The sequence below is a fragment of the Bos indicus x Bos taurus genome, chromosome 9 (assembly GCF_003369695.1).
Source record: "Bos indicus x Bos taurus breed Angus x Brahman F1 hybrid chromosome 9, Bos_hybrid_MaternalHap_v2.0, whole genome shotgun sequence".
NCBI lineage: Eukaryota > Metazoa > Chordata > Mammalia > Artiodactyla > Bovidae > Bos > Bos indicus x Bos taurus.
Window position 1 is genome coordinate 64,028,322 of NC_040084.1, and position 144,179 is coordinate 64,172,500.

The 144,179-nt window shown below is 43.5% G+C and overlaps 1 protein-coding gene, 1 long non-coding RNA gene and 3 pseudogenes across 2 annotated transcripts; 2 read left to right on the top strand and 3 right to left on the bottom strand.

The window, feature by feature from the left end:
• Nucleotides 1-1,335: 1,335 nt before the first annotated feature.
• Nucleotides 1,336-74,338, bottom strand: NT5E (5'-nucleotidase ecto). Its single transcript, XM_027551459.1, has 9 exons — nt 73,943-74,338; nt 37,288-37,510; nt 31,827-32,015; nt 13,306-13,503; nt 12,433-12,587; nt 9,706-9,811; nt 8,505-8,654; nt 6,734-6,934; nt 1,336-3,299 (listed from the first exon to the last, which is right to left on the bottom strand). Exons 1-9 carry the CDS (start codon nt 74,279-74,281, stop codon nt 3,136-3,138), a joined length of 1,725 nt encoding a protein of 574 aa, XP_027407260.1. The 5' UTR covers nt 74,282-74,338; the 3' UTR covers nt 1,336-3,135.
• Nucleotides 74,339-74,416: 78 nt separating this feature from the next.
• On the top strand, nt 74,417-86,078 carry LOC113898395. Its single transcript, XR_003512633.1, has 3 exons — nt 74,417-74,682; nt 79,708-79,803; nt 84,267-86,078. It is a non-coding gene; the product is annotated as an uncharacterized LOC113898395 (long non-coding RNA).
• A 1,694-nt stretch (nt 86,079-87,772) lies between these two features.
• LOC113898809 lies at nt 87,773-91,080 on the top strand (annotated as a pseudogene).
• A 14,926-nt stretch (nt 91,081-106,006) lies between these two features.
• Nucleotides 106,007-107,799, bottom strand: LOC113898719 (annotated as a pseudogene).
• A 36,186-nt stretch (nt 107,800-143,985) lies between these two features.
• LOC113898944 overlaps nt 143,986-144,179 on the bottom strand; it is a 323-nt pseudogene continuing 129 nt past the window's right edge.

Genomic DNA, 144,179 nt, shown 5'->3' on the forward strand with positions numbered 1-144,179 from the left:
GAGCAGCCTAGAAGGGCTTCCCTGGTAGTTCAGCTGGTAAAGAATTCGCCTGCAGTGCCAGAGACCCCAGTTTGATTCCTGGGTCGGGAAGGTCCCCTAGAGAATCGATAAGCTACCCACTCTGGTATTCTTGGGCTTCTCTGATGGCTTAGACGGTAAAGAATCTGCCTGCAGTGTGGGAGACCTGGATTCTATCCCTGGGTTGGGAAGACATCCTGGAGAAGGGAACAGCTACTGCTACCCACTCCAGTATTCTGGCATGGAAAATTCCATGGACAGAGGAGCCTGGCGGGCTACAGTCCGTGGGGTCACAAAGGGTTGGACACAGCTGAGTGATTTCACTCACTTAACACTAGAGCAAATGCAGCAACCTGGATAGGTAAGCAAGTCCTGGCAACTCTCACAAATAGGAAGGGACCTGCCAAGTTATTTTTAAAAATTAATTATTTTTGGCTGTGCCGGGTCTTCGTTGCTGTGTGCAGGCTTTCTCTAGTTGTGGCAAGCCGGGGCCACTCCCTAGTTGTAGTACACAGGCTTCCCGTTGCGGTGGCTTCTCTCGCTGTGGAGCATGGACTCCAGAGTGCGTGGGCTTCAGTAATTTCAGTACTCAGGCTCAGTAGTTATGGTGCACAGGCTTAGTTGCTCTGTGGCATGTGGAATCTTCCTGGACCCAGGGATCAAATCCATATTCCCTGAATTGGCAGGTGAACTCTTAACCACTGAGCCACCAGGGAAGCCCCCTGAGGGAACTTACTCTGTTGTAAACTGCTCAGCGCAGCTCTGCCACCAAATGGATTTAACGTGTCTGCTCAAGGTGTAATAGCTGGTCTGCTGTATCATCAGTATTAAATGAGGAAGATTCTTAGATTCATGGACAGTTCAGATAAATTAATTAAAATCCCCAACACTGTGTAACTTGAACATCTTTATTTCTAGGAAACCGTTATTGGCATCAAAACAGATTCTGTACACAAAAGCCGTAAGTTTGTTTATTTTTTTATTTTTGGCCGTGCCGTGTGGCATGTAGTGTCTTAGTTCCCTGACCAGGGGGAACCTGTACCCACCGCAGTGAAAGCATGGAGTCCTGACCACTGGACCACCAGGGAAGTCGCATTAGTCTTAAGTACCCTTTATCTCCTGTTCTTCTGTACCTAAAAATTGAATGTATTTTTCTTATTTTTAGGGGGGTGGGATATAGGGAGGGCTGTCAGATGGCAGGGGCCTTATAATCATGGGCAGTGATACCAGTGATGAGCTGTCAAAACAGTTTTCCTTCAGTCATATTGTCTTGGGTTGTAAGTATTTGCTTGAGAGAAGAAATAACTACCAAAGACAAAGAGTGTATCTTCAGTTTTATTGTTTGGAACCTAGAATTGAAAAGTATTTTTAGGTCATTTCTTAAACCACTGAACAATACAGGCACACAGATTTAGAAAACTTACAAAAATGTTCTTTAAAAATTTGTGTTTCAATAGGGTTTACCCTGTTTTACTGGCCAGGCATAAAAAATGTAGCCCAAATGCAGTCCTGTTGACATTTTCCTCTTACAATCTTATTGGCATTCATTTATTGTCAATCTCTATAAGCATAGAACCTGGGGCATTACTTTATTGCGTCAATCTTTATAAAGAGGTTATGACATTTAAAAGTACATTTGTATCAAGAGTACCTAATATTTGTAAACATTAAAAGCAAACATTCTCACTCTTCAGTCCTTTAGCTGTTGTCTGCTCACTCTTTTTTAAGGTGAGGCCTGCCATTTCTCGTTGAATCATGTATACAATGATGAGCAGGCTCACATGGTCCCCACTACCCCTTTCAGCAAGTATTTGTACATAAATCATGTGTGGCATTAGTCTGGGTATTTCCTGAGCACCCACTCAGAGGGTGCTCCCACTCTTAGGCAGGAGTCCTTATGTGCATGTTTGAGAATGACTGAGAGTGACTGTTCAAATATGGAGGCAGAGCTGACTTTAAACTTAGGTGGACCACTTGAAAAATCAACCTTGTCTTTCCTCTGGATTTTCCATAAGTGAGGAAGGGGTGAAGTGTGTCTTGGGTTGTAAGTTGTTGTCTTGGGTGTGTGCCTAGAATAAGTACATCTTGCTAGGGAGACACAGGTGCAGGTTTAGAATTAAACCTTCTCTAAGAAGGTTCTCTTCTTGTGACACCTTCCCATTAGGAAGAAGGAGGAAAGAAATGGAGAACTGATGGAATGTCATAAAATGCCATGTGTTAGGCACTCTGCTGCTACTACCTAGCAAATTTCTATGTAGCTAGAGTAAATGGGCTTTAGCTGTTTCTCTTCTCTAATGGAAGTTGTTCCTGGGCATCCCAGTCTTTGCTTCCCCTTCTCACTAGCCCCACGTGGCCTTTTGCAGCTCCTGGCCTTTCCCATTATCCGCTGCCCTTTGTGTCCCAACTCCTCAAAGGTGCATGGTGGTGAGGAAGAGAGCACCACTGTGTGTTTAGTCCGTTAACTCCTTGTCACACACACTAGAGAGGAAAAACAGAGAGACCAGAAGTAAAGCAGAGACTTGTCCTCCATGAGTTTGGGGCTCCAGTAAATATCATCCTGAACAGTAACTGGATGAAAGAGTGTGGGACTGAGGTTAGAGGGCCTAGATGCAGGTCTGGGATCGTCACTTTTACCAAATGGCCTTAAGTCGGCTCTGAGCTTTAGTTTCCTCATCTTTCATACGGGAAGAAAACAACACCTGTCTTCCCACGCACAAAAGTTATGGACATCAAATAAGAAAATGTGCTCAGAATTCTCTTGTAAATGATAAAGTTATGTAAACATAAGTTGTTTGGTGGATTAGAATGGATATAAAGGAGAAAAATGATGTGTATGGTTTAAAGGTGTTAATAAAGTTTTATTAAAATTTGCATATGTAAACTAAAGATGGCTGGCCTTCTCGTCAGAGGTCCCACTTTCATTTCTTTTCCTGTGTGTTCACTAAGTTGCTGATCCTGAGTGATGATGCCAGTGTCTTTACTTACAACCCTCTAAGCTCAGCTTCTAGGAGACTGCAAAGACGGTCTGCGCCATCGTAAAACCAGTTCCTAAAAAACCGACTTGAATCTCACGTGAGAAAAAAAAATACAGTTCCATTTAATGGCAAGAATTTTTGGCTATTGGTATAAAATAATGATCACTGCCAAAACTGAAAGAAATATTAAAGAAAAACTTCCACAGCAATGACTTCCTGCAGAAAACTGGATCCGACCTTCAACTGCTGGATAAAGCACTTTCATTTTTGAGATGTATCCAGAAACCACGTTGATATCTTGGTCACCTAGAAAAATACATGCATTATTTTAACTACAGAAAAAATAGTGATTCATTAATAATAATAAGGGGAAAACCAGTGTATTTCTTTAAAGTCCTTTGTGATTATAAGAAGGAAGGTACTCCTTTCATAAGCGAGGCTAAAGTATCACAAAGGACAAGGACAGTGGTGATCGTAAGTGCAAAGAATCTGATTGCTTTTCATGTTTCAGATGAGAAATGTGCCCATTGTCTACTATTGGATAATTCAGGGGAATAGAGTCCTCTCAACTCTGAGATGACTTGATAAGAAGGGACTTCCTACCTAGGGACTTCCCTGACACTCAAGTGGTTAAGAATCTGCCTTCCACTGCAGGAGACATAGGTTTGATCCCTGGTCGGGGAACTAATATCCCACATGCTTCAAAGCAACTAGTAGCCCACACACCACCACTACTGAGCCTTCAGGTTCTGGAGCCTGTGTGCTACAGGTAGAGAGTCGGCCTGCCACAACTGAAACCTGAAGCAGCCAAATAAATACATAAACATTTGAAAAGGAAAAGGCTGTTGTCATTATTGCCTCTGAACCACTCCAGAGTCGGGGCACTAAGGAAGTGGGTTAAGATAATTAGTTGAGAAATAAATGTGGCTTTTTTGTTTTGGGGGGATTTTTTTGGCTTGCCTGCTCAAGAATCATTTTCACATAATTGATAGTGAAATAATGGAGGCTTCATTTCCAGAAGAGAAGACAACTGACAAATACTAATTGCCTGTAACTACAGCAAACCCACAGTGACCTGACAGACTTTTATTTAAAAGTACCACTTCAAATCATGTATCTGATAAGAGGTTAATATCCAAAATATATAAAGAATGCACACAACTCAATAGCCTACCCCCAAAAAAATCTGATTAAAAGATGGGCGAGGATCTGACAGACATTTTACCAAAGAAGAAATGCAGATGACCAAAAAGCATATGAAAAGATGCTCAATATCATGAATTATCAGAGAAATACAAATCAAAACCACAATGAGTTACCACCTCACACCTGTTAGAACAACTATGATCAAAACGACAAAAAAATGTCAATGAGGATGTGGAGAAAAGGAACTCTTGTGCATTGTGTGCAAAAATGTAAATTGGTGCAGCTGCTATGAAAAATAGTAGGAGGCTCCTCAAGAAATTGAAAATAGAACTTCGAAATAATCCAACAGTTCCACTCCTGAGTATTTACCTAAGAAAATGAAAATACTAATTTGAAAAGATATGTGCACTTCTGTGCTCATTACAGCATTATTTACAATAGCCAAGATAAGGAAGTATGTTAGTCACTCAGTTGTGTCCAATTCTTTGTGACCCCATGGACTGTAGCCTGCCAGGCCCTTCTGTCCATGGAATTCCCCAGGCAAGAATAGTGGAGTGGGTTGTCTTTTCCTCCTCCAGGGGATCTTCCCAACCCCGGGACGGGACCCAAATCTCCAGCATTGCAGGCAGACTCTTTACCATCTAAGCCACCAGGGAAGCATAAGGAAACAAATGTCCATTAACGGATGGATGAACAAAGATGTGTGTATATATATACAATGGAATACTCTTCAGCTATTAAAAAAAAATGACCTTTTGCCATTTGCAACTACATGGATGGCCCTTGAGGACATTATGCTAAGTGAAATAATTCAGACAAAGACAAATACCATAAATTCAACAACAAAGCAAGCAAGCTTAGTTACAGAGAACAGACTGATGGTTCCTAGAGGTGGAGGGAGTTGGGACTGAGTGAGGATGCAAATGGGTGAAGGGAGTCAAAAGTTAATACAAACTTCCAGTTATAAAATAAATAAGTCCTGAGGCTGTAATGTATAGCATAGTGGATATAGTTATTAATGCTATTGCATATTTGAATGTTGATACAAGAATAGATCTTAGAAGTCCTCATTACAAGAAATTTTGTAATTATGTAAGGTGACATTAATTGGACTTAACGTGGTGATCATTTTGCAATACATACAAATATGGAATCATGTTTTATACCTGAAACTAATGTTATATTTCAATTATACCTCAATTTAAAAATGTATTACTATAGTACTTAAAAAGAACCCTTCTCTGCAGTGGTTCTCACCCCTGGGTATACATCAGAATCACTGCAAAGCCTTTTGCCCCAACCAAGTAAATCACACTCTCTTAAGTCGGGACCAAGTTGGTATTTAATTTAAAATACTCCCCAAGTGATTCTAATGTATGATGAGGGCTGAGAACACTTACAGCCAAAGCTTTCCCAGCCTTCCATGCAAGATCTTTCTCTCTAGCACTCACTAGTCTGGGCTTGAGTGATACACAGCCATTAACTTTGTTTCATGCAGGACTCAAGAGGACACCCTCTAAGCCTGCCTTTCCATTTCCTATCATGGAATGGTTGGGAGTAGCTGGCGCCTTTCCTCCCAGGAAGGGCTGCCTCCTTGGCCCTGGCTCTGCCCTCCACCCTCCTTGGGATATGCAGCTACCGTGGCAGAACCCTCATGATAAGGCCGTAGAGACGGACGCAGAGAAGCTGTGCATGTGTCTTGTAAACACATGAGGTTTAGCCCTGGAGAACAGGAAGGGGTCATGTACTGGCAGTGCACTCCATGCACAGGAAGTGGTTCTCAATTGAATTTTTGAAAATGAGGCTGGGGTATAATGACCCTCACTCACCTGGGGTCATCTTGGGGGTTCCTATGATGTCCTCCACCAACACATTGTGCTGAATGGAGCAGGCGGCATATCCCATTCATGCCTACCTGACCTTTTCACACCAAAAGCTTCTTCAAGAAAGTTGAAGTGATTCGGGGACTTCCCTGGTGGTGCAATGGATAAGAATGTGCCTGCCAGTGCAGGAGACATGGGTTCAATCCCTGATCTGGGAAGATTCCACATACAGTGGAGCATCTAAGCCCTTGTGCCACAACTACTGAGCCTGTTTCAGAGCCTGTGCTCTGCAACAAGAAAAGCCACCACAGTGAGAAGCATGAGCACCGCAACCAAGAGTAGCCCCCTGCTAGCTGCAACTAAAAACAAACAAACAAAAAAAAGCCCGAGCAAACTAACCAAGACCCAGCATGCCCCAAAATAAATGTAAAAAAAAGTTGAGATGATTTAACATGGTTTCCCACATCCAACCTAAAAATGCAACGTTTATATTTCACAATTTAAATAGCTGCTTAGCTGCACTTTAAAAGTTTTAAAACACTTTTTATGTAAAAATACGTTTTCCCTGGGCATAGATGGATGGGTTGAGTGCTGGGGAGGGGCAAGACTCTCCTACCCTAGGCTGTTTCCTAAAAAAGTGGGAGGGAGCTGACAGTGTAGGGGCAGATCTGGTTTCTGGCTTTGCCCTCCTGGTGTCATCGTGTGCTGCTCCCCTCCTGGGATCTGTTCTGTTCCTTTGGGTTAGGGAGAGGAAGAGACACTTGAGCTTACCAGAGTCATGTTTTATCTTTTCATCTTTTATCATCCGGAATCCGTCTCCACCACTGACAAGGAAGCTTGGGAGGATCACCTTGTACACCTTATCCATTCTAAGAGGCTCATAACTGGGCACACGACACTGGGTGCAAAGAACCTCTAACTTGACCACCCTGTCCCCAGGGTTTCGGGAAATATCATACACCACGTGAATTCCTAGAAAAGAAAGGAGGCTGTAGGTTTTCACTGGATCCAAAGGAAAATTTTTGTTTTCTAAGAAAGATTTTGGCCCAAATCTGGAGTCATGGGGCTGCGGCTTAGTTTTCATTTAGTTTGAGCGAAACTTCAGCAAGAGAGCTGAAGTGACGTTGCAGCTACTGTATCTGGTTAAGTTTATCCTTGAGTCTTTCTGGGAGGCCTGAGAATGCCCGGGTGGGTAATCAGGGACTCTGCAGGGAGAAAACCACACCTTTTTTTAATTCATATCATGAATTAATCGGTCCAGCAACTTGGTTCAGTAGCTTTGGAAAATGAGGAACAGATGAGAGCTGACCAACAAATAGTTAATAATTTGGCCTGGGTGACTTCTGCGAAACATACAACTACCCAGCACAGTGCCTCTCTCTGTTCCCTCTGCTCTTTCCTGGAAAATGGAGAATATCTGGGCAACCCTACGGGCAGTGGGTGGGACTCCACCACCCTCTGCAGCCCCTTAGTCCCAGCAGTGGGGTGCTCTGGGACTTTCCAGAAGGGGGAAGACTTGAAAAGCAATCAGACCCCTCAAATGGGGTCTACCATCTAAAGTACAAACAGTGAGGTCAGACTATGGTGTCACAGTCAATTAAGATTATTCATATTAATTTTAAGTTTAACTCATTGGACTGTTGACAAAAGCACTTTAGAAGTCCTTAACAATTTGGGAAGCATTTATTTTCCTTCCACTTTCATGGCAGTCCATAAGATAAGCAGGCACATTTTCTCACTGTTCTCTGAGAGGCTGAATGAAGACTTGCCCCAGGTCCCAGTGGAACTAGAACCAGGTTCCAGTGTCTTGTCCTGGCTGCCCCTTGCAGAAATCATCTTTATTAATGGTGATTGGACATTGCATTCCCTTGAACCTCTGCATGCTTCCAGGCAATTACCAGGCAGTAGAAAAAGGTTTGGTTTGTTTTTGTTGTTGTTGTTGTTGTTTTTTAAACAACTAAGGTTTTAATAGAAATTAGACCTCAAGGCTGGAGAAGGCAATGGCACCCCACTCCAGTACTCCTGCCTGGAAAATCCCATGGACGGAGGAGCCTGGTAGGCTGCAGCCCATGGGGTCGCTGAGGGTCGGACACGACTGAGCAACTTCACTTTCACTTTTCACTTTCATGCATTGGAGAAAGAAATGGCAACCCACTCCAGTGTTCTTGCCTGGAGAATCCCAGGGACGCGGGAGCCTGGTGGGCTGCTGTCTATGGGGTCACACAGAGTCGGACATGACTGAAGTGACTTAGCAGCAGCAGCAGACCTCAAGGCAGCTGACCTGCTTAGACCCAGAGGGCTAGCTCCTGCAGAGAAGGTCGTCTGATGTCCAAATCAGACTTGGAAAATATTGCTCATTTTCAGGGCCTTGGGGCTTTGACCCCGACCTATTCTTAGTGGTCTGGGAGTCTACAGCCACTGAAAGACTGTGCATTGGTGTTGGGTGTGTGAAGCCCAAGCAAGCCTGGCCAGGAGGTCCTGGTGAGGTGGGGAGCTAAGCCAACCAGCAGGAAGCCTCCCCTCACCTTGGAAGGTGACTTACCTCCCACCTGCAGAAACTCGCCTGTGGCCTGGCCATAGCGGTGCACGCTGTGCTCGAAGGCCTTCTTCAGGGTGGAGCCTTTTAACTGGACCAGGTCAAAGGTGCCTCCAAAGGGCAACACAGCAGCCAGGTTCTCCCAGGTAATCGTGCCTGAGGGTAGTCACAGATGAGGCCAGAGGGAAAATGGCTTGCGAACAAGCCCAGTGTCCTTCAGGACCCGCAGAGGAGGTAAGGGAGACGGGGCCACGAGGAGACTATGAGGACAGCACAGCTGCGTCTGAGTGTTCCTGATGCTTGGGAAGACAGAGATCAGGAGGCCCCTGGCCGTGCCCTCCTCCACTGAGACTGTTTTGACAGTATATCAAGGAAGATGATTAGGGCATCTCTGGTGGGTCAGTGGTAAAGAATCTGCCTGCCAATGCAGGAGACATGAGAGGCCTGGATTTAATCACTGGGTCATGAAGATCCCCTGGATGAGGCCATGACAACCCCACTCCAGTATTCTTGCCTGGAGAATCCCATGGACAGAGGAGCCTGGTGGGCTACAAGTCCATAGGGTTGCACAGAGTTGGACTTGACTGAAGCAACTTAACATGCACGTACGCAGGGAAGATGACAGGAGTGTCTCGAATATCTGTCTGGTTGGCTGGTTTTACCATGTGCTATAATCCAGGATATCTGTAAATGCACTAAAGGAAGTTGTCCAGCTGTTTTGTCCAGGGCTTGAAATTGGCAGTTTTGTCCTCCTCTTTCCAGATATCCAGGTGGAAGCTGTCACCATTTTGCATAAATCAGTCAATGATTCATGTGAGTCAGAAGTTCGATTTTTTTTTTTTTTAATTTTTGGCTGCACTGCGCAGCATGTGGGATCATAGTTCCCCGATCAGGGATCAAACCCGTGCCCCCTGCATTGGAGTTGCGGAGTCTTAACCACTGGACCACCAGGCAAGTCCTAAGTCAGAAGTTTAGGTAAAGCTTGGTTCCACTAAGGCTAACTGCTCCCTCTGTGTGCACGTGTATCCGAGAATACAAGCACGTGTGTGTCCTTTGGGTGGGGCACTGACTTGAGTGGCAGCTAACCCAAGCTGAGGGGCCTGGCACTGTGGGTTGTGGCAGGCAGCACAGAGGAGCTAAGGCTGCCCGTGGCCAGGTTTGGGGAGCTGGTCAGACAGAGAGCTGAGGCCAGGGCCCAGGAGCATACCATTGTTCCGCTCGTCAATGGGCGACCGGATGCCACCTCCATTTAAAATGCACATGGACACATGGTTCCAGGACATCTCATCCGGGTGTCTCAGGTTGTTGTTAATCTGCAACAGCAGCAGGAATTTACACTCGTTATTCTGGGCCTTCTTTCTGAGGGTTCCTTCCCAGAAATGAAGCTGCTTTTGTTCTGCCCCTGTGTGCCCGGAGCTCTCTCAAGTATAACTTGTCAAAACTAGCTTTATGATCTGAGAAGCAACAATAAGATACTGTGACCAGTCCCAGGTCAGACTCTGAGCAGCCAGCAGCTCTGAAACCCTCTCCTAAGACCCTGCATCCCCAGAGCAGGGGCCCTGAGCAAAGCCCACCCCCCCAACCCCCAGCAAAGGCCGGGGGCCCCTGTGCAGAGTGGCTCATGGGGCTGCTCCCCCAGGACAGGCTCACACTTGCTCCTGAGGGCAGAGTCCAGAACCCTTTCAGCTCTAGACCTTGGGCCACCAAGAATCCTGGCAGTCTGCTCTAGGTCCCCAGACAGTTCCTAAGCTGGCAATTTTGGAGACACAGAGAGAGACAGCCCCTAAGATGGAGTTCCAGTCTTTTCTTTTACATAATATGTGTTTAGTGACAAGAAATAAAATGAATACATTCTCATTTGAAAAAATAGGATGGTGGAGGAGGTGAGGGAGACACGGGGTTGCGGCCAGGAGGACAGCACCGAGGCAGTGTTCCTGACATGGGGGGAGGAGGGACTCCTTGTGCGGTGAGCACTGCTAGAGCCTGGGGTGTTTCCTTGCACACCTGCCTCCACACAGTCACACTCTGGCTTCTCTACAGCTACTTGTCTCACATGGATTGCATGGTGCTTAGGAGCCAGTGCTGGTCCTGCCTTGGGAAGTGTGAGTGTTGTCATTTACTTGGCAGGCTTTTTTTTTAAATTATTTTTAATTGAAGGATAATTGCTTTACAATATTGTGTTGGTTTCTGCCATACAATAACATGGATCAGTACTTGGCAGACTTCTACTGAGTGTGGCTTCATCCTAGATACCAGGCACAGAGCTGAGCACAAAGGTCCCCTGGGTTCCCCTGGGCGTGGTGAGTTTGACCCTGAGACCTCAGTTCGGCATGGCCCCTGGGGGGCTGCCCACAGATAGGTGAACAGAGGGGTGCTTTGGGTGTGAGATCTCACTCACCATGGGACTTACTATTCTCATGATAACTACATGTCATCGTTCTCTGCTTGTGAAGGCTGTTCCCACAAGGCCAGTTTCTCAGGGCCAAGAGGAGACAGATCAGGGAAATGCAGTCTGGCTTTGTTAGGCCCAAGCAAAAGTGTTTTATTTACTATGTCCACATCTTCAGAGAAGCAGAGTTTGTGGAGTCAGGTCATCTTACAAAAGGAAAGCCATATCCAAAATTCAGACACTTAAGATGAGCACCTCGAAATAAAGGCTTCATTCTTGTCCAGCAATAAAGAGGTTAAATAGTCTTGTTTAGGCTTCAGAGACAAAGCAGAGCAGACCTCTGACCTTGCTTCTAACCTGCCTGGACATAGCCCTGACTGCTGCTGTGAGTGTCAGCCATGCCTGCTGTGAGGGTTGGCTGAGAGCCACCATAGATAGATAGAGGGAGGATCTTTGAATTTGCTGAGCCATCTGGCCAACCAGGACCAACAACATTCCAAGATTTGCAGAACAAAGCAAACAGCATTGTAAAAAAGGTTGTTGTTCCGATGCTCAGTCGTGTCTGACTCTTTGCAACCCCATGGACTGCAGCATGCCTGGCTTCCCCTTCCTTTGCTATCTCTTGGAGTTTGCTCAAACTCATGTCCACTGAGTCGATGATGTCATCCAACCATCTCATCATCTGCAGCTCCCTTCTCCTCCTGCCTTCAATCTTTCCCAGAATCAGGGTCTTTTCCAAGACCTACGTAATCTACATGACAAAGATTAACACAATACCAGAGCTGCAGTTTTGCTTGCAGACTGATGATGATGGTTTGCGGCCTGGGAATTGTGAGCGGGAACCCCAGACTGCAACCTTTGAAGTCTCATCCACAGAGCAGACATGCTGCCTTGAACCTTTTCCCAGTTGGAACTCCAGATGTGCTGTGTCGTGGGACTTCCCAGCACTGTCTGTTAGTCAAAGTCCAATTTGGTGATGTATCCTCTGCTGTTCCTATTTCTCTTTTCTTTTAGTGTTAGTATATTGAAAGTAAGCTAGATAATTCTCTGATAAATATTTGTATTATTTATTTGTATATAACGAGTGGCTTGTTTTGTTAACAAACCTCTTGAACTTGAGATAAAAGTGAAAACTTTCTACAAAACAGGGGTGGTCCACTGGTATGGTTCAGGCACCTTCCCAGGGTACTCGGTGCGAATCCACACCAAGCTTATATCTGGGCATTAATTTTTAAAAAACATTTGTATTGGAGTACAGTTGCTTATAATGTTTTGTTAGTTTCTGCTGTATAGCAGAGTGAATCAGCTGTATGTTACATGTATATCCTCCCCTTTTTGGATTTCCTTCCCATGTAGGTCACCACAGAGCACTGAGTAGAGTTCCCTGTGCTATGCAGCAGGTCCTCATTGGTTACCTGTTTGGGCATTAATCTTTAAACGTCTTCATTCTGTATCAGGCGGTCCATCCTCACGTCCTCCCTTCCTTCTTCCATCTCTCCTCCACCCTCCCTAGGCGTGGGCCCTGCTCTCCCGGGAACCACTCACCATAGCATCACAAATCAGATTGCCCATGTTGCATTCTCGAAAGCGGCAGGACTGAGCAGTGCCATCCAGATAGACAATTGTTTTCCCCAATTCCTGGGTTGAATAGTTATCTAATTTTACCCGCCATTTGTTAATGTCTGCTTTTATGTTTGGATCTAGAAGAAAACAAACAAATCAGCCTGCAGTTAAAGCAGATCTCACACTGGCTTAAACGTGAGAGAAAGACATCATTCAGCTAACCTGGCGTGAGTCTACAGTTCTTCACCATATTTGTGTACATTTTGGTTTTTGACCAGGAAATTTCCTTAGGCACATCTGTTCTATTTCCTGGAAATAAGGCCCTGCTTGGATCTTAAAATGCCAAGTGAACCAAAATCAACTCATCACATCTGACTACCTGCTGGCCCATTGGGGATAGCATCTGTGGTGCAGATGTGGGCAATGATTAGGCTTATACTTGGGCAGGTAAAGGGATGAGAGGGCCTGCTATGGGGTCCTGGCCCCTCCCTCTGGCTGTCAGAAGCTCTGACTCTCCAGGGCCCCTGATCACCAGTCTTTCCCTATCTGAACCCAGGTCTCCCCCAGCTCTCCTCTGGGACATGAGCTGAGAGCGGTTCTCCTGTGCCAGGGTAGAGCTGTAAAAGCACAGCAAGCAGTGACACAGTGTCTGGTGCTGAGAGGGCTTAGAGAAGCCCTGGCTTCTGAAATTTGGGTGTGTTTTAAATCTCCTTATCCAAGAAGACAGTAGGGCAAACTCAAGGAAGAAACTCAGTTCTTCAGAAACATTGTCCTGAAACGTTAACAAAGCAAATAAAACACAATCCAGCCATCTAATTTTGCAATTGGTGGATCACTGCCCTGAATTTCACATACCTTCTGGGATGCTGCTGTTGAGAAGAATGGGATTTCCATGTGAAGTGACAACATTTCCTTTTTCATCAAACTCAACCTTCAAATAGCCTAGGTATTTGCCAAAAGCGTAGGCCTGGACCACAGGAACCTTCCGTCCATCATCAGAAGTGACTATGAATGGGTACTGCCCTGCTGGCACCTCTTTGGAAGGTGGATTGCCTGCAATGAAAGATCCAGAGCTGATCAAGTCAGGCCTTGTTCACAGCTGGCTGTGGGCCTGCAGGCCACCGGCCAGGTGACTGCAAATTCTGAACCAATGATTCCCCAGCTGCTGCTCTACGCAGCTGGTCTTTCAGAGCCCGGCTTGGGCATCTGCCCCGGTTTCCAAATGCCCTTTTGGCACATGAATCCTCCCATTCTCAACCCAGCAGACATTTGCTAAGCTCTTCCTAAGTCCAGGGCACCGTGCCTGGTGCTGGGGGCACACAAAGATACGACACTGCTAAACTCTCCTGTCTCCATCCTGACCCGGCTCCACTCTCACCAACCAGGTGGCGTAGCCAAGTCACTTCACTTCCCTGAGCTTCAGTTTTCCCACCTGTCGGTTGTTCAGTTGCTCAGTCTTGTCTGACTCTTTGCAACCCTATGGACTGTAGCCCACCAGGCTCCTCTGTCCATGGAATTCTCTAGGCAAGAATACTGGAGTGAGTAGCCTCACTCCAGATCAAACCTACAACTCCTGTGTCTCCTACATTGCAGGCAGTCTCTATCCACTGACCCATCAGGGAAGCCCTTTCCCACCTGTACAATGGGCAAAATAATTCCTGGGGCTGCTGTGAGGATGAAACATCTAATCTCCCTTGCGTAATGTCTAGGACACAGTAGAAACTCGTTACATGTGTATTTCTTTCCCTTATGAGAGGATGGCAACTTCTTGGAAACTCTAGATGTACATTGGGAACTTAGACTCTTTAATGGAGATGACAAGAAATTAACATGGTAAATCAAATGTACTTTAATTAAACAAAAAGAGAAACGACAAAGGGCCATCCCTAGGTTTTGTTGCTAAGTTCTGTGTCCCCTTGGTGCCCTGTGGAATGGCCACACTCATGCCAGGAGCTGACCAGTGCACATACCACCCGCCCCAGCCAGACCACAGACCAGCTAAGTTCTGCTGAATTTCTCCGAGGGGAGCCCTGGGAGAACCTGAGTGCCGCTTATCAGCCAGACGCTGAGACCCACCCCAGCATTGCCTTCTAGACACGGGCCTGTGGGAGGGTGGGAGCCGGGGCAGTGGGACCCTGAGCCCTGGTCTCTGATCACCTCACCTGACATGTTCCAATTCTATAGCTGCAACCTCCTGTGGGCACCCTGCACTTCCTATCTCACCTCCACAGGGACCAGGACCTCATTTGGGCTGTCCTGAGTCAGAGACAACGAAACAGACACCCTTGACCTGCCACTGTTTCTATCACCTCCCTCCACACACCCACCACCAGCGCTTCCTATTAGATGTTCACAGAGGGCCTGGGCAACTTCAGCTCGTGTTGGCTGCTCACTGGACCAGTTAGGAGAGTCAGCCAGGAGCCAGTCCTGGACCAGATCTAGTTTAGCCCTCCAGGCACCCCACAAGGCAGCTCCTATTATTGCCCCCACTGTACAGACTGTACACCCTGTGTACCGGGCGTCATAGGCCTTGTGCCCAAGGTTATGCAGCTGGTCTGTGAAGGAGGGGGTTGCAAACAGGATTGTGAGGCACTGGAGCTTCTGTTCTCTCTACCTCCCAACACGGCCGATGATATGCTGTTTTCAGAAGCCTGTAAGAGTTTCCAAAGGCCACTGTCCAAAGCAAGTGCAAGCCTGGGGCTGTGCCCTTGTGCTCCAAGCTGTGTCTGGGCTTCCCTCTTCACTGAAGACAAGCTGGGGTGAATGTTTTATGAAAAACCCAGTCCTGCTTTTGCTCTTGTCCTCAGTAATCACAGAGCAGACGTGCTGCAAATACCAACATTCCAAAAGCAGGAACAAGCCGTTGCCCGTATTAACTTCCCATTTTCTTGCTTCCCATGGAAAAAGAAAAAAGCCTTGGAACTTTATTTTCACAAAAGCACCTGACTAGAGATCCAGAGCAGGCCATGTCCCATCTCCATTTGCACGGATCACGACAGATGGTGGCTAGGACTGTTGTAGATGGTTGGAGGCATTGCAGAATAGCAAGGAAGGTTAATGCTCACACCATCCTCAATCGGTTCTGTGGTGGTCCTTTTTTGGACAAGCTTGGAGCCTGCTTTTTACTTCAGAGGAAGGGGGTATAGCAGCCCTCCCCCACCCCCTCAGCTGGAGAAGGTTCCTCCTTCGAGCTCAGAGAACCTTGGCAAGGTGCAGTTTCCATTATGTCCACGAGGTGGCGCAGAACACTCCATCCAGTAGGCAAAGGCCCTAAGTCTGTTTCAGAAAGGAATCTAGCAGATTCCTGGAAACCCAAGAAGGGCAAGCCTGACTGTTTTGGTCTCTATTTTTCTGCCTTCCATATATATATCTGAATTTAAACAGAATGTAAAAATTTGGAATCTAACTATTCGGTCAGATGTCTTATCAGATCAGCTTGCTCTTTAGAAATAGGAGCCACCAACCCCCAGCTCCTGCAGGACAGGGACCTTTTCCAGTTCTTGAAAGGCCTTGATGTGCCTTTTGTTAGAACAAATGGTGTGTCATCTTCATCCCAGATGGACCTAATTAGGAACAAGGAGGACGCTTCCCATGCAGCTGAGGCAACAACCAGTCTAGTTTGGCTCAGGGCAGCCTTCTCCACAACTCTGCTTCCCCTCCACTCATCAACCCCAGAAAACCGCTGGCAGAGAAATGTAATCCAGGGAAACCGTTCACAGTTCCCACAGCCCTCTATTCAGCCAAAGATGCTCAGGCGCCAAATATTCTCTCCACACACGGAACCACACGTCTTTAGATCCAAGCTTGTTTTCTTGGTGGGGGAGAAATGATTTACCAGAACTCTATTTCAGCCATTTGGCAAACAAATAATCTTGGGAGCAAGCCTGAGGAGGAAGGAGGTGTGGGCTGACATTTTCTCCTGGTCACCGGGCATTGCCCAGCACAGCGAGGGAGCAGCCCCTCAGGACGTGGGGGTTCCCAGTGCTGGCCTTGACAAGTGCCTGTCTGGTGGCCCAGTGGATGGATCATGTGGTCACAGAGATGCCAGGGAGCAGACCTTCAACATAGTTTTCACTTGGCTGAATGAATTGCTTATTTTTAAAATATTTATTGAATTTGTTATGATACTGCTTCTGTTTTATGTTTTGGTTTTTTGGCCATTAGGCATGTGGACTCTTAGCTCCCTGACCAGGGATCGAACCTGCACTCCCTATATTAGAAAGTGAAGTCTTATCACTGGACCTCCAGGGAAGTCCTGGCTGAATGAACTGTAGAATGTTTGAGGCGGTCCATGTGATGATTTTAATGTATAATGGGACTGGTCTAAGAATTTCCAAAGTGAAAGTGAAAGTCGCTCAGTCATGTTCGACTCTTTGTGGCCCCATGGACTATACAGTCCATAGAAGTCTCCAGGCCAAAATACTAGAGTGGATAATCTTTCCCTTCTCCAGGGAATCTTCCCAACCCAGGGATTGAACCCAGGTCTCCCACATTGCAGGCAGATCCTTTACCAGCTGAGCCACACAGGAAGCCCAAGAATACCACCTATCCCTTCTCCAGTGGATCTTCTCGATCCAAGAATTGAACTGGGGTCTCCTGCATTGCAGGTGGATTCTTTACCAACTCAACTGAGCTATCAGGGAAGCCCCAAGAACTTCCAATATTCCTACAAAAGGACTGGATTAAAGTACTTGGCAATTTGCATATTTCACATCAATGCCTCTAAGGGACTTGAGTCTCTCTTTTAAATGACTGGGAAGTGCTTGCTTTTTCATCTGTTTACTCCTCAACATCTCAGAAGAGTCACACTTTGGTCACCATTATCTTGTCCCTGGGCCACTGCACAGCCTCCTAACTGATGTCTATGTATCTATCTCTTCTTTTCCTCTTTCTGATCCAGTTTCCCCACAACAGCCTGAATGATCTTTCTAAACACAAATATGATCGTGCACTCCGTGGTTTAAAATATTTCCTATCCCCTTAGTTGTTGTTGTTCAGTGGCTAAGTCATGTCCGACTCTTTGCCATCCCATGGACTGCAGCACACCAGGCTTCCCTGTCCTTCACTATCTCCTGGAGTTTGCTCAGATTCATGTCCATTGAGTGGATGATGCCATCTATCACTGGCCTTAGGGAGAACAGCAAAACTGATCAGGACCCTGCAAAGCCTTCCCAGGTAAAAAAAAAAAAAAAGTCCCTCCATGTTCCCTATTGCTTGTTTGTAGAAAAAGGCTTTAGTCTCCTAGACTTTCCCTGGGTTCCAAAGACTCAAGCAGTTACTAATTAGGGAAGTTAGAGACTGAAGAAACAAAGGGAAAATAGTCAAGCAAGAAAACCAACGATAGCTTAAAAATAATAATTTAGTGGCAGGGGAAGAAAAACGGAATCCTAGTTTCTCCACAAGGGATATACGTAACAATCTGACATATAGCTTTGAGTTGTTCCCCTACCCTCATCCAGGTGGAGAGTGGTGACTCTATGCTGACCACAAGCATGCAGATCCCAGACCAATTAGAACCAGAAGACTGATGATTAAGATTCCTGAAATATCACACTGTTACCTCACTACCACCAATCAGAAGAAGGTCCACCAGTTGTAACTCTTACCCGCAAAACTGCCTTTAAAAATTGTCCCCTGAAAGCCATTGGAGAGTTTGGGTCTTTTGAGCACAAGTTACCCATCCTCCTCGCTTGGCACTTGGCAAATAAATGCTGTACTTTCTCTCACTGCAACCTGATGTTAGTAGATAGGCTTTTCTGCACAGTGGGGCGAGCAGACCACAATGCTACCCAAATTGTAGCAACACTGTAATTTTTGTCATGAACATCATAACCTATCAGACGTACATGATATGGCCCTGCTTTGAGGCAGGAGGTAGATGCCCACCACCCCCATCACCCCCAGGGCAGATACTCCAGGATGAAAATAGCAGGACAATCAAAAGAAGAGGCTAAGCCCTACCCAAATAGAAGAAAAAAGATCACATTATTTCTCATTCTTGAAATCAGAAGACCTCCCTGACTACATATGTATAGGGAGACTCCTTGGAGGTCAAAAGGGGAGTGATGCTAAGTGATACTAACTACCCATAGGCTTCTTTGGCAGCATCCATCTTGGCTAAGAGATGCATGTACACATACGGGAGGATCCTGAGATACACCAAATATGCAGGCAAATCAACGGAAACCCAGAAGAAATGCCCCATATAAGAAATTCAAGCTACCACGAGGGAGTGACTCTCTCTGGGTCTATCCATGTATCTATCCACACGTACAGTACTCTTTTTTCCTTTTCATAAGTGCTTTCTTTGTTTCACTACTTTCCCTCTTTGTGGGAATTTTCTGCAAAGCTGAAGGGCCAGGTTCTTGTCACTGACCACTAGTCTAGTGGCTAGGATTTGGTGCTCTCATAGCTGCAACCTGACTGGATCTCTGGCCAGGAACCAAAACTCCACTGAAAGCTCCTGCAGGCTGAGGCCGCTATAGATCAGCTTCATGCGGACCTTCTGCTCTGCACTTCAGCAATCTTAGTGTCTTCATTTCTCACACCATACCCACCTGCACAGTCACAAACATAGAGTAAGACTCAGAACCAGAGGCCCACGGGTGAATTATTTCCATTTTTTTGCTTGAGTTTATTCATCTGTAAAATGGAGAACGTAACAATACCTGACTTGGAGGGTTCCTGGGAGGATTTAAGAAGTTAATGAAGCATATGAAGCCTGATTCAGGTAAATGTTCAATAAAGGTTAGTGATAATTTGTTACCAAGCTACTTCCTGGACATTTTTCTGATCTTAGTCTAAATGTCAGTTCCTCAGAACACTCTCTGACAATTCCCCAGACGTGGTCAGGGCCTCCTACACCTGCCCTCCCAGCATTGTGGACTTCTTTCTTCACAGCATGCTTTGTAAGTATATATGATTGATTTTGTTGCATACTTAAAAAAAAAAATCTGATCAGCATCAGTATCCCTTTTAAGATAGTGAGTTCCATAAGGGCCCAGGGGCTGGCCCAGCACATAGCAGGTGGTTGACAAATGTTGAATGATTATGCTTGAGTAGTTTAGCCAGCTGTTTTTCAGATCAGACAAGATGTGTATGCCCTTCCTGTGGAGGAATCCATATGTCAAGGGGAGTCAAGCCCCAGTTCCCAACTTCCCTCTATCTAATTTCTTCAACAAGCTGGGTGGGGCTTGTAAAGCAGAATGAGCTGCCTGTTGAGAGAACGGGTTTGGGTATAGCTCCTTTTCAATCTGGTGACCTTGGGAGAGACTCTTAGTTCCTGGAACCTAAATGTATTTCCTGTATTTGTAAAATAAGAGATTTGCTCAGTGGTTGATACCAAGAGGGTTTAATTTTTTTTAAGCTATGAGTATCTTCTGCATGCTGGAGATCTCCTGGCATTGCAAGCCATGAAGTAGGTGGGCCAAGAAGCACTCTGTGAGCGGGCACTCAGGCCAGCCGCTGTCAAGAAGCATTCTGCAACCACAGAGGTGAGTCACCAGCTCCTCGGCCACCTCTGTACCCAATCCTGACACACTGGCTGTCACATCTCCTCCGGGGACTCAAGGGGCCGCCAACAGTCTCCATATCTGGACCGTGTCCCTCTGTGTTGTACGTGCTTCGATTTACTGCCCACATTCTTGCTCTTAGATATTCAGTGAGGTCTAAAGAGATGATGCATCTCTGAGTGGTACCCGAGTGTGGACAAACCCCCTGGAATCCAACCCAGGCTGTGTACCTCTACCCAGTTGCAACTGGCTAGGGCAATTACAGGAGCTTGGCAGGGTGGGAACGGGCTCATACACTCACTCACTTACTCAATAAACATCTCCAAGCTCCAACAAGTCCTGGCATGCTGGACTCCACTGCCCTGTGGGGCCAGGCCTGAGGGCTTTGCTTCACCTTGTGAGGCAAAGGCCACCCAGTGTGACAGAGCAGGGGACGGAGTGACACTCCTATGGTCCGCCACCCTCTTCTCTTCACAGCAGATTAAGTCATGGCCGAGTTTCCTTCCAGATACCAGCATTCTTTTTTTAAAAAAATTTTATTGGAGTATAGTTGCTTCCCTGATAGCTCAGTTGGTAAAGGATCCGCCTGCAATGCAGGAGACCCCAGTTTGATCCCTGGGTTGGGAAGATCCCCTGGAGAAGGGAAAGGCTACCCACTCCAGTATTCTGGTCTGGAGAACTCCATGGACTGTACAGTTCACGGGGTTGCAAAGAGTCGGAGACCACTGAGTGACTTTCACTTTCATAGTTGCTTTGCAATGTTGTGTTAATTTCTGCTGTACAGCAAAGGGAATCAGCCATATGTATACATACACCCCCTCTTTTTTTGGATTTCCTTTTCATTTAAGTCACCACAGAGCACTGAGTAGCGTTCTCTGTGACAAGTAGGTTCTCATTAGTTATCTATTTTATACATAACAGTGTGTGTATGTCAATCCCAATCTCCCAGTTTATCCCAACCCCCTTTTCCCTCCTTGGGGTCCATGTGTTTGTTCTTAATGTCTATGTTTCTATTTCTGCTTTGCAAATAGGTTTCAGATATCAGAATTCTTTTTTTTTTTTTTTTTTTACAATATAGAACAGTGTTTTATATAAAAATTAAAAACAAAATCCTAACAACACAGCTGTCCTCTGGTTCTATCACTGTGGCCTGTTAAAACACAGAGTTCAGACCCAGCAATCCCACCACTGGGCATATGCCCTGAGAAAACCACAATTCTAAATGACACATGTACCCCAATGTTCATTGCCACACTATATACAGTAGCCAGGACATGGAAGCAACCAAGATGTCCATCGACAGATGAATGGATAGAGAAGTTGTGGTACATTCATACAATGGAATATTACTCAGCTATAAAAATGAACGAATTTGGGTCAGTTGTAGTGAGGTGGATGAACCTAGAGTCTCTTATACAGAGTAAAGTAAGTCAAAAAAACAAGCACCATATATTAACACATATATATGGAATCCAGAAGTTTCCACAGAAGTACACAGAAGAACTATACAAAAAAGATCTTATGACCCAGATAACCATGATGGTGTGATCACTCACCTAGAGCCAGACATCCTGGAATGTGAAGTCAAGTGGGCCTTAGGAAGCATCACTATGAACAAAGCTAGTGGAGGTGAGGGAATTCCAGTTGAGCTATTTCAAATCCTAAAAGATGATGCTGTGAAAGTGCTGCACTCACTTATGATGGAAAATTTGGAAAACAGCTGTGGCCACAAGACTGGAAAAGGTCAGTTTTCATTCCAATCCCAAAGAAAGGCAATGCCAAAGACTGTTAGTACCACACAATTGCACTCATCTCACATGCTAGCAAAGTAACGCTCAAAATTCTCCAAGCTCAAAATGCTCAATTCTCCAACGTTCAAAATTCTCCAATGTTGGCTTAAAACTCAACATTCAGAAAACTAAGATCATGGCATTCAGTCCCATCACTTCATGGCAAATAGATGAAGAAACAGTGGAAACAGTGACAGACTTTATTTTTGGGGGCTCCAAAATCACTGCAGATGGTGACTGCATCCATGAAATTAAAAGACACTTGCTCCTTGGAAGAAAAGCTATGACCAACCAAGACAGAATATTAAAAAACAGAGACATTACTTTGCCAAAAAAGGTCCATCTAGTCAAAGCTATGGTTTTTCCAGGAGTCATGTATAGATGTGAGAGTTGGACCATTATGAAAGCTGAACACCGAAGAACTGATGCTTTTGAACTGTGGTGTTGGAGAAGGCTCTTGAGAGTCACTTGGGCTGCAAGGAGATCCAATCAGTCCATCCTAAAGGAAATCAGTCCTGAATATTCATTTGTTGCTGAAGCTGAAACTCCAATACTCTGACCATCTGATGTGAAGAACTGACTCATTGGAAAAGACCCTGATGCTGGGAGGGATTGGGGGCAGGAGGAGAAGGGGACGACAGAGGATGAGATGGTTGGATGGCATCACTGACTCGATGGACATGAGTTTGAGGAGGGTCCAGGAGTTGGTGATGGACAGGGAAGCCTGGCGTGCTGCAGTCCATGGGGTCGCAAAGAGTCAGACACAACTGAGTGACTGAACTGGCAACTGGGATGGAATCTAGAAAAATGATACTGATGAACCTGCTGCTGCTGCTGCTGCTAAGTCGCTTCAGTCGTGTCCAACTCTGTGCGACCCCATAGACGGTAGCCCATCAGGCTCCCCTATCCCTGGGATTTTCTAGGCAAGAATACTGGAGTGGGTTGCCATTTCCTTCTCCAACGCATGAAAGTGAAAAGTGAAAGTGAAGTCACTCAGTCGTGTCTGACTCTTCGTGACCCCATGGACTGCAGCCTAGCAGGCTCTTCCATCCATGGGATTTTCCAGGCAAGAGTACTGGAGTGGGGTGCCATAGCCTTCTCCAACTGATGAGCTTAGTAGAGAACAAACTTGTAGACACAATGGAGGAAGGTAAGGGTGGGACGAATTGAGAAAGTAGCATTGACATATATATATATCATGTATAAAATAGTTAGTGGGAAGTTGCTAAATAACACACGGAGCCCAGCCTGGCCGTTCTGTGATGATGCAGAGGGGTGGGAAGCTCAAGAGGGAAGGGATATATAAAATTATGACTGATTTGTGTTGTTGTATGGCAGAAACCAATATATGATTGTAAAACAATTTTCCACCACTTAAAAATATGAAAAAAAAAAGACAAAAAATGCAGAGTCCAAAGAAATGGGACAGACAAAGAGAGAATGATTTGCATTATAACAGGCCTCTCTCTCTCTTTTTTTTTTTTTTTTTAGAGAAAACTAGCATTTAGTTGGAGAGGGTGTTCCAGAGTGGTTGTGTACCCTGGGAAATGCTAGGTGTTTCTATTCAGTGAGGGTCTGAGCAGTTGATTTCCACAAAGCATGAGCTTCAGCCACACAGGTGAGCAGTGGAGCATGGGATGCACAATTCATATGAACTTACTCCACTACTGATACTATGTGTAAAATAGATAACTAATGAGAACCTACTATACAGCAGAGGAAACTCTAGTTAATGCCCTGTGTTGACCCGGATGGGAAGGAAATCCAAAAGGGAGGGGATAGATGTATTCGTGTGGCTGATTCACTTTGCTGTACAGCAGAAACTAATACAACACTGTAAAGCAATTATACTCCAATACAAATTAGTTTAAAAAATGGGCTTATTTTAGAACCCAGAGGACTTCTAGTGAGGAAGCCAAAGTTCTGCTTTCATGGCATGACAGAGCATTTGGAAATGTCCTTACACATGAGCTGGCAAAACCGACAATCCTAAGAGTTTCTAGGCCTGAGAGAAATTTATAGACTGAGGACAAGAAATCTGAGAGAGGCATAGCTCAGATGCTTGGGACAAAGCATCATACTCCCAGTTTCTTATTGTTTCAAGGTAAGAAGATACATTTGGCCATTTGTGTATTTAGGTCAGGTTCTCAAATTGAGTCTATACAGCGCCTTAAAAAAAATTTAACAGCTATATTTATAAGAGCTCAAGTTGTAAAATAACCAGATCAGTTCCAAGATGGAGTCACTCATGCTAAGCTTTCCGTGAGTAAACCAGAACCACCTGTCTTCTGTGAGACTCTCCCAGAACAGGCAGACCCAGACCCCCCAGTCTGTGCCCACAGGCCCCACACACAGGCTCCACAGAAGGGAAGCTGATGTCAGCAAGGCCCAGGGCCAAAATCACTGAGAATGGTGACTGCAGCCATGAAATCAGAGGACATTTGCTTCTTGGCAGGAAAGCTATGACAAATCTAGACAGTGTGTTGAAAAGCAGAGACATTACTTTGCCAACAAAGGTCTGTATAGTCAAGGCTGTGTTCTTCCCAGTGGTCACGTACAGTTGTGAGACCTGGACCTTAAAGAAGGCGGAGTGCCGAAGAATCGATGTCTTGGAGCTGTGGTGTTGGAGAAGACTCTTGATAGTCCCTTGGACAGCAAGGAGATCAAACCAGTCAGTCTTAAGGGAAGTCAACCCTGAATACTCATTGGAAGGACTGATGCTGAAGCTGAAACTTCAGTATTTTGGTCATCTGATGTGAACAGCTGACCCATTGGAAAAGTCCCTGATGCTGGGAAAAATTGAGGGCAGATGGAGAAGAGGGAATCAGAGGATGAGATGCCTGGATGGCATCACTGACACAATGGACATAAACTTGGGCACACTTTGGGGAGATGGTAAGGGACAGGAAGGCATGGTGTGCTGCAGTCCATGGGGTCGAAAGGGTCAGACATGACTAGGTGACCGAAAACAACAACAACAACCTCCTTGTTACTCCTCCTTTGGTCTTTAAGACTCTCTGGCCTCCTACAGTCCTTCCAAGTGACTTTTCTCTCCGCCAGATGGGATGCTGCTCCATCCATGAATTGCTGAATAAAAGCCTACTAATCAGTACATTGTAGAAAATTTTCTTTTAACAAACCTTAGGATTAATGGTTCCATTTACAAAGCTTGAAAGAAAGTGAAAGTGAGGTCACCCAGTTGTGTCCGACTCTTTGTGACCCCATGGACTGTAGTCTACCAGGCTTCTCCGTCCATGGGATTTTCCAGGCAAGAATACTGGAGTACGGTGCTATTTCCTTCTCCAGGAGATCTTCCTGGCCCAGGGATTGAACCCCAGTCTCCCGCATTGTAGGCAGACGCTTTACTGTCTGAGCCACCAGGGAAGTCTGTTGACTTGGGAAATGGGTGGCAGAATCCATTCTAGGGAAAAACCATTTTCCGTCTAGTGAATGCCCGTGAGAGGATGAGGGTCCAACAGGTTCTCCTAAAAGCTTAGAGAGGTTAAAAAAAATTTTTTTAGATCAATGTGAAATTAGCATGACAATATTTGGCAAATGGAGAAAAAAAAAACATTATTTGCAGTCCCACTGCCACCCCTTGGCAATAACCAATATAATTTCTGTGAATTAAAAAAAATGTATGTATGGAGAGAATACACTTGTGGTTGCCAGTGGGGTGGGGGTGGGGAGGGATGGATTGAGAGTGTGGGATTAGCAGATGCAAACTCTCATACAGGATGGATGAACGACAAGGTGGTACTGTAGCCCACAGGGAGCTACAGTCACCGTCCTGTGATCAATCACAACAGAAGAGAATATGAAAAAGAATGTATATGTATGTATAACTGAATCACTTTGCTGTACAGCAGAAATTAATACAACATTGCAAATCCACTATCCTTCAATTAAAAAAATACACGTCTATGGATCGCTAAGAGAGGGAAATGGGTGGCAGAATCCATTCTAGGGAGAAACCATTTTCTGTCTAATGAACGCCTGTGAGAGAATGAGGGTCCAACAGGCTCCCCTAATGATGACATGGGTCCCTGTCCCTCTCCTTCTCCCCATGGGGAGGTGAGGCAGACCTGCTTGCAAGGAGGGTCCCTGACAAAGATGGGGACCCAGCAGGGCAGGGGTGTATGCAAAGAGCTTATTTTTTTGCATAAAAATAGTGGGAGACATTTGAGTTTCAGGAAGTAGCCTTGGATAAAGGGTGTGGGGACAGGAGGAACAACAGGAGAACGTGGAATGGGAGGTCGATGAGAATGGGGAGGAGGGTGGGCTGGGGAACAAAGTCAGCCAGTGAGGCATGCCCTGAGGTGCTGGAGCCTTGGAAGGTGAGGCTGCACAGTGGTGGGTCCCCTGCAGGGCCTGGCAGACTTGAAAGGAAGCTGCCCTGTGTGGATGGAATTCGCAGGGATCAAGAAGAAAGGTCACTTTTCCATATTTGGGTCTTTACTTCATACATAAGAAGAATGGTTTGAAAGAGGTAAGAACAGAGGAGACACAAGAAAGAATTAGGACCAAGGGGATCAGGAAAAATACAGGCTCCCCAAGGAATGGTCAGATTTTGGGGGAAGAGGGTAAGAAGAGCTCCAGTGTTCCCTAAGTTTTGTAGGATAAAGAGTCTTTCCATTTACTAAAGGGAGGAGTGACCTTATAAATTTGTTTGGAGTTACAAGTGTCAAGGGGCTTCCCAGGTGGTGCCAGTGGTAAAGAACCTGCCTGCCAATGCAGGAGACATAAGAGATGCCGGTTCAATCCTTGGGCCAGGAAGATCCCCTGGAGGAGGGCATGGCAACCCACTCCAGTATTATTGCCTGGAAGATCCCATGGACAGAGAAGCCTCGAGGAATACAGTCCATGGGGTCGCAAAAGAGCTGGACAGGACTGAAGCAACTTGGCACACGTACACAAATGTCAAATTACTACAATCTGGGTAAGAAAATTCTGTATAGTTATAAAAAATTTCTTGTATCTTCCTCTTTTTCATTTAAAATGAAATTGCATACATTTTCCTGTGTTACAGAATATTAGAGAATTGACATTTTTTTCTTGGACCCATTATGTTCTGGGGTCCAGTTCTGTTACTATACAATCTTATTTAATCCCTACAACATTCTCTGAGGTAGTCAAATCATTGCAACCATTTTTAAAAATAAAAAACTGAAGCCTAGAGTGGTTAAGACATGTCCAAGTTTGGACAGGACTTTCCAGGAGGAGCCAGTGGTAAAGAACCTGCCTGCCAATGCAGGAGACTTAAGAGATGTGGGTTTGATCCCTGGGTTGGGAAGATCCCCTGGAGGAGGGCATGGCAACCCACTCCAGTATTCTTGCCTGAGAATCCCATGGACAGAAGAGCCTAGCAGGCTATGGTTCATAGGGTCGCAAGGAGTCAAACACGCATGCACACAAAGTTGGCCAGCCAGCAGTGACCAACCCCAGGAGGGAGACTGGATCCATCAGAGCGCAAAAGCCTTCTCCACAATCCCATGACGCTTGCCAGAGAAATCAGAGAATTGAAATCCGTCTCCAAGACCATCAAGGGGAAATACCAGAACAGCAGGAATGTAAAAGATTCTTCTCTCCTCCAGGGAGAGATTTGATGAGATTTGACTCTGTGATAGGAGTAGGCTTTCGATTTCACAATATGTAGTTGGCCATCAGCTTTCCTACAACTCAGCCTGCCAAATGACATGATCCTCTTCTATATTGATTTAATAGCTGTTCTTTTCACTTTTGGGGCTTGGCTCGTCCCGCTTCTCCTTGGAAAGCACTTCCATGAGATGCTACTAAAACCGATCAGTGTTATGTGGCTGCAGAAATCATTAGCCAGAAGGCTCTGGTTTCGCTCCGTGAAGGATGTTGGTGCTGAAATTGGAAGTTGACTGAGGGGTCCTGAGTAGTGACCCTCAGAAAGAGTGAGTCCCTGTGCCTGGTGGCCATCATCTCTGAAGCTACCAGCCACACCTCTGCCCTGTGGCTGGTTCTCCCAGTTCACTCAAACCCACACATCCTCAGTCCTATGGATGCCCAGAGGAAGTGGTTCTTTGTTGGAGAGTGTTTCCCTATCCTGTAGGTGTTCAGTTCAGTTCAGTCACTCAGTCGTGTCCAACACTCTGTGACCCCATGAATCGCAGCACATCAGGCCTCCCTGTCCATCACCAACTCCTGGAGTTCACTCAGACTCAACGTCCATCGAGTCAGTGATGCCATCCAACCATCTCATCCTCTGTCGTCCCCTTCTCCTCCTGCCCCCAATCCCTCCCAGCATCAGAGTCTTTTCCAATGAGTCAAGACTCCTTTTTTGTTCTAAAAGGCAAGATTATCTAAACTACAAGAGTGAAAATCAATGGTAAGATGAACAATGACTGCAAAGCACAACCAAATCTCTTGCCCTCTTTCACTTATTCTAATGAAGCAGGGATGGGTCCACCCCTGCACAGTGCATAGCTGGCTGCTGGCTGCAGTGGGAAGAACAAACACTAGCCTTCATGGTTCTGTTTATACTTAAAACTGTGAACTTCATTTATTTTAAGAATAAAATACTGTGTGCTTTAAAATCACTTATGTTCTCTTAAGTCAATGACAAGGCTCGGACTTCATATTTAAGAAATGTGTGATGAAATCCAGAAGCAACACAATTAGGTACTTAATGAAAAAAAAAAAACTCCAAATAAAGAAATCTTGCTTAAAAAATGTGTGTGTGTGTGTGTGGGGGGCAGGGTGGGGACTGTGCCACGTGGCATGTAGAATCTTAGTTCCCCAACCAGGGATTGAACCTGGGTCCCCTGCAGAGTCCTAACCACTGGATTGCAAGGGAATTCCGAAGAAATGTTACTTTTAAAGGAGCCACATCTGTTGGCATTCACTCAACAGTCCTGGCACCTGTCTTCCTTGAATCAACTAGAGACCTGGTAGTGAGGCTGCAATGGGTGTTCCCAGGCTAAGGAAGAGAAGTGGCACCTGCTGGGCTGGGAGGGGTGGAGGGTTCACCAGACTGAGGTTTCAGTGAGGCTGCAGGCAGCTTGCTGAAGAATAAGGTGAGAGCGCCTTACGGGGAGGAGGGAGTGGGGTTGTGGGGATGAGCAATTCAGGATGATGACTAAGTCTCAGGCTGCGACTCCAGAAGTGAAGTTGCTGAAAAAGCGGTGAGAGTCCAAGTTGATAGGATCAAGAAACTCTCAACAGAAGGGATTGTAGACCTAAAACTTTAACTCTGCAGAGGGAGAAACGCATGCCTACACTCACCACAGCCACAGCTAACCAGACAGACTTGCATGATCCAAACTAGTTAAAATAGTGGGAGGCAAACAGAGTGACAGCATCTTAGGAGCCTGTCTGCTTTCAAGGGTCACACACGGAGGAGTCCTCTGTCATACCTGCCACATCTTTCAGTCTGAACGCACTTTACTTCTTTTCTTCTCCCAAGGCAAATGCACAGACCAGCTCATAACTCTAGGGTTTAATTCCTTTAGAGAAGACGTCTGCATTCTAGCCCTCGTCCTTGTAGCCCTGACATTTTGCAAAGCTGGTCAGGAAAGTTCTCTCATCTTCATCCTGACATAAGAACGGTGAGGCAATACCAGGGTGGCCTGGCCTGCACGTGCGTGGCGGCTGTCGTCCAAAGCACCTGCAGTCGTGTTCAGTATTCGGAGGGAAGCTGTTCATGCACTGTTTGGGCCATTTTGGCCTGCCTCATTTAAAGCTGAGTTTTTAAAAATATGGACAAGACAAACCTCTTTAGTAAGTGGTTACAGCATTTAAAAGAATTAAACAGAACATAAAATATCAGGTACAATCTAGACGCTTTGTGAAACTGTTTTAGGTGAGTGTGTGTGTTGGGTCTTGTGTTGCTGAAATGGTTCTCAGGAGACAAGATCACAAACGATGCACTGCTGTTGTTGTTGTTTAGTTGCTCAGTCGTGTCCGACTCCTTGTGACCCCATGGACTGTAGCCCGCCAGGCTCCTCTGGCCATGGGATTCTCCGGGCAAGAATCCTGGAGTGGGTTGTCATTTCCTTCTCCAGGAAATCATGCATTATTTTAACCCTAATTTGATTAATCAAGCATATCTAACTTTATGCTAATTCTTTTGTCTTTTTCTTGGCTTGCTGGATCTGAGTTCCTGGACCAGAATTGAACCTGGGCCCTTAGTAGTAAAAGTGCAGAGTTCTAACCACTGGGTCGCTAGGGAATTCCCAACTTTATGTTAATTCTCAAGGCAATGGAGTGAAGGGCTGTGTTTTGTTGTTGTTTTGTTTTCTGTTTGCTTTTTAAGGTTGGGAAAATATATTTAAAGAAGCAAACATATCTCATTTCCTATTGTGTCCTAGAATTCCCTTTAATTGTTAAGTTCATTCCTCACAATGATGAGTGTCCAAATTGAACATTTTCATGAGAATAATTTAATCTTGGTAAGCAATCATGAAATGTGAGATAAAATACTAACTCTACAGGTAGTTTTTTCTCGAGACTGTAATTATCTACTTCAAAGTTTGTGGATAAATAGTATAATTTTTATCCGCAAATCTTTCTTTCAACCAGTCATTCATCATTTATCATCTCCTTAGCAGAAGACACATTCTCTTTTGCAGGATCTCATTGGCTGGAACCAAAGTGACAGGAACAAAACAAGAGGCTGCAGAATTTAATGGGAGGCGGGGCACAGCCATTCAGCCTTTTCAGGTCCAGCCGGGCTCACTGACTGATGGCCGTGTACCAAGGCTGCGGATGGTGGCTGGGCCTTCAGAGGGTCTAAGGCAAGTCAAAGGGAGTGTGGCAATGCCTTCAACATCTGAGAGGCGGCATCGGATTCCTTTAATTCTTCTTGCCCATTTTGGCCATAGCTCATTGAAAACTCAGCATTCAAAATATAGCCTAGCTATAATATGAAGAAATTAATTAAGTGGGTGGTAATTGGCACTTAAAAAGTGAAAAAGTAGACTTCTTCCCTGGAGTTCCAGTGGTTAAGAACTCGCCTGCCAATGCAGGGGACAGGCGTTCAACCCCTGGTCCAGGAAGATCCCACATGCCCCAGAGCAACTAAATGCTCATGTCGAAACTAAGAACCCACACACTCTAGAGCCTGCGCTTCCCAAGAGAAGCCACCACAGTGAGAAGCCTGAGCACTGCAAGTAGACAGCAGCCCCTGCTCGCTGCCGCAGCTAGAGAACACCCTCTCGCAGCAGTGAAGACCCAGCACAGCCAATGAATTCAAAAAAGTGAAACAGAACAGAAAATATCAGGGTGCACCCTGAGTGCCTTGGGAAATATTTCATTTAGTGTGTGTGTGTGTGTGTGTGTGTGTGTGTGAGCACGCACTGGGTCCTCGTGAACAACACCCTTCTTACTATGGATCACAGTCAAACGCCTTTGAAGCCACTGCTCTACCAGATGCAGGGGTGGGATGCGCCGAGTTCTTCCTGTGTGTCCTCAGGCGCTGATGCTGCCTCAGAGGGAAGCTAAGGAAAGACCAGGAGGGTGTCTTATTCCAGAGCTGGGACATGGCCGAAGTGAGAGCCTAGAGCTCCAGGCCCTGTTCTGAGGCACTTCACCACCGTCCACTCACATGCACATGAAGCCACAGCAATGCTTATAACTGACCCTCATCCTAGCAATGAGGGAGGCCAGGCCGACAGGCGCCCAGCCCTTGTTAGTAGTCTAGACCGTCCACACCAGAGTCTTAACCTCCACCCAGTGTTGCCCGATGACCTGCTCCAGTGGGGTTTCTTGGTGTTGGCATCCTCAGTCTAGCCAACTCCCCCATCTTGAATTACTTAAGTGGCTCTCAGATGCTTGATGGCAAAGTCACCTGCGCTAAGAAAGGTGGCATCTCTGTCAGCATCCGCACCGTCTTCATCACACTCATACTTTGTCTGCAACCTGCCTGCAGTCATTCCCACCCAATGTGGTAAATCAACTGTATTTCAATACAAAATTTTTTTAAAAGTCTCTTTGAGTAAGATTCACACATTATCACTCGGTGTGTATCACTTATATACATTATTACACATATTAATACATATTATACTTTATATCAACATATATTATCTAACCCTCCCGGGACCATTACCTGTGTAGAGAAACGTGTTGGAATGTCCTCCCACCACCACATCCACACCCTTCACTTTCTGAGCAATGAGTTTATCCACTTCAAAACCAGAGTGTCCCAGTGCAATAATTTTGTTCACATTTAGAGTTTTTAACTTATCTACTTCTGGTTGCAATGCAGTGATTTCATCTTCGAATACTAAATTCGTTCCTAAGGAAGAAAAGAAAATGGACATTTACTCAACAATTGCTTTTTTAAAAATCATATTGCTTATTATATAAGCATATCAAGTAAAAATACCTTACTATCTAAAGTTCTTAAATTTTTAAGACCAAAACTTATGTATAAGTTCAGTGTAATATCTCTACAAAGCCAATAAAAATTCACATCAATATTCTCAGTTACATTCCCTTAAGTTGCAATGGGGCTTCCCTGGTGACTCAGATGATAAAGAATCTGCCCAATGCAAGAGATCTGGGTTCAGTCCCTGAGTTGGGAAGATCCCTTGGAGAAGGAAATGGCAACACACTCCAGTATTCTTGCCTGGAAAATTCCAGGGACAGAGGAGCCTGGCAGGCTACAGTCTATGGGGTCACGAAGAGTCAGACAGGACTGAGAGTCTAAGACACACACACACACAAGGTTGCCTGTTGGCTTAAGGCTGTGGATGATACTATGTTGCTCGAGTTCAGTCTTAAACTGTAAGCAGGGTTCAGATTTGTGATCTATTTCTTTAATCTATTTGTATTTTTATTCAGACTTCCATTAGGTCAACACAAAGCATGCCTGAGCACATAAACATGTTGGACTGTATACATGCCAAGTCATTATGCTATATACCTTAGTGCTGGATGTCAATCATATCTCAATAAAACTTAAAAAAAAGATTAGCTACTGTATGGCTTTGTTTGCAGGTTCAGCACAATCAGCCTTCAAACTCGAAACTCTTGTCAGTGACTGGTCCTTGAATTGACGCCATTGACAACGCTGTCTCGTCCACTGGATAAGGTCAGTGTTAGAGCATCGTTGAGCACTGATTAGATTGCGTTCTAATCTGCCGAGGACTGCTGGCCCTGGGAGCCTTGCATCCCTCCCAGGAGGCTCACCCCCTACACAGTGGGAGCTGAAGCTTGCCTGGCGAGTGTGAGTGTGACCGCACAGCTGGGCGCTGTGTGCTGCAGGCTCGCACTACCCGGTGTGGTAAGCCCACCAGGCTCTCCCTTTGTCCCTGTCCTGCAGTCAAATCGCTGCATGGCTGGAGGGCTTACAGCTCTGACTGGCACAGACAGGACTACAAATACAGATACGCTGCCCTGAAGTCACAGCCAGCCAGCTGTGACTCCGGACCTTCCAGAGGATCTGCAACCAACCCTAAAACAAAAATGCCAAAAGATGAATCAGTCTCCTAACAACTTTTCAAAACCCAGGAGTCTGTTATGTACAGTTTGAAAAGTATTCATCTATGGAGCTATGAGATGGTTAAACATATCACTTCTGATGTGTGGTGTTTGGGGGTCTTGGTGTGTTCCAGGAGGGAACTCTGGAGTCCCTCGAATCAGTTAAGATGATTTGTGCCAAAGAGCATGGAAAATAAGCAGCAAGGCTGATGGTAAAGCTGGGGGTACCCCAGACTGACAGCTTGAAAACAAGTGGTTCACAGATGTGGATGGGATCTGCAGTGCTGCCAGTAGCTCACAGGGCAACATTTAAAGATCAAGAGTTATAACAGCTTGGCCATCACTGTCTGCAATGAGGCCATTAAGAATCATCTGATTATTCTTGCCAGCCACCCCAAGAAGCTCAAGGCTCCCAGGTCACCCTCAGTGCTGTGTCAACACTGATCCTCTCACTGATCTCCCCTTAAAACAATGAAGTGCACCCTCCCCATTCCACACTTCTGCTTAATTTCTCTCTGTGGCATTCACCACCTTCTGGTGTACCAAACATTTTCCTCATCTATTTCTTTTCCCACTAAATGGGAAGATCCAGTGGGCAGGGCTTTTTGGGGTCAGTATCTCTGATGCCAAGAACACTGCCAGGAACAGAGGTAGGCCCCCAGAGGGAATGAATGAATGAGTAATTGAATGGATGTTTGCTGAGACTTATGCTTCATCCTCTGCTTCAGTGTGGTGGGCAGGAAAGAACAAAAAGTCGAGAGAAAGGCCTCTGAGGACAAAGGACTGTATTCTCCTAACACATCAGAAACCTCACATGATTGGTCATCCCACATACAGAAGGCATGGGATTTATTTCAGGATAATATGAAGGGAAAAGTGCAAGTGTTAGTCGCTCAGCCATGTCCGACTCTTTGCAACCCCATGGACTGTAGCCCATCAGGCTCTTCTGTCCATGGGATTCTCCAGGCAAGAATACTAGAGTGGGTTGCCAAGCCCTCCTCCAGGGATCTTCCCAACCCAGGGACTCAACCTGCATCTCCTGCATTGTAGGTGGATTCTTTACCATCTGAGCCACCAGGGAGTGAGAGAAATTTCATTTTCTAAATAAAATAAATGAAATGTGCTAGAAATACAAATTATGCCTGTGGGCACCCAGGCCACCAGGACTGAAGGATTGAGGCTGGATATTTGGTGCCAGAGATTGACAGAAGGAGCCAGGCTGCTGAGCCTGTGGTCTTGGGAGAAGCAAGCGTCCCCCGAGACACTGCTGCACCCCTGCCCAGCTCCTGCACTGGTCCCTACATGATGCAGCCCCTTTCTCCTGGGAGATGCTGGAAAGAGTGTGGTCCTTTCAGCTCTCACGTCTTTTGTAATCTGGTAAGGTGCCATCTGAGTCCCAGCAAGGCTGGTCCCCGCCCCGTCTCTCCACCATCCCCCTCTTCTATCTTTTTATTGGTGACTATTTTTAAGAACGATTTTTAAAGTCTTTATTGAATTTGTTACAATATTGCATCTGTTTTGTGCTATGTGCTTAATCGCCCAGTTGTGTCCAACTCTTTGTGACCCCGTGGACTGTAGCCCACCAGGCTCCTATGTCCATGGGATTCTCCAGGCAAGAATACTGGACTGGGTTGCCATTTCCTTCTCAAGGGATCTTCCCAACGCAGGAACTGAACCCAGGTCTCCCACGTTGCAGGTGGTTCTTTACTGTCTGAACCACCAGGGGTGTCTGTTTTACATTTTGTTTTTTTGGCCATGAGGCACATGTGATGTTAGTTCCTCAACCAGGGATGAAACCCATACCTTCTGCATGGGAAAGTGAACCACTGGACCATTAGGGAAGTCTCCTTATTGCTGACTATGAAAGAAGGGACTAACGTTTTTCTCCAAATCATGCTGAACTCCTCAGCCCAACAATCCAGTCCTCACCCCACTTTCCAGCTTTCTCTTAGAATCCATGTTCCAGGAAACTAAACACCTACTACTTTGGGATTGTGGCCCCACACCTGCCTGCTCTTGTGTGTTCATTTCACAGCTTTCACTGGGAAGCCCCTCGTGCTGGCACCAGGCAGGTCCCTGCCCTTGGCAGCATGGGTCTCAGAAGATGACTCTGACCTCGCTTCTGGAATGCCCTTTGCCCCAGGATTCTTCACACACCTTAGAGGGGGCCAAGGAGGGTCTTCATCGTGTCTACCTGACCCCCGAGCTGGCCATCCTGCCCTTCACTCACCAGACCCTCTTCCCTCCCTCCCCAACTTTGTTTATGACATTAATTAGATTCTACCTTTAATGAACTCAAATCCCCCTGGAAGGAACAGACATCATGGAGACACATAACTATTCTGTTATTCAACATGTCCACATCTTTAGTCAGAGATCCTGAGCTGGCCCCTCTATTAGGTTCCAGATGTTCACTGAGAGCAGGCTAGCTCTGTCCTCGGGCTGCTCCCAAGGAAGCCCAGAGTGAGGACAAATGTGATCAGGGGAGGCATTTTCGGGGGGTGCTAGGGACTCACAGCAGGAGCATCTCACCAGAGGGCGACCTGCGGCAATTGGGCCTCAGGACCCCAGCCCAGCCCACGTCAGTGATTGGTTCACTCTGTAATCACCACCCTCGCCTCTGGGCAGGAAAGCCCCCGGGGGCCCAGACAGAAGGTGCCCTGAACCTGGGAAGGGCTGATCACCTTGCTGTAAGCAGCGGGACGGAAGGGCCAGAGCCATGCTGATGGTGGAGAGAAGCCCGAGACTGTACTCTGGGTACCTCCAGTGGGGCCACATCCTTTTTAGTCAGAAGACCACTCACATAGCTCTTCAAAAGCCAGTAATTCATGAGGTCCACGGGTGCCTGCTGTGGCATTTTCACAATGATTTCAGCCACAGCCATGGACCACGTGCAAAGGCTTGGGGGAGAGATGTCACCTGGCGCCTGGGGTGCCTGACGAACCCCAGGTCCCCAGCAGTGGAGAGCAGCCCAGCCCTGCTTCTGAGCTCACACCACTCAGGGCCAAGTGCACTGACTTTTGTGTTGTTTCCGATGGCCTGCAACTACTTTAACAGCAACAGGAAACACATGACATTTCTGTCATTTTCTAAAATTTCCTTTATCAGTTTGTTCTTGCCAAAAACCCTTGTTTCCTTTTTTTCTTCAAATATGGAAAGAAAATTGACTTGGATAATTTAGAAAAATCTTCCCAGGTGACACATTGGTAAAGAATTTGCCTGCCAATGCAGGAGGCGCAAAGAGATGTGGGTTTGATCCCTGGGTGGGGAAGATCCCCTGGAGAAGGAAATGACAACCCACTCCAGTATTCTTGCCTGGAGAATCCCACAGACAGAGGAGGCTGGTGGACTATATATAGTCCATGGGTCTGCAAAGAGTCTGACATGACTGAGTGACTCACTTGCAATTTAGGAAAAATGTTTTTTTGTTTTCACTGCCAAACCATTCCTGTAAAAGTGGCTCAAAAATGGTTTTCTGAATGGTCTTAGGGTTATACAGATATATGTGTGTGTATATATGGCTATAGCAGATATACATATTTATCTGTTGTATGATACACACACACACACACACAAAAGACCATTCAAAAAAAAAAAAATATATATATATATATTTCCCAGAAAGCCAGATACAACAAAGCCATTAAAACAAGAGATAATGAAAAAGGGAGCTAACTATTCATAGAATAATCATACTAGAAAAAAGGAAATTGAGGTAAAACCCTGGCTCTGGGCTCCCTGGTTCCACAGAAAAAAGGGGTGAGTTACGTGACTCTCATTTCCCAATAAATGACTCCTTCTGACATCAGCACAGGATATAAATGGCCCTTTCATCCAAATTCTGAATATGCTGAATTAAGCAATGTTACTGTTGATGTCAACATTTCACTGAGCAGGAGAGCAAGGGTCTTTAAGAAGTTACTTAGGGCAACTGGAAACCACTAAATTGATATTTCAATGACATCCACAAGTGGCCAACACCACACACTGTTCCTACTTTGACCAACCATCCAGAAAAATAATGCCACACTCTGATTTAGTGCCACCTATTTTCAAGCAATGAGTGCTGTAAAAGAAGAAAATACCTGGATTTGAGAGGAAAGGGGTTTCCTTTGAAGTGTATCCAACAATCCCCACAACTTCATCACCAACAGTAAGAATTTTATATGGTGAATAAAGTCCTGAGATTTTAGACGCTAGAGGCCCCTTGGCTTTAATGTTTGCGCTCAGAATTGGAAAATTGACCTCTTTGAGTAGTGGATCAATCAGGCCTTCCACACCATTATCAAATTCATGATTTCCCAGTGCCTGGTGGAAAGGGAAAAGAGAAAAAGAATTAGGTACTCTGAAATTGCCAGTAAAAACATACTTCAGAGAATATTACCTTGGGGAATTCCCTACTGGTTCACTGGTTAGGACTCCATGCTTTCACTGTGGATGACATGGGTTCAATTCCTGGTCAGGGAACTAAGATCCCACAAAGCATATGGCACAGCCGAAAAAACAACAACAAAAAAAAAGACCTTAGCACAGAGTTCTGAAAACTGGAGAAGCTCTAGGAAGCTGACTGTATGACTGATGTCCTCCTCAGGCTCAGAGATTTTACTCCGGAGCCCTGGGGTCAGGCCCAGGGGCAGTCAGATCACCAGGCAGATTTCCAAACCCCAGGCCCTGTATCACCTGCTGAGGTGACGTCAATGTGTGTGGAAGGCACTCGCAGACAGGTCAGTGTCCTCCACCTCCAGGTCTGGGGCAGGTTGAGAGTCTGCATTTACCAGGCTCTGTCCAGCCCCTTCTCTCATAAGCCCATATCTCAATTCACCAAACCAATCATTCCATTCCCATATGCTGGGGACAACTGTTAAAATCAACAGGACTTTAGCAAAAGGGGCTGGAGTCGTGTGATGAACAGACACTTGAGGCATCCCCTCCCTGACACAGCTCCCATCCCCTGGGTCATGACACCCTTACGTTCCCATAGCTGTTTCTTCCCTAGTACTCCGTGGTCCTCTGTTCTTCTGGGAAGGGGAGGATTCCCAAAGGCAAGCAGGAGATTGCACTTTGATAGCAGAGCATTGGTTTCTGCTTCCTGTCAGTTCTGGGTCACCCTGGCTTTCACTCTCAGCAGCTTCACATCCAAGGATGAGTAGGATGAAACCACCACAGGCCTTTGGGGCTCTGGATGGGCTCCGAGCCAGGGCTCTGGGAGGAGCTGGCATGCTTTAACACAAGACACCCTACTCCCAACTTATTCCCTAGCTCCTTTTCCTCATTGCTTGGGGAGTAGCTGCTGAGCCAGAGCTATCACCCTGACGTCTGGTATCTTTCCCCAGGGTGATGCTAACAAAAGAGGACCGGCTGGCCACCTCCCCCAAAGCCTTCCACTCCTTCTCTATCCGTCTCCTGGAAAAAACTTACCCACCGCAGCCACCCACCACGGGCTCTGGCTGCCAAGGCTGATTTGCTATCTTAGTACTTAACTCAGTGAGTTCAAACTTTCTATACAGCACACTTGATTTTGCTTCACTTTGAGGGTCATCTGGGAACAGGCTTAGAAGTGCTGACTGGTGACCCCTCCATCTACATGAACACCCCCATCCCCGTGTTCTCTGACTGTCCCCATCCTCCTCCTTCCTACCCATTCCACCGTGTAGCAGCTTGTTCTGCACATCCATGGGGTCCTCCCCACAAGGAGTGCCCCTGAGTCACTGGGACCTTCACCTCCAGCCTTCACCCCGCTCAGTGCTGGAGCTCCTCATCTGCCTGGCAGGTGACCCTCGCCAGGACCCACACTCAAAGGGCCGTGTGCATCACGTCCTCATCTGCATGTGTTTCCACGAAGAAAGCAGCACAGTGTCTTCATGTTTCCATGTACCTGTCTTCCTGATTAAACTCAGAATTTCTGAACTTGCCTTTTATCCCATCTCTGAATATCTGCTCATTTTGACTTCTTCCTCTTACCTAAGTGCTTCCCTCTTAAAGGCTGACCTACTTAAAGGTTCTCCCAGTCTTGGGTAATTGTCTTTTTCTCTTGTATTCTTAGAACATCATGGTTTCTTCCTATGGTGAAATAAGTCTGCCTTATGAGGTTACAATAACTCATAATAATCTGGCTTAACTGTACAGGTTTTTTTTAATGAATGTTTCCATAGCTCTTCATGAAAGATTGTCAATGCGTCAGCTGCCTTGCACTTTACCATTATACTGCTAGTACTCAGCAACAGCTGAACTTACAGTTTTCCTTTATTTGTCTTGCTTGGTGTCTCCTCCTTGGACTTGAGTGTAAAGCCCTGAAAGTGGTGACCTTGGCTGCCTTTCCACCTCTCTGCCTGGCAGGGAGAGAGTGTGCTTGGAGGTGTGCAAGAGTTGCCTGAACGCTGTCGCTGCCACCCACACTTTCAACACCCAACTGAACATCTACAACCCCAACTTGACTCTGCATCTCTATGTCTGGCTGCCATGTGGACATTGCCCCGAGTCTCACAGGCACCCCAAGCTTATTGCGCTCAAGCTCCTGCCTCTGGGATCCCCATCTTGGTCCAAGGTACTGCCCTTTCCCCAGTCAGTTGCAGCCAGAAACCCTGGAGCACCCGAATCCCTCCCACTCGCTCACTCCCTCTCCTTACCTCCCACCAGCATCTCTCGCTTTATTTAAAAGCTCCAGTTCAGCCTACCCCATTGCTCCCACCTGCATGTGGTCCTGGCACCCTCACTTCCAACACTGCCCCCCAGCCGGGCCTTCAGATGCCACCACTGCCGTCTCTAAACCTGCACCTTGCTGCCAGAATCATCTTTCTAAAATGCAAATCTGAACTTGTTGGTCCTGACCTTAAAGGTCCTGAGAGGCTCCATCTGAACTTCCTCTGTGATAAAGTTCAATGTCCTGAGCCCTTTGAGGTCTGGTCTTGCCTTCTCTTGCAGCTTCCTTTAGACACCCACCTCCAGACAGGCCTGGAGGCTCCATCATTCATGAGCAGTGACCTGAACACATTTCTAAACTGAGGCTTCCTCCAGAAGAGGAATGAATGAATAAAACAAAAGCTGTAATGACAGCGAGTCAGTATTTACTAAGTACATGCCACACACCAGCATCAGGTAAGGTGATTTTGTGTAGCAAACCTGGTTTTGTGCTGTGACGTTGGTATTATTACTATGCTTGTGTTACAGAGGGGAAAAACTGAGATCTAGAGACATTAAATGAATGGTTCAAGGTCACAAAATTAGTAAGGAGTGGAGCTGGGACCAGAGCCACTTCTGTTTGACTTCAACTTTCTTAACCTCTATGCTTGGCTATAATGGGCTTTGCATAAGAGAGTAAGGACTCAAAATAAATTCCTGACTACTCACAGTTTTCTGTGTTTTCACTTATCTTTATCCCTCTGTATATGATACATGGACTTCCCTGGTGGCGTAGTGGTAAGGAATCTACCTGCAATGCAGGAGACACAGGAGACATGGGTTCCAACCCTGGGTTGGGAAGATCCCCTGGATGAGGGGCATGGCAACCCACTCCAGTATTCTTGTTTGGAGAAACCCATGGACAGAGAAGCCTGACAGGCTACAGTGCATGGGGTTGCAAAGAGTCTGATCCAACTGAAGCAACTGAGCATGCATGCATGTGCATATGATACATAATTGCTGATTGATTGATATATACATAGAAGGGCTCCCTTGGTGGTCCAGTGGTTAAGAATCTGCCTTGCGACACAAGGGACACTGGTTCATTCCCTGGTCCTGGAAGATCCCCATGCCATGCAGCAACAAAGCCTATGAGTCACAACTACTGAGCCAGTGCTCTAGAGCTGGTGCTCAACAGGAGAAGCCCGCAGTGAGAAGCCCTCACACAAAGATGAGTAGCCCCTGCTCACTGCAACCAGGGAAAGCCCACGCACAGCAATGAAGACCCACCACAGCCAAAAATAATAATAAAAAGATATATACATAGATAGGAAGATAGAACATTCCTTTCCCATGCCAGGCCTTTACTGCCTTATTCAACTAATTACTCTAGCTCCTGAAGACCAATGGACCTTCTGGAAGAAAGACCCCAAACACTCAAGGTCCTCCCTGAGTTAGCAGTCCTTCCTGTGCTTGATGGTCCCCTCATGGCAGCCCTGGCAGACCCTGCACCTGCCCACTGAGTCCCTTACCATGCAGCACAGTTTTGGGAAGAGAGCAAGGATGCAGCATCAAATGAATAAATAAATGAACAGAAAAGTCCTCCATCAATTTCTTTCTCCTACACACAGCTAATTCGTCCTACAAATACCAAAGCAGAACAATCCCTTTGTAAATGCGTATCTCTAGAAACTCGGTGCTTCCACCTTCTGACCTTGACTTTGCCTGCTCCCTCCTGTTCTCCTGCACCTATCAGAGCTCCACCATTTGTCCACTCTGCAGGGGAAGGATCGTGCAGTTCACCTGAGGACACCTGCTCCCACACCCTGCCGGCACACAGGAAACTTGTGAAATACACTGCTTCTTCATTCGTTCCTATTGCTTTTATTAATAATGTGAAAATACTTCAGGAAGAGTCTGCCTAGGAGTAGAACTTAGAGCAATAAAGATACAATGTAACAGAGCCTAGAGTCTTTCCTTGTTCCTTTATATCTCACAGAAACTTTGTAGGGCAACCATGTTGTTGCTGTTGAATCTCTAAGTCGCGTTTGACTCTTTTGCGACCCCATGGACTGTAGCCCTTCAGGCTCCTCTATCCATGGCATTTCCCAGGCAAGAATACTGGAATGGGCTGCCATTTCCCTCTCCAGGGGATCTTCCAATCCAGAGATTCAACACATGTCTCCTGTGTTGGCGGGCAGATTCTTTACCACTGAGCCATTAGGGAAGCCCCAGTACAAGAATTTAGAAATTCACATTGCAGTACTATTACGTCTTCTCGGGTCCTCTCTGAAGACCCTGTCCACCTTCTCATATGTATGCTTGTTGATTTTTTGCTGCTTTGCCCAACTAACGTGTACCAACTTATGTTGTACCGTACCCTGATATGAGCTAACCTCTTCTGTGCCACTTATCACTCTAATCCTCACATAAGCAAGTGATTTTCCTGGCCCTAAAGGACATTCTCACATTTTTTCTCACTTTTCTGCTTTCCAAACATTTCATTTCCAGTACTAGAAACGAAACTCATTTTCATTCATTTGTTAATTTGAGAGCCCTATTCAGCCACTAGTTCTAGCACTGTCATCACCTTGAATACTTTTAATACAAACACTAAATTTCACCAAATGCACTTTTCTGTAATTTAAGAGAGTCGAACCTCACAAAATGACCTTTTTCAGTATCTCCAACACTGGGATCATAGGAACACAATGAGAGCGTCTGGTCTAACCCCAGCTTATTATCCTCATCACTTCCTTGGTGTAGGAGAACCCCGGGGTTCTCACTGTTAAAAGCAAAACAAAACTTGATGATCATATAAGAAAGAGACTTTTCATGTTCTCTACCTGGCTCAGCCCAGTATTTTCAATCATCCAAATACCTGGAATATTGCCAGCCTTTTATTCTTCTTCTTCTTATTTATAAAATTAAAAAAATTTTTGGCTGTGCTGTGAGACTTGTGGGATCTTAGTTCCCTAACTAGTGGCTGAACCCAGGCCCTGGTGGTGAAAGTGCAGAGTCCTAATCCTGAACCGCCAGGGATTTCCCTTGCTTGCCTTTTAAAGCTAAAAGCAAACTGAAATGTAAGGACAAGGGAGATATGCTTCTTCTCTGACTCAAAATCCTGTTGTTGTTAAATAAATTCTGCAGAACACAGTCAGATGTTTTTAACCCCAACTGCAGGCATTTGTGAATATTTACATTTGCATGCCAGGTGGTACTAGTGGTAAAGAACCTCCCTGCCAAAGCAGGAGACATAAGAAATGCAGGTTCAATCCCTGGGTCAGGAAGACTCCCTGGAGGAGGGCATGGGAACCCACTCCAGTATTGCTTGTCCACGGAGAATCCCATGGACAGAGGAGCCTGGCAGGATACAGTCCATAGGGTAGCACAGAGTCAGACATGACTGAAGCGACTTAGCATGTATATTTGCTGTGTATAGTTTGTGAAAGGCTTTGCAGAAACTCTGCAAAGACAGGGCCCAAAAGGCTTTTCAGGTCGTATGAATCAGCAATGGAAGAATGAATTCATCTGGTTGAATCAGCAAAAGAAGAATGAATTCATCTGGAGTTTCTTGTTTTGATTAAAAACATTCTGAAGTGAGGAGTGAGGGAAAGCTTGTGTTACCATCATTGGTTTATAACTCTCATTAATTCTGAATGCAGGACAAAGTCTAACTTCCTTTTGGGGATAAGCAATTCCTGACACATACCCATTTTAAGGGGCTTATATGGTGACCACATGCCTATTTATTCATTTATTATCATTAAACTGAATGCTAATGAGAATTTAACAGTCAATTCAGTTCAGTTCAGTTGCTCAGTCGTGTCCTATTCTTTGCGACCCATGGACCGCAGCAAGCCAGGCCTCCGTGTCCATCACCAACTCCCGGAGTTTACCCAAACTCATGTCCATTGAGTCAGTGATGCCATCCAACCATCTCATCCTCTGTTGTCCCCTTCTCCTCCTGCCCTCAATCTTTCCCAGCATCAGGGTCTTTTCAAATGAGTCAGCTCTTCACATCAGGTGGCCAAAGTATTGGAGTTTCAGCTTCAACATCAGTCCTTCCAATGAACACTCAGGACTGATCTCCTTAAGGATGGACTGGTTGGATCTCCTTGCAGTCCAAGGGACTCTCAAGAGTCTTCTCCAACACTACAGTTCAAAAGCATCAATTCTTCGGCGCTCAGCTTTCTTTATAGTCCAACTCTCATATCCATACATGACTACTGGAAAAACCATACCCTTGACTAGATAGACCTTTGTTGGCAAAGTAACGTCTCTGCTTTTCAATATGCTGTTTAGTTTGTACATAACTTTCCTTCCAAGGAGTAAGTGTCTTTTAATTTCATGGCTGCAGTCACCATCTGCAGTGATTTTGGAGCCCAGGAAAATAAAGTCAGCCACTGTTTCCACTGTCTCCTCATCTATTTCCCATGAAGTGATGGGACCGGAGCTTTAAGCCAACTTTTTCACTCTCCTCTTTCTCATCAAGAGGCTCTTTAGTTCTTCACTTTCTGCCCTGAGGGTGGTGTCATCTGCATATCTGAGGTTATTGATATTTCTCCCAGAAATCTTGATTCCAGCTTGTGCTTCTTCCAGCCCAGCATTTCTTATGATGTATTCTGCATATAAGTTAAATAAGCAGGGTGACAATATACAGCCTTGACGTACTCCTTTTCCTATTTGGAACCAATCTGTTGTTCCATGTTCAGTTCTAACTGTTGCTTCCTGACCTGCATACAGATTTCTCAAGAGGCAGGTCAGGTGGTCTGGTATTCCCATCTCTTTCAGAATTTTCCACAGTTTATTGTGATCCACACAGTCAAAGGCTTGGGCAGAGTCAATAAAGCAGAAATAGATGTTTTTCTGGAACTCTCTTGCTTTTTTGATGACCCAGCAGATGTTGGCTGTTTGATCTTTGGTTCCTCTGCATTTTCTAAATCCAGCTTGAACATCTGGAAGTTCACAGTTCATGTATTGCTGAAGCCTGGCTTGGAGCACTTTGAGCATTACTTTACTAGCATGTGAGATGAGTGCAATTGTGTGGTAGTTTGAGCATTCTTTGGCATTGCCTTTCTTTAGGATTGAAATGAAAACTGACGTTTTCCAGTCCTGTGGCCACTGCTGAGTTTTCCAAATTTGCTGGCACATTAAGTGCAGCACTTTCACAGCATCATCCTTTAGGATTTGAAATAACTCAACTGGAATTCCATCCCCTCTACTAGCTTTGTTCATAGTGATGCTTTCTAAGGCCCACTTGACTTCACATTCCAGGATGTCTGGCTCTAGGTGACTGATCACACCATTGTCACTATCTTGGTCGTGAAGATCTTTTTTGTACAGTTCTATGTATTCTTGACACCTCTTCTTAATATCTTCTGCTTCTGTTAGGTCCATACCATTTCTATCCTTTATTGAGCCCATCTTTGTATGAGATGTTCCCTTGGTATCTCTAATTTTCTTGAAGAGATCTCTAGTCTTTCTATTCTATTGTTTTCCTCTATTTCTTTGCATTGATCACTGAGGAAGGCTTTCTTATCTCTCCTTGTTATTCTTTGGAACTCTGCATTCAGATGGGTATATCTTTCCTTTACTCCTTTGCTTTTGGCATCTCATCTTTTCTCAGCTATTTGTAAGGCCTCCTCAGACAGCCATTTTGCCTTTTTGCATTTCTTTTTCTTGTGGATGGTCTTGATCCCTGTCTCCTGTACAATGTCACGAACCTCCGTCCATAGTTCTTCAGGCACTCTGTCTATCAGATCTAGTCCCTTAAATCTATTTCTCACTTCCATCATATAATCATAAGGGATTTGATTTAAGTCATACGTGAATGGTCTAGTGGTTTTCCCTATGTTCTTCAATTTAAGTCTGAATTTGGCAATAAGGAGTTCATGATCTGAGCCACAGTCAGCTCCTGGTCTTGTTTTTGCTGACTGTATAGAGCTTCTCCATATTTGGCTGCAAAGAATATAGACAGTCTGATTTTGATGTTGGCCATTTGGTGATATCCATGTGTAGAGTCTTCTCTTGTGTTGTTGGAAGAGGGTGTTTACTATGACCAGTGTGTTCTCTTGGTAAAACTCTATTAACCTTTGCCCTGCTTCATTCTGTAGTCCAGGACCAAATTTGCCTGTTACTCCAGGTGTTTTTTGACTTCTGGGGGCCATGAAGAGATACCCCACGTCCAAAGTAAGAGAAACCCAAGTAAGATGGTAGGCACTGAGAGAGGGCATCAGAGGGCAGACAGACTGAAACCACAATCACAGACAACAGGCCAATCTGATCACACAGACCATAGCCTTGTCTAACTCAATGAAACTAAGCCATGCCATGTAGGGCTACCCAAGACGGATGGGTCATGGTGGAGAGGTCTGACAGAATGTGGTCCACTGGAGAAGGGAATGGAAAACCACTTCAGTATTCTTTCCTTGAGAACCCTGTGAACAGTATGAAAAGGCAAAAAGATAGGACACTGAAAGATGAACTCCCCAGGTCGGTAGGTGACCAGTATGCTACTGGAGACCAGTGGAGAAATAATTCCAGAAAGAATGAAGAGATGGAGCCAAAGTAAAAACAACACCCAGTTGTGGGTGTGACTGGTGATAGAAGCAAGGTCTCATGCTGTAAAGAGCAATATTGCATAGGAACCTGGAATGTAAGGTCCATGAATCAAGGCAAATTGGAAGTGGTCAAACAGGAGATGGCAAGAGTGAACGTCAACATTCTGGGAATCAGCAAACTAAAACAGACTGGAATGGGTGAATTTAACTCAGATGACCATTATATCTACTACTGTGGGCAAGAATCCCTTAGAAGAAATGGAGTAGCCATCATAAACAACAAAAGAGTCCAAAATGCAGTACTTGGATGCACTCTTAAAAACAACAGAATGATCTCTGTTCATTTCCAAGGCAAACCATTCAATATCACGGTAATCCAAGTCTATGCCCTGACCAGTACTGCTGAAGAAGCTGAAGTTGAACGGTTCTATGAAAACCTACAAGATCTTTTAGAACTAACACCCAAAAAAGATGTCCTTTTCATTATAGGGGATTGGAATGCAAAAGTAGGAAGTCAAGAAACAGTCAATTACCATCTTGTAGATACTGAAGTCAATGGAAAGTACCTAGTATCCACCCAACGAAAACAAATACATGATGTCATATTGCCACAGTCCCCCATCCCTTCCTCTATCTGGGGCGGATGCTGAATAACTGATGGAGTCAGTCTTCCCCACCGAGTTTGAAATGAATCTCAAAACTCTTCTTTTCCTGGCCCTGCAGGGAGTTACTGTCAATTAACTAGAGACTGATACTTGAGATGAAATTGTTCTCCATGCCTGCATGAAGATAATAATGATAAGCGTGAAATCTATTGACTTCCAACAACAGTAAAATAAAACTTCAGAGAAGAACATGTGCTAGAGCAAATGATTTCACACCCTTCCTGATGTTTCTCTCTTTTACCATGTTTGTTCCACAAAGAGTGCAGATGGAACCTGCATCTGAATCCAGCTGTCACCTGACAAGGCGCGCCTGACCACCTTGTCCTGTGAGGCCTCATGCCCACGTCCAGTTTTTTTCTTTCTCAAAGCTTTTCCTAAGAGAAGCTGCTATTTCTTCATTTACTCCCTTCATCCATAAACACATGCTCTCAGTGGTGCTGAGTAAATGAATGAACAAGGGCAAATAAGAACATCCTCAGGGTGAGAGTGAGAGAAACAAAGCCCTTGGTGTTGGAGTGGGTGGCACTGGGGGCTGACACAGGGAAGAGGGCCAAAACCTGAGCCTTCTGCTCCTTCTTCATGGTCCCCAGGAGGGGACACAGAGGTCGGTGGCCACTGGCTGGCCTTCTATAAAGGTCTCCCATTATGCCAGAATTGGAGCAGGAAATGGCAACCCACTCCAGTGTTCTTGCTTGGAGAATCCCATGGACAGAGGAGCCTGGTCCATGGGGTCACAGAGAGATGGACAAAACTGAATGACTAATGCTTATTATGCCAGAATATTTAGTCTTTATGGAGAAATCTCCCATTTTCTGAATTCTCCAGTTACAAGTGATTGATCAGAGCCGTTTCTGTCTGTTATTGAAGTCTGCATTAATTGGTGGATAAAGGAGATGCAGTACATATATACGATGGAACATTACTCAGCCATAAAGAGAATGAAATGATGGCATCTGCATCAAAGTGGATGGACCTAGGGATTATCATACTAAGGGAAGTAAGTCAGACAGAGAAAGGCAAATATTGTACGGTATCACTTAGAGGTGTACTCTAAAATATGACACGGATGAACTTAACTATGAAACAGACTCATGGACAAAGAGAGTTGTGTTTACCAAGGTGGAAGGAGGGTGGGGGAAGGATGGATTGGGAGTTTGGGTTAGCAGATGCAAATTATTATATACAGAATGGATAAACAACAAGTTCCTACTGTATAGCACAGGGAACTATATTCTATATCCTGTGGTAAACCATTATGGAAAAGAATAGGAAAAAGAATGTACACTTTGAATGAATCACTTTGCTGTACAGTAGAAATTAATTCAACATTGTAAATCAATAAAGTGAATTTGAAAAAAAAAAGGAATATGCATTAATCAAGTCCCATAATCTATTTAAAATGGACTTGTCTAGTAGTCCAGTGGTTAAGAATCCATGCTCCCAATGCAGGGGGCCCAGGTTTGATCCTTGGTCAGGGAACTCGATCCCGTCTGACAAATACACCTGGCACAGCCAAATAAATAAATAAAAAATAAATGTAGCTACCACAGGGGAAATGCTCGGTAAATATCTACTGGATGAAAAAACAACTTAATAAATGATTGGTGAGGAAGAGGAAAAAAAGAGACTGAGACTGAATGCCCAAGGCTGGGGTTACTGGTTCTCAGTCCCTGGGTGGTGTTCCCAGCAGCTTCTTCTCTGTAACCTGTACTGGTGTTGGCCTGTCTGTGTGGGCTGCAGTGGGAAAAAGGTTCAGATACAGTGCCTCTGGGCTCTGGCACCAGACTGATAAAGAGTTCTGTTCTGAAACCCTCTGATGAGTGGACACAGCAGCCACATAGTGATAATTTTCACAGAACACAGAGCCACAAAAGGCAAGCGAGCAGCAAAACCCAAAGAGAGAGAGTCTCTCAGGCCAAGAACATGCCAGGCCTCCCTGAATAAAGCAAGCTGTGCGGCGGCAGTCACAGTGGCCCAGCTCTGACTAGTGTCTGATGCTACAGCCTTGGTTGGTTTGCGTCAACCCGCAGCAGTATTTTTATTTCAAGTGTACCAGAAAACGTAGATTTTTCTCCCAAGTTTGAAATGACATCCCCCACCCCAATTTCAGGCCAGCCCAGCTTGAACCCAGATGAGGGGATTACAGACACTGAAACTGGGTCGGCGGTGGGGCAGAGAGCTGGGCTCCTGTTGCAGGAGATGTTGCATGGAATTGCCTGGGAGAAACCTGGTGCTCACTGCCCGCTCTGTACCCTACCCATGGATCCCTGCTCTGCATAGTCTGTTGGCCAGGCAGTCCCCACCAATCAGCCAGCAGAACACGTGCCCTCAATAACCCATGAAGGTTACTGTGAGGATGCATGTGGTTCCGGGTGCTAGGAAAGAGCAATCCCCAGTGCAGCACGGGGCAGACCTCCCCTCTCCCTTAGGCCTCCCCTCCCCCACAGGTCTCCGCTCCCACTCAGGCCTCCCCTCCTGGCGACCCAGTCAGGAAACCCCTTTGTTTCTGCTCCTTCACCATCCCCTCCAGGGCTCCCCTCCTCCAGGCACTCCCACTGCCCCACTCTGTCTCATCGTTTCTCACCTAGACATTTCGAGAACCTCTGAGCCAGTCTCTGGCTTCAGACCTCCTGCCCACTGCTGGGGGGCCACCAGAATGCACGTCCCCAAACACTTCCAGCCCTGCTGGGTGTCTCTACAAGGCTCCCTGCTTCCCACTGAAATCCTTCCTGCTCAGATGCTAAACCAGCCCTTCTATGATCTCCCTGAGTTTGCCTCATTTTTTTTTTTTTTTCTGCCTGACCAGGCACCTTCGGTTCCAGGAAGACAAAGCCACCTGCGTGTAAGAACTACCTCAGACGCAGCTCAAGTGTGTGTGAGAAAGCTTCAGTGGCGCCGCCACCACAGACGGCCCTCCTGTCACATCCACCACATCCTGCTGCCGCTGTCTGTTCATGTCTTTCTCCCGGAGGCAGGAGCGGTGTCAATTGTCCCATGGTCCTTGGTAATGCCAGATGAGAGCCTGGCACCAGCGGCTCAGCAGGTGTTTACTGAAGGAATAATAAAACCACCCACCCACCTGCTCCTTTCAAATAGGTTCCATTTTCATCTCTGATTTGGTAGGTGAGCCACTGAAGCTGTTCAAGAACAGCATATAAAAACACACATGATAAAGAGTAGTTAAGCAGCAGCAGTAGTGTTAGTCGCTCAGTCATGACTAACTTTTTGTGACCCCACAGACTGTAGCCCACCAGGCTCCTCTGTCTATGGGATTCTCCAGGCAAGAATACTAGAGTGGGTTGCCATTCCCTTCTCCAGAGGATCTTCCCGACCCAGGAATTGAATCTGCATTGCAGGCAGATTCTTTACCATGTGAGCCACCAGGGAAGTTGTAAAACAAGAGAAACCAAATTGCTTGGAAGAAGGTGAACCAGACAATAAGCTTGGAAGCTTAGCTGACACAATTCACAGCTCAGTTTGGCTCTCTTTTTCATTTCCTGTGTCTTCATTTATATTTCTATTAATATCTCACTGACACTTGCTTGTGAATAGATTTTTTTAAAAGTTTTTTTTAACTGTTCAGTGTCTTGTGTGTGCACATATGAACGTTATATAGATTTCATGAAGGCAGTTAATAAGAAAAAGGAATTTTTAAAAATCTCTTTCTATTGGGAATCTGTCAAGGAGACCAACCACCTATACGGTATCTGAATTACCAAGGGGGCATTTCACAGCCCCTGCTTGGTCCATGAAGGACTGTGAAAATTACCAGTGAATTTGACACAAGGGAATTTCAAGAAAGAGAAAAAAAAATACATGACAATAAGAAATATGAATAGTCAATACTTTCATGCTACATGGCTAAGCCCTGTTCATACATTAACTTATTCAATTCTTACAATGCTGTGAGATAAGTACTAATTACTTGTCCTTTACAGAGATGGGAAACCTGAGGCATGGGGCTTCCACAACTAGCAAGAGGCATAGCTAGGACTGGAACAAAGCAAGGCTTTGGCATTTGGGACTTTCACTATCCTGCCAAACTGCTGCTAATACAAGCACCTGTAAACCATAATGGAAAGGATATTAAAGAAAGTAATGTGTATATATACACATGTATATATATATATATGTATAACTGAATCATTTTGCTGTACAGCAGTAATTAAAAACATTGTAAATCAGCCGTGTGCTTATTTGCTCAGTGGTGTTTGACTCTTTGCAACCCCATGGACTATAGCCTGCCAGGCTCCTCTGTCCATGGGGATTCTCCAGGCAAGAATACTGGAATGGGTTGTCATGCCCTCCTACAGGGGATCTTTCCAATCCAGGGATTGAATTCAGGTCTCCTGCATCGCAGGCAGATTTTTACCATCTGAGTCACCAGGAAAGCCCCAAATCAGCTATATTTCAATAAAACTAATAAAAAAACAAGTTATTGTATTTGGGATGGATAAACAGCAAGGTCCTCCTGTATGGCACAGAGAACTATGTTCAAGATCCTATGGCAGGGCCTTCCCTGGAGGCTCAGTGGTAAGGAATCTGCCTGCCAATGCAGGAGACACAGGTTCCATTCCTGCTCTGGGAAGATCCCACATGCCGTGCAGTGACTAAGCCTGTGGGCCACAACTACTGAGCCTGTGTTCTAGAGCCAGGGAGCCACAGCTACTGAAGTCCGTGCACCCTAAAGCCCATACTCTGCAACAAGAGAAGCTACCACAATGAGAAACCTGCACCCCACAGCTAGAGAGTAGTCCTCAATTGCTGCAACTAGAGAAAAGTCTGAACAGCAACGAAGACACAGAATAGCCAAAAATAAATAAATAAAATCATAAAAAATACAGTAAGGTCTCTGACTTCTGCAAATAGTTTTTTTTTTTTTTTTTAAAGATCCTATGATAAACCATACTGGAAAAGAGTATGTTAAAAAAAATAAATAACAAGCATCTGGAGAGGGATGAGTATCATTAAACAACCCACTGGTTTCTTCTAGGTTTCCACAGTGCTGAGTAACATAGCCCTGGTCTTTGCCCTCAGGAAGGGTTGGGCAGTCAGGGAGAGAGCATGAAATAAACACATCCATCCATGCATTCATAAAGCAAGTGGGAACCACAGGCAGAGATGTGTTTGAGAGAGCCTGACAGAGATGCAGGCTCACCCTGACAGTTAAAAATGGACGGGGCTCCAAGCGTGAGCTTCACCTTCGAGGCACTAGTCAGGGAAGCTCACAGGCCAATGACATCAGCTGTAGTAACAAATGTGGGGATGGAGACATGAAAGCTGAGGCAGTCAGAAATGTTCCAAATAAGAAAAGAGGCTTAAATCCAGGTAGAAGAAAAACAACGGAAAGACGAATTAAGAGCAGCACAGGATGCATGATGCAGAAGAAAAGAATTTCAGTTTTAATCCGCAGAAATCGATTGTAACAACATCAAAGAGCCATATGTCAGAAATTTGCAACACGTGAATTCAGTTAGTCACTTAGACTCTAGCTCATTCCCTGAAGAAGGCTGCAGGACACCCTATAGTTTAAGGATTAGAGGAAACTCTGGTCTGTCACTCAACAGGGCATAGTTGCCAATCACTCAGGGAGACTCAGCAACAACCATAAGCAGAGAAGATTACAAGGTAGGTGTCGTGGCTGCTTCTGGTGTTGGGTTGTGCTTCACATCCCCAGTCTTAGTCCCTGGCAGATGAATGTGGCATCTGACTGAATGGCAGAAAAGATTCCTGAGCTCAACCCAGTTCACTCACAACTCAGTGTCTGTTGAATGAATGAACAAACAAGTACTGAACAGACAGCATTTTATATTAATTCTCTGCCCATGCAAAATACCCACAGCAACACTACCTTTAGAAATACCTGCTCAACTAATTGGGTTCCAGGAAGGATTCACTACTGGGCTGGTCAAAAGGCTTATTCGATTCCCCCACAAGATGGCTCAAGCAGTGCTTAGATGTTTTTAGCTTTATTCAAAACAATTTTGTTTGTATTGTGACAGCTGTCATATCAGTGTGCATTTTTAAAAAAACTTATCTAAATTGGTGAATTTTTGTGTAGCCATTTTAATTTTGAGGATAACATCTTTGGCATATTATGCTTTGTTATTTCACAAAAGGTGAAAGTGCAATTGAAATGCAAAAAAAAGATGTATTTAGTGTATGGAGAAGATACTGTGACTGATTGAACGTGTCAAAAGTGGTTTGTGAAGTTCTGAGCTGGAGATGTCTCACTGGAAGATGTTCCACAGTCAGATAGACCAGTTGAAGCTGATAGCAAGTAAATTGAGACACTGAGAACAATCACCATTATACCACGCGGGAGATAGCTGACATATTAAAAATATCCAAATCAATCATTGAAAATCATTTGTACCAGCTTGCTTATGTTAATTGCTTTGATGTTTGCGTTCCACATAAGTGAAAAAATTTCCTTGATCATATTTCCACATGCCATTCTCTACTGAAAAGCAAGATGTTCCATTTTAAGAACAAATTGTGATGTGCAACGAAAAGTGGTTACTGCACAATAACGTGGAATGGAAGAGATTGTGGGGCAATTGAAATGAACTGCCACCAACCACACCAAAGGTCAGTCAATCTTCTTTTAAAGGAGGTGATATTGTGTATATGGTGGGATTGGAAGAGTCTTCTATTAGGAGAAAACCTTCCAGAAAATCAGATGATTAATTCCAACTAGTACTGCTCCCAATTAGACCAACTGAAGGTAGCACTCAATGAAAAGCATCCAGAATTAGTCAACAGAAAACGGATAATCTTCCATCAGGATAATGCAAGACTGCATGTTTCTTTGGTGACAGACAAAAACTGTTACAGCTTGGCTGCAAAGTTCTGATTCCTCCACCACATCCACCAGACATTGCATTTACAGATTTCCATTTATTTTGGAGCAACCCCATGTCCAAGGAGTGGTGGTTGCATGGGCGCAGGAGGGCCAAGAGGAGCTACTCCTCATTCAAGGTCAGGAGGCGGGGCTGTGAGAAGATACCCCTCGTCCAAGATAAGGAGCAGCGGCTGTGCTTTGCTGGAGCAGCCATGAAGAGATACCCCATGTCCAAGGTAAGAGAAACCCAAGTAAGACAGTAGGTGTTGTGAGAGGCATCAGAGGGCAGACACACTGAAACCATAATCACAGAAAACTAGTCCATCTGATCACATGGACCACAGCGTTGTCTAACTCAATGAAACTAAGCCATGCTGTGTGGGGCCACTCAAGATGGGCGGGTCATGATGGAGAGGTCTGACAGAATGTGGTCCACTGGAGAAGGGAATGGCAAACCACTTCAGTACTCTTTCCTCGAGAACCCCATGAACAGTATGAAAAGGCAAAATGATAGGATACTGAAAGAGGAACTCCCTAGGTCAGTAGGTGCCCAATATGCTACCGGAGATCAGTGGAGAAATAACTACAGGAAGAATGAAGGGATGGAGCCAAAGCAAAAACAATACCCAGTAGTAGATGTGACTGGTGATAGAAGCAAGGTCCGATGCTGTAAGGAGCAGTATTGCAGAGGAACCTGGAATGTCAGGTCCATGAATCAAGGCAAATTGGAAGTGGTCAAACAGGAGATGGCAAGAGTGAATGTTGACATTCTAGGAAACAGAGAACTAAAATGGACTGGAATGGGTGAGTTTAACTCAGATGACCATTATATCTATATATCTGTATCTATCTATCTATCTATCTATATAATGATATAGATATCATTATATCTATATATACTGTGGGCAGGAATCCCTCAGGAGAAATGGAGTAGCTACCATGGTCAACAAAAGAGTCCAAAATGCAGTATTTGGATGCAATCTCAAAAACGACAGAATGATCTCTGTTCGTTATCAAGGCAAACCATTCAATATCACAGTAATCCAAGTCTACGCCCCAAATAGTAACGCTGAAGAAGCTGAAGTTGAACGGTTCTATGAAGACCTACAAGACCTTTTAGAACTAACACCCCCAAAATATGTCCTTTTCATTATAGAGGACTGGAAGGTAAAAGTAGGAAGTCAAGAAACACCTGGGGTAACAGGCAAGTTTGGCTTTGGGATACGGAATGAAGCAAAGCAAAGGCTAATAGAGTTTTGCCAAGAGAATGCACTGGTCATAGCAAACACCCTCTTCCAACAACACAAGAGAAGACTCTACACATGGACATCACCAGATGGTCAACACCGAAATCAGACTGATTATATTCTTTGCAGCCAAAGATAGAGAAGCTCTATACAGTTAGCAAAAACAAGACCAGGAGCTGACTGTGGCTCAGATAATAAACTCCTTATTGCCAAATTCAGACTTAAATTGAAGAAAGTAGGGAAAACCACTAGACCATTCAGGTATGACCTAAATCAAATCCCTTATGATTATACAGTGGAAGTGAGAAATAGATTTAAGGGACTAGATCTGATAGATAGAGTGCCTGATGAACTATGGACAGAGGTTCATGACATTGTACAGGAGACAGGGATCAAGAACATCCCCATGGAAAAGAAATGCAAAAACGCAAAATGGCTGTCTGGGGAGGCCTTACAACTAGCTGTGAAAAGAAGAGAAGCGAAAAGCAAAGGAGCAAAGGAAAGATATAAGCATCTGAATGCAGAGTTCCAAAGAATAGCAAGGAGAGATAAGAAAGCCTTCTTTAGTGATCAATGCAAAGAAATAGAGGAAAACAACAGAATGGGAAAGACTAGATGTCTCAAGAAAATTAGAAATACCAAGGGAACATTTCATGCAAAGATGGGCTCAATAAAGGACAGAAATGGTATGGACCTAACAGAAGCAGAAGATATTAAGAGGTGGCAGGAATACACAGAAGAACCATACAAAAAAGATCTTCATGACCAAGATAAGTACGATGGTGTGATCACTCACCTAGAGCCAGATATCCTGGAATGTGTAGTCAAGTGGGCCTTAGAAAGCAACACTATGAACAAAGCTAGTGGAGGGGATGGAATTCCAGTTGAGCTATTTCAAATCCTGGAAGATGATACTGTGAAAGTGCTGCACTCAATATGCCAGCAAATTTGGAAAACTCAGCAGTGGCCACAGGACTGGAAAAGGTCAGTTTGCATTCCAATCCTAAAGAAAGGCAATGCCAAAGAATGCTCAAACTACCACACAATGGCACTCATCTCACACGCTAGTAAAGTAATGCTCAAAATTCTCCAAGCCAGGCTTCAGCAATACGTGAACCGTGAACTTCCAGATGTTCAAGCTGGATTTAGAAAAGGCAGAGGAACCAGAGATCAAATTGCCAACATCCGCTGGATCATGGAAAAAGCAAGAGAGTTCCAGAAAAACATCTATTTCTGCTTTATTGACTCTGCCCAAGCCTTTGACTGTGTGGATCACAATAAACTGTGGAAAATTCTAAAAGAGATGGGAATACCAGATCACCTGACCTGCCTCTTGAGAAACCTATATGCAGGTTGGAAGCAACAGTTAGAACTGGACATGGAACAATAGACTGGTTCCAAATAGGGAAAGGAGTACATCAAAGCTGTATATTGTTACCCTGCTTATTTAACTTATATGCAGAATACATCATGAGAAACTCTGGGCTGGATGAAGCACAAGCTGGAATCAAGATTGCTGGGAGAAATATCGATAACCGCAGATATGCAGATGACACCACCCTTATGTCAGAAAGTGAAGAGGAAGTAAAAAGCCTCTTGATGAAAGTGAAAGAGGAGAGTGAAAAAGTTGGCTTAAAGCTCAACATTCAGAAAACGAAGTTCATGGCATCTGGTCCCATCACTTCATGGGAAATAGATGGGGAAACAGTAGAAACAGTGTCAGACTTTATTTTTTTGGGCTCCAAAATCACTGCAGATGGTGATTGCAGCCATGAAATTAAAAGACACTTACTCCTTGGAAGGAAAGTTATGACCAACCTAGATAGCATATTGAAAAGCAGAGACATTATTTTGCCAACAAAGGTCCATCTAGTGAAGGCTATGGTTTTTCCAGTGGTCATGTATGGATGTGAGAGTTGGACTGTGAAGAAAGCTGAGCGCTGAAGAATTGATGCTTTTGAACTGTGGTGTTGGAGAAGACTCTTGAGAGTCCCTTGGAGTGCAAGGAGATCCAACCAGTCCATTCTAAAAGAGATTGGTCCTGGGTGTTCATTGGAAGGACTGATGCTAAAGTTGGAACTTCAGTACTTTGGCCACCTCATGCGAAGAGTTGACTCATTGGAAAAGACTGATGCTGGGAGGGATTGGGGGCAGGGGGAGAAGGGGATGACAGAGGATGAGATGGCTGGATGGCATCACCAACTCGATGGACATGAGTTTGGGTGAACCCTGGGAGTTGGTGATGGACAGGGAGGCCTGGCGTGCTGTGATTCATGGGATCACAAAGAGTCGGACACGAGTGAGTGACTGAACTAAACTGAACTGATTTATTTTGGTCTTTACAAAATTCTCTTAGTGGAAAATTTTCAGTTTTCTGGAAGACTGTAAAAGTTACCTAGAACAGTTCTTTGCTCAAAAAGATAAAACGTTTTGGGAAGACAGAATTATGAAGTTGCCTGAAAAAGGCAGAAGGTATTAGAACAAAATGATGACTACACTGTTCAATAGAGTTCTTTGTGAAAATGAAAAATGTCTTTTATTTTTATTTAAAAACCAAATAAACTCTTTGGCTAACCCAGTACATCTCTGAGGAGCTAGGAGGCTGCAGCTAATTTTTGGATCCTATAAAGAGCCAACTTGAGAAGGAAATGGCAACCCACTCCAGTATTCTTGCCTGGATAACCTCAATGGACAGAGGAGCCTGGCAGGCTACAGTCCATGGGGTCACAAGTGTCAGACATGAACTAGTGACTAAACCATAAAGCCAACTGTTCAAGTGAAGGAAAAGAAGTGTCAAGAGGATTTGCAAGTTCCGGTTATATAGTTGAAGAACAGACAGGGAGGGTGTTTGCACAGCATCCAGATGGTTTTGTGAGTGAAGCAGGGAAAGCTGCCAATCTGTTGTGACTTGTCCAGTTCTTCTCCCATTTTCAGTTAAGCAAACACAGATGCCTGGACAAGATGAGCTCAGAAGCTGCTGCTGCTTCCTTTTCTCCATGCCTGAGGCTGGTTTCACCCAGACCAGCCCCGATGTGGAACTCAGACTGGGGACAACAGCCATAGGATGGGGCTGTTCACACATATCACTAAGACCTGAGGATCCACAATCCACACACGTGCACGACTTTCAAGGTCTGAGCTCCAGGAATAACCACCAACTTTCTATGCTTAAACAAAACAAAACAACAAAACACTGCCATCAGATATTTCTTTCAAGCTTTCCGAACTGGCACGACTAGTCTGTCTTCCCAGAATATGCTGCTTTGTAACTGAAGATAAAGTAACTCTGTTTCCTTGATATGAGAGACTTTGTAAGCACTTGAATATCAGGTGACTTTGTTACTGACAATAAAGTAATTCAGTTTCCTTGATATGAGAGACTCTGTAAGCACTTGAATATCAGGTGACTTTGTTACTGACAATAAAGTAATTCAGTTTCCTTGATATGAGAGACTCTGTAAGCATTTGAATATAAGGTGACTTCCCTTTCCTTAGGGATTGCTTTCCTGAGAGGAGGGGAAACATACCCACTGTGGATTTGGACATATATGGTACCTGAGCATTGTCTTCTGCAGATAGGATCTGTAGTTGGAGAATCCTTGTGCACAGGTGTTAGAATTTCAGTCATTTTTGCTTTGCTTTGCTTCTCCCTGCTCACCCCCCTTCATAGGTCTTACCCAGCCTCTCTATGTGGTTAGGAAGGGCTCAGATGGTCACGATCCCCTCACTGAACAGTAAGTTTCACTCTGGCAGGTCTTGTTTACTGTCTAAAGTACTCAGCACAGAGTCTGGCACAGGCTTGGTTGGTTGTTTAGTCACCAAATTATGTCCGACTCTTGTGACCCCATGTACTGTACCCTGCCAGGCTCCTCTGTCCATGAGATTCTCCAGGCAAGAATACTGGAGTGGGTTGCCATTTCCTTCTCCAGGGGATCTTCTCAACCCAGGAATCAAACCCGGGTCTTCTGCACTGCAGGCAGATTCTTTACCAACTGAGCTGCAAAGGAAGCCGATTAAGTGAAAGTCAGTCAGTTGTGTCCGACTCCTTGTGACCCTATGGGCTGTAGCCCTCGCCAGGCTCCTCTGTCCATGGAATTCTCCAGGCCAGAATACTGGAGTGGGTACTGTTCCCTTCTCCAGGGGATCTTCCCAACCTAGGGATTGAACCCAGGTCTCCTGCATTGCAGGTGGATTCTTTACCATCTGAGCCACCAGAAAAGTGAATATCTGTGGACTGAAAGAGTAAGTAAACCTCACAGAAAACAGACTTGAAACTGGGTTCATCACCCTCCCACTTTGGCCATCATTTTCTATTACAAAACAGATAACCCTCCATCTAAAATCCTGGAAACCTCTTTGGAAGCAGTAGCTACCTGGAGGTACCTGGGAGAAGACCCAAGCCATCCCTCCACAAGAAAACAGCTTCTATGAAAGGAACTGTGGAGGAGAAACAAGACTTGTCAGGCCAACTTAGACCCGTGCGTACTATTAAGTCCTGGGAACAATCGAGCCGTGTTGGCAGATTAGAAGCAAGACATAGAGCTGGGCAGGGCCTGAGGCACTGAGAAAGGACATGGGCAGAGCACCCCCTCCAAATCCCTTGTTTTATGAGGAATCCGCTGCCCAAACTCACATAGCTGCTGCTGCTGCTATGTCGCTTCAGTCGTGTCCAACTCTGTGTGACCCCATAGACGACAGCCCACCAGGCTCCCCCGTCCCTGGGATTCTCCAGGCAAGAATACTGGAGTGGGTTGCCATTTCCTTCTCCAATAAACTCACATAGCTAGGAGCTTGAAAAGCCAAGAAGTAAAACCTGGGTGTCCTGAGGTCCTGTCCAGATCTCTTTCTACTGCTTCTGTCTGCCACAACCCCATGGGCACAAGCATGTCCACTAAGTCAGGAAAAGCCTGGAAATAGGAGGCTTTAGCTGTCAGGGGGTAATCTTACTACACCTCTGCACTCTTGAGGTGCAGTGTCAAACACCGCTGATTTGCCCTGTGTCCCAGGCTTGAACCCTCTTAGTCGTCTTTTGATTATAAGCTCTTCTGAGCCACCCCTGCCAACAGAAGGTGAGTACAGTCAGCACTTACTGACCCCTGATTGTGGCTGGCACCATGTAAAGAACTTGACACACACTATCATCTCCTTTACAATTCATTAAAAAATATTTATTTATTTATTTGGCTGTGCTGAGTCTTTGTTGTAGCATGCAGGATCTTTAGTTGTGGCATGTGGGATCTAGTTCCCTGACCAGGGATCAAACCCAGGTTTCCTGCATTGGGAGAGTGGAGTTTTAGCCACTGCACCACCAGGGAAGTCCCTGTCATCTCCTTTAAACCCTACAACAACCTATGGGGAGAAAATCATGATCACACCCACCTTACACCTGTGGAAAGAAAACCTCCAGGAGATTCAAGAACCTGCTCACACTCCATAGATTTTAAGTGGCAGGGAAGGGACCTGATCCCAGATAGTCACCCCAAATTCACCCTCCTAGCCCTGTGCCATGCTGCCTGTCCTACTGAAAATGGCCCTGGTGGATTCAGCCTTTCTTTCCCCATCACCATAGTTCTGACCTGGAGTGCCCCTAAAACTGAGTTCCCTTCCAAGTTAATGATGAATCTCTCTATTCAAAACTTTATTCCCTTTCTATCCCCTATGACCTCAACCACGGGCTAACAGAACAGTAATCTACCAGAGTTGGAGGAACTGCTGTTGTAGATTTCATCATTAACATACAATTACAAGTTGCTCTTCTAATAGGCCCCCAAGTCATAGACCATCTGGCCTGAGAATCCTAAACCAGAGACTTACTGGCTCCCGAAACTGTGACTAAGAAACGTCACAAAATGATGATTAATTCCAGTTTCTTTGTTTTTTCCCTTTAAAAACACCCTCAATTCAAAACCCAAGTGGGAGTGGATCTGAGGCTCTCTCTTACTCCCTTGCTCGGCGCCCTGCAATAAATACTTACTTTGCGGCAAATGTCTGCTGTTACATCAGCTTTCTGCACTGCAGGCATACAAGCTCTTTGCCCAGTTGCAGTCTGTGTTCATCATCTCTTGACTAGACTATATTGTCCAGCCCCTTCTCCCTTCCTCTTTTCTGGTATCTTTGCCCTCCCATCCATTTCTATTCATTCTTCCAAAACTGTGATTTCCCTCTGTGGCTGAGAAGTGTTTTCTCATATCAGCTGATTGTCCAGGTCTCTGAGGTTACTAACTGGGTGTCCAACAATTCAATTCCATGCTGACAGTATCTACCTGGGGCTTCCTAGGTGGTGTTAGTGGTAAAGAAACCACCTGCCAAGCAGGAGAATCAAGAGACACGGGTTCAATCCCTGGGTTGGGAAGATCTCCTCCAGTAAAACCCACTTCAGTATTCTTGCCTGGAGAATCCCATGGACAGAGGAGCCCAGAGGGTTACACTCATGGGATTGCAAAGAGTAGGTCACAACTCAAGCGACTTAGCACGCACACACTGTCTACCAGGAGTGAACATCAAATCACAGATCCTGGCTTCAGAGCCACAAGCCTGCCCCCACTTCAGATGGCAGTTGCAAGTTCTTGGATCATTTGTACTTGTAATACATCATCTGTAAATCAGGGATTCCCACAAGACCCTACACAGTTTTGATAATTTACTAGAAAAACTCACAGAACTCAGGAAAGTACTTTGCTTTTATGGTTACTGGTGTACTATAAAGGCTGCAACTCAGGAACAGCCAAGTGGAAGACATGCATGGGGCAAGGTGTGCAAGCAGAAGGCTGCACAGGGCTTCCCTGCTCTCTCTGGGCACACCACCTTGCCACCACTTCACTGTGTTCACTATTTAGGACTTTTTATGATGGTTTCAGGCCCTCCTGCACCCGCGTAGCCACCGCTCCTTGGACGTAGGGTATCTCCTCCCCGGCCGCCGCCCCTGGCCTGGGGCGGGGGGTAGCTCCTCTTGGCTGCTCCTGCGCTGTTGCAGCCTGGCACTCTCGGCCGCTGCCCCTGACCTCCGATGTGGGGTAACTCCTCCCAGCTGCCGCCTGACTGCGACGGTACACATAGCGCAGCCGAGAGGAGCTACCCCACGTCCAACGTCAGGGGCAGAAGCCGGGAGGACCCCATGCCCAAGGGGCGGTGGCCAAGAGGAGTTACCCCACGTCCGATGTCAGGGGCAGCAGTCGGGAGGAGCTACCCCACGTCCGAGGTCAGGGGCAGTGGCTGAGAGTGCCAGGCTGCGATGGTGCAGGAATGGCCGAGAGGAGCTTCCCCACGTCTGAGGTCAGGGGCAGCAGCCGAGAAGAGCTAATCAGCGTCCTAGGTCAGGGGCGGCGGCAGAGATTGCCAGGCTGAGACAGCGCAGGAGCAGCCGAGAGGAGCTACCCCACGCTGGAGGCCGGGGCAGCAGCCGGGAGGAGCAACCCCACGTCCAAGGAGCGGTGGCTGCGTGTGCACAGGAGGGCCTAGGGGAGCTATTCCACACTCAAGGTCAGGAGGGGCAGCGGTCAGGAGATACCCTCATTCAAGGTAGGGAGCAGTGGCTGTGCTTTGCTGGAGCAGCCGTGAGGAGATACCCTACGTCCAAGGTAAGAGAAACCCAAGTAAGATGGTAGGTGTTGAAAGAGGGCATCAGAGGGCAGACACACTGAAACCATACTCACAGGAAACTAGTCAATCTAATCACACTAGGACCACAGACTTGTCTAACTCAATGAAACTAAGCCATGCCGTGTGCGGCCACTCAAGACGGGCGGGTCATGGTGGAGAGGTCTGACAGAATGTGATCCACTGGAGAAGGGAATGGCAAACCACTTCCGTATTCTTGCCTTGAGAACCCCATGAACAGTAGGAAAAGGCAAAATGATAGGATACTGAAAGAGGAACTCCCCAGGACAGTAGGTGGCCAATATGCTACTGGAGATCAGTGGAGAAAGAACTCCAGAAAGAATGAAGGGATGGAGCCAAAGCAAAAAGAATACCCAGTTGTGGATGTGACTGGTGATAGAAGCAAGGTCCAATGCTGTAAAGAGCAGTATTGCAGAGGAACCTGGAATGTCAGGTCCATGAACCAAGGCAAATTGGAAGTGGTCAAACAGGAGATGGCAAGAGTGAATGTCGACATTCTAGGAAACAGAGAACTAAAATGGACTGGAATGGGTGAATTTAATTCAAATGACCATTGTATATACTACTGTGGGCAGGAATCCCTCAGAAGAAATGGAGTAGCCATAATGGTCAACAAAAGAGTCTGAAATGCAGTACTTGGATGCAATCTCAAAAACGACAGAATGATCTCTGTTCATTTCCAAGGCAAACCATTCAATATCACAGTAATCCAAGTCTATGCCTCAACCAGTAATGCTGAAGAAGCTGAAGTTGAACAGTTCTATGAAGACCTACAAGACCTTTTAGAACTAACACCCAAAAAAGATGTCCTTTTCATTATAGAGGACTGGAAGGTAAAAGTAGGAAGTCAAGAAACACCTGGAGTAACAGGCAAATTTGACCTTGGAATACGGAATGAAGCAGGGCAAAAGACTAATAGAGTTTTGCCAAGAAAAGGCACTGGTCATAGCAAACACCCTCTTCCAAAAACACAAGAGAAGACTCTACACATGGACATCACCAGATGGGCAACACCGAAATCAGACTGATTATATTCTTTGCAGCCAAAGATAGAGAAGCTCTATACAGTCAACAAAAACAAGACCAGGAGCTGACTGTGGCTCAGATAATAAACTCCTTATTGCCAAATTCAGACTTAAATTGAAGAAAGTAGGGAAAACCACTAGACCATTCAGGTATGACCTAAATAAAATCCCTTATGATTATACAGTGGAAGTGAGAAATAGATTAAAGGACTAGATCTGATAGAGTGCCTGATGAACTGTGGACGGAGGTTCGTGACATTGTACAGGAGACAGGGATCAAGAACATCCCCATGGAAAAGAAATGCAAAAACGCAAAATGGCTGTCTGGGGAGGCCTTACAACTAGCTGTGAAAAGAAGAGAAGCGAAAAGCAAAGGAGAAAAGGAAAGATATAAGCATCAAGAGGTGATATAAGATATAATGCAGAATTCCAAAGAATAGCAAGGAGAGATAAGAAAGCCTTCCTCAGCGATCAATGCAAAGAAATAGAGGAAAACAACAGAATGTGAAAGACTAGAGATCTCTTCAAGAAAATCAGAGATGCCAAGGGAACATTTCATGCAAAGATGGGCTCGATAAAGGACAGAAATGGTATGGACCTAACAGACGCAGAAGATATTAAGAGGTGGCAGGAATACACAGAACTGTACAAAAAAGATCTTCACGACCAAGATAATCATGATGGTGTGATCACTCACCTAGAGCCAGACATCCTAGAATGTGAAGTCAAGTGGGCCTTAGAAAGTATCACTACAAACAAAGCTAGTGGAGGTGATGGCATTCCAATTGAGCTATTTCAAATCCTGGAAGACGATGCTGTGAAAGTGCTGCACTCAATATGCCAGCAAATTTGGAAAACTCAGCAGTGGCCACAGGACTGGAAAAGGTCAGTTTGCATTCCAATGCCAAAGAAAGGCAATGCCAAAGAATGCTCACTACTGCACAATGACACTCATCTCACGCGCTAGTAAAGTAATGCTCAAAATTCTCCAAGCCAGGCTTCAGCAATATGTGAACTGTAAACTTCCAGATGTTCAAGCTGGATTTAGAAAAGGCAGAGGAACCGGAGATCAAATTGCCAACATCCGCTGGATCATGGAAAAAGCAAGAGAGTTCCAGAAAAACATCTATTTCTGCTTTATTGACTCTGCCCAAGCCTTTGACTGTGTGGATCACAATAAACTGTGGAAAATTCTGAAAGAGATGGGAATACCAGACCACCTGACCTGCCTCTTGAGAAATCTGTATGCAGGTCAGGAAGCAACAGTTAGAACTGGACATGGAACAATAGACTGGTTCCAAATAGGAAAAGGAGTACGTCAAGGCTGTATATTGTCACCCTGCTTATTTAACTTATATGCAGAATACATCATGGGAAACGCTGGGCTGGATGAAGCACAAGCTGGAATCAAGATTTCTGGGAGAAATATCAATAACCTCAGATATGCAGATGACACCACCCTTATGGCAGAAAGTGAAGAGGAACTCAAAAGCTTCTTGATGAAAGTGAAAGAGGAGAGTGAAAAAGTTGGCTTAAAGCTCAACATTCAGAAAACTAAGATCACAGCATCTGGTCCCATCACTTCATGGGAAATAGATGGGGAAACAGTGGAAACAATGTCAGACTTTATTTTTCTGAGCTCCAAAACCACTGCAGATGGTGACTGCAGCCATGAAATTAAAAGACACTTACTCCTTGGAAGGAAAGTTATGACCAACCTAGATAGCATATTAAAAAGCAGAGACATTACTTTGCCAATAAAGGTCTATCCAGTCAAGGCTATGGTTTTTCCAGTGGTCATGTATGGATGTGAGAGTTGGACTGTGAAGAAGGCTGAGCGCTGAAGAATTGATGCTTTTGAACTGTGGTGTTGGAGAAGACTCTTGAGAGTCCCTTGGACTGCAAGGAGATCCAACCAGTCCATCCTGAAGGAGATCAGCCCTGGGATTTCTTTGGAAGGAATGATGCTAAAGCTGAAACTCCAGTACTTTGGCCACCTCATGTGAAGAGTTTACTCATTAGAAAAGACTCTGATGCTGGGAGGGATTGGGGGCAGGAGGAGAAGGGGACGACAGAGGATGAGATGGCTGGATGGCATCACTGACTCGATGGACGTGAGTCTGAGTGAACTCCAGGAGTTGGTGATGGACAGGGAGGCCAGGCATGCTGCGATTCATGGGGTCACAAAGAGTCGGACACGACTGCTCGACTGCACTGAACTGATGATGGTTTCATCACGTTGACATAATTGATCAAATCCTTGACTGCTGGTGATTAGCTGAGTCTCTTGGTCCCTGGCTCTCCCCAGAAGTCACTCTGAAGATGCCTAGGAGTCTCCAGCCATCAGTCATCTCATTGACATTAAGAAGACACTGATCAAGTATCCCCAAGAGTTTGGGGAGCTATGTGACAGGAACTCAGACAAAGACAAAATGTTTATTTTTTATTAACAACAAATTCCTCCATTCAGACACCTCCAGTGGCTCCCCATGACAATAGAGCAGAGCCTATTTTCTCAGAGTGGCCTGTAAGTTGCATGTGATCCCATCTCTCCTGATTCCTGCCACCTCGCTCTGGTTCAGGCTGGTCCATCTTACAGATTTCTGCTTCTGCACCTTTGCCTCATCCTCCCGTCCCTCCACTGAATTGAAATGGAATCAAAATATTTCTCAGGTCGCCATTGGTTTAGAGATGTGAGGACCCTCAGACTTTACAGATGAGGAATTGATGGCTCAAAGAGCTGAATGGCATACTCCCAGTTATAGATTCAGCATCTCTCAAAGGCAGAGAGAACAGTACTCATGTCTGAATTCCAGTGATGAGTGCTGGGGATGACAAGCTTCAAATTACTAAAATCTTATGTAAAATTTCAAGAGCACAAACCATAAGACAAAAAAAATAATAAAAATTAATTTGATTATACCAAGTGGAGGATTTCTGTTCAATGAAAAGACACTAAAAAATGGAGTATTTTCTGCCATATCAGTAAACACGGATGTCACAGTCATCAGAGATGGCAGCCCTCAATGTGGGCCCTAAGGGAATTTGAAGAGATGAATACCTGCTATCTAGCAGCCATCAGACTGCAGCCACTCCCTAGGCTGAGCCCTGAGGAACATCAGGATATGAAACCACACATACTGGCCCCAGATATTAGAGGTACACGTCAGAGGAATAACTGCAGTGAGCCAGACTCTTGCAACTTTCCATACATAGAAAAGCACTACAATCCTTAACTTGGGATATTTAGTTTTCTTTAACTGACATAACTCTTTTGATGTTCAGACTATTTACTATTTTGATGTTGCAAAACTATATAAAGCACTACACTCCTTAATATAAAACTACATAGCACAACACTCCTTATATAAAACTTTATATATAACTATATAAAGCAATACAATCCTTAACTTGGGATATTTAGTTTTCTTTAACTGACAAAACTCTTTTGATGTTCAGACTATCTAGTATTTTGATGTTGCAAAACTATATAACCAGGCTCCTCCCCTTGGCTCCTTGAGGCAGTTCTCTCAGGGTCACTTGAGATGCTATCTCCCAGGCCTGGGCCTGATGTCTTAAAAATTCCCACCCAATAAAACAAGTTGACAATGCTATGGACAAAATTAATAGATCTAAAAATGGTAAATAATCCACCTGCAATGCAGGAGACCTAGGTTCAGTCCCTGGGTTGGGAAAATCCCCTGGAGGAGGAAACAACAATGTCTAAAACTGATTTCAGGGACTTCCTTTGTGGTCCAGTGTGCTTCCATTGCACAGGTTCAGTCCCTGGTCGGGGAACTAAGATTCCACATGCTGCATGGCTAGGCCAAAAAAAATTAGAAAAAATAAAATTGATTATAGATTAATACTTAGAACTCTTGAAAAGTAAGAAAACTAGAGCAAACCTAATTTATAAAAAAGAGCAAAGCATGTGACCATGCAGTTAGGGCAGAGGAAACCCATAAAGTTAACAAACATATTCAGTTCAGTTCAGTTCAGTTGCTCAGTCGTGTCCGACTCTTTGCGACCCCATGAATCACAGCACGCCAGGCCTCCCTGTCCATCACCAACTCCTGGAGTTCACTCAGACTCACGTCCATCGAGTCAGTGATGCCATCCAGCCATCTCATCCTCTGTCATCCCCTTCTCCTCCTGCCCCCAATCCCTCCCAGCATCAGAGTCTTTTCCAATGAGTCAACTCTTCACATGAGGTGGCCAAAGTACTGGAGTTTCAGCTTTAGCATCATTCCTTCCAAAGAAATTCCAGTGCTGATCTCCTTCAGAATGGACTGGTTGGATCTCCTTGCAGTCCAAGGGACTCTCAAGAGTCTTCTCCAACATTACAGTTCAAAAGCATCAATTCTTCGGTGCTCAGTTTTCTTCACAGTCCAACTCTCACATCCATACATGACCACAGGAAAAAACCATAGCCTTGACTAGATAGACCTTTGTTGGCAAAGTAATGTCTCTGCTTTTCAATATGCTATCTAGGTTGGTCATAACTTTCCTTCCAAGGAGAAAGCATCTTATTTTACTAATTATTAGAAAAACACAAGCTCAGATAGTGAGATGTCAGTTTACACCTCTTGGAAAGCTGCAGAATGATGCAAAGTAGGGGTAAGGATGTGTGTGGGGGGGTCATATCTGCCTGGGGGTCGGTGGGGTGAATAGAAGGCCCCAGGAAAGCCATCTGGTGGTCAGTTCCTGAGTAAGTGTACACATCCTTGTGCCCAGCAAGCCTGCCCACGGGTATGGATCCTAAAGGAAGGCTCACAGTTGGGACCTGCAGGAGGCTATTTGGGGCAGCACATTTGTGGAACTGCAGCATGATGTGTACCATGTCCAAATCCATCAAAGGGGAGCAAAAGCTAAAATGTGGGGAGGTCTTCGTGGTGCACGAGGCACAGTGCGTGTACATGATAGACACAGAGTGACACTGACAAACCCCACGCAGGACCAGGTCAGGACAAAAGAAACAATGAGCTGAGTAACAGAATGAGTTGTGTAACTTAAAAGTATAAGCAACTAAAACTATAACAAAGGTTCTACAAGCGCACATAGAAATCAAACACAAACATCAACATGCGAGGAAGGCTACCTACGTGGGAAATGGAAGGTGAGGCATGTGGACAAAAGGGGGTCTATTGGGCTTGAGTGAGGTAAAGTCAGGGGCCACGGTCCCCACTCAGGCTGCTGGCTCTGGCATCAGGGAGTCATTTGCTCAGGTTGAGGCTGCTGGCTGTCAGACAGAAAGTGGGTTCAGCAGCCAGGGCCTTACAACGGGGCCCAAAGGAGGCTGCCCTTCCCCACAGCCCACCTTGGTGGTTAGAATCCCATCCCTGGAGATGAATCCCTTTGCTTCTGTGCTTTTTGGGGTTCACATAAGTCTGCTCAATGAGTAAACATGAAGATAGCCCAAACCAAAAAAAAAATCCAACCTCTAGTGAGTCTTGCAAATATAAACCGCTTCCGTGATGGAAAATGTTACATGATTAGCACTTAAAAGTAATTTTTTCTATAAAAACAAAAAAAATATAAAAAAGAAAAAATAATAGTTCAGAAATGGGATATAGAAAAGTTGGTGGAGTGGGCGGAGGAGGGTGGTAGGCTGTGCTGGGCAGTCAGAATCAGATAAACTGAGAGCTTAAAACCCCAACCTCCCTTACTCATACCTTTCTCTTTTTTTTGGCAGGACACATGGAACTAACTTTTACTGAGTGTTTACTCTGAGCCAGCAGGGAGCTAGGGAGTTTTACATTTGCCATCTCATGGATCACTTACAAAAGTCTTACACAGAGAGGCGGGGTGGTGGTTGATCCCGCCAGTCTTGCAGTTGGGTATAGGAAGCTCAGAGAAAGCAACCCACCCAACTCACATGGTGAGTACATCAGAGCTGTCTTCCTGTGCCTCCACCAACACAGCGACACTAACTAGCAGCTTGTGACGGCCTCCCTCTAGAGTTTTCTGCCTGGCAGCTGGGTCCAGAGGTCTCTAAGCTTGTCTTTGGCTCCAGCACTATCAGAACCCCCCAGCACTGCTGGTGGAATGTAAATTAGTACAGCCACTGTGGAAAACAGTATGGAGATTCCTAAACAAATTAAGAATAAAACTACCATATGATACAGCAATCCCACTACTGGTCACATGCCCTGAGAAAACCACAATTCTGAAAGGCACAGGTACCCCAATGTCCACTGCAGCACTGTTTACAATAGCCAGGACATGGAAGCAATCTAGATATCCATCAACAGATGAATGGCTAAAGAAGTTGTGGTACACATATACAAAGGAATATTACTAGCCATAAAAAAGAATGAAATCGAGTCAGTTACAGTGAGTTGGATGAACCTAGAACCTGTTATACAGAGTGCAGTCAGACAGAAAGAAAAAAGCAACCATTGTACACTAATGTATACATATGGAAGCTACAAAAACACTACTGATGAATCTATTTACAGAGAAGAATGGAGACACAGGCATAGAGAATGATCTGGTGAACACAGCAGAGGAAGGAGAGAGTAGGACAAACTGAGTAGTAGCATTGACATATATACACTGCTGCTGCTGCTGCTAAGTCGCTTCAGTCGTGTCTGACTCTGTGCGACCCCACAGAGGGCAGCCCACCAGGCTCTCCCATCCCTGGGATTCTCCAGGCAAGAACACTGGAGTGGGTTGCCATTTCCTTCTCCAAGGCATGAAAGTGAAAAGTGAAAGTGAAGTCGCTCAGTCGTGTCCAACTCTTAGCAACCCCATGGACTGCAGCCTACCAGACTCCTCCATCCATGGGATTTTCCAGGCAAGAGTACTGGAGTGGGGTGCCATTGCCTTCTCTGATATATACACTACCATGTGTAAAATGGATAACTAGTGGAAGCTGCTATGTAACATAGAGAGACCAGCCTGGTGTTCTGTGATGACCTGGGGGGTGGAATGGGTCGGGGGAGGGAGGCTCTAGAGGGAGGGGATATATACACACAAACATACACACACACATACACACACACACACACACAGTTATGACTGATTCAAGTTGGTGTATGGCAGAGACCACCATAATACTGTAAAGCAACTAGCTACAATAAGAAAAAAAAGAATCCCTCTAGCTGTTCTCACTGGGGCTCGAAGGTCCGGAGGTTGAGGGAACTCCTGGGGTTAAGTTAAATTCTAGTCACTTCCTCTTTGCCCTCCAAACCCATGCATCTTAGATGTGGTTCCTCTAACCAGGTCCAGTTTCTAGAGAACTGGGGATATCCTTTCACGACTGTTTTCCACCCTGATCTACATCTCCAGCTTCCTGAGAGTCAAGAGGTGGCAGCAGGTTGGTGAGCTGGGGGTGGATTTTTAACAGCAGAGGACTTCCCTGATGGTTCAGACGGTAAAGCGCCTGTCTACAATGTGAGAGACCTGGGTTCAATCCCTGGGTTGGGAAGATTCCCTGGAGAAGGAAATGGCAACCCACTCCAGTACTTCTTGCCTTGAAAATCCCATGGATGGAGGAGGTTGGTGCAGGCTACTATCCATAGGGTCACAAAGAGTCGGGCATGACTGAGCGACTTCACTCGAACTTTCTTTTAACAGCAGAACAGCAATAAACTCGCTGAAAGGTGTGTTAGCAAAATGCCAATGAAAAGCCACTGGAAAACCAAAACACAATGAATGTGGCAGAGCTTTATCCCTTACTAAAGCATCACAAGAACTAAGATTTTATGCAGGTCAAACCATGTTTGTCAAACCTGCATGGAGTGAATCTGATGAGAGGCTATCAAGAACCTGGCCACCAGCCTTACCTTTGGCTTTCCTCCTCTTTCACAACCTGCCAACATTACATAAGTTGCCTAATTTCCTCAGGCCCCGGTCCAATTGTTTTGAGTGAAATTTAAAAGACAGTAAATCCATCCAACAATAAGCATTCTAAACATTTCTGGTGGTGACGGACTGTAACTTGTAGCAGATTGCTTCAGCTTCACCCAGCATCTTATCATAAACACTTGATTAACACTGTGAACTTAATTCATCTGAAAGAGGAAAACAGTATCACTTGGGAAAACTGGGAATTATCCACTTTTTTTTCCACCGAAAGGAGTCTACACAACTGTGGGAAAAAGAGTGTCATGAAAAGAAAAGTTTAGAAAGTTGTGGTTTGTGGATGAAATCAAAACAAACTCACGTAAGGTTTATTCTTTCTGGGAGGAAATGGCAACAATTTTATAAATATTTATTCTGTCATCACCTAGGACAAAGCATCAGGCAGGTCTAGCTGCTGAGATAAGAACACTAAAAGGCCACATACAGAATTCTTGAGACCCATGAGTCTTTGGCACAGTTCAGATGCTGGCAAGTCCCCCAGATAAAGGCTGTGGCTCAGATAAACACAAAGGCTACAGGGCTCATAGCCTTTGAATTGCAGCGGCTCTGAGTGTTCCTGATAACCTTAAAACCAACGATCAGATAGAGAGGACCTCTCTGTCCTTCTTTCATCTCTCTACAATGAGCTTTCCTGGAAAAAAAAAATAGTCTACCCCCCTATATCTTTCCTGTCCTCCTCTCTCCAAGTTTCCAGGGGGAAAAATACAGCACTGTGCTTTGCCCACCTCTGTGTTCCTCTGTTACAAAGTGTACCGTTAGCCTGCTGTATCCCAGGCAGGACCACACCTCTCCCCATCTCCCATATCCACATACCACATCTCCCTGGACCCCTTGCTCTGTTCCTGTTCTAAAACTTCTAGGATTTCTTCCCCCAGTTTTGCCACACAGAATCCCTTCACTCTAGGATTTCACACAGGGCTAAACTCGGGCGTTGGTTTGACTTACAAAAGTCATAACTATTTATTACTGTGCCGCTCCTCTCTGCTCCTTTTCTAGAATTCAGTCCAACAAAATAAGGCATCACCTTTAACAGAGCACTGGGGAACTGGCACTTCAACTCTCACATATGTTTTAACAGCCTCTCATCTCTTAAATGGGACTCTCTTCCTACATCTCTGCTGCCAAACTGATTTTAATGAAATTCTTTGAAACCCAGTGCTTTCAGCATTTTGGCTTCCCTAGGGAAGTTTATTTCTGTTTTTAAACCTCTACAACAGTGTCTGGTGATAATAAGAACTAACATTTAAAGAGGTCATACCATATGCCAGCCAACCCTCTGAAGTGGGCTTCCCTAGTGGCTCAGTGGTAAAGAATCCACCTGCCAATGCAGGAGATGCGGGTTTGATCCCTGGGTGGGGAAGATGCCCTGGAGAAGGAAATGGGAACCCACTGCAGTATTCTTGCCTGGGAAATCCCACGGACAGAGGAGCTTGGCAGATGACAATCCATGGGGCCGCAAAAGAGTTTGACACAGTTTAGCAACTAAACAACAATTATGTGTCAGACAACCCTCTGAAAGCAGACAGGATTATTACCCTGTTTTCTAGAGGCAGGAACTAAGGCACAGAGAAAGTCAGCTGCACACAGAAGGTGTCCAGCTGGGATTCTCCCCAAGACTGTGAGCTTAATTATGCTTAAACTCTGGGGTCAAAGGGATCTGGGATCTATTATTATCCTGTCTCGCTCTCTCTTTTGGAGCAGGTGACCTGGATAATGCACTTAACCTCTTTGACCCTGAGTTTGTTTCCCTTCCAATTAACTGGAGATAAAGTATTTCTTTGAAAGACCAAGCAGTAAATGAGAGATATGTGCGGATCTACCTCGGTCAGGTGGAGAAGGAAATGGCAACACACTCCAGTATTCTTGCCTGGAGAATCCCATGGACAGAGGAGCCTGGCGGGCTACAGTCCACAGGGTCGCAAAGAGTCGGACACGACTGAGCGACTTCACACACACACACACACACACACCTCGGTCCAGGGCACAGGGTAACTGGAGTCCTACACATCCCAGCTGAACCTCCTCATTGGCAAGTCCGAGTCCCGCTCCTCTAAATACCCAATTTCTTGGTGGAAGTACATCAGTCCATTTAAGTCGAATCAGCCAAGGGGCGTCTATGTAAGCATCCACCTGGAAGACTGACGGGAGTTTCGCTTCCTCTCCATTTCGCTCTGCGCCCGGGTCCTAGGCTCGCCACCCACGGCCTCGCCATCGGCGGCTCCTTCACCCGGTCATCTCTCTCGCACGGGCACTCCACCCCGGGGGCTCCCTAGCCTGCCGGGCTGGCGGTCTTACCATGGCATCATAACCCAGGGCGTTCATGAAGTGCGCCACCTCGGTGCCCTTGTACACGGTGAACCAGATGGTGCCCTGGTACTGGTCGCCGGCGTCGAGCAGCAGCACGTGGGGCTCGGCGCGGCGGATCTGGTGCACCTTGGTGGCAAGCCGTGCCACGCCGCCCACGCAGCGGCTGGCGTTGACACACTTGCTCGAGTCCTCACTCGTCTGCTCCAGGCGGCTGTGTACGTCGTTGGTGTGCAAGATGGTGAGCTCCCAGGGGCGCGCCGCGGGCCACAGCAACGCGCCCAGCGCGAGGATCCTCAGCGCCGGGGTGCGAGCCGCTCCGGGATTCATGGCTGAGGCTGGTGGCGAGAGAGCGAGCGCCGGTGAGTGCGAGCCAGACTGGCTGTAAGAGGAGGGCGGGGGCTAAGTCGAAGGAGGCTTGCGCGGGCCGGCGGGCGGGGCTGGGCCCGGCCGGGCCGGGGCGGGCTCTCCCGAGGCCGGCCCCACACGGCCAGGCGCACACCCCCGCGGTCACCCCATCCGACCCTGGCCAGCGGGGTGGCTCGGACGCGGCTGGCGGCTGGCACTCGCTCCGGGCGGGAACAGTGAGGAGGTTGTTCCCCGCGGCGAGAGAGCACCGGTCGCGGTCCCGGCCCGACCAGGGAGCCTGGGCGCTGGTGGTCCCACTATCGGTGATGAGCTGCTCTTTGGAGGGTGCGCGGGAGGATTTGGAGCGTCCACTCCGCTTCCAGGTCTTCGCTGATCTTGCCTCTTTAAATTTTTCCAGAAGGATGCGTTGTTTCTGTGGGTTTGTGGTTGCCAGTTCTCACTTGAAAGAAGGGGAAAAGGGAAGAGAGAGGAAGTGGAAAGGAAAAGAGGTGAGAGGAGGGAGCGAGGGCAGCGCTGTGCTTTGGGGGCTGTGGGAGTGCTGACTTAAAAAAACTGCACAGCCTGAGAGTTGGCTGTTAAATTTTATTTAGGGCAAAATAAGGACTGTAGTCTGGGAGACAGCACCTCAAATAGCTCTGAGAAACTGCTCCAAAGAGGTAGGGGGGAAGGAGAATATATGTGTGATTTTGGTGAAGGGAGAGTACAGGCAATCAAATCCCTATTTTTTTCCAGAAAATTTCTACTGGTCTCAGGAAGCTTTAGTCACAAGAAATAGTCGTCACCATGAAGGACTTCAGCGCTTTTCTAGATGTGAGGAAATACAAGAATTGGGCTCATAAAATCAGCTCCTGAAAATACCTATCTGAAGACCTGTCCTTTCAGTCCCCATCTCCCTACCACCGCACCCCTCCCCCCCCCCCACCTCACCAACATCCCCCCCTCCACCAGCACAGAGTGCCTCATTTCTGCTCTCCACCCTGAACTCCTTTCAGGGGATGTTGAAGGTCGGCAGCTGCAGCAGTACATGGTTTAATCCTTGTAGAGGTAGATGGCAAGTGCCGGTTTGTAGTTGACAGGGCTCTCTCATGGTCATAAATCCGACTGTACTTTGGAAGACATTTCCTGACCATTTCGTTCCACAGTACCCAGAAGACTCATTCTGAGATCTGGCAAAGTTTTTGCTGATGGGCCACTCAATGTGCTGTTACTGGACTAGGTCTATCAACAGTAACCAAAGGGCTCTGGACCACCTACCTCTCTCACTCTGTTATGGTCCAGGAAAAATTCCCTCTTGTTTTATCTTCTCATATCTAGAGTTACACTATTATAATCATTGATCACATAGTGTTAGTTGCTCAGTTGTGTCCGACGGTTTGAGACCCCATGGACTGTAGTCTGCCAGGCTTCTCTGTCCATGGAATTCTCCAGGCAAGAATACTGGAGTGGGTTGCCATTTCTTTCTCCAATTGACTGCATGTTGCTGCTGCTGCAGCTAAGTCGCTTCAGTCGTGTCCGACTCTGTGCGACCCCTGAGATGGCAGCCCACTAGGCTCCCCCGTCCCTGGGATTCTCCAGGCAAGGACACTGGAGTGGGTTGCCATTTCCTTCTCCAATGCAGGAAGGTGAAAAGTGAAAGTGAATTCACTCAGTCGTGTCCGACTCTGAGCGACCCCATGGACTGCAGCCTAGCAGGCTCTTCCATCCATGGGATTTTCCAGGCAAGAGTACTGGAGTGGGGTGCCATTGCCTTCTCCGAATTGACTGCATACAGAACTATAGATTTCATCAACTTCTTTAAATCGCCTAGTCATCATTATTTTCATTGAAGTTTCTGTCACACATTTGGTAATGTAAGAAACAACAATCTTGTAAAACAGGCAAAGTACAATAACATACTAGCAGTATTATTAAAGTCATAAGTAAGAATTAAGCCGAAAACTTCCAATAAGTGTAGCCCATATAGTCTCAGGTTGTCTGACTTAGTTTATTCTGCACCAATCTTTATTTTTCAGGGAAATTATATATCCACACAGTCCATAGGCTCCCAGCCCAATTTCCTAGTGTTACTAGGCTGTTTACCTTAGTATAATTTAATTGTTCTCAAGATAAAGGAAGGCCTTAAAACTTAAATGATGATCAGTTCAGTCGCTCAGTTGAGTCCGACTCTTGGCGACCCCATGAATTGCAGCACACCAGGCCTTCCTGTCCATCATCAACTCCCAGAATTCACTCAGACTCACGTCCATCGAGTCAGTGATGCCATCCGGCCATCTCATCCTCTGTCGTCCCCTTCTCTTCCTGCGCCCAATCCCTCCCAGCATCAGAGTCTTTGCCAATGAGTCAATTCTTTGCATGAGGTGGCCAGAGTATTGGAGTTTCAGCTTTAGCATCATTCCTTCCAAAGAACACCCAGGACTGATCTCCTTCAGAATGGACTGGTTGGATCTCCTTGCAGTCCAAGGGACTCTCAAGAGTCTTCTCCAACACCACAGTTCAAAAGCATCAATTCTTCAGCACTCAGCCTTCTTCACAGTCCAACTCTCACATCCACACATGACGACTGGAAAAACCATAGCCTTGACTAGACGGACCTTTGTTGGCAAAGTAATGTCTCTGCTCTTGAACATGCTATCTAGGTTGGTCATAACTTTCCTTCCAAGGAGTAAGCATCTTTTAATTTCATGGCTGCAGTCACCATCTGCAGTGATTTTGGAGCCCAGAAAAATAAAGTCTGACACTGTTTCCACTGTTTCCCCACCTATTTCCCATGAAGTGATGGGACCAGATGCCATGATCTTCGTTTTCTGAATGTTGAGCTTTAAGCCCACTTTTTCAGTCTCCTCTTTCACTTTCATCAAGAGGCTTTTTAGTTCCTCTTCACTTTCTGCCATAAGGGTGGTGTCATCTGCATATCTGAGGTTATTGATATTTCTCCCAGCAATCTTGATTCCAGCTTGTGTTTCTTCCAGTCCAGCATTTCTCATGATGAACTCTGCATATAAGTTAAATGAGCAGGTGACAATATAGAGCCTTGACGTACTCCTTTTCCTATTTGGAACCAGTCTGTTGTTCCATGTCCAGTTCTAACTGTTGCCTCCTGACCTGCATGCAGATTTCTCAAGAGGCAGGTCAGGTGTTCTGGTATTCCCATCTCTTTCAGAATTTTCCACAGTTGATTGTGATCCACACAGTCAAAGGCTTTGGCATAAATGATGATAGCCTGGTGTTAATCACATAAATCCATCCCATAATTGTGAGAGCTTTTATTCCGTAATTCCTTGGCTGAATTTTTGCTTGTTGCTCTGACTGAGCTTGAGTAACTTTAGAGGAAAATTCATATTTATGGCCAGAATCAGAGCAGGTATAACTAATTGGCCAGGTGAGAGAATTATAGTAATATGAAGAGTAGCCTGAACAGGATTGAACTTCCTTTCTTCTAAAATAGAGTTCCTTAGGGCCAATTAGAGCCTTGGAATGGAGAAATCCATCAAAGTAGTCTAGAAGTATTAGACACAGATAATTGGCTGCAAACCCAACAGTTGGATTGATTTTTAAAATTAGCATAGAATCGTGTCCATGATAGAAAAACATTTGAATTATATGCAAAGGTTTAAGAAGTCAAGAAAATATTATAAATAATTGCATGATCAGGTCCACCATCTTGGCTAAGCTGTCACTTCTGATGTCATCTTCTTCTTCTTATGGTGTGGATGTAGTTTCCTCTGTTTGAGCTTTGTTTTAAGGTGGGATTGAGGTCAGCATTCCTCTCTATAGACCAGTCTGATGTAGGGGCCTTTAGAAGTGGGAATTAATCCAAGAGTCAATTTCCCTTCAGATTCACTGTGCATGAGCTAGTTAAGAGCACCTGATAAAAAGTCCTTCCATCTAGTTTGGAAACAATCCTTTATATTTTATCTTTTCCAATATACATGATCTCCTGTTTGCAGGTTGTGGGGCATCTGATTTTCATTCAAAGATTACTGAGATAAGCTTTAGAAACAAAACTTAGAGTGTCCTTTTATAATTCAATTACCTTTACGATAATTTAGTGGAACAACAAGGAACTATCTGGGAAATGAATCAGTAAGTGCAGACCTCCATGAACAAAACTGGAATTTAACATTTTTTGAAACATAATCTTTTTCTCTCTAAAATTACCCTGCTGCTGCTGCTATGTCACTTCAGTCATGTCTGACTCTGTGCGACCCCATAGATGGCAGCCCACCAGGCTCCCCCATCCCTGGGATTCTCCAGGCAAGAACACTGGAGTGGGTTGCCATTTCCTTCTCCAATGCATGAAGGTGAAAAGTGAAAGTGAATTCGTTCAGTCGTGTCCTACTCTTAGCGACCCCATGGACTACAGCCTACTAGGCTCCTCCGTCCATGGGATTCTCCAGGCAAGAACACTGGAATGAGTCGCCCTTGCCTTCTCCAAAATTATCCTAATTTCTACCAAATATATCCACATTTTGTTGTCGTTGTTTAGTCGCTAAGTCATGTCCGACTCTTTTGTGACCCCATGGACTGTAGTGCGTCAGGCTCCTCTGTCCATGGGATTTCCCAGGCAAGAATATGGAGTGGGCGAAGGGGCATCTTCCAGGATTGTTGCTGCCAGTGCCCCCATTCCCATGGCGAGCCACTACTGATCCACACCTCCATAGGAGATCCTCCAACATCAGCAAGGTCTCATTTCTCCCAAACAATCCCTTTAGCTGCACGCCATTGAGCAAGGGACATACTCTTTGATGATGTAAGGATCCACAATGAGGGTGGCTGGCTGCCTCCTTTGAGGAAATCACATTGAACCATCCTATAAGAAGGGAGCTCCTATAAGAAGATGATTTACAGCCTGGACCCAAATAAGGAAAAAATACTTGACTCACAAAGAAAACCTTCTGTACTTAGGTTTTTAAGATACACACAACTAAAACATTAAAAAAAACCCCCAAAACTGGAGTATGTTGCCATTTCCTTCTCTAGGGGGTCTTCCCAACCCACAGATAGAACCCATGTCTCCTGCATAGGCGGGTGGATTCTTTATCACTGAGCCACCTGGGAAGCCAGTTGTCACCTATGTGTGCTTAGTCACTCAGTTGTATCTGACTCTCTTGCATCCCCATGGACTGTAGCCTGCCAGGCTTCTCTGTCCATGGGATTTTTCAGGCAAGAATACTGGAATGGATTGCCATTTCCTCCCTTCTCCAGAGGATCTTCCCAACCCAGTATTGAACGTGCATCTCCAGTGTCTCCTGCATTGCAGGTGGATTCTTTACCTGATGAGCCATTGGGGAAGACCTAATTTGTTGCAAAATAAGTCTGGTCTCAAAAAACCATGGCCTGATAATTTATGTAACTATAATTTATCATATAGGCTTTTTGCTTTGCAGAAACTTCTGGAAGGAGTTGCAGACTGAACTTAAAAAAACAAACAAACAACACCTTTCAGGGCTGGGAGAGTCATGCCAAGTACTTAAGAGATCTAGGTGAGTTCCTCCCTTTACAAGGTACCCAATATACCTTGAAATTTCTAACCTGTTAGTGAGGTAGCCCTCCTAATTTATGTGATAAAGCTGCTGGGAATCTAAGGGTTTCTAATCTCTGGAGGAGCAGATAGAGAAAAAGGATAAATGCTTCAATTCTGCTTACAAATGTATAATTTACCAAATTATTGTAAGCCATGATTAGTTGGAGGGGAAGGTTTTCCTTATACCTGGAAAACACAGATTCAACCCAACAATTTTTCAGATGGAAACCATAAAAATTGTAATGATGTTCATCTGTTCACTGTCTTCTGTAACTAACTCTTTTTATTAACAGTTTTATCAAGCCATCAGGTTTTTTCCCATTAGGATTCTTTCATTTCTTACTCAGTTCAGCATTCTGGTCCTGAAGGTTGGAAACTTCAGAAGGTTCTTTCTGTTAATCTTAAAAAGGAAGCACTTTTGCAAAGGCATCAGTGAAACCACAATGACAAAAGACTTAAAAAGGCACATTTAAAATCTGATGACAATTGACAAAGTCACTTGGTCACTGCTGTAACATATAACACTTGTAGACAATAACTAGAATTATGACTGACAACATTTTACTCCATTTCAGAATTTTAGAAACTCCATATAATTTCTAGGATATCTGTATTAGTAATATTTACTGTACATATAACCTAAGTGGTCACATACAATTGTGAGAGCTGGACCTTAAAGAAGGCAGAGCGCTGAAGAATTGATGCCTTTGAACTGTGGTATTGGAGAAGACTCCTGACAGTCCCTTGGCCAGCAAGGAGATCAAACCAGTCAATCTTAAGGGAAATCAACCCTGAATACTAGTTGGAAGGATTGATGCTGAAGTTGAAACTCCAGTATTTTGGACATCTGATGGGAACAGCTGACTCATTGGAAAAGTCCCTGATGCTGGGAAAGATTGAGGGCAGATGGAGAAGAGGGTGTCAGAGGATGAGATGGCTGGATGGCATCACTGATGCAATGAACATGAATGTGGGCAAACTTTGGGGGATGATGAGAGACAGAGAGGCCTGGTGTGCTACAGTCCATGGGGTCACAAAGAGTCGGACACAACTGGGCGACTGAACAACAACATAACCTAAGAAGATTTATTACTTATTGACAATACTTCCCATGTAATTTAATGTACCAAAAAACTTAATTAGTTTAATATCTCTCTTTGGGATGTTTCAGGGGCCCTTTGAAGTATCCCAAAGTTAACTAATGGTCAAAGGACTTCATTAAATTTTTATTTAGAGAATTTTGTCAATAAATATCAAAAGAGTTTAGAACACTCAGTCAGATAGGATCATAGGTCACTGTGAAACAACAGTTATTCACTTAGCTAAAGTACCAAAGTTTCCAAGGGCCAATTACAGAACAGATCACTTCAGAGGTAAATAAACTTAAAATGTGTTATCAAAGGCCGTTCAGCATCTTAAGAAAACTTGTACCATGCATGAGATTCTTTTCTTGGGGTCTGCTTTCTGCAAACCTTCCTCACTTTCTGTAGCCATCACTTAATTTGCCCATCCAGAAACAGTCATCTGTAAACCAGACCTACTTCCTTTTTTCTTAATAAAATGCAATTCCATTTATGTGCCGTCTTTACTGAGAATCTGCATCCTACTTTTCTTAAGCAACCATCAACTGTCATTTATATTAGTATTCTGTAGATTGATGAACATAAATACCAGTGATAATAATTTAGATAATTTAGGAAAAATTTCTAAAAATATTTGCTTTCTTGTAGAGAACCTCTCAGGATGGCAGCAAACATATTCATTAGTAGTCCAAAATATCTTTAGGTTTTCTATAAGAGGGAGCCAGTGTTTAGTATTAAATGTTGCAGTACCTTATTTTGTTTAGGAGCTATTCAATAAACTTTCTCTTATTCCATTATCTCATTACATTTTTATGTATCTCTTGCTTAAAGGTTTCTTCACATTGAGTTATTTTCCTTGCTGACAAATTTGCAACACATATAATAAGATCTTAGTTAGCTTATATTAAACCTAGGCACAATGAAAGTATTATACTGATTATTATATTGACGACTCTTAAGACATACATGTATTCAGACAGACACAATGAGAGAGCTAACTTCATTTTCTAAACCTAGTCATGAGTCAGATATCACAATATAAAACTCACTAGTTTATAAATAGCAGTTGGAATAAAATAATTTTTTTAAAGGCTTCCTACCCTTTTTGTCCCCCTTCAGTTTCAGAAATTAGAGATGGTCTAGATAAGTGATCCTGAGAGCTCTGGTCTCAAGGATCAGGGAGCAAAAATCAGGTTCTTCAAATAGGACTTATTTCCTCAGGACTTATTACTATTTTCTTTCAAGCTAGCTTCTCTACTGGTTGGGAATTAAACGAGTTGGGGGTCGCTTAACCTTCAACAGGCATTGTGTACTTAATTGGTTTTAATGGTTTTGAAAAGTTGGTCAGCCAGTATAACAAGAGCGTTTATGTGTAACTCAGACCCACCTAGATTGTCTTTTGACTAAGTAGCCAAATCTTCATCTAATCCTTCTGAAAAGACAGAATTAAGCAAAGGGTCATATTGGTGGTTAGAGAATGACTCAGGTGTTAAGCCAGAATATTGCTTAAATTTTTTCTTTTTTTTCCCCCAAACCTTTCACAATAGTCCAGAATTGATTCATTTGATCTTTGTTTACACTGTTGAATCTCTGTCCAGTCTACAGTTTTTGGGAAAAGCTCTGGATTAAGTTCAAGTAGTTTTTGAGCTAATCCTTTGTATTCAGTGCGAGCCTCTGGAGTACGTGATTCAAAGCTCACTAAGAGGTGTTTCCATTCTTTTTTCTTTATTCATGTCCTTGCTTTACTTTCAGAAACTAACAGCTGTATTAACTGATATATATCTGAAAACCTGGGCTCATAGGAGCAGATGGTTAACTTGAATTTATTAGCAAATTCCAATGGATCCTGACTTGAATTGGGAAATTCCTCAACCAAGGCTCAAAGTTCTGCTTGAGTTCTGATTGTATATGTAAGCACTGAGGATGGTTCACTTCTCCTTGGAATAATTTTCTCTTTAAGGCAACTATAATCACTTCTGAATTTTTAAATCCTCCTTTACTGGGGAAAGGGGAGCGGCAGGAGGAGGAAGAATTGGAAGAGAAACAAGTGCCAGCATCTGGTCAAGTAACTCAGATAGAAGAAGATATGTAGTGGGAGGTTGTTTCCATCTCTGGCTACTGTGAATAATGCGGTTATGAACGTGCTGTACAAATATCTGTTCAAGTCTCTGCTTTCAACTCTTTTGGGTTTATGTCCAGAAGTAGAATTGCTGGATTATGTACAGTAGTTCTGAGTGAGTGAATGAGTGAAGTCACTCAGTCGTGTCCCACTCTTTGCAACCCCATGGACTGTAGCCTACCAGGCTCCTCCATCCATGGGATTTCCCAGGCGAGAATACTGGAGTGGATTGCCATTCCCTTCTCCAGGGAATCTTCCCATCCCAGGAATCGAACCCAGTTCTCCCACCTTGCAGGTGGATTCTTTACTGTCTGAGCCACCAGGGAAGCCCATTCACCAAATACTTACTGAATATTTGACACACTGTGACGGGTGTTAATGGGGCTCTGGGGCTAAAATGGGTGACAGGACAGACCTGTCCATAAAGCTCTTACCATTCAGTGTGCGCCAAAGTGTTCCAGGTTGAATTGTGTCCCACCAACTCTGACCCCCAAGACCTCAGAATGTGACCTTATTAGGCAATAAGGGCTTCCCTGGTGGCTCAGATGGTAAAGAATCTGTCTGAAATGCAGGAGATCCAGGTTTGATCCGAGGGTAGGGAAGATCCCTTGGAGAAGGGAATGGCAATCCACTCCAGTATTCTTGCCTGGGAAATCCCATGCACAGAGGAGCCTGGTGGGCTACAGTCCATGGGGCTACAAAGAGTCGGACACGACTGAACAACTGCCCGCGTGCACACACACGTGTTCTGGTATGACTGGTGTACTTATAAAGGGAAATTTGGACACAGAGTCAGATGTGCGTAGAAGGGAGATGATGTGAAGATGTTGAAAAGACAACAGGCCCTAAATGGAGTCATTTATGCCAAGCCCCAGATCACCAAACTAAGACTTTAATTACAGTTTCAGCTCTCCCAGAAGTGGAATCTTACACTAGTCAATCAAGAATTGCCTGACCAACATTAGTCAGGTAATCTGCCTGGCAGACCCTTGCCATCCCCTCTAAGGAAAGTCATCTTGCAATAAATAATCTGCTTTTTGGCCTAGTACTTCTTTATTCCCACTCTAGTCTGCCTATAAAATCTCTTGCCTTGTTTAACTGTTCAGGGAAACTTTCCATCTGCTAGATTGTTGATGCTGCTTGAATCTTGAATCATGAATCTTTATACAGAGCCAATAAGATCTTTAATGTTTACTCAGTTAAATTTTGTTTTTCATAAAGGCACACACAGGGAGAACACCACATAAGCTTGAAGGCAAAGAGCAAAGTGATGCTTCCACAAGCCAAAGTATGCCAAAGATTGCCTGAAAACCATTGGAAGCTACAAGAGAGGTATGAAGCAAAATCTTCCATCATGGCCCTCAGAGAGAACCAACCCTGCTGACACCCTGATCTCATTGTAGCCTCCAGGAAAGTTTACCAGTGCATTTCTGTTGCTTAAGCCACTCAGTTGGCTTAAGCAACAGAATATGTTGTTACAGCGGCCCTGGGAAACTAATATGTGAAGGCAAAACAAAGCAATCACAAAACTGTGTGACATGTGAATGGGGCATATATGTGATGCCTTGGAGGGTCGTGTGGGTGAGGTGGAAACCATGTCTTACTGGTCTTGAGGGCCCATGAAAGGGGTTTAGATTTGCCCCTGGGTCACAAGCCAGGAGAACCTTGCCATCTGGCAGAACACACAAAGGAATTTTATTTTTTTAAACTGCAGAAGAGGACATATTCTTCCCATCCTTAACTCTTCATCTGGTAGAATGCAGGCTTTCTCAACCGGAAACAGCTAAGAGATGGAGCAAAGCCCCAGAATCCTTGGCAGGATAGGAGGCTGTGAAAGTTACCCCTCAGAAGGCCTTACACTGGAGTGCACTCCCTGGTCCTGCTACCTCCCATCTGTGTTGCTCCAGGTGTCGCCCTGGTCACGAGGAACTGCTCTGGGAAGAACACCATGGATGGGGCCATTTTGATTTCATGTACTTGATGAATTTTAGCTAGAAGGTCTGTGAATGAAATTATATCAGTTCGGTGAATTAAACTGGTTTTAATTCAGTTTAAAGCAATGATCCTCCCCGGCCCATTCCTGACTCTTGGCAGAGTTTAAAACTCAAGAAGGAAATTTATATTGAGGTCAAGAAGAAGACACCAAAGAGTTGATAAGAAGTTTGGGCTTGAGACCAAGGGCTTACAATCTTCCAAAGGCAAAAAATCTAGATTCTGGAAAAGAACAGGGAGTTGCTGTTCTTTGTCAATGTGGTCATTTTAAAATAATGTTTCTTTTTCTGACAAAAATGTTGTTTCCAAATTTGGGGATTTTTGTATTGAATGCCCTTTACATTTCAAAAGACTTTTTAAAAAAGCATTGCAATGAAACTAGAAAATATGTGGATTTACCCTGATTTTTAAAGAATATAATTTTGTGTTTCATTCTGTAATGATATATGCAGTTATTACAGAGTTCAAAATTGGAAATTTGGGGCATGGCAAATATTTAGATTTTACCTTAAACCAAAAATGCTAAATCTTATGCAAATGTGATAAAACATGGGATTTCAGTTGCAATTAAAATGTACTATAATGGGAAAGAATGGTATCTTGTAGGAAATAGTTCTATTTCCTAAAAGGAATTATATGAATCTATAAAATTTTCCTCTTGAACATTCTGAGTAAGATTCATTTTACAATCAAAGTTTATTTTTTGTTTGTGTATTTTCCTTTCATATGCTTTGGTTATATATTATAATATTTTAAGTTGACTTGGGGAAATTTGAACTCATAATTTTACAGTAACAGATATTCAGTGAGTTCTGAGAATTTGCAGTTCTATACCATGTTTATTTGTAATTAAAATAAGGATGGTGGTACTGAATGTTACCCAGAAATCTCTTGAATAAAACCTCAAAAGCCTGTAATTCCACCACTTAGCCTCTTTCTGGCCAATTAGTGGAATTATGAAGTAGTTTTACCATCTTCCTGACCTGCATACAAATTTCTCAAGAGGCAGGTCAAGTGGTCTGGTATGCCCATCTCTTTCAGAATTTTCCACAGTTTATTGTGATCCACACAGTCAAAGGCTTTGGCATAGTCAATAAAGCAGAAATAGATGTTTTTCTGGAACTCTCTTGCTTTTTTGATGATCCAGCGGATGTTGGCAATTTGGTCTCTGGTTCCTCTGCCTTTTCTAAATCCAGCTTGAACATCTGGAAGTTCATGGTTCACATATCGTTGAAGCCTGGCTTGGAGAATTTTGAGCATTACTTTACTAGTGTGTGAGATGAGTGCAATTGTGCGGTAGTTTGAGCATTCTTTGGCATTGCCTTTCTTTGGGATTGGAATGAAAACTGACCTTTTCCAGTCCTGTGGCAACTGCTGAGTTTTCCAAATTTGCTGGCATATTGAGTGCAGCACTTTCACAGCATCATCATGGGAAGAGTTGACTCATTGGAAACGACTCTGATCCTGGGAGGGATTGGGGGCAGGAGGAGAAGGGGACGACAGAGGATGAGATGGCTGGATGGGATCACTGACTCGATGGACGTGAGTCTGAGTGAACTCCAGGAGTTGGTGATGGACAGGGAGGCCTGGTGTGCTGTGATTCATGGGGTCGCAAAGAGTTGGACACGACTGAGTGACTGAACTGAACTGAATTTAACTGTACCGTCTTGATCTCTCTGTAGGAAAATTAAAAACTTTGATGGGTATTGGTTAAAATAATACTTATTGGGAGAATCATTTGGATGTATACACTACACACTTTAGAATAAGTATTATATTTTAAATTTATAAGACAGGACTGACACTACTCAACTTAGAAACTTACTGTAAAGCTACAGCCCTCAAAACAATGAAGTGTTATAAAAGAGTAGATACATAGATGAATGGAACAGAATAGAGAGCCCAGAAGTGATCCATAGAAATGTAAACCGATCAGTAAACTGACCCTTGACAAAAAAACAAAGATGATACAATGGAGAAAAATTAGTCTTTTCAACAATTGCTACTGGAACAACTGGATATCCACTTGCAAAAAAAAAAAAAAAAAAGAAGAAGAAGAAACAGAGTTTTTACTTCCATCACAAGAATGAACTCAAAATTACTCATAAACCTAACTATAGAACAAAAAAACTACAAAACTCCAAGGAGATAACACATGAAAATCCAGGTGACTCTCGGTATGGTGATGTCTTTTTATTAGATACAACACCAAAGATAGGACTCATGCAAGAAATAATTGATAAGCTGAGCTGAACTTCATTCAAATTAAAAACCTCTGCTCTGTGAAAACTCTCAAGAGAATAAGTAGACACAACAGACTGGGAGAAAATATTGGGAGAAAATGACATGCCTGTTAAAGAACTTATCCAAAATATACCAAGAACTCTTAAAACTCAACCATAAGTAAAGAAACTATTCCAATTAAAAATGGGCAAAAGACCCTAACAAGAAATATATACAGACAGCAAATAAGCATATGAAAAGATGCTCCACATCCTGTGTCATTGAAAGTGAAAGTGAATTCTCTCAGTTGTGTCCAACTCTTTGCGACCCCGTGGACTGTAGCCCATCAGGCTCCTCCGTCCATGATATTCTCCAGGCAAGAATAAGGAGTGGGTTGCCATTTCCTTCTTCAATGCAAATTAAAACAACAGTGAGGCTCTCAAGTCACCCATGCGCAGCCTTCTTGCAGCAAGTGAGCCTGAGGCAGCCATTGCTTGCTCAGTGTTCTCTAGTACCTGGATTCTTATCCTTGAAGATGCCTGAGGAAGTGCACCATGGAGACGGAGGTGGAGCCATTTGCCTTTGAGGCAAAAATTGCCGAACTCATGTCTCTTATTATTAATACCTTCTATTCCAACAAAGAAATTTTTCTTCCGGAGTTGATCAGTAATGCTTCTGATGCCTTGGATAAGATTTGCTATGAGAGCCTGACAGACCCTTTCAAATTGGACAGGGGTAAAGAGCTGAATACATCATGAGAAACGCTGGGCTGGATGAAGCACAAGCTGGAATCAAGATTGCTGGGAGAAATATCAATAACCTCAGATATGCAGATGACACCACCCTTATGGCAGAAATTGAAGAGGAACTAAAAATCCTCTTGATGAAAGTGAAAGAGGAGAGTGAAAAGGTTGGCTTAAAGCTCAACATTCAGAAAACTAAGATCATGGCATCTTGTCCCATCACTTCATGGGAAATAGGTGGGGAAACAGTGGAAACAGTGTCAGACTTTATTTTTTGGGGGCTCCAAAATCACTGCAGATGGTGACTGCAGCCATGAAATTAAAAGATGCTTACTCCTTGGAAGGAAAGTTATGACCAATTTCTAGATAGCATATTGAAAAATGGAGACATTACTTTGCCAACAAAGGTCCATCTGGTCAAGGCTATGGGTTTTCCAGTGGTCATGTATGGATGTGAGAGTTGGACTGTGAAGAAGGGTGAGCGCCGAAGAATTGATGCTTTTGAACTGTGGTGTTGGAGAAGACTCTTGAGAGTCCCTTGGACTGTAAGGAGATCCAATCAGTCCATTCTGAAGGAGATCAGCCCTGGGATTTCTTTGGAAGGAATGATGCTAAAGCTGAAACTCCAGTACTTTGCCACCTCATGCGAAGAGTTGACTCATTGGAAAAGACTCTGATGCTGGGAGGGATTGGGGGCAGGAGGAGAAGGGGACAACAGAGGATGAGATGGCTGGATGGCATCACTGACTCGATGGACGTGAGTCTCAGTGAACTCTGGGAGTTGGTGATGGACAGGGAGGCCTGGCGTGCTGTGATTCATGGGGTTGCAAAGAGTCGGACACAACTGAGCGAATGAACTGAACTGAACTGAACTGAATGAACTGAAAATTCTCATCATCCCGAACCCCTAGGAACATACTGTAACTCTGGTAGACACAGGCATTGGCATGACCAAAGCTGACCTGTAAATAATTTGGGAACCATTGCCAAGTCTCACACTAAAGCATTTATGGAGGCTCTTCAGGCTGGTGCAGACTTTTCCATGATTGGGCGATTTGGTGTGGGCTTCTACTCTGCCTACCTAGTGGCAGAGAAAGTGGTTGTGATAACAAAGCATAAGGATGAGGAACAGTATGCCTAGGAGTCTTCTGCTGGCGGTTCCTTCACTGTCCATGCTGACCATGGTGAGCCTATTGGCCGGAGTACCAAAGTGATTCTCCACCTGAAGGAAGACCATAGAGAGTACTTGGAAGAGAGGCGGGTCAAAGAAGTGGTAAAGAAGCACTCACCGTTCATAGGCTATCCCATCAAACTCTATCTGGAGAAAGAACGTGAAAAGGAAATCAGTGACTATGAGGCTGAAGAAGAGAAAGGTGAGAAAGAACAGGAAGATAAATATGATGAAGAGAAGCCTAAGATTGAAGATGTGGGTTCAGATGAGGAGGATGATAGTGGCAAAGATAAGAAAAAGAAGACAAAGAAGATAAAGGAGAAGTACATTGCTCAGGAAGAACTGAACAAGACCAAGCCCATTTGGACCAGAGACCCTGATGACATCACCCTGGAGGAATATGGTGAGTTCTACAAGAGTTTTACCAATTACTGGGAAGATCACTTTGCAATAAAGCACTTCTCTGTAGAAGGTCAATTAGAATTCAGAGCACTGCTGTTCATCCCTCATTGGGCTCCTTTTGACCTCTTCGAGAACAAAAAGAAGAACACCAAACTGTATGTCCGCCATGTGTCCATCATGGAAAGCTGTGATGAGTTGATTCCTGAATATCTCAACTTCTTCCGTGGGGTGGTTGACTCTGAAGACCTTCACCTGAACATCTCCTGAGAAATGCTCCAGCAGAGCAAAATTCTGAAGGTTATTCATAAGAACATTGTTAAGAAGTACCTTGAACTCTTTTCTGAGCTGGCAGAAGACAAGGAGAAATATAAGGAATTCTATGAGGCATTCTCTAAAAACCTGAAGCTTGGAATCTGTGAGGACTCCACTAACCGGCGATACCTTTCTGAGCTGCTGTGCTATCACACGTCCCAGTCTGGAGATGAGATGACTTCTCTCTCAGAATACATGTCTCTCATGAAGGAGACCCAGAAGTCCGTCTGTTGCATCACTGGTGAGAGCAAAGAGCAGGTTGCGAACTCTTCCTTTGTGGAGTGCATGTGGAAGCAGGGCTTTGAGGTGGTGTATGTGATGGAGCCCATTGATGAGCACTGTGTGCAGCAGCTCAAGGAGTTTGATGGGAAGAGTCTGGTCTCCATGACCAAGGAGGGCCTGGAGCTGCCTGAGTACAAGGAGGAGAAGAAGAAGGTGGAGGAGAGCAAGGCCAAGTTTGAGAACCTCTACAAACTCACGAAAAAGATCTTGGATAAGAAGGTGGAGAAGGTGACAATATCCTGAAGACAGGCTCATGTCTTCACCCTGCTGCACTGTGATGAGCACCACAGCTGGACAGCCAACATGCAGTGCATCATGAAAGCTCAGGCACTTTGGGGCAACTCGACCATGGACTAAATGATGGCCAAAAGTACCTGGAGATCAGTCCTGATCACCCCATCGTGGAGACTCTGCAGCAGAAGGCAAGAGGCAGGCATAAATGGCAAGCCTGTCAGGGACCTGGTGGTGCTGCTGTTTGAAACCGCACTGCTCTCTTCTGGCTTCTCGCTTGAGAAAATCCCCAGACCCACTCCAGCCATATCTCCCACAAGATAAAGCTTGGCCTGGGCATTGATGACGACATAGTGATGGCGGAGGAGCCCAGTGCTGTTGTTCCTGCTGAGATTCCCCCCTTGAGTGTGACGAGGATGCCTCTTGCATGAAAGAAGTAGATTAGGAGTTTTTACCTGCAGCCTGCTCCCTCTGTGTAGCATCCCCATGGCTCCCCCAGTGGCAGCCCTAGTGGCCCTGGCTCACGTGGGTCCCTCTGCTGATGTCTAGTGGTTTTATTTCTGTCCTTCTGTCTAAGGCAGGATACAAGGGCCTCAAGCAAGCCCTATCCCTATCCACGTTTGACATGGGGTTTGAATATTGTGTGCTGTGTTTTTTGTTGTTGTTGTTCTGAAATTAAAGTATTGGGGAAAAACAAAACAAAACAAAACAGTGAGATACCACTACATGCCTCTTAGAAATGGCCAAAATCTAGAATGCTGCAAGAGCAAATGCTGGCAAGGATGAGTAGCAACAGGAACTCTCATCCGTTTCTGGTGGGAATGCAAAATGGTATAGTCACTTTGGAAGAAAGTATGGTAGTTTCTTACAAAAAATAAACATACTCTTACTATAATCCCTCAATCTCTTTACTTGATAATTTACCCCAGTGAGTTGAAAATTTATGTCCACCCAAAAACGTGTACATGGATGTTTATAGCTTTATTCAGAATTGCCAAAACTTGGAAACAACCAAGATGTCCTTCAGTGGGTAAATAGATAAACTGTGATACATTCAGACAATGGAACATTATTCTGTACTGAAAAGAAATGAGCTATGAAACCATGAAAAGATGTGGAACTATGAAACCAGCTTCATTCCATAACCAATGAAATGTTATTTAGTGCTAAAAAGAAATGAGTTATAAAACCTTAAATGTACATCACTAAGTGAAAGAGAAGGCAATGGCACCCCACTCCAGTACTCTTTCCTGGAAAATCCCATGGACAGAGGAGCCTGGAAGGCTGCAGTCCATGGGGTTGCTGAGGGTCGGACACAACTGAGCGACTTCACTTTCACTTTTCACTTTCATGCATTGAAGAAGGAAATGGCAACCCACTCCAGTGTTCTTGCCTGGAGAATCCCAGGGACGGGGGAGCCTGGTGGGCTGCCGTCTGTGGGGTCACACAGAGTCGGACACGACTGAAGCGACTTAGCAGTAGCAGCAGCAAGTAAAAGATACTAATCCAAAAAGCCTGATACTATATGATTCCAACTGTATGATATTCTGGAAAAGGCAAAATTCTGGAGACAGGAAGAGGGTGAGTGGTTGCCATGGGTTAGAGTAGAGGGAGGGATAAAGAAGTGAAGCACAGAGGATTTTTAGGGCAATGAAACTACTCTGTATGACACTATAATGGTGGATTTGTTATACATTTGTGAAAATGCATAGGATGTACAACACCAAGAGTTCAACAATGCAGAGTATGGACTTTGGGTGATAATTATGTGTCAGTGCAGGCTCATTGATTATAACCAGTGTACCACTCTGGTATAGGGTGTTGACAGGCAGGGAAGACTGTGTGTACGTGGAGCCAGGGAGCATATGTGACATCTCTGTACTTTCTGCTCTGTTTTGCTGTGAACCTAAAATTGCTCTAAAAAATGTTTTTTTGAAAAAGTTAGAAGGATGCCAGTCCTGCTCTCTTTGTTTGATCTCAGCAGCTTAGCCGAGAAAGCATATAATTTTTCAATAGTATCCATGATGGTGACTGTAGAGATTTTAGTGGAAAGATTTATTTTATTCATGTAAGTGTAACTAACTGTCAGGTAATGCAACTAAAGGATATTTCCCCCCCAAGGTCAAACAAGAATGGGGTTTCTTTTTCTCTTAGAGAAAAGGAAACTTTTGCTCATAGTTCAAGTGCTTTTAAAGATTTTCCTCTTCTGAGTGGTCATGCAGTCATCTCCCCCACGTTTCCATTTCCTGACAAAACCCTTTAAAAGATGTGGTGATTCAGAGATCTGGTTCTAATAATGGTCTTGCCTCTGTAACTAAAGGACTTGCCTGGTGGTTCAGCGACAAAGAATCCACCTGCCAACGTAGGAGATGTGGGTTTGATCCCTAGGTCAAGAAGATCCCCTGAAGGAAGAAACTGCAACACACTCCAGTATGCTTGCCTGAGAAGTCCCATGAACAGAGAAGCCTGGTGGGCTACAGTCCATTGGTTTACAAAGAGTTGGACATGCCTAAAGTGCCTGAGCAGGCATGCTAAAAGATGTCTTCAGGGTAACCTGAGGAGTCTTAGTTATCAGCACCTGTCTGTGTAGAAGGTGATGACTGATAATGACCTGAGGAGGTCCCTTTTTCAGGAAAATAGCAGAATAAGCTGTACAATGGAGTATGGCAAGAATTTTATCTTGTGCAAAGAGTTTCTTTTCAGCCAACAGTTGTGTTTGGCAATCCTTCTTCTTTTCTTTCTTGTCTTAGAAAAGTCATTTTGAAAACATTCAGTCATCAGAATTCCTAAAACAGACTAAAAAAAAAAAAAAAGAAAGAATTTTTCTTTGATGGCACCAGCAAGCACATAGTGAATAAAACAAGGAGATGCCTATTATAAAGAGATGTCCTGCAGATACAAGGGAACTGAGAGGTTGCCAGTTCTTCAATGATGTGCTTCAAAATACCCCTGAGTATGAACCATACTCTCCTGTTTCTTTGCACGTCTCACAGTTTTGTTTGTTTGTTTGTTTTTCCTTGTTGGTTAAATACTGCTTTTAAAATAACATATTATGAAAACTCTGATAATCAGACCATCCCCTCCCTCCCCTCCCCCTAACCAGGGTTTGTTGCTGCTGTTTGAGATTGTGGGTGTCACTGTAGTTGCTGTTTGTTTTTTTAGTGACTTCCCTGGACTAGTTATAGAGTCGATATTCTTTGCTATGTACAGCCACTGAAGTCTTTGCTCAGTTAGCCTGCTGCTGCTGCTGCTAAGTCGCTTCAGTCGTGTCCGACTCTGTGAGACCCCATAGACGGCAGCCCACCAGGCTCCCCCGTCCCTGGGATTCTCCAAGCAAGAACACTGGAGTGGGTTGCCACTTCCTTCTCCAATGCATGAAAGTGAAAAGTGAAAAGTGAAAGTGAAGTCACTCAGTCGTGTCCGAATCTTAGCGACCCCATGGACTGCAGCCTACCAGGCTCCTCCGTCCATGGGATAGCCTGGTGAACAGCTAATGATGGAGATACATGTACTAAAATTTCTTGAGCCAGTAAGTCTCCCAGCCAGTAAATTCCCAGTAAGAACTCCAAGGGGGTGCATTTCGGGACTTGCTTTTAGTGTTCTCACAGGGAGTTCACAACCTTAGCCTTCATTCTCTTCTCGTGCAGAATCTCGAGGCTAGTCAGAGGTGGAAAAATTAGTACCTTCTCAGGTCTTCCCTGGACATACTCAGAGCCCAGTACATGCAGGTGGCTTTCTAGGTTCCAAGGAGTATGTTGAGCTTTTCAAAACCCCCCAAAACTTTTTATTCACCAGATTTTTCTTTTAAAATGTTTTGTTCAGCCCCTTATTTGCCCAACTCCTATTGCTATCATAGGCACCTGGGATGTTAATTGCCATGGATTTTTCTGAGGTTTTGTTGTTTGGTTTTATTCTTTTCTGCCTATGAGGATTTTTTCAAGTCTAAGTATAATTGACTTACAATATTGTATTAGTTTCAGGTATATAAGAGTGATTTGATATTTTTATGCATCATAAAATGATCAGAAGTCTAGTTATCATCTATCATTATACAAAACAGTGTAATATGGTTATTGGCTATATTCCCCATGCTGTATATTAGATCCCTGTGACTTATTTATTTTATAAATAGAAGTTTGCACCTCTTAATCTGCACTACCTGTATCACTCCTCTTCCCATCCCTCTCCCTTCTGGCAATCACCTGTTTGTTCTCTGTATCTATGACTACTTCTCTGTGTTATGCTTGTTCATTTGTTTTGTTTTTGAGACTCCACATATAAGTGAAATCATACAGTATTTGTCTTTGTCTGACTATTTCGCTTAGTATAATACCCTAAATCCATCCATGTTGTCACCAATAGATGAGTGAAAAAAGAATGAAATTGTTTTTTTTTTTTGGCTGAATAATATTCCATTGTATACATATACCACATCTTCTTTATCCATTTATCTATTGATGGACACTTAGGTTGCTTCCATATCATGGCTATTTTTTTATTTTTTATTTTTGGTGTGTTGTATGGTTTGCAAGATCTTAGTTCTCTAGCTAGGAACTGAACCTCAGCAGTGACAGCATGGAGTCCTAACCACTGAACCTCCAGGGAATTCCCTTCATGACTATTGTTAATAATACTAAAATGAATAGCGGGCACATATATCTTTTCAAATTAGTGTTTTCAGTTTTTTTTTTTCAGGGAAGTAAATACCTGGAAGTGAAATTGCTGAGTAGTATGGCCTGGAAAATCCCATGGATGGAGGAGCCTGGTAGGCTGCAGTCCATGGGATCGTGAAGAGTCGGACACGACTGAGCGACTTCACTCTCACTTTTCACTTTCATGCATTGGAGAAGGAAATGGCCACCCACTCCAGTGTTCTTGCCTGGAGAATCCCAGGGACAGGGGAGCCTGGTAGGCTGCCGTCTGTGGGGTCGCACAGAGTTGGACATGACTGAAGCGACTTAGCAGCAGCAGCATGGTAGTTCTATTTTCATTTCTTTGAGAAATCACTGTACTGTTTTCCATAGTGGCTATACCAATTTACATTCCCATCAACAGTGAGCAAAGCTTCCCTTTCTCCACATCCTCACCAACACTTGATATTTGTGTGTGTGTGTGTGTGTGTGTGTGTTTTGGATAATAGCCCTGGTAGGCAGGGTCAGGTCCCAACATAGTTCACTGTGGGCTCTTAAATTTTCTGGAGCTGGTGTCAACCTGCTGGTGGATAGGGCTAGGGCTGGATGCCAGGGAGGCTGGCTGAGGGGCCCAAAGTGTCTGGAGCTGCTATTGGTCTGCTGGTGGATTAGACCAGGGCCCAGGTTAGCCTCGGGCTGGTTCCCACCCACTGGTGGGTTGTGGAGAGTCCTGGGACTAGTGTTGGCCCACTGGAGAGGAGCTGGATCCTGGGGCCTCTGGTGGGTGGGACTGAGTCCCTGGGGCTCAGGAGGGTCCTATGGTAGCCCTCTTGATGGTGGGTGGGGCTGTGTTCCCATCCAGTTAGCTGCTTGGCTTGGGACATTTCAGGACTGGTGTCCACCGAGTAGTGGGAGGGTTGGGGTTCTGGTTCTAACAAGCTATAGGGAGGAGTCCAAAATGGGGCTTGCCAGCACTGTCCTCATGGTGGAATATGTACCCCAAAATGGCTAGTGCCCGTGTTTATGTCCCTGGGAGGGAGGGTTCTAGTTGTCTCCTGTCGCTCCAAGAGGTGCTCCAAGATTAGCAAGTGGGTCTGACCCAGACTCCTTTACATACAGCTCTGTCCTGGGGCTTGGAGCATGTGAAATTTCATGTGCATCCTTTTAAGAGTGGAGTTGTTGTTCCCCTCTGCTCTCTGGCTCTCCCAGCTTTCAAAGCCAAATGTTCTGGGAGCTCATCTTCCCTGTGCGGGACCCCCAGATTGGGAAGCCTAGTTTGGGGCTTGGACCCCTTGTTCCTTGGGGAGAACCTCTGCAATTGTGATTTTCCTCCTCTTCTCAGGTCTCCTGTGTGTGTGGGTCTTGATTACGCTGCATCTCTGTCCTTCCTACCTGTCTCGTTCTTCCTTCTCTATATCTTTAGTTGTGGAAAGCTTTTCTTCTAGTCTAGTCAGCCAGTCATAAATAGTTGACTCTGGAAATAACCGTAATTTTGGTGTGCCTGTGGGGGAGGTGAGCTCAGTGTCTCCCAACTCTGCCATCTTGACCACCCAAAGATGGTTTTGGACTGGTGTTGGGGTGGGGACAAGGCTGTTCCACTGAGAACATGCTGGGTTAGGTCAAATAAGAACCAGGTCTGTGAGTGGGGGTTTCTAGGGAGTTACCAGATAAGTTATAGAATGACAGTTCTTTGGCAACGGAGATTTCAGGGGAGTGTCAGATCTGTTCTGCCTCCCTCAGCCATTTCTAGGTTGCTGCTGATAGCAAGATTGTTACATTTCAAGATTACTGTGGGGATGGGAATAGGGCAAGTTAAAATTGCACATGATTTTCTTTTCCTACAGAGATTCAGTCAGTTTTCTTGAAGAAACAAGAAAAATTGTATTATCACAAGCCTTTGCTTAATGTCCAGAATAATTAAAAAATTAATTTTGACTATTTTTGCCAGTACTTACTGTTTTTATAAAGAAGTAAGTTTGGGAGGGCTTTTTTTTTTTCCCCTTTTGGAAGTGCTTTTCCTGATTTTTTAAAAATTTATTTTTTAAAAGCAATTATATTGAAACCCATCCAGGAGAGAAACAGAAAATTTCCACTTCACTGTGCCTTTCCTCACCCTCAAGTCTACTGTTCAATTTTAATCATAATAGCTCTCTGAAAAAAGTCACAAGATTTTCTGATCCTTCATCCAATCCCTTAACTCTTAAAAAAGAAAGGGGTTTGAAGTGTTAATATCTCCTTAGGTTTGATAGTTAAGGATTTTAATAATCTTTCCATGACTTCAATTTGGACTTTAGAGAATTATTATGTATTATTTGTCTTAAAAAAATTTTAAATGTAACTTACTCTCCTTGATTTTACTAATATGTAACCATTGCACAGAGCAAGTTAATAACTTATCACTTCCTTTGATGAATGGGTGTCTTATAGCCAAAGTTGAACAAGGAAGAAATCTTATGATTAATGAGTTCTTGTTCACTTCTTTTTAACCATCTGAGTTATTTTTTAATGAAAAAAGAAAAATTGAGTTGAAAGCTCATAGAAAAGGAGCAGTCAATATTAGACCAAACACTGTTGCTGCTGCTGCTGCTAAGTCACTTCAGTCGTGTCCGACTCTGTGCGACCCTGTAGACGGCCGCCCGCCAGGCTCAGCCATCCCTGGGATTCTCCAGGCAAGAACACCGGAGTGGGTTGCCATTTCCTTCTCCAATGCATGAAAGTGAAAGGTGAAAGTGAAGTCACTCAGTCGTGTCTGACTCTTAGCGACCCCATGAACCACAGCCTACCAGGCTCCTCTGTCCATGGGATTTTCCAAACAAGAGTACTGGAGTGGGGTGCCATTGCCTTCTCCGGACCAAACACTGGAGTACTGTAAATTCTTTTATGGCTCTTACTTACTATGTAAGCATTTTTCAGCTCTGAGTCTTCCTCTGAGTTTATTCCTCTTACTCTTTCTTTCCAGCCCCCTAGACTATAGAGATTGCCCTCAATCACATATCCATAGTGAGGAGTTTTATAGGGATGGTTCAGAGGGTGTGATCAGCTCATGGACATTCTTCTGATGGGTTGGAGGTGAGGTAAGTAGGAGTCCGCATCATCAACCTACAGTTTCCAGACAGCTTGGGATCTATGTGCTTGTCGGCAGCTTACCATTGTTAATCCTTAAATTCTCCCACCTGGAGGGTGTTTCAGTATCAGCAAAACAGCTCAGAAATATTGTTTTGTGTACTGATGGGAAACCAGGACCTTGCCTGAAGGCTGCACTATTATTTCTCTTGACTGTTTATCCTTGGTCTCCCATACTCTTCCTTCCCTTCTTGAATCTCCTGTAATCAAAGAATTGGGGAACTCAGAATAGTTTTATGCCCAGGAGCTCCCCAGTGTCTTGCTTAGTATCAAGTTACATTTTTGACTTAATGTACCCTGATCATTTTTCCATATGAATACATAGAGATTTTATCTTTTAAAAAAACCCAAATAGCTGTTTAGTATTCCATACTATAAAAATATCCTAAAAAAAAAAACCCAAACAAAAAAATCTTAATTAATTTACTTCTCTTAATAGATCCTTGGATTGTTTACAGTTTTTCAGTATTGCAGACAATGTTTCTATCGTTAACAACCTATACATTACTATGCATGCATGTGGGTGAGAAAAGATTTTGGCTTTTAGTTAATTCAAAGTGCCACTCTTCAAAATGCTATATCAATTTTCACTTTTACCAACAATGTGAGAGAGAACCTATACTCCCCTGTCTTAATCAAAAGCTGAGTATTTCAGAAAATATTTTTCAGTTTTTTAATAAGAAAATAGTGTCTCATTATTATTGTGGTTTAGTTTATATTTCTTTTTTTTTTTCAGTCTTCCCATTTGTGAATAATGTAGTGTTTCTTCTAATTGTTAGGGAGATTGGGCATCTTCCATAAATTCATTGATATTTTGTGTGTTGTTGGAATGGACTTTGTACTTTATGTAGTATTGTTTATTAAATAATACAGATTGGAAATATTTTTTTCACATGTTGGTTCTTGTCCTTGACTTCTGTTTCTGGTGTTTTTAGGCCTGTAAAAATTTTACATTTTAATATAGTCTAATCTATCTGTTTTTCCATTTGGTTCTGGGTTTCATGTTATAAGTCAAGTTTTCTTGTATTTTCTTCCAGAGTCTTAATAGTTTCATTTTTAATAATTGTTCCAACTAGAATTTATTAGTCTAAGGAGTGAGGTAGGGATTCACTTTTGCTGTTTTCCCAAATAATTTGCCAGGTGACTCAATTCTATCATTGAATAGTTTTACCTTTCCCCAATTTATAGATAATGCAACTTTTTATCAAAAGAAATTTCTATATGTGCTTTAGTCTTGATTATGTTTTATTTATCATTAAATCTTGACAAAGTTATCAATTATTATTGCTACTAAAATGTAGTAGAACTACTAGCTCATTACCAAGGAGATACAGGTTTTGTGTGACCTGAAGTTTTAACAAAAATGATACAAAGTTATGAAAATAAAATCAGTACAAAAAAGAATATTTATATACAAAGAGAAAAAAATCATCACAAATTATAGAGTTTTAAAAGATCATAAATGCTACAAACGTCATAATATCTGGAAAAAGCAATATTTCTATTCATTGCCTCTGATCTTTCTATATTTCCCCTACTATTTTTGGCAGTGCCCTCTGATTATCTCTTCATGTCAAACGATTTTATAATTTTCTATAGGAAAAAATCATTTTTTCCTATCATGTTTAGATGAAATTTATTTTTTTATGATTGAAACATTTTTATAATTGAAGTTTATAGTTTTTATTTATTTAAATTTTATTTTATTGGGGTAACACTGTTTCATACTGTTACATTATTTAGGTTTCACATTTCCAATGCTATATTTCTAATTCTATATACACTACAACATGCTCATCACCAAAAATTTAGTTTCATCAACATACATTTTACCTCAGTTTTACCTTCACCTCCCCACTGTGGTCACCACTATATGTTCTTTTTGTCTATCTGTTTTGTTTATTGTTTCTTTATTTATTAGTTTATTATATTCCACATTTGAGTGAAATCGTACGGTATTTGTCTTTTACCATCTGACTTATTTCAGTTTGCATAATAACCTCAAGGTCCATATATGTTGCAAAGGGCAAGCTTTCATCTTTTTATGGCTGGTAGTATCCCATTGTATTTATTACCACATCTTCTTTACCCATTTATCCACTGATGGGTACTTATGTTGTTTCCATATCTTGGCTGCTGTAAATAATGTTTCGATGAACATAGGGCTGCATATATTTTTTGGATTAGTGTTCCTGTATTCTTTGGATAAATGTCCAGAAGTGGGTTAGCTAGATCAAATGGGGGTAGTTCTGTTCTTATCTTTTTGAGGCATCTCCATAGTTCTGACATTTATAAATTTTTATAATTGAAATAAAATTTTTTTCAGCTTCATAGTTTGTAATTGGTAATGTCATGTAAATTGGAGGAAACTTCAAGTTTGGTTCTCAATGTCCATCAACCTCTAGAAAGTTTCTGGATCTGCCAGAGCTCAGGGCATTTTAAGTTTGTTCATTTCAGTGACTAATCTTGTATCTTCTTCAAAATGGTGGCTCTAATCAATAAATTGATTGTTGATGTTGTCATAGTCACGTTGTACCTTTACATCCTGAATCTGAGGGAACTGGTTTAACAGACAGCAGAAATATTCTTAGCAGCCATTCCTATACAAAGATGGCAACAATGAGTTTAACTATATACAAAATGACTGAATATTATGTAAATGTATCCATTAAACCTAAACTAAGTGAATCTTCAAGTCAGCATTCCCTTACCTGGCTTCCATTATGGCCCCTCTGGTACTATCCATCGTAAGAGAAAGTGTTATATAGAGGAAGTTGGAGTGAAAAGAGATAGAGATCTTAACCAAAGTTGGTTGAAATACATTACATTCCAAGTTTTTATAAACACATTTAACCATATGGGGGCTTCCCAGATATTGCTAGTGGTAAAGAATTTGCCTGCCAGTCCAGGAGATATAAGAGACATGGATTTGATCCCTGGGTTGGGAAGGTCCCCTGGAAGAGGGCACAGCAACCCACTCCAATATTCTTGCCTGGAGAATCACATGGACAGAGGAGCCTAGGAAGCTACTGGGAAGTCTGTTGGGTTGCAAAGAGTCAGAAATGACTGAAGTCACTTAGCATGCATATTTATATGAATACATTGCTAGATTCTTCCCAGGACCTTGAAAGTGGACCATGCATGTGTGGGACCCTGAAGTTTATCAGCTTCATTGCAAATCTATCTCTGCACATTATTCTCCTTTTCCATAAAGCTTCAAGCTATTCTCAGTTGTTTATTTCTTCATAAAAGCTTTAGAATAATTGTATCCAGTTCACAAGAATCTTATTTGGTATTTTGGTTAGTGTATCAGTCAAAGGAAAGAAACCACACAATAAGGTGAACAGGGAATTTTTCATATAAATAGCTGTTAACTACAACAGAGGATTTGGGGCAGGAGGAGAAGGGGACGACAGAGGATGAGATGGCTGGATGGCATCACTGACTCAATGGACATGAGTTTGAATGAACTCCGGGAGTTGGTGATGGACAGGGAGGCCTGGCGTGCTGCAATTCATGGGATCGCAAAGAGTTGGACACGACTGAGCGACTGAACTGAACTGAACTGAACTGAACAACAGAGGATTGGAGAAAGAAGGAATTGGCTAGTAAGAAATGAACAAAACTCTAAGGAACATAGAAATAGCAGATATAAGGAGCAGCCCCTACTCCTGCGGCTGAGAGATCTGCCCAAGGAAGAGGCCCCAGGCTGAAATCCAGAATGTTAGTCTCATGCAGAGTGTTGGGTTTTTGTTTTGATTCCTACTTTTTAAATTAACAAACAGTTGATATTGGATTTTACAAATGTCTTTTCATCATATATTCAGGCAAAGAAATTGTATTTCTCCTTTGACCTTTAAACATGATGATTTGCTGATACTGAACTAATTTTGCATTGCTATACTGACCTGTCCTTGGTCATGGGGTTATGGTCTTTTAAAATATTGTTTGATTTTATTTTCTAATACTTTATTTAGGATTTTTGTATCAATATTTATAAGATAAATTGGGATATAGTTTTCTGTTATATTTTAGAATCAGTGTTACATAGTTTTGTACAAATAATTAGAAAGTTTTTCACTTTTTCCCCTGGAAATGTTAACAAACATTTAAATATTTATTCCTTGAAGACTGGAAAGACTTCATATGTAAAACTCTCTAGTCTCTGTGTCTTGGGGGATGTCTTTAAAAACATTTTCCAGGGTTAAAAGTATCTTTAGATATCCATTTTTCTTGAGTTATTTTTGGTAATTTGTATCTTTCTCAAAAGTTATAAATTTCTTCTGAATTTCCAGACTTATTAATAAGAAGTTTAAATTACTTTACTCCTGGTAGTTATTTTAATTTTCTCATTCTTTTTTCTCTTTTAATTGAAGTTTAGTTGATTTAAAGTTTATTGTTAATTACTGCTATACAGCAAAGTGTCTCCATTATACATCAGTTCAGTTCAGTTCAGTTGCTCAGTCATGTCCAACTCTTTATGACCCCATGAACTGCAGCACACCAGTCCATCACGGAGTCTGCCCAAACCCATGTCCATTGAGTCGGTGATGCCATCCAACCATCTCATTCTCTGTCATCCCCTTCTCCTCCTGCCCTCAATCTTTTCCAACATCAGGGTCTTTTCCAATGAGTCAGCTCTTCACATCAGGTGGCCAAAGTATTGGAGTTTTAGCTTCAACATCAGTCCTTCCAATGAACACCCAGGACTGATCTCCTTTAGAATGGACTGGTTGGATCTCCTTGCAGTCCAAGGGACTCTCAAGAGTCTTCTCCAACACCACAGTTCAAAAGCATCAATTCTTTGGTGCTCAGCCTTCTTCACAGTCCAACTCTCACATCCATACATGATTACTGGAAAAACCATAGCCTTGACTAGATGGACCTTTATTGGCAAAGTAATGTCTCTGCTTTTTAATATGCTGTCTAGGTTGGTCATAACTTTCCTTCCAAGGAGTAAGCGTTTTTTAATTTCATGGCTGCAATCACCATCTGCAGTGATTTTGGAGCCCCCAAAATAAAGTCAGCCACTGTTTCCCCATCTATTTGCCATGAAGTGATGGGACCAGATGCCATGGTCTGAGATATCATGATCCTTCTGAATGTTGAGTTTTAAGCCAACTTTTTCACTCTTCTCTTTCACTTTCATCAAGAGGCTACATTTTTTCCATATTCTTTTCCATTATAGTTTATCACAGGATATTGAATATAGTTCCTGGAGGGCTACAGTCCAAAGGGTTGTAGAGAGTTGGACATGACTGAGCAACTTAGCAGCAGCAGCAGCAGAGCAACTAAGCACACACACACACACACACAATCCTTGTGCTATATAGTACTTTCTTGCTGTGGTCCTTTAATGGACCAGAACCTGGTGGTCTGGAGTCGATGATAAGAAAGTGAGAAAAAGAAAGAGCCTAATAATCTCTGGGTTACACAGAAAACCAATAAAACTCTAGGACAGGGCTTGTACTGCTCACGTAGGCACAGGGCACCCTCTCAAGAGGTCTTGAGAGGTCTTAAAAACCTGGGCAGGAAAATGAGCTCTGCAGGTCTCCATGCTCCAGGAAATCATCCAGAAAGAGAGAGAGAGAGAAGGACATGGAGACCCAAGACTCTAGTGGAACAAGGGTGCTTTACTGAACTCTGTGTTAGTATATATACCGTATTACAAGGTAGCTTCTTCAGATAAAGATCAAAAGACCAGACTTTACAAGTTACCAAGGAAACAAGGAATAATAGAGGCCATAAAGCCAAAAGACAATCCATATCAAAGTTCAGTTCAGTTCAGTTCAGCCTCTCAGTTGTGTCTGACTCTTTGCTACCCCATGAATTGCAGCATGCCATGCCTCCCTGTCCATCACCAACTCCCGGAGTTCACTCAGACTCATGTCCATCGAGTCAGTGATGCCATCCAGCCATCTCATCCTCTGTCGTCCCCTTCTCCTCCTGCCCCCAATCCCTCCCAGCATCAGAGTCTTTTCCAATGAGTCAACTCTTCGCATGAGGTGGCCAAAGTACTGGAGTTTCAGCTTTAGCATCATTCCTTCCAAAGAAATCCCAGGGCTGATCTCCTTCAGAATGGACTGGTTGGATCTCCTTGCAGTCCAAGGGACTCTCAAGAGTCTTCTCCAACACCACAGTTCAAAAGCATCAATTCTTCAGCGCTCACCCTTCTTCACAGTCCAACTCTCACATCCATACATGACCACTGGAAAACCCATAGCCTTGACTAGACGGACCTTTGTTGGCAAAGTAATGTCTCTGCTTTTGAATATGCTATCTAGGTTGGTCATAACTTTCCTTCCAAGGAGTAAGCATCTTTTAATTTCATGGCTGCAATCACCATCTGCAGTGATTTTGGAGCCCCCAAAAATAAATTCTGACACTGTTTCCACTGTTTCAAAAGAGGGTTGTAAATAATCCCTTTCACCATATGGAAAAGCTAATGAAGGAAATCCTATGCAAGTATCCCATCTCTTTGCTTTCAGTCCTGGGAGTGGCTTGCTGCTCTGCTCATTCCTGACAGAAACTGATAAGGAACAGAGGGCTCAAGTGAGACAAGAAACAGCACACAGAAATCCTACTGTTAAACATTCCCTGACACTTTCTTATTCTTTTTCTTTTTTCTAAGATTTCTTTTTCTTTCTATCTTTTATTTTTTGGCTGTGGTGGATCATCATTGCTGCTCATGGGCTTTCTCTAGTTGCAGTTAAGCAGGCGTTACTCTTCGTTATTGTGTGAGCTTCTCATTATGGTGGCTTCTTTTGTCCTGAGCACAGGCTCTCGGGCACGCAAAGTTCAGTAGTTGTAGCAGGTGGGCTCAGTAGTTGTGTCTCACAAGCTTAGTTGCTCCAAGGCATGTCTTTCTCATTCTTAATTTTGTGTATTTGTACTTTTATTCTTTTTGAGATTTTATTTTATTATATAGTTATACCCAAAATTATGCTTCATTTTTTCACTATATACTTTAACTTGAGGACATCTGTAAAATCAGTACCTTACAGAAATCCTGAAAGAAATTCCACTAGCTATAAGCTATTTAAATATTACTTATATACAAAGTATTTAAAGGGGAGATAAAAGCTTATTTACAAAACAGAAGTAGTCACAGATATAGAAAACTTATAGTTAGCAGGGGATTTGAGGGAGAGGGATACATTGGGAGTCTGAGACTGACATATATACACTGTGTGTGTGTGCACTGTGTGCTTAGTTGCTCAGTCATGTCCTACTCTTTGTGACCCCATGGACTGTACTCTGCCAGGCTCCTCTGTCCATGGGGATTCTCCAAGCAAGAGTACTGGAGTGGGTTGCCATGCCCTCCTCTAGGGGATTTTCCCATCCCAGGCTGCTACTGCTACTGCTAAGTTGCTTCAGTCATGTCCTACTCTGTGCAACCCCATAGATGGTAACCCACCAGGCTCTGCCATCCCTGGGATTCTCCAGGCAGGAACACTGGAGTGGGTTGCCATTTCCTTCTCCAATGCATGAAGGTGAAAAGTGAAAGTGAAGTTGCTCAGTCGTGTCTGACTCTTCGTGACCCCATGGACTGCAGCCTACCAGGCTTCTCCATCCATGAGATTTTCCAGGCAAGAGTACTGGAGTGGGTTGCCATTGCCTTCTCCTCCCATCCCAGGGATTGAAAGTATAACTTATTCATTTTTCTATACACCTGAAACTAACACAACATTGTAAGTTAACTATACGCCAATAAAAATTTAAAAGGGAAAAGTGTTTAAGGAAAGCCAGCGCCATATGAACAGCATACACTTAAATAAAAGAGATGAATGCTTAACATACAGAGTAATGTTTTTTATTCCCCGATAAACTAAAGGTCCATTTCAAGATGTTTCTTTTGTATGCTTCATTTGTTTTATTAGCAAGCGAAGCCCTATAAAGGATGGCTTCATCTAGTCCTCAGACTCAGATTCATCTCCATCTTGACTAATTTGGAAGTAACAAAGCTCATAAGTCTCCTTGTCAGATGCAACCACACGAAGCCAATCACGAAGATTGTTCTTTTTAAGCTGTTTCTTGGTAAGATATTTCAGATACCTTTTAGAGAACTGTTTCTCAGAAAAAACTGTGATTTTGTTCTTGAAATGTTCAATGTGAGTGATTTTCCCAAGATTTCCAGTCTTTCTATGCACTTTAACCTTCTCCAGTAGAAACTGTTCAAAATGTCCAGAATCAAAATTCCATCTTTGTCAGGAAGCATTTAACAGGAGGCTTCCTGTGTGCTGTTTTGGATCTGTCAGGAATTCTCTGTTCCTTATTAATTCCTGAATATTCAGGAATTACGAGGAGAGACAAGCCTCTCCGGGGGGCTGAGGAATCCAGGCATTTCCTTTGTTAGTTTATCTATGTGGTGATAAGTACCCTCTTCCTTTTTATGAACCATATGGTAATATCTCTGCTGAAAATAGCTATCTTGTAAGACAGTATAAATACCTACACAGTGTTGAATAAAACACCTTTGCTCCATCAGAGCTCTGTCTTTCTCTTTCTTTCTCTTTCCCTCTCAGGCTATTTCTTTGGAGTGCAGAGGCCCTCTGAGTTCACTTTCCTGCCCAGGCTTCTAAGACCCTCTCGAGAATGCACTCTGTGCCTTCACCCTATCGAGAGGGCGCCTGAGGCCTCTGTGAACAGAGCAAGCCCCATGCAGGGGCTTTATTGGCTTTCTGCGTAAACCAAGGAATATCAGCCTCTTTCTCTCCCCTTTACTTTCTTATCGGTTGACTCCAGACCACCAGGTTCTGGTCCATCAAAGGACCTCAACACATCTTCTACTGGATGAGTAAAATCCAAAGTACACTTCCAGGTTGACTCCTTAAGCTTCTTTTCTTTGTTTGGCTCTATCTTGAAGGCTTGCTGTACGATCAGAGAGCTGTATTTGTATTTTTAATTTATAATTTTATTGCATTGATATCAGAGAATGTTATCTGTACTGCTTCTACTTTTGGAATTCATATACTCTTTCTCTATGGCCAGTGTAGGATTGATTTTTTGTATTAATAAATATTTCAGGGACAAATGATTTAAACTCTTTGCTATAGGATGTTCCTCTTTTGTCATTAAATCAGATCAAATCTGATTTGAAAATCTAGTGTAAGAATGATGTTTTTGTTTGTATGTTTTACTGGGAAGTTCAGGCTTGAGCTCAAGCCACCAGACAGTACTGCCAGACCAAGTGCCAAGTGCTGACCAGCAACAGAAACAAACAAGAAGCACTTTTTTTTTTTAATTCTCCCTGTAGCCCAGCAACCCCAGGAAACCTTAGAAAGTTGGGGCAAGGAAAAACCAGCAACTTGGGAGCCACAGAGGAGCTTAAAGGGTTGGGACTTGGTCCAAGTCAAACCAGAAGTACCAGGCATCTCAGGAATTAGGGCTTGTCAGATATAATTCATCATAATATTATATCTGCATCATGCCAGGCCTCAGCGACTTTCCTTAAGGGAACTGTCTAACATCTAAAAACAGGGCAAATGTTCTAGCTCTCCTAGGCTATTGCATTTCATTTTTGTGAACCAATAGCTCTAGGGATATCTCTGGCAGGGGAGAATTTCAAACGAAGCCAGGAGGGCATAGAGCACAGCAACCCAGTTGTACAGGGCCTGCCTAGTTACCTGATCAAGTAGTGTCATTGTGTACAGATCAGCAGCACTTCAGCAAAGGTGTAACTCTCACTTATCTCCACCCCCCCCCCCAAAAAAAAAATGCTGATTCTTGGTCTGATTAATAGCCTGGGTAAGACTGAATTCTCATATGAATAAAGTTTGGCATGAAAAATCTACTCAACTGATGTGTTTGAGAAATCATCAGTGCCTTGTTTCACAGACATCAGAAATATTCCAAGAGCAGGTTTTGACTAATTTTAACTCTAAGTTCTTATCAACTAGATAGGTGTCTCTTGGGTTGTTTTATGGCCACACCTTTCTGGAATCAAGGGATTGCCTTGGACTGAATTAGGCCTCCTATGCCATTGAGGTCGCTAAGAGGACTCCTGAGACAGTGTACCATAAAAGAGATTAGGCCCTCCACTTACAGATTTCTTCCTTTCTGTCCCTCTCCCTGTCCTCTTTCTCCTTCTTGTCTTACACCCTTCTCTTTACTTTCCATTCTTCTCTGGACTATATCTGGGAGCCCCAGTATCAGTTACCCAATAGGCACCTACCATGCACCAGGCATGGTGCTGGGTAGTAGAGGATACAGAGAAGACCACAGCATGTGTTTGTCCTTGATGAACTTATAACCTTATACCTCTGCTATAGGCTGTTCCTTTGGGACATTCAATCAGATCCATGCTTTGGGAGCAGGCCACATTCTTTCAAGTTCACACACTTTCTTACCATAATCTAGAGTTTTGCTTAAAAATAAGATCCCAAGACCATCAACACCTGCTTGGCCTGGGAGCTTGTCAGAAATGCCAAGGAACTGAAGTCCCATCCCAAACTTAATGAGTCAAGCTCATTTTAACAAAATCCAGTGGTAATCCATGTGCACATTAAAATTCTAGAGCATTTCATACTTCATATAAAACATTTAAAATGGACATACTCCAAATGTGATTTATTAATGTTGCCCTTTTCAATTTTATTTTATTTTATTTTAAGCCACCAGGCAGCACTGCCAGACCAAGTGCCAAGTGCTGAGCAGCAACAGAAACAAACAAGAAGCACATTTTTTTTTTTTTTTAATTCTCCCTGTAGCCCAGCAACCCCAGGAAACCTTGGAAAGTCGGGGGCAAGGAACAACCAGCAACTTGAGAGCCAGAGAGGAGCTTAAAGGGTTGGGACTTGATCTAAGTCAAACCAGAAGTACCAGGCATCTCAGGAATTAGGGCTTGTCAGATATAATTCATCAGAATATTACATCTGCATCATGCCAGGCCTCAGGGACTTTCCTTAAGGAACTGTCTAATGTTTAAAAACAGGGCAAATATTCTAGCCCTCCTAGGGTATTGCATTTCATTTTTGTGAACCAATAACTCTAGGATATCTCTGGCAGGGGAAAATTTCAAATGAAGCCAGGAGGGCATGGAGCACAGCAACCCAATTGTACAGGGCCTGTCCAGTTAACCAATCAGGTAATGTCATTGTACAGATCAGCAGCACTTCAGCAAAGGTGTGTAGCTCTCATTTATCTCCCCCTGAAAAAATGTTGATTCTTGGTCTAATCAATAGCCTGGAGGAGGCTGAATTCTCATAATAAATATGAATAAAGTTTGGCGTGAAAAGTCTACTCTACTGATGTGTTTGAGAAATCATCAGTGCCTTGTTCCACAGACATCAGAAATGTTCTGAGAGCAGGTTTTGACTAATTTAACTCCTTTAAGTTCTTATTAACTAGACAGGTGCCTCTCAGGTTGTTTTATAGCCACACCTTTCTGGAATCAGGGGATTGCCTTGGACTGAATTAGGCCTCCTGTGTCATTGAGGTCACTAAGAGGACTCCTGTGACAGCATTCCAGATACTAGATCAGGCCCTCCACATGCCTTTCTTCCCTCTCTATCCCATTCCCCTTCCTCATTACCCTTCTTGTCTTATACCCTTCTCTATACTTCCCATTTTTCTCTGGACTGTATCTGGGGCCCCCAGTAGCACTAATCAATCAGTTTCTGATGACAGACATGGTGCTGGGTAGTGGAGGATACAGAGATGACCACAGCATGTGTTTGTCCTTGATGAACTTATACCTTATACCCCTGTTATAGGATGTTCCTTTTTAGCATTAAATCAGCTAAATGCTTTTGGGAGCAGCCCACATTCTTTCGGTTTCTTAACCAATGTAGTCAAGAGTCTTGCTTAAAAGTATGGTCCCAAGACCATCAGCACCTACTTGGCCAGGGAGCTTGTCAGAAATGCAGCATCTCAAACCCCATCCCAGACTTAATGAATCAGTGAGTGAATGAGTGAGTGTTAGTTGCTCAGTTGTGTCTGACTCTTTGCTGCCCCATGAACTGTAACTCTCCAGGCTCTTCTGTCCATGGAATTCTCCAGGCAAGAATACCAGAGTGGGTTGCTATTTCCTTCTTCAGGGAATCATCCCGATCCAGGGATCAAACCCAGGTCTCCTGCATTGCAGACAGATTCTTTACTGTCTGACCCACCAGGGATGTCCTTAATAAATGAAGCATATGCTTAATAAATATGTGTGCATGCATGTTAAATTGCTTCAGTGGTGTCTGGCTGTTTGTGACCCTAGGCTCCTCTGTCCATGGGATTCTCTAGGCAAGAATACTGGAGTGGGTTGCCATGCCCTCCTCTTGGGGATCTGCCGGACCCTGAGGTCAAACTCTTAATAAGCATATTCACACATAAGAGTGTGAAGAGCTTACTCATTGGAGAAGACCCTGGTGTTGGGAAAGATTGAAAGAAAAGGGAGAAAAGGCAGCAGAGGATGAGATGGTTAGGTAGCATCACTGACTCAGTGGCCATGAATTTGAGCAAACTCCAGAGGATAGTAGAGGTCAGAAGAGCCTGGTGTGCTGAAGTCCATGGGGTCACAAAGAGTCAGACACGAAAATGTGACCTCACATAGTGCCCACTGTGCTATGAATATAAGTATCATAGGATAAATTCAGGACAGGGTGAGATCTTCATTGTCTCAGATGGTCAGAGGGGAAAAGATTTTCCAGGGCCGTTGGAACTTGAAGAATAATCAGGAATCAATAGCTGAGATAGTCTTGTTTCTTAAAAAAACATTGTTGAGACCCAAACTAGTTCCTTCTGGACCTATACTTTTTAAAAAATTTGTTTATTTGGCTGTGTTGGGTCTTAGTTGTGTCATGTAGGATTTTTGATGCCTCATGTAGGACCTTCATTGCAATGCACCCATTCTCTACTTGTGGCTCCTGGGCTTAGTTGCTCCACGGATGTGGAATCTTAATTCCCTGACCAGGGATCAAACCCACATTCCCTGCAATGCAAGGTGGATTCTTAACCACTGGACCACCAGGAAAGTCCCTGAACTTATACTTTTTAAAGTTCTTTATTGTCCAAAGTGAAATATTGAGTTTCTGGAACAGATTTTTATTATGTTTAGAATTTTACTCAATATGTATTTTAAAAATACATCTTTCTGAAAGTACTATCTGTAGGTATAATAGTATAATATAATACTATAATTGTACAATATTATGTACTATACTAGTATTTATATAGTATATATTATATTATTAGTATATATTATACTATATACTAAGCTATAATACTCTGAGTAGTATTTTTCATGGCAAATTGAGTATCTAAGCTAGAAATTCCTAGCATGTTTTAATTTACTTGACCTTCTTCATATTGGCCCACCTAGGAAGCATCCTCCTTGAAGCCCAAGTTAGTTGACTGTACTATTTCCTTTTATCTAAACAAACTATGCTTCTCAGGTGGCTCAGCAGTAAAGAATCCACCTGCCAATGCAGGAGATGTGAGTTTGATCCCTGGGTTGGGAAGATCCCCTGGAGAAGGAAATGGCAACCTACTCCCAGTATTCTTGCCTGGAGAATTCCATGGACAGAGGAGCCTGGTGGACTATAGTCCAACAGGTCACAGAAAAGTTGGACACAACCGAGCAACTAAACAGCAAACAAACTGTATTGAAAGTTATGAGTTCTTGGTTATTTAAATTAAAATAGTGAAAATGACTGTATTTGCTGAGGATCTTCCTGGTAGGACGTAGTATCACATCAGAACTTTTATGCTGGTTCACAAGAACTACACGGAAACAAGGGTAAATATTGTGGTGGGGTCTATCCAGTGCAGCTACCTCACTACCAGAAGAGGCTGTGAAGAATTTCCCAAAAGTCAAGGATCAGCTTTTGCCTTTCTGCGTAAGTCTCGGCTTCTTTATCTTAGAGGTGAGAGTGAAGTTTGAAAGTCGTGATTCTCCTTGCCCTTTCTTCTATTGACCCTGGCTTCTGTGAGTGGATTCCTTTTTGTACAAACCCCACTTCACATTCCTGAAAGGAAGAGAAGACTAGAAGGTCAAGAACTCCCACATTTCTTCATAGGTTCATGGCTGTTTTTCTTACATTTGTCTTCTCCAGGTTGTCTAATGGCTGACATGCATAACCAGTGGCATGGTTAAATTTGCTTAGGTTACTCTATTAGTGCGATCACCCTAAATGCACATTTGACAGCTGCCCCTGGCATTATTCCTGTCTCTGAGGTCATCAAGAAAAAGCAAATGACCTGATGGTCATTTCTTTTTTCTTGTTATAATAGCATCATTCTGAAATCAGGAAAATCCTTTCTGATGACAGTTCTGTTGATCCATGTGAATGTTTGGTGTGATGGAGAGTCACAGAGAAAGAAGTGAACTTTCTCACTCACGTGCAGTTTTTTGAGCTCTCCTGGTGAGGGTTTACATTCTGTGTTGACTGGATGGTTGGAAATCCTCGCCTGGAATTTGCACAAGTTTTTACCTCCAGGCCAGATAGATCATTCTTTTTAGTTAACCTAATCTCTCATTGTGTGTAGATTTTATTTTTAGAGAATTTGTATTGGCGTATAGGATTTACAATGTTGTATTAGTTTCAAGCGTACAGCAAAGTGAATCAGTTATACATATACATTGTTGTTCTGTCACTCAGTCGTGTCTGACTCTTTGTGACCCCATGAACTTGCAGCATGCATGTATATTCCCCTTTTTCTTAGATTCTTTTCCCATAGAGGTCATTACCAAGTTTTGAGTAGAGCTCTCTGTGCTATATACAGTAGGTCTTCATTAGTCATCTATTTTATATATAGTATATGCGGAGAAGGCAATGGCACCCCACTCCAGCAGTCTTGCCTGGAAAATCCCATGGACAGAGGAGCCTGGTGGGCTGCAGTCCATGGGGTCACTACCAGTCTGACATGACTGAGCGACTTCACTTTCACTTTTCACTTTCATGCATTGGAGAAGGAAATGGCAACCCACTGCAGTGTTCTTGCCTGGAGAATCCCAGGGATGGGGGAGCCTGGTGGTCTGCCGTCTATGGGGTCGCACAGAGTCAGACACGACTGAAGCGACTTAGCAGCAGCAGCAGCAGCAGCAGCAGTGTGTATATGTCGATCCCAATCTCCCAGTTTATCCCTTCCTCCATTCCCCCTGGTAACTGTGAGTTTGTTTTTAAATGGTTTATGAGTGAATGATAATATGAAACACTTTATATGCACTTCAGTTGAGAAACATGATTAAATAGTCTCTAAAGTCAACGCTCCTTTTCCTTTTGCTGTCTTGGTGCTTGTTTGTCTACAGCAGCTGTTGACTGAGGGGTAAGACTTCAGTGTCAGTCACTGTGGACTCTGCTGACCAAGGATGATTCTAGGGTTAAAGGACTGGTAGCATTTTCTAGATAACCTGGCTGGGAAAACTGTTCTCTGGGCTACTGTGTCCCTCCTGGCTTATCTTGCTCAGGGTAGCTTTTTCCCCTTTTGTGTTCTCTTGGATAATATTATTATCTTTAGTACTCTCCTCCCTGCTTTGACCAGTTTCCTCCCTGTTTGATAAATAGTGCTTCACATTTTCCTAGGCCTAGTTAAGGCCTAGTTGGCTGGCCAGGAACCTCAGCGGTACGAAGAACCACAATAGCCTTTCTCTAGAAGGCCTTAAAACACAGCCTGAGGGAAGTGAAGTTTTAAAGCTGAGGGAAAACTGAGATTGACCACAAATTCTTTCTTGTTGCCATGGATGTGGAACTTCACTTGTTTTTCTAATTGTGTGTGGGTGTGAAGAGAGAGTGGGAGAGAGACTGTAGGTGTCTGTGTCTAGGGCTGTCTTTTATGTTTGCATTCACTCATTCTCACCTTCTCTTTTTCATGGTTTCAAAGTATTTGTGTTCTATTTCTCCTGCCGTTAAAGCACAACCAGAACTGGTGTTCGCACAGTGCACAGTGGTATGGCTGTGTACCTGATGACAAATAACTTTTGTCACAAACTCCATCTGAATTCTCCTCTGCTGCCAAGGGCCTTCACACAGTCCAGCTACTGGCAGGTTCATACTTGGCATAACTTGGGAAGGATCCCCTGGAACCCTAGGGCAGTGTACCCCTGCCTGCATCTACTCTGCTTAGTTCTTACCCTCTGTATATGTTTTGGGTATCACCTCCTGAAAATAGAAAAACTTAACACAGAGAGTACATGGTTATCAGGTCAATCTTAGTCCTGGAATTCAGCCAGGATTTGTGAAGGAAGCACAAGAAATAACTGAACAGTGAGGATAGATTCTTCAAAGTCTAAACACTAATGATAACACCTCTTCCTCATAAGGAAGAACTTTATGGTGACTTAGATGGTCACAATCCAGACCCAGCTATCTTGCTGAAGTTTGAGCCTCTTGTCACTGGAAGTGGACTAGAATGACCTCCAAGGCCCCTTCCAAGGTTTCTATTTTAAAAAACATAAACTTTGTAGATTCTTTCAGAAAGTGCATACCTAGCATGTTCCATGAGATTTATAAGCGCTATATAAATGAAGAATCAGGTGTCTTAAGGCCTCTGGTTGCCTGTCCTGGGTTTAGATATCTGCTGGCCTCGATATTCACATGAACACAGTGTAAGTCTGTAATTATGGGACTATATCTGGGAGCCCTGCTCATCTGTGGCCACCTGGAGAATGCGGGATGAAATGACAAGCCTGTGTGTGGGATACTAGGATGTGTGGGAAGGAAGTGGTATGATTTTGGGCATACGCAGTTGAGCTTCATAAGTGTAATGGCAACAATGAAGCAAGGATTTATTTTCTGGGAAAAAAAGCTGAAATGGAAGGAATTCCTAGTCTCCTGAAACTGATGAGGCAGTGGTAGGTCTGGGTAACTCAGAGAGGCATTGACTCCCTAGCTCTTTGGGCTCTGCGAGTTTGGAGTTTGGATGCAGAGGTTCTGGCAGACCCAGGTTAGTCCTCTGAAGAAGGTGGCAGGTGAGAGCCTTTGGGAGTGAAGGCACACAGAACTGGGCAGAGAGACTCCAGGGTATCCAGGCAGAATATCAAGGTGCCTCCTGCAGAGACTTCTCGTAAGGTGGCTGACTTGGGTGTGCTTCAGTTTTCTCCTTGGTAAAGCGGGGTTTGTAATGTTTCCCCCCATACCTTTGCTTGGAGAAGGCAATGGCACCCCACTCCAGTACTCTTGCCTGGAAAATCCCATGGATGGAGGAGCCTGGTAGGCTGCAGTCCATGGGGTTGCTAAGAGTTAGACACGACTGAGCGACTTCACTTTCACTTTTCACTTTCATGCACTGGAGAAGGAAATGGCAACCCACTCCAGTGTTCTTGCCTGGAGAATCCCAGGGACGGGGGAGCCTGGTGGGCTGCCATCTATGGGGTCGCACAGAGTTGGACACCACAGCCTATTAGGCTCCTCCATCCATGGGAGGTTCCAGGCAAGAGTACTGGAGTGTGGTGCCATTGCCTTCTCCGGGTTGGGTTGTATACCTGTCTTCAATTACAAAATTAAAATCTGAGTAAAATTGAAAGAACAAAATTATTAACACTCCTGTACTGGTCTTCTGGGCTTCCCAGGTGGCTCAGTGGTAAAGAATCCATCTGCCAATGTTGGAGAACCAGGTTTGATCCCTGGGTCGGGAAGATCCACCAGAGAAAGAAATGGCAACCCACTCCAGTATTCTTGCCTGGAAAAATCCCATGGATAGAGGAGCCTGGCAGACTACAATCCATGGGGTGCAAAGAGTCAGACACAACTTAATGACTAAACAACAACTGGTCTTCTAGATTCACTGTCTGTTAATGTTTTCACACACACTCACACACACACTTCTTTTGTAAGCCATCCAAAAGTAGTATACAGGTATCATGATATTTCATTCCTATATGATTCTAAATAATACACTTCTTGTAAACAAAGGCATTTTCACTTTCCTGGTCAATAATCATATTATTTCTACATCTAAGAAAAGGTTAATTCAATAATACCAAATATAGTCCATTATCAAATTTCCTAAATCATTTCCAGAATGTTAAGTCCAGGTTAATGCCTTGCATTTGCTGCTGTGTTTCTTTAGTAGGCATCAGTCTAGAACAGCTACCATTTCCCTCTGTTCTTTCATGTTGAATCTTAGAATTGTCCAGGCCAGATGTTCTGCAGAGTGCTCCATGGGTTCCTGTCACTGCTTCATGTTGTGTTGCATTTCTGAGCCAGTCGTTCTAGCCCTGGTCTATGAGTCATGAGGTTGTCTTTGATGTTTTAGCCCAAGAACATTACTGGATGTTTAGGGTCAGCACTTAAAGCAACTGAGTTTATTTTTCTACACATTCAAAGACCCAGCTTTGTTAATATGCCCCCTAAAGGACTCCAGACAGAATGTGGTCCACTGGAGAAGGGAAGGGCAAACCACATCAGTATTCTTGCCTTGAGAACCCCATGAACAGTATGAAAAGGCAAAATGATAGGATACTGAAAGAGGAACTCCGCAGGTCAGTAGGTGCCCAATATGCTACTGGAGATCAGGGGAGAAAGAACTTCAGAAAGAATGAAGGGATAGAGCCAAAGCAAAAACAATACCCAGTTATGGATGTGACTGGTGATAGAAGCAAGGTCCAATGCTGTAGAGACCAATGTTGCACAGGAACCTGGAATGATAGGTCCATGAATCCAGGCAAATTGGAAGTAGTCGAACAGGAGATGGCAAGAGTGAAGATCGACATTCTAGGAATCAGCTAATTAACTGGACTGCAATGGGTGAATTTAACTCAGATGACCATTATATCTACTACTGTGGGCAGGAATCCCTTAGAAGAAATGGAGTAGCCAACATGGTCAACAAAAGAGTCTGAAATGCAGTACTTGGATGCAATCTCAAAAACGACGTAATGATCTCTGTTCATTTCCAAGGCAAACCATTCAATATCACAGTAATCCAAGTCTATGCCCCAAGCAGTAATGCTGAAGAAGCTGAAGTTGAATGGTTCTATGAAGACTTACAAGACCTTTTAGAACTAACACCCCCAAAAGATGTCTTTTTCATTATAGAGGACTGGAATGAAAAGGTAAGAAGTCAAGAAACATCTGGAGTAACAGGCAAATTTAGCCTTGGAATACAGAATGAAGCAGGCAAAGGCTAATAGAGTTTTGCCAAGAAAAGGCACTGGTCATAGCAAACACCCTCTTCCAACAACACAAGAGAAGACTCTACACATGGACATCACCAGATGGGCAACACCGAAATCAGACTGATTATATTCTTTGCAGCCAAAGACGGAGAAGGTCTATAGAGTCAGCAAGAACAAGACCAGGAGCTGACTGTGGCTCAGATCATGAACTCCTTATTGCCAAATTCAGACTTAAATTGAAGAAAGTCGGGAAAACCACTAGACTATTCAGGTATGACCTAAATCAAATCCCTTATAATTATACAGTAGAAGTGAGAAATAGATTTAAGAGACTAGATCTGATAGATAGAATGCATGATGATCTATGGACGGAGGTTCGTGACATTGTACAGGAGACAGGGATCAAGACCATCCCCATGGAAAAGAAATGCAAAAAGGCAAAATGGCTGTCTGGGGAAGGCTTACAAATAGCTGTGAAAAGAAGAGAAGTGAAAAGCAAAGTAGGAAAGGAAAGATATAAGCATCTGAATGCAGAGTTCCAAAGAATAGCAAGGAGAGATAAGAAAGGCTTCCTCAGCAATCAATGCAAAGAAATAGAGGAAAACAACAGAATGGAAAAGACTAGAGATCTCTTCAAGAAAATTAGAGATACCAAGGGAACATTTCATGCAAAGATGGGCTCAATAAAGGACAGAAAATGTATGGACCTAACAGAAGCAGAAGATATTAAGAAGAGATGGCAAGAATACACAGAAGAACTGTACAAAAAAGATCTTCATGACCAAGATAATCACGATGGTGTGATCACTCACCTAAAACCAGAAATCCTGGAATGTGAAGTCAAGTGGGCCTTAGAAAGCATCACTATGAACAAAGCTAGTGGAGGTGATGGAATTCCAGTTGAGCTATTTCAAATCCTGAAAGATGATGCTGTGGAAGTGCTGCACTCAATATGCCAGCAAATTTGGAAAACTCAGCAGTTGCCACAGGACTGGAAAAGGTCAGTTTTCATTCCAATCCCAAAGAAAGGCAATGCCAAAGAATCCTCAAACTACCGCATAATGGCACTCATCTCACACGCTAGTAAAGTAATGCTCAAAATTCTCCAAGCGAGGCTTCAGCAATACGTGAACTGTGAACTTCCTGATGTTCAAGCTGGTTTTAGAAAAGGCAGAGGAACCAGAGATCAAATTGCCAACATCCGCTGGATCACTGAAAAAGCCAGAGAGTTCCAGAAAAACATCTATTTCTGCTTTATTGACTATGCCAAAGCCTTTGACTGTGTGGATCACAATAAACTGTGGAAAATTCTGCAAGAGATGGGAATACCAGATCACCTGACCTGCCTCTTGAGAAACCTATATGCAGGTCAGGAAGCAACAGTTAGAACTGGACATGGAACAACAGACTGGTTCCAAATAGGAAAAGGAGTATGTCAAGGCTGTATATTGTCACCCTGCTTATTTAACTTATATGCAGAGTACATCACAAAAAACGCTTGGCTGGAAGAAGCACAAGCTGGAATCAAGATTGCTGGGAGAAATATCAATAACCTCAGATGTGCAGATGACACCACCCTTATGGCAGAAAGTGAAGAGGAACTCAAAAGCTTCTTGATGAAAGTGAAAGAGGAGAGTGAAAAAGTTGGCTTAAAGCTCAACGTTCAGAAAACTAAGATCATGGCATCCAGTCCTATCACTTCATGGGAAATAAATGGGCAAACAGTGGAAACAGTGTCAGACTTTATTTTGTTGGGGCTCCAAAATCAGTGCAGATGGTGACTGCAGCCATGAAATTAAAAGACGCTTACTCCTTGGAAGGAAAGTTATGACCAACCTAGATAGCATATTGAAAAGCAGAGACATTACTTTGCCAACAAAGGTCCGTCTAGTCAAGGCTATGGTTTTTCCAGTGGTCATGTGTGGATGTGAGAGTTGGATTATGAAGAAAGCTGAGCGCTGAAGAATTGATGCTTTTGAAGTGTGGTGTTGGAGAAGACTCTTGAGAGTCCCTGGACTGCAAGGAGATCCGACCAGTCCAGTCTGAAGGAGATCAGCCCTGGAATTTCTTTGGAAGGAATGATGCTGAAGCTGAAACTCCAGTACTTTGGCCACCTCATGTGAAGAGTTGACTCATTGGAAAAGACTCTGATGCTGGGAGAGATTGGGGGCAGGAGGAGAAAGGGACAACAGAGGATGAGATGGTTGGGTGGCATCACTGACTCAATGGACTTGAGTTTGAGTGAACTCCAGGAGTTGGTGATGGACAGGGAGGCCTGGCGTGCTGCTATTCATGGGGTCGCAAAGAGTCAGACATGACTTAGTGACTGAACTGAACTGAACTGAAAGGACTCCAAGTTGACTCAGCACCTAATCATCACCACCGTAACCTGTGTTTCCAGTAAATCAGTCATATTCAACATACTGCCACCACTGGAATCATTTCTAAAATGTGAAACAGAAAATGAAAAAGGGTGTTTGATTCATTTTTCCTCCACAGTGATGATGTGGGCTCTCAAGTCACCAAAAGTAAAGTAGAGGTTGAATACAGCATTGGAAGAAGAGGATTTGTTGTTTTTATCTTGGATATTTGCCTGTAACAGACTGCCATTCTGCAGGTTATAAACTGGGCTAAGACTTTGAGTTGTGAACTGTCAGGTGAATAGAGTGGACAGAAGAATGGGTTGTAACTGCCACATGCCACTCCAGCATTTATGTGGATCCTCTTATTTCCCCAGGAATCTATAATTATGGAGACCAAAGGGATTGTTTTGCAGATGAAGAAATGAAGGCCCAGAGAGGAAAGTGATGTGACTGATGACACCCAACTCTCTGGTGGGCGGACCCTGGATTAAAGCCTTTCTCCCAATTCCAGCCCTGTGCTTTCTCTGTTATCCGTAATGATGGAGTCATTAGATTTTGTATTTAGACACTCGAGGAAACAGTTTTGAAATGACAAGGGCTAAGGAAGAAGAGAAGGCTTCCCCCCATTGCTCAGTGGTTAAGAATCTTCTTGCAGTGTAGGAGACGTGTGTTTGATCCTTGGGTTGGGAATATGCTCTGGAGGATGAAGTGGCAAACCGCTCCAGTATTCTCACCTAGAGAATCCCATGGACTGAGGAGCCTGGTGGGCTATAGTCTATGGGGTTGCAAAGAGTCAGATACGAGTGAAGCTACTTAGCAGGCACTCTTGCACACAGGGAAAAAGAACATGATTAATTAAGCAGACGCAAGAGACTCTCACAGTTGTTAAAACCAAAGCACAAGCGTTCCACTGTCATATCCTTGAATCTCAAAACAGGACAAGTGTGGCAGAGCCCTTTGCTTCTTTAAAACTCTCCTCTCTCTCATCTTCCAAAATCATAGTCCTTTGACCTTCAGAGTTTGAGTCAAGATACTATGTGTTTGGGGATAAGTAACTTTTTCTTGGGTTGTCATAATGGATTGTTTGTCTTTAAAATTGCAAACTGAATCACTTTTGGAATTATATCTTTTTTTTATAGGCTTTTTCCTTCTGAAGTCGTTTTGCAAAAATCTCTCTCTGCCTCCTCCACAGGTGTATAAATATTCTTTGCAATTACCAGGTATCTGTCTTCACCTGTCTATTACAGAGAGTTTTCAGAAGTTCCAGTTATATACCAAATTGCAGATTATGGTTTAGATGTACTTTGATCTTAAAAACAGAATTTAAGGTAACTTTTCTCAACCAAATTGCAAGTATTGATTTTTTTTTTACATGAAGTATATTTGTTCAATTAGGTCTCCTTTTTTCATTCTTTAAAGAATGTATCTTCAGTTACCTATAGAAAGAAAGGAAATGAAGGAAGGAGGAAAAGGAAGAAAGAAGAATAGAGGGAGGGAGGGAGGAAAAGAAAATCATCATCAGACACTTGCGCTTGGTCACAGTTCAGTTTTTTGGTCCATTGTCTTGGTTATGGATTTTTCAAGCTCTTTTTGATGAATATGAAAACCTCCTGCAGAAGCTGTTAAGAAAGGGAGAGTCAGTAAAATGCACATCTGGATCAGTGAGATGCTTTGGCAGCAAGTGGGCAGTGGTAAAGAATCCACCAGCTGATGCAAGAGATGCAAGAGACCCAGGTTCCATCCCTGGGTCAGGAAGATCCCCTGGAGTAGGAAATGGCAACCCACTCCAGTATTCTTGCCTGGAAAATTCCATGAACGGAGGAGCCTGGAGGGCTACAGACCATAGAGTTGCAAAGAGTTGGACATAACTACACAACTGAATGACTGAGCACCCATCCACCAGCAGAAACAAGCAGACTGCCACCCCCACCAAAAAAACCTGTCTTACATGATAAAAATTTATGGCTTATATAATGAGAAATCTAAAAATCGATACATTGACTTTGTGACTCAGTGATGTCATTAGGGCCTCAGCCTCTTTCCATCTCACCATCTGTCAATCATGGTATAAACTTTGGTCTAGGACTGGATGACCTGGGGATCAAAATACACTTGTCAGTAGCAATTAGAGGTTGCCTATTCAGGTTTAGTTTGGAAGAGCAATCATCTTTTCCTATGGTTCTCTCTCAGTTCAGTTCAGTTCAGTTCAGTCGGTCAGTTGTGTCCAACTCTTTGTGACCCCATGAATCGCAGCACACCAGGCCTCCCTGTCCATCATCAACTCCTGGAGTTCACTCAAACTCATGTCCATCGAGTCAGTGATGCCATCCAGCCATCTCTCCTCTGTCATCCCCTTCTCCTCCTGCCTCCAATTCCTCCCAGCATCAGGGTCTTTTCCAATGAGTCAACTCTTCTCATGAGGTGGCCGAAGTATTGGCATTTCAGCTTCAGCATCAGTCCTTCCAATGAACACCCAGGAATGATCTCCTTTAGAATGGACTGGTTGTATCTCCTTGCAGTCCAAGGGACTCTCAAGAGTCTTCTTCAACACCACAGTTCAAAAGCATCAATTCTTTGGCGCTCAGCTTTCTTCACAGTCCAACTCTCACATCCATACATGACCACTGGAAAAACTATGGCCTTGACTAGATGGATCTTTGTTGGCAAGGTAATATCTCTGCTTTGTAATATGATATCTTGATCGAGGTCAGGAAGCAACAGTTAGAACTGGACATGGAACAACAGACTAGTTCCAAATAGGAAAAGGAGTACGTCAAGGCTCTATATTGTCACCCTGCTTATTTAACTTATATGCAGAGTACATCATGAGAAATGCTGGGCTGGAAGAAACACAAGCTGGAATCAAGATTTCCGGGAGAAATATCAATAACCTCAGATATGCAGATGACACCACACTTATGGCAGAAAGTGAAGAGGAACTGAAAAGCCTCTTGGTGAAAGTGAAAGAGGAGAGTGAAAAAGTTGGCTTAAAGCTCAACGTTCAGAAAACGAAGATCATGGCATCTGGTCCCATCACTTCATGGGAAATAGATGGGGAAACAGTGGAAACAGTGTCAGACTTTATTTTTTGGGGCTCCAAAATCACTGCAGATGGTGACTGCAGCCATGAAATTAAAAGATGCTTACTCCTTGGAAGGAAAGTTATGACCAACCTAGATAGCATATTTAAAAGCAGAGACATTACTTTGCCAACAAAGGTCCATCTAGTCAAGGCTATGGTTTTTCCAGTGGTCATGTATGGATGTGAGAGTTGGACTGTGAAGAAGGGTGAGCGCCTAAGAATTGATGCTTTTGAAGTGTGGTGTTGGAGAAGACTCTTGAGAGTCCCTTGGACTGCAAGAAGATCCAACCAGTCCATTCTGAAGGAGATCAGCCCTGGGATTCCTTCGGAAGGAATGAGGCTAAAACTGAAACTCCAGTACTCTGGCCACCTCATGTGAAGAGTTGACTCATTGGAAAAAACTCTGATGCTGGGAGGGATTGGGGGCAGGAGGAGAAGGGGACGACAGAGGATGAGATGGCTGGATGGCATCACTGACTCGATGGACGTGAGTCTCGGTGAACTCCAGGAGTTGGTGATGGACAGGGAGGCCTGGCATGCTTCGATTCATGGGGTCGCAAAGAGTCGGACACGACTGAGTGACTGAACTGAACTGAACTGATCTAGGTTGGTCATAACTTTCCTTCCGAAAAGGAAGGATGGTTCTCTCTAGTGGTAAGAAAATTCCCCAGAATATCACAGAATCAAATCCCTTCAGTTCATATTAACTTGATTTGAGTCATGTGCCCATTTCTGGACCAATTCTTGTCACAGGGGACTATCATGCTTAGACATAGTATTAATACATGTCTTAGGGTGGATTCCTCAGGAAGCAAACTCTGAGACAGTTTGTGTGCAGGAGGCTTACTGGAGGGTGTCCTCCAATCAGTGCTTGTTGGGGAGTGAAGGAAGCAGGATTAGGAAAAGGAAAGGGTTAAATAAAAGATTAGTTAATCCCATGGGGAATTCTCATGAGCAGAGAGGGCTCTGCAGAGTTGTCCTCCTTTGCATCACGACTGCTGGGCTTTATACTTTTCACCTTGACCATCCCTGGATGTGAGCTAACTCCAGGGATAGTGTGTGGCCTTGGGGAAAGTGGCTTTTTTTGGCTTGCCTTTCCAGGGCAATGCCCAGAGACTGACTCGCTGAGCAGCATCAGGCCCCAGCAGGGCTAATGGTGGGAGGAATGAGTGTTTTAGTGTTGATGCGGGGATTTGGGCAGCACACCACAGCATTGGTTATACTTGAGCCATTTGGATCACCTTTTTGGTATAGTATACTCTGGGAATAGCTCCTTCAGGATACTGAATAGTCTATGTTCCCAGGGAACTTATAAAAGGAACTTATAAAAGGGGCATTGCTGCCCCTTGGAGGGTTGAAGGGGTTGAAGTAAGTCAGCTTGCCTGTAAGTGGCTGGTTAGTCTCTTCAAAGGATGGCCCTATTGCTCCTTCCTTCCTTCTGCAGTAGTAGGCAGATCGGGAAATAATATCAGAATTTGAAGTACCACTAAACTAGCAGAGAGTTTGCTCTCTCTCTCTCTCTGTTTTTATCTATCTATCTATGTTTATATATTGTTGTTGTTGTTCAGTTGCCCAGTTGTGTCCAACTCTTTGTGACCCTATGGCCTGCAGCATGCCAGGCCTCCCTGGCCCTCACCAGCTTCTGGAGTTTGCCAAAGTTCATGCTCATTGCATCAGTGGTGCCATCCAGCCATCTCATCCTCTGAAGCCTTCTTCTCCTTCTGCCCTCAGTCTTTCCCAGCTTAGGAATTTTTCCAATGAGTCATCTGTTCGCATCAAATGACCAAAATCCTGGAACTTCAGCTTCAGCATCAATCCTTCCAGTGAATATTCAGGGTTGATCTCTCTTAAGATTGACTGGTTTGATCTCCTTGCTGTCCAAGGCACTTTCAGGAATCTTCTCCAGCACCACAATTTGAAGGCGTCAATTCTTTGGTGTTCTGCCTTCTTATGGTCCAGTTCTCACAATAATATGTGACTACTGGGAAGACCATAGCCTTGACTGTACGGACCTTTGTCAGCAGAGTAATGTCTCTGCTTTTCAATGCACTGTCTAGGTTTTTCAAAACTTTCCTGCCAAGAAGCAATCATCTTCTGATTTCATGGCTGCAGTCACCATCTGCAGTGATTTTGGTGCCCAAGAAGAGGAAATCTGTCACTACTTCACCTCTACCTTAAAAGAAAATTAATATTTTAAGATTAATTAATTAGTTTACTTTTGGATGCACTGTGTTTTCCGTTGCTGTGCACAGGTTTTCTCTAGTTGCAGCAAGCAGAGGCTACTCTTCTAGTTGCAGTAGGCGGGCTTCTCATAGCCATGGCTTCTTCTGTTGCAAGGTACAGGCTCTAGGTGCATGGGCTTTAGTAGTTGTGGCCCACTGTCTTAGTTGTCCAGTGGCATGTGGGGTCTTCCTGGACCAGGAATTGAACCTGTGTCCCCTGCTTTGGCAGGCAGATTCTTATCCATTGTACCACCAGGGAAGTCTGTTTACTCTATTTTTCTCCTCAGGTATCTCCAGCCTGATCTCATAACATCGAAATTCAGAAGTAAGCATTATGGAACAGACAGAGAGAGACCCAGGAAAACTCTTTTAGTTCTGGCTTGAGGAACGGAAAAGAACTCTTAAAACTCAGAGATTGAGGGAATCACCCTTTTTCTTTTCTTTCTCCTTTTTCTGCATTTACTTTCACCCCAGACCCTAGGCAATTTTGTGGTGGGGACAGTGGCAGCAAAGCAGCCTGTGTGGAAAACTGCAGGAGCCAAAATTCTGAGGGACCCTCATTTTTCATTTGATGGAGCTGCAGTTCCAAACCTCCTCTCCCTATCTCTGTCTGGCCTCTTGTCATTTGAATGCCAGATGTGATTCAGTCACAGAAGCAAGAGGCTTTTGGCTGATGGACTGAAAAAAGGAGGTTTAAGAAACCAGACAGTACTAGGGAGACAGCGGAGAAAGAAGAGTTCAGGAAATGGATTCATAAAATTGTTTGTCTTTCTGGGCTGTTCTCCAACCTGTGCATAGTGGATCTGCGCCTAATTAGCCTTCCAAAGACTATGAGAACTGACCTAAGAGACTTCTTGCCTTGTTCCAGAATAATCTCTGGGTGACACACTTACAGGACATATCTGAATAGCACATAAAGCCTTTGAAATCTGAACTGATGTTGTGACTGCAACATACAGAAAGTGAGCTGAAACTTATGACTTGAACTTAACCAGGTCAAGTGCCTGCTAAAACAGAACCATCAACATTCTCTGATGGGATTTAAATAAGACCCAGAGTCATATAAAGTAATATTAAAGATATCCAGGATACAATCCAAAATTACCTGAAGTATGAAGAACTATGAAAATCTCAAATTGTTTTGGAAAGGACAATCAACAGATACCAATGATGAGATAATACAGATGTTGGAATTATTTGACAGTCTTTAAAACAGATTTTATAAATATGCTCAAAGGAGCAATCATGAGCACTTTTGGAAACAAATTTAAAAACAGATATAGAAGATAGAAAAGAAAACCAAATGAAAAATTTTAGAACTGAAAAACACAATAACCAAAATTATAAATTCACTGGAAAGAGTAACAGAATGAAGATGATAGGGGAAAGAAATAGTGAATCTGATATCATATTATTGAAAATTATCCAATCTGAACAACAGAGAGAAAAAAGTTTGAAAAAAATAAAGACCTGAACCTCAGGGTCTGATGGAACAATAGCAAAAGGTCTAGTCTTTGTGTCATCAGACTGTCAGTAGGAGACAAGAAAATGTGATGCTGAAAAAAGGTTTGAAGAAATAATGGTTGAAAACTTAACATATTTAGAGAAAGACACATACCTACAAAGTTAGGAAGTGGAATAAACTCCAGGTAGGACAAAAATCAGAGGAATCTATGGCCAAACACATCATATTTAAATTTCTGGAACATCAAAGACAAAGAAAAATTCTTGAAACAGCTAGAGAGAAACAGTGATTTTTTAAAAAAATTTTAATTTTATTGGAGTCTAATTGATTTATAATGTGTTAGTTTCAGGTGTACAGCAAAGTGATTCAGGTATACATATACATATATTCACTCTCTTTTAGATTCTTTTGTCATGTAGCTTATCAAAGAATATTTAGTAGAGTTCCCTGTGCTATACAGTAGTTCCTTGTTGATTATCTGTTATCAGTTCAGTCCCTTAGTCCTGTCTGACTCTTTGCGACCGCAGGCATCACAGGACACCAGGCCTCCTTGTCCATCACCAACTCCCGGAGTTCACCCAAACTCATGTCCATCGAGTTGGTGATGCCATCCAGCCATCTCATCCTCTGTTGTCCCCTTCTCCTCCTGCCCCCAATCCCTCCCAGCATCAGAGACTTTTCCAATGAGTCAACCCTTCACATGAGGTGGCCAAAGTATTGGAGTTTCAGCTTTTGCATCAGTCCTTCCAAAGAACCCCCAGGACTGATCTCCTTTAGAATGGACTGATTGGATCTCCTTGCAGTCCAAGGGACTCTCAAGAGTCTTCTCCAACACCACAGTTCAAAAGCATCAATTCTTAGGCGCTTAGCTTTCTTCACAATCCAACTCTCACATCCATACATGACCACTGGAAAAACCATAGCCTTGACTAGACGGACCTTTGTTGGCAAAGTAATGTCTCTGCTTTTAAATATTCTATCTAGGTTGGTCATAACTTTCCTTCCAAGGAGTAAGCGTCTTTTAATTTCATGGTTGCAATCACCATCTGCAGTGATTTTGGAGCCCCAACAAAATAAAATCTGACCCTGTTTCCACTGTTTCCCCATCTATTTCCTATGAAGTGATGGGAGCAGATGCCATGATCTTTGTTTTCTGAATGTTGAGCTTTAAGCCAACTTTTTCACTCTCCTCTTTCACTTTCATCAAGAGGCTTTTCAGTTCCTCTTCACTTTCTGCCATAAGGGTGGTGTCATCTGCATATCTGAGGTTATTGATATTTCTCCCAGCAATCTTGATTCCAGCTTGTGCTTCTTCCAGTCCAGCGTTTCTCATGATATACTCTGCATATAAGTTAAATAAGCAGGGTGACAATATACAGCCTCGACATACTCCTTTTCCTGTTTGGAACTAGTCTGTTGTTCCATGTCCAGTTCTAACTGTTGCTTCCTGACCTGCATATAGGTTTCTCAAGAGGCAGATCAGGTGGTCTGGTATTCCCATCTCTTTCAGAATTTTCCACAGTTTATTGTGATCCACACAGTCAAAGGCTTTGGCATAGTCAATAAAGCAGAAGTAGATGTTTTTCTGGAACTCTCTGGCTTTTTTGATGATCCATCGGATGTTGGCAATTTGATCTCTGGATCCTCTGCCTTTTCTAAAACCAGCTTGAACATCAGGAAGTTCATGGTTCACATATTGCTGAAGCCTGGCTTGGAGAATTTTGAGCATTACTTTACTAGCGTGTGAGATGAGTGCCATTGTGCGGTAGTTTGAGGATTCTTTGGCATTGCCTTTCTTTGGGATTGGAATGAAAACTGACCTTTTCCAGTCCTGTGGCCATTGCTGAGTTTTCCAAATTTGCTGGCATATTGAGTGCAGCACTTTCACAGCATCATCTTTCAGGATTTGAAATAGCTCAACTGGAATTCCATCACCTCCACCAGCTTTGTTCGTACTGATGTTTTCTAAGGCCCACTGGACTTCACATTCCAGGGTGTCTGGCTCTAGGTAAGTGATCACACCATCATGATTATCTTGGTCGTGAAGATCTTTTTTGTACAGTTCTTCTGTGTATTCTTGCCACCTCTTCTTAATATCTTCTGCTTCTGTTAGGTCCATACCATTTCTGTCCTTTATCAAGCCCATCTTTGCATGAAATGTTCCCTTGGTATCTCTAATTTTCTTGAAGAGATCTCTAGTCTTTCCCATTCTGTTGTTTTCCTCTATTTGCGTTTATCGCTGAGGAAGGCTTTCTTATCTGTCCTTGCTATTCTTTGGAACTCTGCATTCAGATGCTTATATCTTTCCTTTTCTCCTTTGCTTTTTGCTTCTCTCCTTTCACAGCTATTTATAAGACCTCCCCAGACAGCCATTTTGCTTTTTTGTATTTTTTTTCCATGGGGATGGTCTTGATCCCTGTCTCCTATAATGTCATGAACCTCATTCCATAGTTCATCAGGCACTCTATCTATCAGATCTAGGCCCTTAAATCTATTTCTCACTTCCACTGTATAATCATAAGGGATTTGATTTAGGTCATACCTGAATGGTCTAGTGATTTTCCCCACTTTCTTCAATTTAAGTCTGAATTTGGCAATAAGGAGCTCATGATCTGAGCCACAGTCAGCTCCTGGTCTTGTTTTTGCTGACTGTATAGAGCTTCTCCATCTTTGGCTGCAAAGAATATAATCAATCTGATTTCGGTGTTGACCATCTGGTGATGTCCATGTGTAGAGTCTTCTCTTGTGTTGTTGGAAGAGGGTGTTTGCTATGACCAGTGCATTCTCTTGGCAAAACTCTCTTAGCCTTTGCCCTGCTTCATTACATATCTGAAAGCCAAATTTGCCTGTTACCCAAGGCGTTTCTTGACTTCCTACTTTTGCATTCCAGTCCCCTATAATGAAAAGGACATCTTTTTTGGGTGTTAGTTCTAAAAGGTCTTCATAGAACCGTTCAACTTCAGCTTCTTCAGCATTACTGGTTGGGGCATAGACTTGGATTACTGTAATATTGAATGGTTTGCCTTGGAAATGAACAGAGATCATTCTGTCCTTTTTGAGATTGCATCCAAGTACTGCATTTCAGACTCTTTTGTTGACCATGTTGGCTACTCCATTTCTTCTAAGGGATTCCTGCCCACAGTAGTAGATATAATGGTCATCTGAGTTAAATTCACCCATTCCAGTCCAGTTAATTAGCTGATTCCTAGAATGTCAACCTTCATTCTTGCCATCTCCTGTTTGACTACTTGCAATTTACCTTGATTCATGGCCCTATCATTCCAGGTTCCTGTGCAATATTGCTCTTTACAGCATTGGACCTTGCTTCTACAAGCTGCTACATCCACAGCTGGGTATTGTTTTTGCTTTGGCTCCATCCCTTCATTCTTTCTGGAGTTCTTTCTCCACTGATCTCCAGTAGCATATTAGGCACCTACTGATGTGGGGAGTTCCTCTTTCAGTATCCTATCATTTTGCCTTTTCATAGTGTTCATGGGGTTTTCAAAGCAAGAATACTGAAGTGGTTTGTCATTCATATCTGTTATATATATATATATATATATATATATATATATATATAAATGGTAGTGTGTATGTGTTCATCCCTATACCTGATTTATCCCTCCCTGAGAAACAGTGATTTGATGACAATGATTCTTTCATCAGAAATCATAGATATCAAAAAGAAGTAGTACAGTTTTCTGTGCTGAAAGAAAAAAATTGTCAGCCTGAAATTTGTGTATAGCAAAAATATCTTTCAGGGATGAAAGTAAAATAAAGGCATTCCAGATGCTTTAAAGAATTACTAAATTCTACAGACGGAAGGGAAATGATACCATAAGGAAGCAAGGAATATCAAGAGTGAAAAAGAGGAAGAGAATTGTTGAATATTTGGATAGATATAATAAACTATTCTTCTCTTGGGTTTTTTATAATACATTTTATAGTTGAAAGCAAAAGTATAACATGGTCTGATGAAGTTTTTAGTATATGTGATATTTATGATAATACCTATAGCAAAAAGAAGGGCAGGGTAAGGGGAACTTTATGATGTTAAAGTTTCCAATAGAAGTTTCAAAATATTGAGTCTAAGTAGATTGTAAAAAAGTATATATTTTGTAATCCTTACAGCAACCACTCACTAAAGAACTATATAGAGAGATACCATTAAAAATCATAATAGTGTAGAATAGAGTAATAAAATAGATTAAGTAGAGTAATATTTATTGCTATAAATAGCAATATAGCAATAAAATATAATAATAAAAAGTGCTCAAATAATGTCCCCCCCCCCCAAAAAAAGGCAAGAAAGGGAAAGAGAGAAATGAGAAGAGAACAAAAAGAAAACAGTAATACAATGGTAAACAAATCCAAACATATCATTAGTTTCACTCAGTGTAAATACTTTCAATATACCAATTAATAAACAGAGATTGTTAGAATATATTATAAAAGCATGTCTAAACTGTATGCTGTATGTAAACAAAATACTTCAAATACAATGCTATTTCAGTTCAGTTCAGTCGCTCAGTTGTGTCTGACTCTTTGCGACCCCATGAACCGCAGCACACCAGGCCTCCCTGTCCATCACCAACTCCCAGAGTCCACCCAAACCCATGTCCATTGTGTCCGTGATGCCATCCAACCATCTCATCCTCTGTTGTCCCCTTCTCTTCCTGCCCTCAATCTTTCCCAGCATCGGGGTCTTTTCAAATGAGTCAGCTCTCTGCATCAGGTGGCTGAAGTATTGGAGTTGCAGCTTCAACATCAGTCCCTCCAATGAACACCCAGTACTGATCTCCTTCAGAATGGACTGGTTGGATCTCCTTGCAGTCCAAGGGACTCTCAAGAGTCTTCTCCAACACCACAGTTCAAAAGCATCAGTTCTTCAGCGGTCAGCTTTCTTTATAGTCCAACTCTCACATTCATATTATAGGTGGCCTAAAAGTTAAAGGATGGGAAAAGATATACCATGCAAATCTAAATAAAAAGGAGGCTGGAATGAACATATTAACACCAAACCACACTTTGGAGGAAAGAAAATTCCGGGATGAAAAGGAACCTTGCTGTTATTGTTTTACCGTCTCCTTAGTTTTGCCTTTTCCAGAATGTCATATAGTTAGAACCAAATAGTATGTCAGCTTTTCAGATTGACTTCTTTACTTAGTGACATGCTTTAAGTTTCCTTCACATGTTTTTATGGCTATTTAGTTGTTTCTTTCTTTCTTTCTTGCATTTATTTTTATTTATTTGGCTGTGCCAGGTCTTAGTTGCAGCAAGTGAGACCTTCTGTCTGTGCTGACATGCAGGATTTTTAGCTGTAGCATGTGAACTCTTTATTTGTGGCATGTGGGATCTAGTTCCCTGACCAGAGATCGAACTCAGGCCCCCTGTATTGGGAGTTCAGAGTCTTGACCCCTGGACCACCAAGGAAGTCTCCCCAACCTCTGCTTTTTAAATTATTTATTTATGTATATTTACTTTGGGTTTAAGTTTTGCTTCTTTTTCTAGTTTCTTAAGGTGTCAGCTTAGATAACTTATTTTGAATCTTCCTTCTTTTCTAATAAATACATTCAATGCTATAAATTTCCTTCTAAGCACTGCTTTCACAAACTCCCATAAATTCTGATAACTTGTTTTTCATTTTTATTTTGTTCAAAATATTTTAAAATTGTCTTGAGATTTCTTTTTTGGCCTATGATTTATTTAGAAGTATATCATTTAATCTTCAAGTATTTGGTGATTATCCAGCTACCTTTCTATTATTAATTTCTGGTTTAATTTCATTGTGGTTTGAGAATAGGTATTATACAATTTTTATTCTTTTATATTGTTAAGGTATGTTTTATGGCTCAGAATATGGTCTATCTGAGTGAATGTCATTACACTCAGACTTTGTCTTGAGCAGAGTCAATCTGATCAGGTACAAGGTTTATCTATAAGTCAGAAAGTCACTTTATCTATTTACAATAGTGTGAATTTTTTTTACATGAATATTTATATTTGTGATCCAGGCCTCCCACTAGTTCTGGTGACTTTTGGTATTAACATTAATTAAAAAGTTGCTTAATGAGTTTGGATCTCAGAGCAAAGAAATTTTCAGTTTTATGAGATAAAGAGAAGTTCACCTCTTGGCTGACCTGATGAATCTAGGTGCTGTCATGTCCAAATTATGAGCAGCTTAATGTCTGTAAATCATTGTTCGGGAAGCTATGCAGGCTTGGCTAGGTGCTTAGACTTGGAGCCAGGCAGTGCGTTCACCACCTGCTTGTTGAGGGACCTTGGAGAGGTTGTGAAACCAGATACTGAAAAACTTCTCTATGGCTCAACTTCCTCATCAATTAAACAAGAACAATAGTAGTCCCTGCTTTACAGCCTCATTGTAAAGATTAAGTTGATTGATGTATGTAAAACATTTTGTAAAGAGTATGTCGTGTAAGTGCTCAATAAATATTAACCATGAAAATGAAACCAACCCTGCTGCTGGAATCTCTTTGACCCTTTGCCCTGGGGCTCCACCTCTCTTCAGTGATTAAGGCTACCTGATTTCTCACAACTGAATTCCTGCCCTTACGACTGGCCCAGTTATTCAAGTTCCCCTAGACCTTGTTCCAAGACCTGGAGCACTTTCCCAAACCGATGAGGCCTGGGGTGAGAGGGAGAATTGATAGGTGTAAGAGCTGAGTAGATTCTCAAAGGATAAGTAGATCTGAGAGAGATGAAAAGAATAGGGACAGATGTGGAGGGGAACATGTGAGTAGAGGCATGGAGGTGAGCACATCATGATGCGGGGGGAGCAGCAAACTCCTAAGTGGTTCTGAGGGTAAAATATGACACCAGGAATGGTGCAAGATGAGAGCAGCTTGCAAGCAGAGGCCAGGTCACTGACATTTCCCCCTATCATGTTAAGAAGTTGAATTTTATAGCTTTTATATCACTGACAGTTAGAAGCACAGAAACATTAGAAATTTCAGAGAAGCAAAATGATGGTGCACAAGCATGGCAGCTGCAATGGCGTGGCAGAGAGGAGCTACCCCACGTCCAAGCTCAGGGGTGGCGGCCAAGAGGAGCTACACCACATCCAAGGTAAGGAGTAGTGGCTGCACTTTGCTGGAGCAGCCGTGAAGAGATACCCCACGTTCAAGGTAAGAGAAACCCAAGTAAGATGGTAGGCACTGAGAGAAGACATCGGAGGGCAGACAGACTGAAACCACAATCACAGACAACTAGCCAATCTGATCACATGGACCACAGCCTTGTCTAACTCAATGAAACTAAGCCATGCCATGTGGGGCCACCCATCATGGAGAGGGTCATGGAGAGGTCTGACAGAACGTGGTCCATTGGAGAAGGGAATGGAAAACCACTTCAGTATTCTTGCCTCGAGAACCCCATGAACACTATGAAAAGGCAAAAGATAGGACACTGAAAGATGAACCCCCCAGGTCAGTAGGTACCCAATATGCTACTGGAGATCAGTGGAGAAAGAACTCTAGAAAAAATGAAGGGATGGAGCCACAGCAAAAACAACACCCAGTTGTGGATGGGACTGATGATAGAAGCAAGGTTCTATGCTGTAAAGAACAATATTGCATAGAAATCTGGAATGTAAGGTCCATGAATCAAGGCAAATTGGAAGTGGTCAAACAGGAGATGGCAAGAGTGAACATCGGCATTCTAGGAATCAGTGAACTAAGATGGACTGGAATGGGTGAATTTAACTCAGATGACCATAATATCTACTACTGTGGGCAGAAATCCCTTAGAAGAAATGGAGTAGCCATCATAGTCAACAAAGGAGTCTGAAATGCAGTATTTGGATGCAATATCAAAAATGACAGAATGATCTCTGTTCATGATAAGACCATTCCCAAGACAAAGAAATACAAAAAGGGAAATGGTTGTCTGAGGAGGCCTTAGAAATAGCTGAGAAAAGAAGAGAAGCTAAAGGCAAAGGAGAAAAGGAAAGATATACCCATTTGAATGCCAAGTTCCAAAGAATAGCAACGAAAGATAAGAAAGTCTTCCTAAGTGGTCAATGCAAAAAAAAGTGAAAAAAAGTGAAGTCGCTCAGTCGTGTCCGACTCTTTGCAACCCCATGGACTGTAGCCTATCAGGCTCCTCCCTCCACGGGGTTCTCCAGGCAAGAGTACTGGAGTGGGTTGCCATTTCCTTCTCCATCCAGGCAAATGCTTTAACCTTATTGTCATAATTAGTTTGAGAGGAAGGTTTTCCCTACTCCCTGAAAACATAAGAATCAAACCCGTAAGTTTTCAGATAGAAACCATAAAAGTTATAAGCATATTTGTTGGTTCATTCAGTCCTTTTGTTAACTTTTGTGAAGTCCTCAGGTTATCCATTAGAATACCAAGACGTATCAGAATGTTAAGAACTCCATGTAATTTCTAGGATATCTGTATTAGTAATTTTATCATACATTATAACATCAGTGGATTTATTACTCATTTGATAATAATCTTTTTCATGTAATTTAACCAACCAAATAAACACAGTTTAATCTCTCTTTTGGGGATGTTTCAGGGGCCCTCTGAAGCACCCCAAAGTTAGCTGGAGGTCAAAAGAACTTCAAAAGAATTCTATTTAGGAAGTTTTATCGAAAAGATCAGTTAAAAGGGTTTAGAACATTTGGTCAGATTTAGTCAATGTTGATGGGTGTATCATTTTAGCTTGTCGATATGTCACAATATGCCTAAATACCAAGGCTCAAGGTCTAGTGAAAGTCAGCTCCGCCATCTTGGACCTAGTTGACTCTAACCAGTTTTCTTATGGTTGTGTCATTTCTAACAAAATCCATTTATCTAACTAATTGTAAAAAAAAAAAAGAAAAGAAAAGAAAAGATAATCCTGATTGTACGTAACTCTTTTTAGTATTTTTTCATACCTTTTTTTTTTTTTTTTTACTAAAAACAAACTTCCTACTTTCCTTTAGCAACCAAGAACTAACTTTTATATTAGCATTTTATAGATTGGTGAGCATAAATACCAGTGATAATTTCTAAAACCCTTGCTTTCTTAGACCATTTTAGGATGACACCAAACATTATTCATTTATAGTGCCAAATCTCTTTAGTTTCTCTGTAAAAGGAAATTAATGTTTAGTAGTAAATATTTCAAAATCTTATTTTATTTGGAAATGACCTAACTATTCAATAGACTTCCAACACTTAGCACACTTGGCACAACCCTTAGAAATTTAAGTTACACCAATCTGGAGAGACTATTTTAGACAGATATTTCTAAAGAATAATTATTCTTAATAGAGTTTATATAAAAGCTCATATCTCATTTACATTTTTTTAGAAGTTTCTTCACTCGAGGTGATTTCCTTGTTCATAAACTTGTAACAGATATAATATTTAACTTATATTAAACCTAGGTACAATGAAAATATTCTACTTAGTTACTCTAAGACATGTCTATATTAAATAGATCAAAAGAGGAAAACAATAGAATTAGAAAGACTAGAGATCTCTTCAAGAAGATTAGAGCTACCAAGGGAACATTTCATGCAAAGATAGGCACAATAAAGGACAGAAACAGTACGGACCTAGCAGAAGTATAAGATATCAAGAAGAGGTGGCAAGAATACACAGAAGAACTATACAAAAGAGATCTTCACGACCCAGATAACCATGATGGTGTGATTACTCACCTAGAGCCAGACATCCTGGAGTGAGAAGTCAAGTGGGCCTTAGGAAGCATCACTATGAACAAAGCTAGTGGAGGTGATGGAATTCCTCCATTAACTCACCTATTCCTCAAATAGTTGAGTTACTTCAAGTACTAAAAGATAATGTTGTGAAAGTGCTGCACTCAATATGCCAGGAAATTTGGAAAATTCAGCAGTGATCACAAGACTGGAAAAGGTCAATTTTCATTCCAGTCCCAAAGAAAGGCAATGCCAAAGAATATTCAAACTACCACACAACTGTACTCATTTCACATGCTAGCAAAGTAATGCTCAAAATTCTCCAAGCAAGGATTCAACAGTATGTGAATTTCCAGGCATTCAAGCTGGATTTAGAAAGGGCAGAAGAGCCAGAGATTGAATCACAGAAAAAACAAGAGAATTCCAGAAAAACATCTACTTCTGCTGTATTGACCATGCCAAAGCCTTTGACTGTTGATCACAACAAACTACAGAAAATTCTTAAAGAGATGGGGATACCATGCCACCTTACCTGCCGCCTGAGAAATCTGTCTGCAGGTCAAGAAGCAATAGTTAGGACTGGACATGGAACAACAAATTGTTTCCAAATTGGGAAAGGAGTATGTCAAGGCTGTATATTGTCACCTGCTTATTTAACTTATATGCAGAGTACATCATGTGAAATGCCAGGCTGGATGAAACACAAGCTGGAATCAAGATTGCCTGTAGAAATATCAATAACCTCAGATATGCAGATGACACCACCTTTATGGCAGAAAGTGAAGAACTAAAGATCCTCTTGATGAAAGTGAAAGAGGAGAGTGAAAAAGCTGGCTTAAAACTCAACATTCAAAAAATGAAGATCATGGCATCCAGCCCCATTGCTTCATGGCAAATAGATGGGGAAACAATGGAAACAGAGACAGACTTTATTTTTTGGGGGCTCCAGAATCACTGCAGATGGTGACTGCAGCCATGAAATCAAAAAAGATGCTTGCTCCTCGGAAGAAAAGCTATGACCAACTTGGGATAGTAAAAAGCAGAGACATTACTTGGCCAACAAAGGGCCGTCTAGTCAAAGCTATTGTTTTTCCAGTAGTCATGTGTGGATGTGAGAGTTGGACTATAAACAAAGCTGAGCCCCGAAGAATTGATACTTTTGAACTGTGGTATTGGAGAAGACTCTTGAGAGTTCCTTGGACTGCAAGGAGATCCAACCAGTCCATCCTAAAGCAAATAGTCCTGAATATTCATTGGAAGAACTGATGTTGAAGCTGAAACTCCAATACTCTGACCACCTGATGTGAAGAACTGACTTATTGGAAAAGACCTTGATGCTGGGAAAGATTGAAAGCAGGAGGAAAAGGGGACAACAGAGGATGAGATGGTTGGATGGCATTACTGACTCAATGGATATGAATTTGAGCAAGCTCTGGGAGTTGGTGATGGACAGGGAACCCTGGTGTGCTGCAGTCTATGGGGTCGCAAAATGTCAGACATGATTGAGCAACTGAACTGAACTGATTAGGCATTAACTTATTAAGACCAACCTACCTGTTCTTCCCTGATGGCTCAGACAGTGAAGAATCCATCTGCAATGTGGGAGACATGTGTTTGATCCCTGGGTTGGGAAGATTCCCTGGAAGGGAATGGCTACCCATTCCAGTATTTGACCTGGAAAATTCCATGGACAGAGGAGCCTGGCAGGCTACAGTGCATGGGGTCACAAAGACATGACTGAGCAACTTTCACTTTGAAAGAGAAAGTTTTCCATTTTGTTCCACTTGACTTTCAGCCCCACCTTTCCCCTAAAAGTGTTACTAGATCACTCATAACCAACTCTATGTGATCCTATGGGCTTTAGCCTGCCAAACTCCTCTGTCCATGAGATTTTCCAGGCAAGAATACTGGAGTGGGTTGCCATTCCCTTCTCCAGGGGATCTTCCTGATCTAGGGATCCAATCCAGGTCTCCTGCATTGCAGGCATATTCTTTACCTTCTGAACCAAAGATGTATGTAGTTTTTCTCCTGACAATAACAACTGACTTTATTCTTGTGTGCAAAGTTTTGTGGCTTTCAAAATCAGCACTATTTATTTTGAATTCCTAGCCACAGCTTGAACTGGACTGAAAGGATATTTACTGGAATGAAATTTGAGGGATTGTGGTTTGGAGGGATGTATTGTTCTAGCTAAGAAAAGAAATGAAATTTTCTCTTGTGATTTGGTGTGTTTTTTGTGCCGTTAAGTACTGACACTTGTGATTCCCTTCCATCAATTAGGGGGCGCCAGGGAGCACTCACCTGTATTCTGGTACCTGTGACCCCCTTCACTCAGCCAGGTGTCTTTTGGCTGTGACAAACAAAAGACAGGGAAAGTAACTTGGTTTAAGTCATCTCTCTCAGATGAGACTAAGACTCCACTGCCTCTCTTTTTTAGGTCTAAGAGTACATTTTAATTTTAGAAGGTAAATGAAAATCTTGCCCATGTCTGGGAGTATTATTTATTTGCATAGGGCGGATGGGCCTCACCCAATTTCCTGAACTGTCCCCAGTTTGACTCACCTTCCCAGTAATGCCCAATTATTCCATCAAGGCTGAAACACAGGGGCAAATTGTGTGACCATAAAATAATTATATAACATATATATATATATATATATATATATATATATATATATTTATCTTTGGATGCAGAGTTCTAAATCTCTTTAATTTCCCCCCCAACTTTGATAAAGGATGCTCAGAACTACATACAACCTCTCCTTGGTAGCTCCCTACTATTGTTCTTTTAAAAGGAATTTTAGCCATGCTACTCCTAAAGCTGGATTCCCAGATTGCTTTGGCTCTCTTCATTTTTTCAGGTAAATGTCACTAATTAAGGGCTCTATATTAAGTCCACTTGCCCTTTCACTTGGACAAATACCTGAGCTTCAATGTAAAACCCACCTTGAATCAATATCAGAAGATGCCTATTTTCAGGGTTTCAAGTGTTTGGTTAAAGCTGCCTCCATCCAATGAGTCAACCAAGCTAGCTTTATTTCTTAAGCTATTTCAGTATGCTGATTTATTCAACGGGTTGTATTTCCTGAGGATGTGATCCATTCATACACAGCAGAAAGAGAAAAAACAACATTTGAAAGCCCACTTAAGGAGGGGTGGATAAAACTATTCTTTTTGGCAAACTGTCCTTTACAGTATGATGTGGATGTTTCTGGCATTTCTCTTTGGGGAAAGAGTTTGAGAAGAGGTTTTTGAGCCTGCAAATGGAGATATGAGGACAGCTTGTGGGGCCAGCCTGAGTCTCTGAGAAAAGAGGGATTTTCTGTTCAGTGAAGAGAGGCAAGCAGGCTATTTTTGGAGCTGGAGACATGTATTTCCTGACCATGAGGAATCACAGCTAAAGCCACGTTTCTGTGCCTTGATCCAAGGCTGCCCATGATAAATCAGGGAAGGGGGCCAGCTCTGGGTATGGATGCTCTGCTAAGGCAGGTCTTTTATAATGAGGACTTTCAGGTTGTCACCCTGAGGATTGTGACTCTTCAGCTTCCTGTGAAGACCAAGGATTACCCTGTGTGGAAGGCACTGCCAAGACCTTTCCAGCCAAGACACACGTGCTCCCTCAGGAGCTGCTTCCTGCCGTCTCCCTGGCTCTTTTGTAATGCCTTCCTGGCCCCCCAGCCCCTCTGGGATCCTACCCTTCTCCTCTGAACTTCAGAGTTCTTGCTCATCATACGTAAGTGGCTCCTAGTTTTGTGCTAATTAAAAGAAACTGCCTTCTCATGGCAGAGGAATGAGATTTTTTTTATTGACGTTTCCACAGAAGTTTATTGTTCATTATTGCCACATTTTAGTGAAGTTGATTCACATATTTAAAACACTAAATATTTAAAAGTTATCACTTTAAATGACTGATACTTTACTAGCCAACTTATGAGCATCTACATCACTGAAATTCTTTCTTCTTACTTAAAAAAAATAATACTTATTACTGAACTGAACTTGGATCTGCTTACCTGATGCCCAGAAAGCCAATCTGCTGACTTGTGTTATGGTGAAGGAAAGTTCTGTGTTTATTTGTAGGGTACCAAACAAAGAGAAGAGACAGCTTGTGCTCCAAAGATCTGAACTCCCTGATGACTTTCAGGGTAGGGTTTTTAAAGGCAACATTTGCGATGAGGGCTGCAGAGAGCATGACTTTCTTCTGATTGGTTGGTGTTGAGATAACAGGGTGGTGTTTTGGGGGCATTTTAAGCATCACACTTCTGGTCCCACCCAGTCTGGAGTCTACATTCTTGTCGTCAGCATGTAGTCACCATCTTCCTCCTGGCTGAGGGTCTTAGTTCCTGCAAAATAGCTCAAAGATATGTATCAGATTGTTATATATGCCTTGAGGAGGAACTCAGACTCTGTTTTGTCACTGAGCTATTGTTTCTTGACTTTGCATTTCCTTTGTTTTTACATTTCCTCACTTTCCTAATTATTAACTGCTTTTAACTTATATGCAAAGTACATCATGAGAAACACTGGGCTGGAGGAAACATAAGCTGGAATCAGGATTGCCGGAAGAAATATCAATAACCTCAGATATGCAGATGATACCATCCTTATGGCAGAAAGTGAAGAGCAACCAAAGAGCCTCTTGATGAAAGTGAAAGAGGAGAGTGAAAAAGTTGGCTTAAAGCTCAACATTCAGAAAACTAAGATCATGGCATCTGGTCCCATCACTTCATGGGAAATAGATGGGGAAACAGTGGAAAAAGTGGCTGACTATTTTTTTGGGTTCCAAAATCACTCCAGATGGTGACTACAGTCATGAAATTAAAAGATGCTTACTCCTTGGAAGGAAAGTTATGACCAACCTAGACAGTATATTCAAAAGCAGAGACATTTCTTTGTCAACAAAGGTCTATCTAGTCAAGGCTATGGTTTTTCCAGTAGTCATGTATGGATGTGAGAAAATAGAAAGGCTATAAAGAAAGCTGAGCACCAAAGAATTGATGCTTTTGAACTGTGGTGTTGGAGAAGACTCTTGAGAGTCCCTTGGACTGCAAGGAGATCCAACCAGTTCATCCTAAAGGAAATCAGTCCTGGGTGTTCATTGGAAGGACTGATGTTGAAGCTGAAACTCCCAATATTTTGACTACCTGATGCAGAGAGCTGACTCATTTGAAAAGACCCTGATATTGGGAAAGATTGAAGGCAGGAGGAGAAGGGGACAACAGAGGATGAGAATGTTGGATGGCATCATCAACTCGATGGACATGGGTTTGGGTGGACTCCGGGAGTTGGTGATGGACAGGGAGGCCTGGCGTGCTGTGGATCATGGGGTTGCAAAGAGTGGGACACGACTGAGTGACCGAACTGAACTGAACTGAGTCTGCTCTTTGGAACTCAGGGAAGGTCTAGGAGATTAAAGCCTTTTCCTATAAACAAGAAACAAGGGACAGAGAGGAGCTTTTGTACTCAGGAGGGCTCCTCAGGGTCCTGCTCAGTTTCAGTTCCTCCTTTTCTTTGATAGTCCTCCATCATGGGGGTAACATGGTTGGGGCAAGAAAGAGAATAACATTTTGGATAGAGAGGTTAATTGTGAATTCGACAGGGGAACTCAGTTTAATGGAGACTCAGTTTCACACTGATGACTTAATAGAAGCAATTTCCCTTCTTGGTAAAGCCTACGGGATGGTGCCTTCTCCGGGTGGAAGAATTAGAGAAAATTTCCTCCTGCAAGCAGCATAGCTCCATGGGCAATGGGCTTTCCACCCAAAGGCTTCTGCAGTCAATGAAAAATCAGGCTGTGTTGCAATCATCGAGCTTGGGGCCTGTCTTGGGAGTTGTGTGGGGCCTCTGTAATTCAGTCCTTCCCTCCTTGGGTGACTTTGATCTGAGCACATTGCTTTTGTCATCAGTCTGCTTCCTATCATCCACTGCTGCTGCTGCTGCTGCTAAGTCACTTCAGTCGTGTCCGACTCTGTGTGACCCCATAGATGGCAGCCCACCAGACTCCCCCATCCCTGGGATTCTCCAGGCAAGAACACTGGAGTGGGTTGCCATTTCCTTCTCCAAAGCATGAAAATGAAAAGTGAAAGTGAAGTCGCTGTTGTGTCCGACTCTTAGTGACCCCATGGACTGCAGCCTTCCAGGCTCCTCCATCCATGGGATTTTCCTGCAAGAGTACTGGTGGACACTAATTATAAACGCATGGCTCCAAGTATCTGCTTGTGCATCTGCCAACCTTGAGTAGTGTTGACCTTGTTGGGAACTCGATTTCAGCATCTCAAAGGACATTATCTATGGTCACTGTAGCCTGAAAACAAGTAATAAAAGCAAACAAACAAGCAAACAACAACAAAAAAAACAAGGTCTCTCAGTCATGTCTGGATCTTTTCGACCCCGTGAATGTAGTCTATGGAACTCTCCAGGCCAGAATACTGGAGTGGGTAGCCTTTCCCTTCTCCAGGGGATCTTCCCAACCCAGGGATCGAACCCAGGTCTCCCACATTGCAGGCAGATTCTTTACCAGCTGAGCCCCAAGGGAAGCCCAAGAATCCTGGAGTGGGTAGCCTATCCTTTCTCCAGTGGATCTTCCTGTCCCAGGAATTGAACCAGGGTCTCTTGCATTGCAGGCAGATTCTTTACCAACTGAGCCATCAGGGATGCCCAACAAGGAATAAACAACTGTTTAATTCATGAAGTAGTCAGTTTTATTAAATACTATTGATAACAGTAAGCAAGTGCATTTCATTCCCAGGGTGGGACTTACAAAACACTGTCCTACCTTTTGGGAAATTCTTCTTTTAGGAGATATTACTTAATAATTATATTGATGCTGCTGCTACTGCTAATAATGATAAAAGTAGGTTTTTACTCAGTTCTTACTCTGGGCTATCAACTTTATAAAATTCTCATGACACCCTAGCTTTCTCATTGTACAGAGATGGAAGTTCAGAGAAGGTAAATGGTAAATAAGGAGCAGCCAGTCTTATCCCAGGTTGGAAAAAGTCTCTGTGAGCTACTGACTCCTCCCTTCCATTCCAAGCTGTGTTCAGTCTGGAACCCAGCAGCCTGGGATTGCTTGGAGGTGCTCCTTTGTTCTTGGTGGTGGTGGTTTAGTCACTAAGTTGTGTCACACCCTTGGATTCGCTAGGTTCATCTGTCCATAGGATTCTGCAGGCAAGAATACTAGAGTGGGTTGCTATTTCCTTCCCCAGGGGATCTTTCTGACCCAGGGATCAAACCCACATCTTCTGCAACAGCAGGCAGATTCTTTACTGCTGAGTCATCAGGGAAGCTGAATTTTTTCTTTCTGAGTTTTATCAACCCAGTCACCAGTTGTAATCACTTTGAGAACAAGGACAGAACCTTCTACTTCTTTGCCTCGCAAAATACGTATTGCGATCTCTCATAGACTAATGGGTGGTTGAACAACTTTTTGTTAAATGGGCAATCCTGGGTTTGGTACAGTCAGAAGGAAACAGAGAAAGTTCCCATAAGGTAGAAATCCGCCTGTTAAAGTGTCTGAGTCTATTCAGTGGAATATTTGCTGTTTTTTCCCCCATAGCAACTGTGACCGCATTTCTTATTCATGGCCACCACTTCTATTTTTAAGCACTTCCCAAGGTCCTCATGGTTGCTGAGGATCATTCCACACTTCTGCTTTTTAAAAATACTTTTATTTTATTTTTACTGAAGTATAGTTGATTTATTGATACAATGTTGTATTAGTTTCAGGTGTACAGCACAGTGATTCATTTATACATACATACGTGTGTGAATATATATGTATGTGTGTGTGTATGTATATATATTTCAGATTCTTTTCCTTATAGATTATTACACTATATTGATTATAGTTCTCTGTGCTATACAGTAGGTCCTTGTTGGTTATCTACTTTATATATAGTAGTGTGTATATGTTAATCCTAACCTCATACTTTATTCTTTCTCCTCCCCTGCCTTTGTCCTTGGTAACCATAAGTCTGTTTTAAAAATATGGAATGCTTCATGAATTTGTATGTCATCTTTGGGAAGGGGCCTTGCTGATCTCTGTTCAGTTCAGTCACTCAGTCGTGTCCAACTCTCTGTGACCCCATGGACTGCATCACACCAAGCCTCCCTGTCCCTCACCAATTCCTGGAGTTTACTCAAACTCATGTCCATTGAGTTGGCGATGCCATCCA

Bases quoted from the DNA above. Each gene is read 5' to 3' on its own strand.
- NT5E (XM_027551459.1), bottom strand. From the start codon at position 74,281: ATGAATCCCGGAGCGGCTCGCACCCCGGCGCTGAGGATCCTCGCGCTG. The intron at 37,511-73,942 runs GTAAGACCGCCA...CCTTTCCACCAG, and splicing joins CCCTGGGTTATGATGCCATG to GCACTGGGAAATCATGAATT. The intron at 9,812-12,432 runs GTGAGTGGTTCC...CTGCTGTTGCAG, and splicing joins ATCTGATTTGTGATGCTATG to ATTAACAACAACCTGAGACA.